The sequence below is a fragment of the Pipistrellus kuhlii genome, unplaced genomic scaffold (genome assembly GCF_014108245.1).
Source record: "Pipistrellus kuhlii isolate mPipKuh1 unplaced genomic scaffold, mPipKuh1.p scaffold_m20_p_107, whole genome shotgun sequence".
Classification (NCBI taxonomy): domain Eukaryota; kingdom Metazoa; phylum Chordata; class Mammalia; order Chiroptera; family Vespertilionidae; genus Pipistrellus; species Pipistrellus kuhlii.
In genome coordinates, this window is record NW_023425413.1 from 94,267 (window position 1) to 229,571 (window position 135,305).

The 135,305-nt window shown below is 68.3% G+C and overlaps 6 protein-coding genes across 14 annotated transcripts; 3 read left to right on the forward strand and 3 right to left on the reverse strand.

The window, feature by feature from the left end:
* Positions 1-2,925: 2,925 nt before the first annotated feature.
* Positions 2,926-24,945, forward strand: ZBTB42 (zinc finger and BTB domain containing 42). Of its 2 annotated transcripts, XM_036430316.2 has the most exons (3): positions 3,012-4,691; positions 15,481-15,492; positions 24,935-24,945. In XM_036430316.2, the coding sequence occupies exon 1, from the start codon at positions 3,452-3,454 to the stop codon at positions 4,676-4,678; it is 1,227 nt and encodes a 408-aa protein (XP_036286209.1). In that variant the 5' UTR covers positions 3,012-3,451; the 3' UTR covers positions 4,679-4,691; positions 15,481-15,492; positions 24,935-24,945. The 2 variants fall into 2 exon arrangements, with proteins under 2 accessions (XP_045434805.1, XP_036286209.1); XM_045578849.1 differs by lacking the exons at positions 15,481-15,492; positions 24,935-24,945 and adding an exon at positions 2,926-2,988 and having other exon boundaries at positions 3,435-6,082.
* Positions 23,151-48,786, forward strand: CEP170B (centrosomal protein 170B). 3 transcript variants are annotated; one of them, XR_006741049.1, is made up of 21 exons: positions 23,151-23,311; positions 26,764-26,893; positions 30,937-31,026; positions 32,460-32,538; positions 33,180-33,238; positions 33,981-34,116; positions 35,037-35,141; positions 35,268-35,735; positions 36,527-37,305; positions 37,600-37,770; positions 38,062-38,152; positions 38,286-39,881; positions 41,366-41,600; positions 43,430-43,589; positions 44,266-44,409; positions 44,497-44,585; positions 44,781-44,874; positions 46,423-46,474; positions 46,563-47,649; positions 48,598-48,602; positions 48,773-48,786. XR_006741049.1 is itself a non-coding variant. In XM_045578848.1 (19 exons), exons 2-19 carry the CDS (start codon positions 26,789-26,791, stop codon positions 46,793-46,795), a joined length of 4,686 nt encoding a protein of 1,561 aa, XP_045434804.1. In that variant the 5' UTR covers positions 23,151-23,311; positions 26,763-26,788; the 3' UTR covers positions 46,796-48,147. The 3 variants fall into 3 exon arrangements, 2 of the variants coding, with proteins under 2 accessions (XP_045434804.1, XP_036286201.1); XM_045578848.1 differs by lacking the exons at positions 48,598-48,602; positions 48,773-48,786 and having other exon boundaries at positions 26,763-26,893; positions 46,563-48,147; XM_036430308.2 differs by lacking the exons at positions 48,598-48,602; positions 48,773-48,786 and having other exon boundaries at positions 23,152-23,311; positions 41,471-41,600; positions 46,563-48,147.
* Positions 48,787-50,404: 1,618 nt separating this feature from the next.
* Positions 50,405-63,551, forward strand: PLD4 (phospholipase D family member 4). The gene is made up of 11 exons (XM_036430305.2): positions 50,405-50,409; positions 50,743-50,911; positions 54,183-54,373; positions 56,284-56,467; positions 56,920-57,040; positions 58,791-58,918; positions 61,118-61,318; positions 61,980-62,119; positions 62,217-62,382; positions 62,986-63,082; positions 63,294-63,551. Exons 1-11 carry the CDS (start codon positions 50,405-50,407, stop codon positions 63,476-63,478), a joined length of 1,587 nt encoding a protein of 528 aa, XP_036286198.1. The 3' UTR covers positions 63,479-63,551.
* Positions 63,552-66,672: 3,121 nt separating this feature from the next.
* AHNAK2 (AHNAK nucleoprotein 2) lies at positions 66,673-101,297 on the reverse strand. Its single transcript, XM_045578870.1, has 17 exons — positions 101,152-101,297; positions 87,987-88,045; positions 87,792-87,890; positions 87,243-87,344; positions 86,363-86,504; positions 85,841-86,025; positions 85,313-85,765; positions 84,257-84,676; positions 82,298-83,731; positions 79,970-82,114; positions 78,230-79,786; positions 77,486-77,863; positions 76,322-77,302; positions 74,681-76,138; positions 72,989-74,497; positions 70,487-72,622; positions 66,673-70,009 (listed from the first exon to the last, which is right to left on the reverse strand). Exons 1-17 carry the CDS (start codon positions 101,204-101,206, stop codon positions 66,944-66,946), a joined length of 16,179 nt encoding a protein of 5,392 aa, XP_045434826.1. The 5' UTR covers positions 101,207-101,297; the 3' UTR covers positions 66,673-66,943.
* A 7,173-nt stretch (positions 101,298-108,470) lies between these two features.
* Positions 108,471-114,690, reverse strand: CDCA4 (cell division cycle associated 4). 6 transcript variants are annotated; one of them, XM_045578852.1, is made up of 3 exons: positions 114,552-114,566; positions 109,726-109,866; positions 108,471-109,479 (listed from the first exon to the last, which is right to left on the reverse strand). In XM_045578852.1, exon 3 carries the CDS (start codon positions 109,469-109,471, stop codon positions 108,779-108,781), a length of 693 nt encoding a protein of 230 aa, XP_045434808.1. In that variant the 5' UTR covers positions 109,472-109,479; positions 109,726-109,866; positions 114,552-114,566; the 3' UTR covers positions 108,471-108,778. The 6 variants fall into 6 exon arrangements, with proteins under 6 accessions (XP_045434808.1, XP_045434810.1, XP_045434806.1 ...); XM_045578854.1 differs by lacking the exon at positions 114,552-114,566 and adding an exon at positions 110,563-110,734; XM_045578850.1 differs by lacking the exon at positions 114,552-114,566 and adding an exon at positions 110,065-110,547.
* A 2,373-nt stretch (positions 114,691-117,063) lies between these two features.
* Positions 117,064-129,959, reverse strand: GPR132 (G protein-coupled receptor 132). The gene is made up of 2 exons (XM_045578871.1): positions 129,758-129,959; positions 117,064-118,455 (listed from the first exon to the last, which is right to left on the reverse strand). The coding sequence occupies exons 1-2, from the start codon at positions 129,957-129,959 to the stop codon at positions 117,287-117,289; spliced, it is 1,371 nt and encodes a 456-aa protein (XP_045434827.1). The 3' UTR covers positions 117,064-117,286.
* Between the last annotated feature and the right edge of the window lie 5,346 nt (positions 129,960-135,305).

Here is a 135,305-nt window from a genome sequence, read left to right on the forward strand (position 1 = left end):
TGGACCCAGGACGGTCCCTCCCACCCACACTCTCCCCGGAGGGGTTTCATCCCCCACTTGGAGAGGTCAGGGGGAGGCAGAGGCCAAGAGACTGGGCAGGGGTGGCAGCCAGTGGCCTGGGGGCCCGAAGGGCGCCCTCTCGTGGAAGATGTGGGGCCTGCGGCCGATGGGAGGACTAGCATCCTGGCCAGGTGCCCTGGCTCACTCACCGGACCCTCTGAGCCCCACATCCCACTGGGGGCCACGCCCCGTCCTGTCCGCGCCCTGTGAGCCTGCCCCATGACGGGCACCCTGCGGACAGGGCCAGCCACCCCTCACCCCCCGGGCCTCCACCCAGGACCCCCTTCCTGCCCCAGACAGGAGGTGGGGCGGCCCAGCCTGTCGCCGGCCGGCCACTCGGCAGCCGCTCGGGGTCCCTTGGCCAGATGTTCCCAACAAAAGCGCTGCCTGCTCGCCTGGGAGCGGCGACGCCGGCCCTGTCACCGCAGCTGCTGCCTCACCCGCGCGGGCTCCTGGCCTGGACCGGCCCCTGGTCTCCACAGCAGCTGCGGGGCGGGGCCCAGGGCCGCTCCCGGCCAGATGGCCGCCTGGCCCGCGGCACCCACCGGGGCGGCACTGCCCGCACCACTGCTGCCTCCTGTCATCCGGCGCCAGAGACCTTGCTGGGCAGGCCGGCACCGAGGGCCGTGGGACCGGCAGCTCGGCTGCCATCTGGGGGCTGCCGGGGACAGCGCCTCGAGGCCAGAGGGCTGAGCTCAGACCTGGTGACTGCAGAGGCCCAGGCCCTCTCCCTGCATCCCTCCTCTAGCCCATCCCCCCCAGGCTGGTCTCCAGCTCCTGCTGGCAGTGTCCTGGCCTGCACGCCCCTCCGTGCCCCACGGCTCTGCCAGGGGCCCTGGGAGCACTCTGCCCGCCCCGGGCCTCGCCCACCTAGCGCCCCGAGGGGCTGGCCCCCCTCCTGCCTCCCAGGGCTCAGGACCAAGCCAGGGGAGCACGGTGCGCAGGGCAGTGGGCACCACAGAGCATCGGAGATGAGATGGAGGCGCCAGGACGCACTCATTCTCCAGGTGTGACTGCGGCCCCACTGGGTGCCAGGAGCCCTGTCCCCGCATGGACACCAGGCTCTGGAGGTGGGAAGCTGGGCGTGGGCAGGGGGCTGGGCAGGGGTAGGATGGGGGGCCCCGGGAGGGCTTTGGGGAGGAGCCCGAGTGGCCAGGGGAGGCGTCAGTCCCGTGGCTTTGCCCAGGACCTGGAGTCAGGGAAGCTAAAGGTCACGCGGAGGTTGGGAGGCCAGTCCCGGGCCGCCCCTCTGGGTCGCTCGGAGGGACTTGAACTCCGCTCCCCTGCAGGCCCGGGGGCAGGGGTGGCGGGGCAGCGGGCTGGCCCCCTGCAGGCGCAGGGGCGGGGGGCGGTGGGGCAGCGGGCTGGCCCCTGCAGGCGCGGGGGCAGGGGGGCGGCGGGGCAGGGGGCTGGCCCCCTGCAGGCGCGGGGGCAGGGGGCGGCGGGGCAGCGGGCTGGCCCCCTGCAGGCGCTGGGGCAGGGGGGCTGCGGGGCAGTGGGCTGGCCCCCTTCAGGGGGCTCCCCGATGTGGATGGGGCCACGGGGGCCAAGCCCACGCTGCGGGTTTAGGGCGGAGAATGAAGGATGTCCAGGCAGGTGTGAGCTTCTGGCGAACAAGGGCTCATGCTTTTCATGTAAAAAGTGCTTTTCCTCCCCAGACTGTGATCCTCGCGTTGGTCCCGGGGCCTCTGACCGGGCCCCCCGACCATGGCCCGGCTCCAGGCGGCTCTCCTGGCTCCCGGGTGTCCCTGCTGTGCCCAGCATGCCTGGCAGCGAGGGTCCCCCAGCTCCACCCCCGCCCCACCTCCCTGCCCCCCCTGTATCTGGCCCCCCCTGTATCTGGGCTCCCCTATATTTGCCCCCCCTGTATCTGGGAGGTACAGGTGGGGGTTCAGCAGGAGCCTTCGGGTCCGAATCCTGGTGCAGCCACTTGCTGCCTGCCGGGTGGCCGTGGGCTCTCCACCTGCTGCCCCCGAGGGGTGTAACACCCTGAGCATCTCCCCCGGAGGAGGTGGTGAGGCTGAGCTGTGGGCAGCCCCTGAGCTCACGCCCGGGTGGTGATAGGGGAACACTCCCCAGCCCCGGAGTGAGGTCACCTCCAAACCGTGTTTGTTTCTCTGGGCGCAGATCTGGGTGGCCCCTCACGCCTCCAGCTCTTGTACGTGGAGCTTGGGGTCCTCAGACACCTTCCCACCTGCGCTGGGTCCAGGGCCATCGGCTCCCCGCCCCCCATCTGCTCCGACGCGCCCTGCCCCAGGCCTGGGCACACAGCTTCCCTGGCCACGAGCTGGGCCCCTGCGAGAGCAGGAGGCCCGAGTTCTGACTCCAAGGTCCAGTCCCGCTTGGGCTTTGCAGAGGGTCCCGGTTCATTTAATTTACACAGGGGCTCTCAACTGCAGGGGTGTCAGCTTCTCCAAATGTACTACCCCCTGCGCGCCCCGGCCTCCATCCCACAGCCGGCTCCCGCGAGGCGGCGGGAGGCCGGAGTCCCAGCGCGCACGGGAGGACGGGTCCTCCGAGGGGTCTCTGAGCAGACGGGCGCGGTGGGGACCCATCGGGCGGGAGGGGGGGGCGCCGAGAGGGAGCCGGCAAGTATCGCGAGAGACCCCTCCCCGCCGCACCCCGCACCGCCTCCCACCCAGCGCCCAGCGGGCGGCACGCGGGCCGGCCGGGCGGGCGGGGCGCAGGGCAAGGGCGGCGAGGTGACCTCAGCGGCTCCGCTCCGGGAAGCCGCGCGGCCCGCCCCCTCCAGCCCCGCCCGAGTTTCGCTCTCTCCGGGCGGGCGGGGCCGGCCGGCCGAGTTGGAGGGCGCCCCGCCCGCCCCGCGCCCTCCCCGCCGGGCGCTGCCCCAGCCCCGCGCTCCGGGCCGCTGGGGAGGGCGCGCGGCGCGGGCGGGCGCGGGGCGGGGAGGGCGCTCCGGACGGCGAGGGGAGCGCGGGGGGCGGGCGCCGGCTCCGTCCGCCCCGCCCGCCCGACCCCCGCTCCCCGCTCCCCCGGCCGCGCCGCCTTAAATGGGGCCCGCGGCGGCGGCGGCGGCGGCGGCGGCGGCGGCATCTGGCGGCAGCTGGAGGCGCGGACCGGGCGGCGACGGCGCGCGGACTCCGCGTCGGGGGAGCGGCGGCAGCTGCCCGGAGGAAGTTCGGGGCGCCCGGGCGGGGACGCGTGCGGGCCCGCGGCTGTGCCCCTCCGCCCGCGCCGGACCCGGCCCCGCGGGCCGCGGCTCCTGGTGACTTTCGGTGGAGTTTTCCTGCCGGGCGGCTCCCGGGGCGGGGCGCGCCCCTCTGCCCGCGGCCGGCCGGGGAGGGAGGTGGGCGCGCGGGGCCGGGCCGGGGCCGGGGCCGCCGGGCGCTCACGGCGGCCGGCCGGCCGTCCAGGGGATGCGGGCGGCCGCATGGAGTTCCCGGGCCACGGCGGGCGGCTGCTGGGCCGCCTGAGGCAGCAGCGCGCGCTGGGCTTCCTGTGCGACTGCACCGTGCAGGTGGGCGCCGCACGCTTCCCGGCGCACCGCGCCGTGCTGGCCGCCTGCAGCGCCCACTTCCGCCTCTGCCTCCGCGACCGGCCGGCCGGCGGCCGCCACGTGCGGCTCGGCGGCGGCGTCACGGCGCCCGCCTTCGCGCGGCTGCTGGACTTCATGTACGAGGGCCGCCTGGACCTGCGCGGGCTGCCCGTCGAGGACGTGCTGGCCGCCGCCCGCTACCTGCACATGGACGACGTGGTCAGCGCCTGCCGGGGCCGCCTCCGGGGCCAGGCCCGCGCGCCCCCGCCCCCGGGGACCCCCGCGCCCGCCGCCGAGCCCGCGCGCTCGCCGCCCCGGCCCCTGCCCGCCGGGACCCCCGAGCTCCGCGCCGCCGCCCCCAAGCCCCGGCCCCCCGGGACCGCGCTCAGGGCCGCCCTCCCCCCGGGGGCGCGCGGGCTCCCTCCCTGGCAGGCCCCGGGGGAGCCGGACCGCGCCCTGGACCTGTCGCTGAAGCCCGGCCGGAGGCGGGAGCCCGGCCGCCCTGCGGTCCTCCAGGCCCCGCCCTGCGGCCCGAGGCAGCGGGGGGCCGGGCCCCCGGTGGGGGGCCAGCAGGACTCCCCGGCCTCGTCGGGGCCGGCCGGCGTGGGCCCCCTGAGCGCCCCCGGACTCCCGCAGTCCCCCCGCGTCCCCGCAGCCCGGCGCCTGGCGGGGGGCCTGGAGCCGCTGCCCGCGGGGCTGGGGCTGGGCGGCCCGGGCCCGGAGCGGGAGGCCGCGGGGGACGCGCCCGGCGGCCGCCCGGGCACCTGCCCGCTGTGCGGCCAGCCCCTCCCCGGCGCCCACGCGCTGCAGCGGCACCTGAGCGCCCACTTCCGCGAGCGGGACGCCCGGCCCGCGCCCGGCTTGGCGCCCACCTGCGCGCTCTGCGGGAAGGCCTTCTCCTGCGCCTACACGCTCCGGCGCCACGAGCGCACGCACTCGGGCGAGAAGCCGTTCGCGTGCGGCCAGTGCGGCAAGCGCTTCCAGTACGCGCACAACCTGCGCCGCCACGCCGTGGTGCACACGCGCGAGAAGCCGCACGCCTGCCGCACGTGCGCGCGCCGCTTCACGCAGTCCGGAGACCTGTACCGCCACGTGCGCAAGTTCCACGGCGGCCTGCCGTGATGCTCCGGCCGCTGTGACTGCCGCCGTGACCGGGCCGCCGCGGGCCTGCCGTGACCGCCGCCGTGACCGGGCCGCCGTGACTGCTCCAGCTGCTGCGGGCCTGCTGTGACCGCCGCCGTGAACCGCCGCCGCGGGCCTGGGCAGCACTGGGTGCTGTGTAAGGGCCCCGAGGCTGACCCCTGCGCCCACCTGGTACCCTGTCTGCGACACTGGCTCCTTCCTTCCAGGTCTGGGGGTGTCACAAGCCCCCCACCCCGAACTGGCCCGGGCACCTCACGTGGGGCAGTCCATGTGCCCTGCCTTGGGGTCCCCCCTGGCCTCCTTAGGGGGCCCTTGTGCATCGGGCCCCACGTGGCGAAGGATGCCCATTACAGAAGCTGCCAGCGAGGCCCCTGCGGCCGTGCCTCTTCTCGCCGGAGCACAGGGTCCAGGGCCTGGCCTCCCGGCAGCCGCCGCCGCTGGGCCATCTGCTCACCCCCAGAGGCTGGTCACTTCCAGAGCACAGAGAGTGGCGAGGCTGCGCCCACCTGGGGCAGGGTCCCAGCCCCTCCCCACCCCTGTAGACGATGCTGTGTCTGCGGCTGCCTGAGGCCGCCCTCCCTGCCTGCCCGCCTGCTGGCGGGACACCTGCTGCTGCTGGGACCCTGGCCCTGGCGGCTGCAGCCCCAGGCTCCGTCCTGCGGGCGGTGGAGCCGCCTGGACTCCGGTTCCCGGGCCGCGGGCTGTGCTGCTGGGGTGGACGTGGAGGCACAGCCCACAGCCCCTCAGCTCTAAGTTATTCTCCCTCCTATTTATTCGTCTTCCCGGTCTCGACAGAGCCCGCCCCCCTGCCGGCCCCGCGCCCGTGTGGCACCCCGGGTGGCTGGCCTCCGCTGGCGCCTAGTGGCGGGGACCAGGGACGGGGTGACCGCCCTGCCCAGCCCCTCCCCTGCGGAAAGGCCAGTGTGTGCCCACGGGTGTGACGTGCTCCGTGACCCGGTTCCCCTGTGTGTGTGGGGAGGGTGCCCATGTATGGGGTGTACATGTGTGTGTACGTGTGTGTGGTCATGTTAGCCCGCCAGCAGCGAGGCGGCTGGGGAGGGGCAGGGCCTGGTTCCCGGTTCCCGAGGGAGAAAGGTGCTTTCTGGGCGGGAAGGGCCCTGAGGGTCAGCCATGGCCCCCGGTCCCCTGCTGCCCTCACTGTGCCGATGAGCTGTGTTTGTGTTTACGTGTAAGACGTTGGGCGTGTGGGAGTGCGGCGGAGGCGTGTCTGGGGTGGCACCTGCTGTGGGGTCACCCCGGAGGGGCCGGGCACCCGCTGGCGGGAGGTTTGGCTGCACACACGCCCGTCTGCGCGTCCGTCCTGTCTCCGCGTCCGTCCTTGTCTGTGGTGACCGTGTCAATAAAGCCCACCGTGGAGACCTCCGATGACCCCGGGAGGGGTGTGTGCGTCTGCAGTGTGTGGGGGCGGGGGTACCCCTGGGGGCATGGGCTTGGGCTGGGCTGGGGGCGGGGGGTACCCCTAGGGGCGTGGGCTCGGCTGGGCTGCAGACTGCTGGCCCCTCGCCCAGGCTGTCCCACCCGCCCTGAGCCTGGGCTGGGTGCCCTGGGAGGCAGTTGTGTTGGGGGCAGGTGGCCGCTGGGTCCTGCCTGGAGGCCTTGGTGGCTCCCTGCCCTGGGGGCGGGGCCTTGCTGAGGAGCCATGAGCCCTGGGCCTGAGCTCCCCTCCAGAAGCACCACACGCCTGCCCCCTGCCCCCCCACCTCCCCCCTCCCCTCCCTCCCCCTCCCTCTGCACCTCTCTTGTCTCCCAGCTGCCTTGGTGGGTGGGTCCTCAGAGGCTTGGGTTTGGGCCCCTTTTCCTATGGGCCGGCCGGACCTGCAGGGGCCGGAGAGGGGCAGGGGGCAGACCCCTCACGTGTGTCCGAGCCCAGGCCTGGCCCAAGGGCAGGGGTCCCCCAAGGTCGCCAGGCCTGGCTGCGTGGGTGCCGGAGGCCCCTGATTCGTGGACCAGCCTCCGAGGCCTCCAGATCCTGACCCCAAAGGCGGACCTTCCTCTGGGGGTGGTGCTGGCCCCTCCTCCTGCACCCCCTGCTCCTCGGAGCCACCGTCCTGCAGGGAGGCCCTGCCCGGTCCCAGTTGGTCCGAACTGGGAGGAGGCTGTTGTCATACCAACCTGGAGGGGAGGAGGGCGGGAAGGGGCCCCTGGAGGGGAGGGGCTGACTCGGAGAGGGGCTTCCGGGCCCCCATCCCAGCTGTGCCCAGCTGAGCCCACTCAGCGCAGGGCTGGAGCCCCACTCTGGGGCAGGGGAGCCTGAGCACCTTCCCTGGAGGACCCCTTGGCTGCCTGGTAAACTGAGGCTGCCTGGCTGAGCGGGCACGGGCCCTGGCACTCACACCTGGCCCTCCCAGCTGGGCCCTGCGGGGCAGTCAGAGCCCACAGAGAAAGCTCAGTCGGCAGAAGGGGCCCCAAAGCCACCCCACCCGGGGGGCACAGCGGTGGCAGCCACTGCGAAGGGGACAGGCCGGGCAGAGCGAGCAGTGGCTGCAGGAGCAGGGCAGCTGGCTGGAGGGCAGGGCAGCTGGAGGGGCTGGGGGCTGGCTGTGGACAGAAGGCAGTGCAGAGGCCAGCCAGGCTGAGCAGGGGCACACCCACCCCCCCACACCGTGTGGTCCCCCAGAGAGGGCGGGGGCAAAGGGGAGGGGGGCAGGACTGGGAGGGAGCCCCAACTCACCTCCCGGATTGGACTCACAGGATTTTCTTTTCTGCAACGTGAGCAGAAGCTGGTGGAAGAGAACCCGCTCCCAGGCCTCCGGCAGGCACCCTGGCTCATGGTTCAGGCTCGGCCCAGCTCCCCCTCGTGAGTGCATGCAGGCGTGTGTATGTGTGTGTGTATGTGTGTGTGTGTGTGCATGCGTGCAGGCGTGAGTGCATGCAGGCATGTGTGTACGTGCAGGTGTGTGGAGGGGGGGTCCACGCACCCAGCAAGCCATTCTGCACCCGCCCGGTTGCCTCCAACTCCGCTCCACTCGGACACGCGCCCAGGGACGGTGCCTGAGCCCACAGGCCGAGGCTCAGCCAGACAGGACCCCCCTCCGACCCCACGCCAGCCGCATAGCCAGGCTGACACTGGGCTTCTGACCAGGTGACTGGCTGAGGGGGTGGCTCTGTTACCCCTTCCTGGGTTTGACTAATTGGCCGGAGCAGCTCACAGGACACGGAGAGAGTTACCTCCCAGACCTAGCTGTTTGCTCAGTGGTTAGAGCATCGGCCTGGGACCCTTCCGCCCACAGGCCCACGCTCTACCCACTGAGCCACACCGGCCAGAGCCCATCCGTGCGCATTCTCTGTCTTCCCCTGAGCACTGCTTTCTCTCTATTCTTCCCCGTGGAAAGACGCACGGGGAGCGCTCCCTGCCCTGTGCCCGCCCAGGGCGCCCCTGTCTTCGGTCGCCCGGCTGTGCATTGTGTGGCCATTTCCCAGGGTCTCCTGCTGTGACTACAAGCAAACGCCTCCCCCACTGCCACCCCTGGAAGGTGGCAGGCCGCCCCAGCCTGTGTGGCTCAGCAGATGGAGCGTCCGCTGGTGGACTGCAGGGTCTGGGTTTGATTCCAGCCAAGGGCATGTGCCTTGGCAGTAGGCTAGGTCCCCTGCCCTGGTCAGAGCTGGGGGTGGGGGTGTGGGGGGGAAACGTGCAGGAAACAACTAACCAACATGTCTCGCTCACATCGATGTTTCTCTCACTTGACTCCTCCCTCCTATTCTCTCTCTAAAAATAATAATAACGATCGGAGAAAGATCCTCGGGTGAGGACTGGCAAGGAGAGGAGGGGGCATTCTTGGGCGTGTTCCGCACGCCGCTTTCTTTCCGGTAAAAGGCGGTTAGAGACCTTCCCGCCCGCACACAGACACTCCCTTCCTGGACCGGAGGCAGCTGCACCTCAGCCCGGCCCGGCTCGCCATCTCCTGGGGGACGGACGCCTGTGGCTCCAGCTTCTGCTGCCGTCAGCAGCGCGACAGCCGATGACCTTGATCCCGCGCCCTTCGGCACCGGGTGGGGGGAGCTGTGTGCGGTGTCTCCGTGCCAATGACGTCCCGGCAGCTGCCCGCCGCTCCCCGCACATCCCTGCACCCGTGCCCGCTGTGCCCACCGCGGTGTGCCCCCGAGCAGAGGGCGGGAAGGACATCCGCAGGTACAATCTGCCAGGCTCATCTTCGTTCTAAGCCCTCGACTGGTGCTCCCAAGGGCACCGACTTGCAAGTATTCCTCCGGGAAAAAATACTTTTCAAGTATCTTAAATATATATATATATATTATTGATTTCAGAGAGGAAGGGAGGGGGAGAGAGATAGAAACATCAATGACGAGAGCGAATCATGGATCGGCTGCCTTCTGCACGCCCCCTATGGGGATGGAGCCCACAACCTGGGCCTGTGCCCTTGGCCGGAATCAAACCTGGGACGCTTCAGTCCGCAGGCGGCGGGTGCTCTGCCCACCGAGCCACACCAGCCAGGCCTGCAGTGTCATTTTATTTATTTTTATTTTTTTAAAAATATATTTTATTGATTTTGTACAGAGAAGAAGGGAGAGAGATAGAGAGTTAGAAACATCGATGAGAGAGAGTCATCGATCAGTTGCCTCCCGCACACCCCCTACTGGGGATATGCCCGCAACCAAGGTACATGCCCTTGACCGGAATCGAACCCAGGTCCCCTCAGTCCCCAAGCCGACGCTCTATCCATTGAGCCAAACCGGTCCCGGCTGCAGTGTCATTTTAATGCGCGTTTCCCTTCCTGCGAGGGAAGCGGGTGGCTTTTCCCGTGCCCACGGGTCCCTGGGGTTTTGTCTGGGTTTGATTCTTGCTCGTGTCTTTTGCCAACATTTTCCTGCTGGGCGTTTCCATCCCGTGGTAAAGGCCGCCTTCCTTTCTCGCATTCTCCAGCGGTTCTGCTTCTCGCCATTCGCTGACCCTGGCTGTGGTCCCGCCGAGGGATCTAACGTGTTTCTCCTTCGAACGAGCAGCGCCTTCTCCCCGTGGCTGCCGGAGAGCGGCCCTCAGTCACAGCCCGGGTGTGGTCAGACTTCTCCTTCAGGCTCAGTCCCCTCCTCCCTCGGGGCCAGGCCACACGGGCACCGCCTGGGCCTCAGCACACGCCTGGTCCCTGCAGGGCTGGCCTCGAACCCTCCTCTTTTCCCGCCTCCTGGGCTGTTTATGCTTATCGCATTTTCCAGGTGAACCTGGGAGCCGGCTCCTCCAGCTCCAGGGAGAGGCTGTGCCCAGGCTGGCTCCGTGGCTGAGCCTCTAGGAACCAGGAGGTCACAGGTTCGATTCCCAGCAGGGGCACAGGCCCAGTTCCGGCTGGACCCCCAGTGTGGGGGCGCAGGAGGCAGCAGACCCATGATTCTCTGGCATCACAGATGTTTCTCTCTTCTCTTCCTCTTCACCGTCCATCTCCGCCACAGCTTCCCCCCCAAGCTGCTCCCGAAGCCAGCCGCCGGCAGGCTGCCGGATCCCAGGGGCTCCCTCGTCATCACCCCCATCCCTGCCCCCCACTTCTCAGCAGCGCTTTGCTGGGGGGACTTCTGCTTCCAGCCAGCGCTCCCCTCCCGGCTTCTCTCCACCTGCACCCCACCTGCAGGCGCTGCCCTGGGCCGCGGGCTCCCCTTTCATGCCCGCCCCCCACACACACACTCCTGGGGCTCTGGAGTTTGCAGCCCCGGGGCCGGGGTGGGGGGTGGGGGTGGGGGGGCTGCTATGGAAAGTGCCCACAGATCCAGCGGCAGGTGAGGCTCAGCGCGCAGGTGAGCCTCGACCTATGAACCCGGAGGTCACAGTTCAATGGGGCGCGGGCTCCATCCCCAGTGGGACGGGCAGGAGGCAGCCGATCCATGATTCTCTCTCGTCATTGATGTTTCTATTTCTCCCTCTCCCTTCCTCTCTCAAGTCAATGAAAACATTTCATTATTATTTATTTAAGAAAGAATGAATTAAAAAGAAAAAAAGGGAAGTGCCGCAGGTCCGGCTGTGGACAGAGGGCGCCCTCTGGCGGCGGGGAGGCCCGCCCTGCTCAGCCCGCCGCTCTCCCGGAAGTCGCCTGCCAGCGGCGCATGCTCACTGCTCCCTCCGGCGCGCTCCTCGGTCACGTGGGGCAGAGGCGCGCGGGCCGCCTTGGGAAGTGCCCCCCGGGAACGCGAGCCGGGGCCTCGGGTTCCGCTTGGGTGCGGGGCGAGCGGTTCCCTCCGGAGGCCGCGGCGCTGCCGTGCGGCCGCTGTCGGTCCGGGGCCGCCCGCCCGGGGGAGCCGCTGGAGGAGCCCCGGTCCCTCCCGGCCCGCGGCGCTGCCTCCCCGCCGGGTCACCTCTGGCCTCCCCCGGGGGGTGGCGCGGAGGGCCGACCTGTCCGTGCCTGTCCGGCGGCGCCCGGCGCTGTCACTTCCTGTTGGAGGCGGGGACAGGGGCGCGCCGAGGGGTTATTTATTCTTATTGATTTCAGAGGAAGCGGGGAGCGAGAGAGAACATCCGTCCTGAGAGAGGATCTTGTGGGGAGAGTTGGATGGAGCCGCAGCCGGCCTGTGCCCGGACCTCCTGGGGCGGCGGGGGCGGGTGACCAGGGCACGGCGGCGGCACCGAGGCGGAGGGACCCGAGTCCTGACGGTGCGCTGAGGCCTGGCCTTATGCCCCAGCCTCCTGCTGCCCGCAGCCCGGCCCTCAGGGGGCGCTGCCCGGACCTCCACCGCCGCCAGTGTCCGCACAGGCCCAGCGGGGAGACTTGGTTTGGTCCCACCGGGCTCCCCTGGGCCTGGGCGGGAAGGCGGTGCAGCGGGGGGTGGGGCACGGAGGGTGCGGGGGGGAGGGGGCACCAAGGGTGCTGGAGGCAGCGGGCGCAGGGGAGTCTGACTCCTCAGGCCCAGCACGGCGCCCCTGGAGGGAACCCCTGCCCTGGGCCTGCACTTCCCAGCCAGCCTGACTCGGTGGATAGAGGGTTGGCCCTCGACTGAAGGGTCCGGGTTCGATTCTGGTCCAGGGCCCGGACCTCAGTTATGACATGGGCCGGAGGCAGCTGGTTGATGATGTTCCTCTCCACCCCCTCTCCCCTCCTCTCTCTAAAAATCAGTAAAAACATGTTTTTTAAAAAACAAAAAGCAGCATGTCCCGATGCCTGCTTCCCACAGGAAGCCACTTTCTGGAGGCGAGTCCAGGACACACCCCTCCCCCCAATCCCCCATCGGCTCTGCCTCCTACTCTCCACCACCCCTTCAGGGCAGGCGCAGCTGCATGGACCTGCTAGATAGAGCAGCTAACGGCTTCCTTAGCTCTAGTGCGCGTGGGCGGATGGATGGTGATAGATTAAATAGAGAAGATAGCTGGATACCGGGATGGCAGGGCACACACAGGCTTTATTGGAGGGAAGGGTACCCCTGCCGGCTGCTTCCACAGAGGGGGGTGGAGGAGAGCGAGCGCCAGGGTACAAGCACCTTTAAGGGGAGGGAGGAGAAGGAACAGGGCTTAGGGCACTCAGCACACGCTGATTGGTGATTTAGGGACTTAGGAATGGGGGGGGGGGCTTAGGGTATTTGGCAGGTGCTGATGGGTGGTTCAGAGCTCAGGAATGTCTGACCGCAGGTGGGGTTTACATCTGTCCATCAACTGGAGGAAAGGAGGATCTATCAGATGGATGGGCAGACGGATGGACGGATGGATGGATGGATGGGTGGCTAGTGTATCTGGTAGAAGAACTTTGGCCTCGAGCAGCAGCCGTTCTGGCAGATGCAGTGGGGGAGGGGTCCCCTGAGCGAGTTGATGGGGTTTGTTTTCTCCCCAGAAAGGAGCCTGGAGGCGCATGTCTGTGAGAGCAGCAGGGTGCGGGGTGCGGGGTGGGAGTGCGGGTTGTGGGGTGGGGATGTGGGACCACCGTCCTTTTCTCCTGGCCACGAGGTTGCCACACCTGCTCCGGGCTGGGGGAAGGGTAGTGACAGGTATCTATTTCTTTAAAATATTTTAAAATATATTTTTATTGCTTTCCAAGAGGAAGAAAGAGGGAGGAAGAGAGAAACATCAATCATGAGACAGAGTCATGGATCGCTGCCTCCTGCACGCCCCTCCCTGGGGATGGAGCCCACAGCCGGGCCTGTGCCCTGAATGAGAATCCAACCGTGACCTCATAAGTGGAGGCTCAGCATGGAGCCAGCAGGCGGGCCGTCTCTTTCCTTGCGGAGAGAAAATTCCCAGAAGCTCCCAGTCGGCCATGGCCACAGCTCACTGGCCAGAGCCACCCCCTGTGCCCCGGCAGCAGCACACTGAGTCCCGGGTGTTGTGGGGGGGAGGGAAGGAGCCTAAGGACGCGCCGCCCAGTGTCTCGGCTCTCCTGTTTGCCTCTCCATGGCGCCCACAGGGGAGTCCTGCTTCCCACTCAGAAGTCAGAAGGGCGACGCTGGCCGCACCCCCTCGCCCAGTGAAGCCGTGTGCCTGCCGTGTGCTGGGTGTGGGGCCTGCCCCCCCTTCAGGGCAGCATCCTCTCGGAGGGGCAGCTCCCTGCTGCTGCAGAGACAGCTCCCGGCTGGCGGGCAGCAGCCCGGCTGGCAGGGGGCCTGGCACTGTTCCCGGAAGCTCAGCCTGATGAGTGAGCCATTCCCCGGCTCCGTGGGGGACCAGTACTGCTTAAAGGGGCTGAGGGGGGTCTGTGCTAGATTGCCCCCTTCAGCCCCCACGCTGCTGTGCGAGTCCTAGGCCTGGTCCCGAGGCAGAGACCTGATGGGGCGGGAGGGGGGGGGGGGTTGGGTGGCCTCGGTCCGGTTCGCCCGGTGACAGGAGAGGGAGCCGGACACCGCTGGGAGGGATGAGACCCAGGTGCCGTGGTGCAGCCCAGCACCACCCGCAGCTGCAGCAGGAGGAGCAGGAAGGGCCCCGGCCCAGTGGGAGCAACGCCCGGGGCTCCTGGGCTTATGACTTCAGAACAGGAGAGAGCAGGAGGCAGCTGACGGTGTTTCTCATCGATGTTTCTAACTCTCCCTCTCCCTCTGTAAAAAATCAATAAAATAAAAATTAAAAAAAGAACGGGAGAGAGCCGAAACCGGTTTGGCTCAGTGGATAGGGCGTCGGCTTGCAGACTGGGCGGTTCCAGGTTTGATTTGATCGGGGGCATGTGACTTGGTTGCGGGCACATCCCAGGTTGGCGGGTTGGAGGGGGGGTGGGGGGAGGTGTGGGAAGCGGCTGGCTGATGTTTCTCTCTCATCAGTGTTTCTGGTTCTCTGTTCCTCTCCCTCGCTGTAAAAAAATCAAAATATATATATTTTAATAATAATATTAAAAAATAGGAGAGAGCTGGCCTGCGTGGGCCCGTAGTTGAGCATGGACCTATGAACCAGGAGGTCAGGGATTGGGGCACATGCCCATGTTACCGGCTAGATCCCCAGTGAGGGGCGTGCAGGAGGCAGCCTATCCATGATTCTCTCTCATTGTTCTTTCTCTCTCTCTTCTTCTGAAATCAATAAAAATATTTTTTTCGCCGAAACCGGTTTGGCTTAGTGGATAGAGTGTCAGTTTGTGGACTGAAGGGTCCTGGATTCGATTCCGGTCAAGGGCATGTACCTTGGTTGTGGGCACATCCCCGGTAGGGGGTGTGCAAGAGGCAGCTGATCGATGATTCTCTCTCATTGATGTTTCTAACTCTCTATCCCTCTCCCTTCCTCTCTGTAAAAATTTAATTTATATAAAATATATATATATTTATATATATATTTAAAAAGAATGGGTGAGAGGAAGATGCTCACTGTGGTCCTTGCTGCAGACCCCTCCCCAGACGAACCCAGCGGCCAGGGACCAGCCCGCTGGGCAGCAGCGTCTGGTGAGTGGGAGGCCGGCCGGGGACAGTGACCGGAGGCCTTGGTGTGGGACCTGCTAGTGAGGCCCCCTCATCTGAAGAGACACGGAACCCTGGCCCAGACCCTCTCTGCCCTGGCAGGAGGCATCAGACCTGCCTAGCAACCAGGGCACAGTCTTCCCCCTCCCCTGCCACCGCCCCCTGCCCACGTTGGGACGGGGGTGTGGGGGGACAGGCAGGAGAGGCCTGGCCTTGTGGCGCAGCATTGGTGGCTGGAGGACACGGTTCCCGCTCTGCGTCACACCAGCAGGGAGGCGCCCAGAGCCCGTGGGGTCTGACGTGCCCGGGCCCTGCACCGGCCCTCAGCCGCCTCGGCCACCTCGGAGCTGTGCCCACTCCCCGGTGTTTCTGAAAGGGGGGCTCTTAGGGTAGCGGCCAGGACAGGGTGCCAGAGCCCAGGGTGGCAGAGAACAGAGGTCACCCTGGGGGGGCGTGTTTGCAGAGTGGGGGGCGGGCAGCGTTAGGCAGCGGGCAGGGTGGTCCAAGAGGCTGTGAGGGGCGGCCATCCACCACCCCCTATGCACCCTCCTATGCAGGAGGGCCAGGGGCGGGGGAGGGGGCGGTGAGGATGGGCCTGGGCGGGGGTGGGGGCAGCGGCTGGGGCTGAACGTGGCTCAGCAGAGACGCCCCTGGGCGCCGGAAGGTCAGCGGTTTGACTCCCGTTCAGGGCGCACGCCAGGTTGTGGGTTTGGCCGCGGTTGGGGTGTGTATGGGAGGCAGCTGATTGATGTCTATCTCTTTCTCCCCCCCCTTCTTCTCTCTAAAATCAATTCAAAAAATAGAAAACGGAAACAATTCCACAAACTCTTTTGAGCTTCTGGCCCATTCTGATGCCTGCACATCCTGGGCCCTGTGTCGGCCTGAGCTGGGACTACAGGGTGGGGGGGCCTGCAGAGGGCACAGGGGTTCACCCCAGAGGGAGGGGCCTCCAGGGGACAGGGCAGGTGGAGGCTGGGGTGGAGGCTGGGGGGAAGGAGGATGGGTGGAAGATGGGGGGGTGGTCGCCCGGATGGGTGGATGAAGGATGGGGGGGAGGATGGGGGGTGGAGGATGGGGTGAAGGCTGGGTGGGGAGGATGGGGGGAGGATGGGGGGTGGAGGATGGGGTGAAGGCTGGGGAGGATGGGGGGGAGAATGGGGTGAAGGCTGGGTGGGGAGAATGGGGGGGAGGATGGGGGGGAGGATGGGGTGAAGGCTGGGGGGGGAGGATGGGGTGGAGGATGGGGGGTGGAGGATGGGGTGAAGGCTGGGGAGGATGGGGGGGAGAATGGGGTGAAGGCTGGGTGGGGAGAATGGGGGGGAGGATGGGTGGGGAGGCCGGGGAGGGGGTGGAGGCTGGGGGGGAAGATGAGGGGGTGGTCGCCTGGATGGGGGGGTGGAGGATGGGGGGTGGAGGATGGGTGGGGAGGAGGGGGGTGGAGGAGGGGGGGCAGAGGATGGGGGGAGAATAAGGGGTGGAGGATGGGGGTGGAGGGTGGGGGTGGAGGATGGGGTGGAGGATGGGGGGTGGAGGATGGGTGGGGAGGAGGGGGGTGGAGGAGGGGGGGCGGAGGATGGGGGGAGAATAAGGGGTGGAGGATGGGGTGGAGGCAGGCAGGGCGGGGAGCAGGTGCACGGGGCATCTGTGGTGGGGCTGCAGCAGAAGCCGCGTGGGGACCCGGGAGGAGGAAGCAGCCGCCCGGGCCCAGCTGGCCCTGTCCCGCCAGCCTGCAGACAGCGGCCACTGGGGTGCAGGTGCCGCCGGGAGGCGTGGCCCGGGGCCCCGGGGGAGGCGGACCGGGCAGCCTGAGGTGCTGGGTGTGCGGCGCAGCCGGGCGGCTGAGGGATGGGGGGGGCACAGGCCGCTGGCGCCAGGGAGGCGGGTGGACAGCGCGGGGCTCTGCGGAGGAAGCCCAGCGGTTAGCGCTCCCAGCGGGTCCCCGTCCCCCCAGGCCGGGCGCCGCCTGGGCGGGTCTGGTCTGTACGGAGCCCCTGTCCCCGGCCGGCGCCCCGCAGCCCGCGCCCCTGAGCCCACCGGCGGGAGGTGCCCGTGTCCCCCCTCCATGCCCCCCTCTCCCTCTCAGAGTCGCTGGAGGAGGCCTGGGGTGGGAGTGAGGGGAGAGGCGCCTCCTCCATCCTCCCCGCCAGCTCCCTGTGGATCTGGGGGCGCCTTCCTGCTGGGGGGCGGGGCGGGGAGGCTGCTGGGATTTCCATGGGGAGCTGGGCTGGGAGAGAGCTGATCCCTCTCTCTCTCTCTCAAATATTTTATGTCAGAAAGGAAGGGAGAGGGAGAGAAACGTCAGTGATGAGAGAGAACCATGGATCACCGCCTCCTGCACGCCCCTCACGGGGGATGGGGCCGTGCCCTGACTGGACCGGAACCGGGACCTCCTGGTTCATGGGTGACGCTCAGCCACGGAGCCGCGGGCCGGGCTGGAACTTTACAGTGCTGGGTCTCCCTGCACCCCCTCCCCCCCAGCACCCCGCTGGCCTCACTCCGAACAGCGCATGCTTGTCGGGGGGACTGTAGGTGGAAGCCGCTTCCTAATTGCCTCTCTTCCTTCTAACCACTGGCCAACATTTTATTTTTATTTCTGTTATGTTTTTGTTCATCCTCACTTGAGGGTAATTTTCCCATTGATTTTAAGAGTGCGTGTGTGTGTGTGTGTGTGGGGAGACATCTGTAATACTTTCAACAATATATTTAAAAATTAAAAGAGAGAGAGAGAGCCCTAGCTGGTCTGGCTCTGTGCACAGAGTGTCAGCCTGCGGACTGAGGGTCCCAGGTTTGATTCTGGGCAAGGGCACATGCCTGGGTTTCAGACTCAGTCCCCAGGAGGCAGCCAATCAATGATTCCCTATCGTCATTGATGTTTCTATCTCTCTCTTCCTCTCCCATTCTCTCTGAAATCAATAAAAATATATTTAACAGAGAGAATGTGTGTGAAAGGCAGGGGAGGATAAGTTACCCCAGGGGTCAGCAAACTCATTAGTCAACAGAGCCAAATACCAACAGGACAACAATGGAAATGTCTTTGGAGAGCCACATTTTTTAAACTTAAACTTCTTCTAGCGCCACTTCTTCAACACAGACTCGCCCAGGCCGTGGTATTTCGTGGAAGAGCCACGCTCAAGGGGCTGAAGAGCCGCATGTGGCTCGTGAGCCGTGGTTCGCTGACCACTGAGTAGCGTGTCTGGCCTGGACACAGCCCCGCTGGCAGCACCAGCGGGCTCCCGGCCGGGGGCCCCCCTCCTGCTGCGCCATCCACACACAGGGCACTGATTCCAGAGCTTCTGCTCGGCCGTGACCTGCAGGCTCCACGCCGGAGGACTGGATGAAATAAATTAAGAAAAACCGCAGGACACCTCCCTCGGGTGCGGACAGCCGGCCACGGCTCCGTGTGCTGGGCGCGTGGTTCCTCCATCGCCTCCGGAGAGAGATGTCCACGGAGATCGGCGCTGCGGCTCCCGCCGACCACGGAGGCGCGTCCACTGTGGCCCACGCGGGCCCGCCAGCACTGGGCACCGTGAGCCTGTGCAACTTGCCGCCCAGATGCGGGCGCCGCCTGGACGGGCAGAGCAGACCCAGTGGGTGTGGACAGAGAGCAACCCAGGTCTGGCCGATGTGCCCGGGGACTCACGGCGGTTTCCGCAGCCCTGGCCAGCGTGGCTCAGGGGACAGAGCGTCAGCCTGCGGACTGAAGGGTCCCGGGTTCAATTCTTGGTCAGGGCACATGCCCTTGATCCCCAGAGGGGGGTGAGCAGAGGAGATAGCTGGTCAATGATTTTCATCTTTGATGTTTCTATCTCCCTCTCCCTCCCTCTCTGAAGTCAATAAAAATATATATTTTTAAGAAGATGGTTCCAGTATAACAATATCTATAAATGCAGCTGTAACACATTTAGAACATTTGCTGACTTATTAAAATTTTCTAACTAGGCCGAAACTGGTTTGGCTCAGTGGATAGAGTGTTGGCCTGCTGACTGAAGGGTCCCAGGTTTGATTCCGGTCAAGGGCATGTTTGGATGGATGGATGTTTCTCTCTCATCGATGTTTCTAGTTCTCTATCCCTCTCCTTTATTCTCTGTAAAAACCAATAATATATATAAATCAATCTTTATTGTTCATATTATTACAAAGGTTCCTCATTTCTTTCCCCCTCCACCAGGTTCCCACCCCACCTTCAGCCCCCTTCCCCTCCCCCATTGTCCTCAACCATAGGTGCACAGTTTTTGTTCAGTCTCTTCCTCCCTCCCTTTTCCCAATAGTAAATCCCTTTTCAGATAGTAAATCAGTTACTTAGCATTTTCTCATATCAATAATACCTCTACATGCCCAATGATACACTTCACACAAAAGACATTTCCAAATAGGTCAACCAGCCTCATCCAGGCCCCACCCAAGGCACTCACAGATCAACACCCCAGCGCTACACTAACTCAACACATCCAGATCTAAGTCTTCATCACTTGATTCAGCAGACCCTCAAGTTTCTGCAAAAGTTTCCAGCCATGTCTGAGAGGCAGCCTTGGGGCAGGGGCAGGCGAGGAACGAGCTGTTCTGGGCCTGGCTGCTCTGGGCCTGGCCTCTGTTGCTCTGGTCAGTTCCACAACCAGCTGCTCCAGGTCTGGCCACTGCCGCTCCCGACCTGGTTGCTCCGGGCTTGGCTGCTGCTGCTCCGGGCCTGGCCTGGCTGCTCTGAGCCCGGCTGCTCCCGGCCCGGCCGCTCCGGGCCTGGCCGCTCCCAGCCTGGCAGCTGCTGCTCTGGGCCTGGCTGCACCCGACCCGGCTGCTCTGGGCCCAGCCGCTCCGGGCCTGGCCGCACCCAACCCGGCTGACAAAACTATGTCACAGAGGACATTAAAGCAGTGTTAACAATCTATATATCTAAATATATAAAAGCCTAAGCAACTATTGCAATTGGTTGCTATGCTACCCACTGACCACCAGGGGGCAGACGTTCAATGCAGGAGCTGCCCCCTGGTGGTCAGTGCGCTCCCACAGCCAACCTCCCGGCCGTCCCTCCTCTCAGCCGGCTGGTTCTGATCTGCCCCAATTGAGACTGGGCGAGAGACCGGAATAGGCCAGGTCTCCGTCTGGCTGAGGGACCCACCCGTGCACGAGCTGGGTGCTCCCAGCCTCTCAGGTAAAATAAGCCTGAGACGTGAAACAGAACGTCCGTCTGCGAACGGAAATAAGAGGCGCTTTGCTGGGTAACGGTGAGCTCAGTGGCTCACAGGCGTTGGTGGGGCTTTGGCAGACCTGTCCGTCACTCGTCCCTAAAGACCCGCCCAGCCTGGCAGACGGCGCGCCGCCTGCGGACTGAAGGGTCCCGGGTTCCTGTCAGGGCACACACCTGGGCTCCTCCCCAGTGCGGGGGGTGCAGGAGCAGCTGGTCCATGACTCTCTCTCATCATTGATGTTCCTCTCTCTCTCCCTCTCCCTTCCTCTCTGCAATATGGGAAGAAAAAAAAAAAAAGTGGGGCCCACACTCAGCTCTGAGCCGGGCCATGCTCCCTCTGGCAGCTGAAAGAGCAGGCTATTAGAAGTGTGGTGTGTGTGTGTGTGTGTGTGTGTGAGGCCTGGGGGGGGCAAGGCCTGGGGGGTGCTGAGGCCTGAGGGGGGCGCTGAGGAATGAGACGGGGAGCATGGAGGCGGGGGGTGGGGGGCGCTGAGCGGAGAGCAGAGGGGCAGGAGCATGGCTATTTGGTCTTTATTTTTACTTTTTCTTTTCCTTGATCCTCACCAGAGGATATTTTCCCATTGATTCCTATTTTTTAATGTATTTTTGTTGATTTTTTAGAAAGGAAGAGGGAGAGATAGAAACATCAATGATGAGAGTCACTGAAATCCTGCCTCCTGCACGCCCCCTACTGGAGATCATGCCCACAACCTGGGCATGTGCCCTGCAAGGCCCGAATTAAACCATGGCCTCCTGATTCATAGGTCAATGCTCAAGCACTGAGCCACGCCTGCAGAGCTCCACTGATTATTAGAGAAAGTGGGGAGGGAGGGGGGAAGAGGGGAGAAACATTGATGAGAGAGACATCAACTGGTTGCCTCCTGCACACATCCCAACTGGGCTGGAAATGGAGCCTGCAACTGAGGTATCCTTTGACGGAGACCTTCAGTCCCCAGGCTGACGCTCTGTCCGCTGAGCCACACGGGCTTTGTTTTCAATCACAGTTCACATTCCATCTTATGTTGTGTCAGCACCGTTCGTTCCCGCCTGGACTTCAGACTCGCTCCCGTGGATATGAGACCATCCTGTGTTCCTCACTGGGTGGTGTGCAATCTGTGGGCCAGTTTGGGGGGCGGGGGCTGTGGCCTCACTCCTTCTCGGTCTCCCCTGCAGGTTCCCGGCTGGGTCTGCCTCCTCCTTACTACCCCCCTCCCTGTGGCTCCAAGTACCCCCACACCTGCCCCCGGGCTCCATGCTGAACCCCCAAACAGGCCCGGCCTCAGCCCTCTCCATCCCTCTAGGCCCAGCCCTGAGCCTGGTCCCTGCACACCTGCTCTCCTGGTTCCCATGACAGCAGGGGGTGTAGGTGGCCACTGGGCACCACCCTGCCCCCCGCCTTCCCAGGGAGGAAGGCTGGGTCCTGGCAGCTGGAAGTTGCAAAGAAAGAAAACAGCTTCTTTGCAGGGCCATTTGCCACGTGGACAGGCGCTGAGAGTCCCGGGTGGGGGCTGTCCCGGGCCTGCGGGAGAGATCAGGCCATCCCCCAGCTGGGCCAGAGCTGGGGACACCCCCACCCCACCCCCACTTCTGAGCTGGAAGCCAAACGCACCCGGAAGCCAGTGGGAGTGGCGGGTGGGGCTACCCTGAGGTCTGGGGGCAGACTAGGAATACCCAGCCCGGCCCCTCCCTCTCCTGGCCTCTGGCCGGACACCTGACCGCTCCCCTGCCCCCCTCCCAGCGCTCCCCCCGGCCTCCCCGCCGGGAGCGCCCCGCTCCCTGCAGGCCTCCACGTCACACTCCTTCCCCGTCCTTGGAATGGGGTGCAAACTCCTGGGTCACCTGGGTCACCGCCCCCCCGCCCTCCCTCCACCCCCCGCGCCCCCCACCCAGCAGTCTGGGTCCCCCCCTCCGCCCCCGCAGGTCTTCCTCGTGAGCCCGCAGGCCCCGCCCAGGGCCCGCTCCCCCCGCAGGCAGGCGGGGCTCACACCCAGGTCTCCCCAGGGCCGGGCCTGGCCCAGGGCGACGCCGGTGGCTGCTGCCCCAAGGCCCGGGGAGGCGGCCGGGAGGGGGCGCGGCGGCCGGGAGGGGGCGCGGTGGTCGGAGGGGGCGCGGTGGTCGGAGGGGGCGCGGCGGCCGGAGGGGGCACAGTGGTCGGAGGGGGCGCGGCGGCCGGGAGGGGGCGCGGTGGTCGGAGGGGGCGCGGCGGCCGGGAGGGGGCGCGGTGGTCGGAGGGGGCGCGGTGGCTGAGGAGGCGGCCGGGAGGGGGCGCGGTGGTCGGAGGGGGCGCGGTGGTCGGAGGGGGCGCGGCGGCCGGGAGGGGGCGCGGTGGTCGGAGGGGGCGCGGCGGCCGGGAGGGGGCGCGGTGGTCGGAAAAGGGCGCGGTGGTCGGAGGGGGCGCAGTGGTCGGAGGGGGCGCGGTGGTCGGAGGGGGCGCGGTGGTCGGAAAAGGGCGCGGTGGTCGGAGGGGGCGCGGTGGTCGGAGGGGGCGCGGTGGTCGGAAAAGGGCGCGGTGGTCGGAGGGGGCGCGGTGGTCGGAGGGGGCGCGGCGGCCGGGAGGGGGCGCGGTGGTCGGAGGGGGCGCGGTGGCTGAGGAGGCGGCCGGGAGGGGGCGCGGTGGTCGGAAAAGGGCGCGGTGGTCGGAGGGGGCGCAGTGGTCGGAGGGGGCGCGGTGGTCGGAGGGGGCGCGGTGGTCGGAAAAGGGCGCGGTGGTCGGAGGGGCGCGGTGGTCGGAGGGGGCGCGGTGGTCGGAAAAGGGCGCGGTGGTCGGAGGGGGCGCGGTGGTCGGAGGGGGCGCGGCGGCCGGGAGGGGGCGCAGTGGCGGGCACGGGGCGGCCGGAAGGCTCCGCGCCTCACCTGCCCGGTCTCCCGGGCGGCGCCTCTCCGCGTCCACACCCGTGGGAACCCCTCGGGCTCCCCGGCACCGGACACCCCGGTGTAGCGCCCGTCGCGGGGCAGAGCCGGAGGACGCACCGGGCGCGGGGAGCCCCCGGCACCCCGGGGCCCCCGCAGGCCCGGCCAGGGTGGGCGCGAAGATAGGCCGGTGGTCCCGGCGGCCCCGCAACGTCCCGCCGGGAGCCGGGGCGCGGGCGGGGGCGCAGGAGGAGGGTCCGGGGGCGCGGACCGCGCAACCCGCGGCCCAAAGGTGAGGGCAGGGCCGGCTCCTGGGCGCGGTTAGCGCTAATCCGCGGGCCCGGGGCCAGGAGCGGGCAGCTGGACGCCTGTGCCCTCCGCTCGGTCCGCGGGGCCGGCCGGGCGGGGCGGGGAGGGGGCGCGGGGGCGGGGGACGCGCTCACCTGGAGCCTGGCCCGGCCGGACCCGAACGCCTGGGGGCGGGGCCAGGCGGCGGGCGGGGCGGGGCCCGGAGTGGGGCCTAGTGGGCGGGGCGGGGCCTGGGGCGGGCGGGGCGGGGCCTGGGGCGGGCGGGGCGGGGCCTGGGGCGGGCGGGGCGGGGCAGGCGGGCGCCCGCAGACGTCAGGGACCCGCCGCGGGAGGCCGCCGCCGCTCGGCCGGGCTGCGCCGGGCTCCGCGCGCTTCGGGCCGCGCCGGGCAGGTCCTAGGTGGCGGCCCGGGCACGGCGCTCGCCGGCCGGACGGGAGGCCGGGGCCGAGCCGCAGGTAAGACGCGCCGCCTGCGCCCACGGCGGCCCGAGCCTCTGCCGCCCGCACCTGTGCGCCCGCCCGGGGGCCACGCGGGCAGGGCAGGGCCGGGGCGGGGGCCGGGAAGGGGCCGGGGCCGGGGCCTGGCCAGGGCAGGAGCAGGGGCAGGGCCGGGGCAGCGATCGGAGCCCCCCCCCGGGCTGGACAAAGGCGGGTGCGGGCCGCGGGCGCACCTGGCCGGGCCGGTCCCTGCGCCGCGGAGACGGCAGGTCTGCGCCAGGCTGGGCGGGGCCCCGGGCGCGTCTCCGCGGCCTGGGCAGGGGCGCGGGCCCGGCACCAGCTCGCCATGGCGCCGGGAGCGCTGATTCAGGAGCCGGAGCCCTCCTCCCCCTCCGGCCCGCGCTCCTGCCGCCGCCGCCGCCGGGCCTGGTCGCTGCGCCGCGGTCCCTCCCCGCGTCCTCTTCCTCCTCCTTATCCTCCTCGTCTCCCGATTCCCCTTCGCCGCCGTCTCTACCTCCCGGCCTCCTCTCCCAGCCCGTCCTAGCCTCCGTCCCGGCCTCCGATCCGCCTGCTCCTCCAGCCGCCCGCCCGGCCCCTCCCGGCCCCATCCCAGCCCCAGAACCTGCCCCTCCACCTCACCGCCCCACCTCCTGGCGGTGGCCCTCCTGGCTGGGGCCGGGGGTCACGTTTGGGGTGTTTATTATTTTTCCTCCTGGCAATGGGGGCAGGCTGTTGGGGAGCATCCATGGCCCGGGCCTGGACCTTTGGGGACAGGCTGGGCGTCGTGGCTGGGCCCGGGGTGGGGTGGGGTGGGGTGGGGGGCTCCCTTTGCCACACGCAGAGGCTGTGACCTCGTCCGGGTGGGTCTCCGTGTGCTGCCCATCCACAGCAGGTGTGGGACTCGGCGGGGGCGGGGCTGCGGGCTGGATGGGGCCCCCAGGGCCTGAGGGGTTTCTGAGGAGGCTGGGCTGTGGAGGCCTCAGGGAGTGAAGGGGCATGGGTGGTGCCTGCCTTGGTCTTGGGTCACCTCCCCCCCACCCCAGGGTGAAGGCTCTGACCTCGGAGCCGCCCTCGCCTGGGGCGTCCTCGGTCTGCCTGCTCAGGAGGCCTGAGGACATGGGGCTACTCCGTCCCTCAGCCTTCACAGCTGGTGGGCCTGGCCTCGGTCTGACCCACTGCCCATCAGGGAGGTAGCAGAGGCCTCGGGTGTGAGTCTGCAGGGACAGGGACGGGACAGGTGGGGCTGGGACCTCCACGGTGGGGCCTGCAGGGACAGGACAGGGACAGACAGGGCTGGGACCTCCACGGTGGGGCCTGCAGGGACAGGACAGGGACAGACAGGGCTGGGACCTCCACGGTGGGGCCTGCAGGGACAGGGATGGGGGACAGACGGGGCTGGGACGTCCACGGTGGGGCCTGCAGGGACAGGACAGGGACAGACGGGGCTGGGACCTCCACGGTGGGGCCTGCAGGGACAGGATAGGGACAGACGGGGCTGGGACCTCCACGGTGGGGCCTGCAGGGACAGGGATGGGGGACAGACGGGGCTGGGACGTCCACGGTGGGGCCTGCAGGGACAGGACAGGGACAGACAGGGCTGGGACCTCCATGGTGGGGCCTGCAGGGACAGGGATGGGACAGGCGGGGCTGGGACCTCCACACTGGGGCCTGCAGGGACGGGGACGGGGCTGGGACCTCCATGGTGTGGGCACCAGCAGCTCCCAGTCACTGACCCAGCGCCTAGCGAGTCCTCGCCTGCTCTGCACACGGTCAGGCCGTGGATGTGGGACCTGTGGGCCGGACCCTGCACTCGGGCTGGGCCTCCGGGCTCCCCCTTGGCTCCAGGACTAGCCGCCGGCTCTGGAGCTGGAGGCCCAGGCCCTCGCCCTGGCTGTTCCCTCTGCCTGGACCCCCCCTCCCACGCCATGTACACTCTTACACTCTCCCGCCTGCCCCTGAGCTGCTCAGGTGGTAGCAGGTGGCCCTCCCAGGAGCCTTCCCTGCACCCTCTTCACAGGCCCTCCTATCACTCACTGTTTCCCTTTAGAAGGAAGCCCCAGGCTGCATTTGATCTTGTACGCCCGCTTGTGCGCAGTGTACATGTATGTGTAGTGTGTGAGCGTGTGTGTGTAGTGTTTCAGTGTGTGTAGTGTGCTCAGTGAGGTGTGCATGTGTGTGCAGTGTGTGCACATATAGTGTGTGGTGAACCTGTATGTGTGGTGTGTGCACTACAGGTATGCATGTGTGTGCTGTGTGAGTGTGTGCAGAGGAGTGGCCAGGGCGCTGTGGGCGTGTGGGAGGTGCTCCAGGCCACGTGCACATGGGTGTGGCAGGGTGCCCACGCCCCGGAGCCTGTGCCCGTGTGGGTGCAGGGACTGCCCTGGCTGGGCTGCTCTGGGCCTGGTCTCGGTGACATCAGCTCTGGTCATTGCCCAGGCTGCCCCCACTGCCCCTCATGCCGCCATGCAGTGCCCTGCAGTCCCCACCACACTAACCCTCAGAGCCTCCTTCGCCGATGCCCCCAGACCGGGGCGCCCTTCCCTCCTGGGCGCCCTTCCCTCCTGGGCACTGCTCCTAGCCAGGGCCTGCGGGGGGTCCCAGTGGCCCCTGACCCCTGAGAGGCGTGGTCTCAGCGGAGGGAGCACTGGTGGGCGGTCCTCCTCCCGCTGCCCCCTGCCCCTGTGCCCAGGCTGGTCCCAGGATGTCCCGCTGGGGAGCGGAGCCTCTGGCTGAGAATGTGTGTCCTGGGGGTGGGGGGAGGGGGTGCCGTGGGCCTGCGTTGTGGGGACCCGGCGGTGGGGAGCGGCCCTGGGTCCGGTCACAGGACGTCTGTGGGTCCACACGCAGGCTGTGTGCCGATGCCCGTGGGAGAGGCTGTGCTGGGCCTGGAGCGTGAGGGGCCGGCGGTCCAGCGGCCCGGGGCGGGGGCCGGCGTCTCCGGGAGGTGCTGTGCGGGGTGCGGGGGAGCCGGGTGCTTGGGCCTTGGCGGGGCAGGGTCTGTGCTGCCTCGGGGGTCGGCTCGGGGGTCGGCTCGGGGGTCGGCTCGGGGGTCGGCTCGGGGGTCGGGCTCGGGGGTCGGGCTCCGGGGTCGGGCTCGGGGGTCGGCTCGGGGGTCGGCTCGGGGGTCGGCTCGGGGGTTGGGGGTCGGGCTCGGGGGTCGGCTCAGGGGTCGGCTCCGGGGTCGGCCTGGGGGTCGTCTCGGGGGTCGGGCTCGGGGGTTGGGCTCCGGGGTCGGGCTCGGGGGGTCGGGCTCAGGGGTCGTCTCGGGGGTCGGGCTCCGGGGTCGGGCTCGGGGGTCGGGCTCGGGGGTCGTCTCGGGGGTCGGGCTCCGGGGTCGGGCTCGGGGGTCGGGCTCGGGGGTCGTCTCAGGGGTCGGGCTCCGGGGCTCTGGGGTCGGGCTCCGGGGTCGGGCTCTGGGGTCGGCTGGGGCTGGCAGGGAGGGAGCCGCTCTGACAAGCTCTCCCCCCAGGGCCGGAAGGGCCTCTCGGCGCCACGATGAGCGTCACCTCCTGGTTCCTGGTGAGCAGCAGCGGCACCCGCCACCGGCTCCCGCGGGAGCTCATCTTCGTGGGGCGCGATGAGTGCGAGCTCATGCTGCAGGTGAGGGCGCCCGGCCGGGCGGGGCGGGGCGGGGCGGGGGCTGCACGCCTCCTGGCCTGGACGCTGGGGGCGGCTGCAGGCCGCGCTGACACAAGGCTCAGCCGCTGAGACTCAGGCCGGCCCCCCCGGACGGTGCTGGGGATGGTTTATCCTGCTTCCTTCTGGGCCTGCTGTGGCCGAATCTGGGGGAGTCGCACGGCCAGCTCCGACCCTCAGGCCTGTCCACGTGGCTGGCGTCCTGGAGGTGCCCTGGGGGAGGGCTGCCTGAGGCAGTGCCAGCCGGGCACCGGGAGTCTGGCCTGGGTGTGGGGTCCGGGCTCGGCTTCTGTGGGGAGCAGGATGGGGCAGGGGACGGGCTGGCCCTGGAGGGCGTACCCTCTGCTCTGAGCCTCCTGTGTGGTGCGGGGCCTGAGGGTGCGAGCTCCCCCAGGCTGGCGTCCTCCTGCCTTCTCCCATGGGCCCTCCCTGCCACTCTCCCAGGGGCTGAGCGGGGCTGGGGGTGGTGCTCGGGAGGAGTTCGGGGCCCCCTCCTGGTTTCTGGCTGGTCACGGGGCGCCCTGAGCAGGGTGGGCCGGGCCCTGGCCTGGGCCTGCCGGGGTGTCTGCCCCGGCTGCCCATCCTGTGGGGAAACTGAGGCTCGGAGGTCTGCAGGTGTGCAGTGCGTCTGGGGTGCCTCCGACCCGCCGTTCTCCGTCCTCCACCAGGGCCGCGCCAGCCTGGACGTCCTGCCTGCCGTCCGGGGGCAAACCCTGCCCTTCCCGCACCCTTAGCCATGCCTGGGGGTCCCCCTTCCACCCTCCGGCGGGCACCCCTCCCCCAGCACCCCTGCGCTGGGCCCAGCCTCTCCCGCACCTGCCCCAAGAAGGTGGCCTGGGGACGGGATGGGTGTGGACGTGGTGGGGGGGAGGGGCTCAGTCAGAGCGAGGGGCGGGCAGAGTGGAGGGGGTGGCAAGGCCAGGGCGCCGGGCGGCCTGCAGGCTTGTGTCCCTGTCTGGGCAGGAGGGGTCACGGCCTGGCCTCTGGGCAAAGGGGGACATGGCCCGGGACCACCTGACCTGAGCTGTGTGCACCGTGCAGGGTATGTATGTGCATACGCGTGAGCCCCCTGCGCACGCTCCGCAGGGCCGGCCTGGGGCCGGGCGGGCGCGGGGCGGTGCAGGGTGAGCTGGCAGCAGGCGGCCGGCCTGGGCTTGGGCTGCTGCCTGTGAGCGAGGCCTGGGCGGGGCATCCCCCGGAGGCGCAGGCGTGAGGTTTGGAAGCGCCTTTGCTCCCTTTTAAAGTGAGAGTGGACGCCCCTTCTCCCAACGCACTTTGGGTTTGGAGTCTGTGCTGTCGCCGCTCCCATTGCTTGGCGTCACACCTGGGCCGGCGCTGGGGTGGGGTTGGGGGGTCCTCCCTGCTCTGAGGAGCCCTGGTGCGGCCCCAGGTCAGAGGGGCTGGGCGGGAGCGGTGCCTGGTGACAAGCCCTGGCCGGAGTGCGCACAGCAGCCCTGCCTCTGGGTGCAGATTGGGGGTGGGCTGTGCCACGTGCAGGGAGCCCGAAGGAGGGAGAGGGGTGGTGGGTACAGGGCCGGTGGCGGTCCCAGGAGGAGAACCTGGGCCAGCGGGGGGCATGGGGCCTCCAGAGCCCGCAGAGGCGGGGGGCATGGGGCCTCCAGGGCCCGCAGAGGCGGGGGGCATGGGGCCTCCAGGGCCCGCAGAGGCGGGGGGCAGGGGGCTGGGCCTGTTGGCCCGAGGCGTGGAGAGGCCTCAGGCCTGTGACTCTGGGCAGGGCTGGCCTTCCCGCCCTGGAGGGGTCAGCAGAAGAGGGACCGGCAGGGCCAGTGGGGGCTGGGAGGACAGGATGGAGTGGCCGCAGAGCGGAGGCAGGTGGACAGGTGAGGGTGCTGAGGAGGACAGTGGGTGCTGGTGCAGGTGTGAGGGGGGTGCGGCTGGAGTGGCTCGGAGGCGGGGGGTGGCCAGGATTGGGGGCCTCCCGCTCGGGGAGGAAGGAGAGTGTTCAGGCTGCAGTGTCAGTCCTCAGAGGTGGCATCTGGCAAAAGGGACAGGTGCTCTCGCTGCCGCCCCCTGGTGGCCGTGGGTGGCAGGGCCGGGGCCAGCCCCTCCGCTGAGTCCTGGCCCAGACCAGGCCCCTCGGAGCCTTTCCCGGCAAAGCCCCGAGAGGGTGGTGCCGGCCACAAGCAGCAGGCTCAGGGCTCGCTTTCCGGGACGGCGGGTCCCTCTGCCCGGGTCCTGGGCTGTGCTGGGGCGCGGGGAGCACAGAGGGCGGGGAGCCATCCTCCCCCTGCCAGGCCGGGGCTGCCCAGGGGCAGTGACTGGCCTGTGGGGTCCCAGGATGCTCCTCCAGTGCCCCTTGGCGGGGGCGGGCCCCGCGTGGGCAGCGCAGTGGCCCTGGGCGCCAGGCCGGGGAGGCCCTGGCCAAGGCCACGGGCAGGGCCACGGGGCCGGCTCTGGGGGAGGGAGCTCCCGCAGACCTGTGTGGGGGCAGAGCGAGGAGGCGGTGCGGGTGCAGGCAGAGGGAGGCCGGGGGGAGGGCAGCGGGTCTCAAGGTCAGAGCCTCCTGGCCAGGGACCCGCAGGCTGCTCCAGGGGTGCCACCCGGTCATCTCGGGGTGGGGGGGGGCCTACCTGGGGAGGGGGCCTGGGACAGGGCACCCTGCTCCTCCCGGGCTCAGGGGGCAGGACGGGGGCGGGGGCACCGCTGCAGGAGGCTGTGTGGGCCCTGCCCCCCACCTCTCTCCCTCCTCATGGCCCCCCCAAGCCTCCAGTCCCCCCACTGTGGTGTCATCATTGTGGGTCACACCGCTATCTCGGGGCCTCAGAATCCAAACAGGTTGCAGCGACCTTGGCTGGGGACGGGGTGGGGCAGGGCGGGGCCAGAACCTACGTCCACCCCATGTCCACCCCCACCCCCCTTCCCTGGGCTGGGTCTCTGGGGAGGAAGGCGTCCTCTCCCCAGGGCTCCCCAGACATTTCTGGGCCCCGAGGACTGGGCTTGGGGGGGGTGGAAACCTGGGCTCTGAGGCAGTGGCCCGCAGCCAGGCCAGGGAGGTCCGGGCACACCCCTGTGAGCTGGGCCTGCAGGTGGGGGGACGCAGGGACGCAGGTCCTAGCCACCTTCCCAGGGGGGGTCCTGTCCCCGGCGGCAGGGAGCTGCTGTGGAGGGGGGCCTGGGAGTCCTGGGGCCCTGCCTGGCAGCCCCCAGGGTCACATGCTGCCATCGGGGTGGGCAGCCCCCGGGGCTGGCCGGTGGTGCGGGGTCTCCCAGGGCGGGGCCTGGACCTGTGGCCCCTCAGGCGCCAGGGCCTCCTGCCGGGTGGCCGGGTCCTGGGCCGGGTGGGCAGCGGGTGCTGGGACCCCGGGCTCAGCCATGCCAGGCCTGAGGGGGTGGCCGGCGGCCCGGCCCGGCCCCTGTGGGTCCCCAGGCCCTGGAGTGGAGGGGGAGGGCGGGCTGGCCCTCCAGCGGGCAGTGAGGGGCTGGCTGTGTCCTCGGGAGGGGGTGGGGGAAGCATTGGCAGTGCCAGGCGGAAGTGCCGTGTGCGCCAGGCGGGTGTGCCCAGGTACGTGCGAGTCTGGTGCGTGAACGCAGAGCCTGCAAGGTTCAGGAGGGGTCACCCAGGTCCGGGTGCACGTGGGGCGGGCTAGTGGGCGGGAGTGGGGGAGGCTTCTCCCCTCCCTCCGGTTCTGCCGGACCTGCCCGTCCTCCCTGGCTGCCCTCGGAGGGAACATCACATCCCAGCCAGCAGAGGGTTCCCAGCCTCCCACGGGGGGAGGGGGTCACTAAAGTGGGGCCTGGGTGGCCCCGGTGCCGGGGAGGAGCCAGCTGGCATCTGGCAAACCTCCGGCCTGATCTGGTGCCGGGGCTGGCGGGCCGGGCACACACCCTGCAGGGTGAGGTGTGAGGTGTGGGTGGGACGGTGGGCTCTGAGGCTGTGAGGCTGGCGGTGGGGCCGTGGTGGGGACAGTGGGGCCCCGCATGTGCTGTTGCCTCCTGGGATTGCCCAGCGGGAAGGTCCCTGACATGGCCGGTGCCCGGTGCCCCAGTCCCGCAGCGTGGACAAGCAGCACGCCGTCATCAACTACGACCAGGACCGCGATGAGCACTGGGTGAAGGACCTGGGCAGCCTCAATGGGGTGAGTGCGGGCACCACCCCTCCACGGCCCTTCCCTCTGCGCTGGCCACGCCCCTCCATGCCCCCTCCCTCTGCGCTGGCCACGCCCCTCCACGCCCCTCCCTCTGCGCTGGCCACGCCCTTCTCCATGACCACACCCTCCATGGTCCCACCTCCCTCTGCACAGCCCCATTCCCTCCATGGCCTCTCTGCACTGTCCCCGCCCCTCTTCATGGCCCCGCCCTTTGCACTGACCCCGCCCCTCCATGGCCCCGTCCTCTGCACTGGCCCCGCCCCTCCATAGCCCCGCTCCTCCATGACCCCTCCCTCTGCTGGGCTCACCCCAGCTCTGTCCCTCTCTGGGGCCCCCCTCTGGACCACACCTCCGCTGAGTGTCCCCGGCCCCACAGCACCCCTGCTCAGTGGGCAGCCACCCTCTCAGCAGGCTCCCGTGGGGAGCGGAGCCAGACAGCCTGGCCCGGCCTGACCAGCCTCGCCATGGACCACCTGGCGTGTGCCTCGCTGCTCCCGAGGGCACCGTGGCCGGGGCCGGGCAGCACAGGTCTGAGTGGACGAGCGGAAGTCCGCCTCACAGAGACGGCCGGGTGTTCAGCTGGAGGGGCTGCACCCCGTCCGGCACCGCCAAGGCCGGGCTCTGCCACCCCTCAATTCAGCGGCGTCTGTCCCTGCCGGTGGGCTCCAGGCTGGATGACCCCTCAGCTGGCCTGGCCCCCCTCAGCTGGCCCGGCCCCCCTCAGCCGGCCCGGCCCCCCTCAGCCGGCCCCCCTCAGCCGGCCCAGCCCCCCTCAGCCGGCCCCCCTCAGCCGGCCCGGCCCCCCTCAGCCGGCCCGGCCCCCCTCAGCCGGCCCGGCCCCCCTCAGCCGGCCCGGCCCCCCTCAGCCGGCCCGGACCCCCTCAGCCGGCCCGGCCCCCCTCAGCCGGCCCGGCCCCCCTCAGCCGGCCCGGACCCCCTCAGCCGGCCCGGACCGCCTCAGCCGGCCCGGCCCCCCTCAGCTGGCCCGGCCCCCCTCAGGCGGCCCCCCTCAGCCGGCCCAGACCCCCTCAGCCGGCCCGGACCCCCTCAGCCGGCCCGGCCCCCCTCAGCCGGCCCGGACCCCCTCAGCCGGCCCGGACCCCCTCAGCCGGCCCGGACCGCCTCAGCCGGCCCGGCCCCCCTCAGCCGGCCCGGCCCCCCTCAGCCGGCCCGGACCCCCACAGCCGGTCCCCCTCAGCCGGCCTGGACCCCCTCAGCCGGCCCCCGTCAGCCGGCCCCTCAGCCAGCCCGGACCCCCTCAGCCGGCCCCCCTCAGCCGGCCCGGACCCCCTCAGCTGGCCCGGACCCCCTCAGCTGGCCCGGACCGCCTCAGCCGGCCCCCCTCAGCCGGCTCGGCCCCCCTCAGCTGGCCCGGACCCCCTCAGCCGGCCCGGCCCCCCTCAGCCGGCCTGTCTCCGCAGACGTTCGTGAACGAGGTGCGCATCCCGGACCAGAAGTACGTCACGCTGAAGCTCAATGACGTCATCCGCTTCGGCTACGATATCCTTTCCCCCGAGCTCCCTCCGGCTCCCGCCCCTGGGCCCCCTGCTCCCGGGCCCCCCTTGCCCTTATCCTGGGAGCAGGGGCCTTAGCAGGGCGAGGGCGGCGAGAAGGACCGCCCACGGGCCTGCCTCACCCAGGGCCCGAGGGACGAGCGAGCCCCCTCCCTGGGCCCTGAGCCCTGAGCCTGGGCTGGGCCTGGCGCTCCGGGCCCAGACTCGGCGGGTGGGGCCGTGCCTCCCCAGGCAGCGGGCCCGCACACACGCAGGACAGCGTGCTGTTCAGCCTGCATTCGGGGGCTCACCGGCCGGGGCCCTGCCACCCCGGGAACCTTGGGTGGTCCGGGATGGCTGGAGGGGGTGCCCTCGGGGGCTCCTGCCTGCCATGCCCCGTGAGTGGCGGTGAGTGGGGGCGCACGGTGTGCCCTGAGCCCGTGGGCATGTGACCTGGAGTGGCCTATGCCCTCCACCCCTCCGGTGGGGGAGCACAGGTGCAGGCTGTGCCCGCGGCGTGGACACGTGCCCGGTGCACACGGCGTGGGGGGCAGCGTGATGCCGGGCCTCCCTCCCTGAGCCGGCCTGCCCGGAGCGCCCCTTTATCTCCGGCTGAGCTGTCCCTCCCGTTGTCCTTAACGCCCCCACATGCCAACATGTACGTGCTGGAGCGTGTGCAGCACCGCGTGCCTGAGGAGGCGCTCAGGGTCAGTGCCAGCGCCCGCCGGCCCCGTGTGTCCCTGTGTCCCCACCCCGTCCTCCCTGGCCAGCACCCCGGCCGGCCCGGCCTGCTCTGCAGGGCCACCCAGTCCGGCAGGTGGGGAGGCAGGCATTCCCGGCCAGGCTGCAGCAGCCACCGCGGGGGCGTGGCTGTGGGTGTAGCGTGGCCCTGGCATGCACAGACACCTCGACCCCCACATGCACACACACGTACATGTGCAGACACCCACATGCAGACACCCACACGTGCACGAATGCAAAGACACACTAAAATGTGTACACTTTTAGGCATACTGTGCACACACATGTGTAGTCATGCTCTCACACATGCACCGGAGCAGACGTGTGCATATATGAGCATACATTCTCACAGGCACATGGGAACACACACACACACGTGTATACACACATAGACCCACATACATGCACACGTATACACATATGCGTGTGAACATATGTTCTCACAATTGCTTGGACAGGCCACTGTTCCCCCCGCGTGGCCCCTGAGTGGCTGACCCGTGCCCGGGCCCGCCCGCCCCTCTGGTGGGCTGGGTTGCAGTCTCCCCTCGAGCATTGCTGCCCACCCCCTCCTCCACCTGAGCAAGCGGCTCCCCGGAAGGCCTTGTGGTTCTGGGGTCCCCGGGCAGGGGCAGGGGCAGGCAGGGCTCAGGCTGCCCCGGGGGGGGGGGGGTGTCCTGAGGCGGAGGGCCTCACTGCCTCCTCCCGCAGCACGAGAAGTACACCAGCCAGCTGCAGGTGAGCACCAAGGGGCCGGCGCCCAAGAGGGCCGAGGCGCTGCCGGAGCAGGCGCCGTACTGCGAGTCCTCCAGCTCCCGGCCGGAGCGTGACCGGAGGCCCGGCACAGGTATGACAGCGGCGGCCTTGCCGGCCGGCAGGCACCGGCCTGCCCCCAGGCGGCTCCCACGGCTCCCGATTCACCTCACGGGGAGCAGTCCTCTCCCCCCCCACCCCTTCCTCCGCCTCAGCTCTGGGCTCCCACCCCCAGCAGCCATGGCACAGCCAGCTCACATATGAGCCCTGGTGCCCATGTACACGCCCTGCACACACACCCAACCATGCACGCCTGCCCCCTGCACACACACCCATCCACACACCCCTGCCCCCTGCACACACACCCACCCATACACACCTACCTCTTCACACACACCCATCCACACACCCCTGCCCCCTGCACACACACCCACCCATACACACCCACCTCTGCACACACACCCATCCACACACTCCTTTCCCCTGCACACACCCACCCATCCACACCTACCTCTGCACACATACCCATCCACACACCCTTGCCCCCTGCACACACACACACACCCATACACACCTACCTCTGCACACACACCCATTCATACACCCCTGCCCCCTGCACACACACCCATCCATATAGCCCTGCCCCCTGCACACACACCCATTCATACACCCCTACCCCCTGCACACACACCCACACACGCACACCTGCCCCCTGCACACACACATCCATACACCCCTGCCTCCTGCACACACACACACCTACACACCCCTGCCCCCTGCACACACACCCATCCACACACACTTGCCCCTGCTCACACACCCACACCCCTGCCCCTGCACAGTGAGCTGTCACCCTCATCCACGTGGCAGGCTCGGAGCTGTTGGCAGCTGGTCCTGGGCGGCTGCAGGCTGGAGCTGGAGGCGATGCCAGCCTGCCCGCCTGCCCCAGTCCCCCCGCTGTGGTCTGCCCTGTGGTTGGGCCCCAGTGACCTGGAGTCCACGCTCCCTCCGCAGAAACGGCCACCTACCGCACCCCCCTGTACGGGCAGCCCTCCTGGTGGGGGGAGGATGACGCGGGCGCCCCGTCGGAGGACCGGCCGCCCGAGGGGCCGTACCCAGGTGGGTCCCGGGCCGGACAGGCCATGGAGCCCGGACTCCATCTGCGGGATGGAGCTCCCATCCAGGGAGGTGGTGGGGAAGGGTGCCGCCCTCGGTCCCCCCTGAGGAGGTGTCCCCGAACCCCAGAGCGGCCCAAGGAGCTGGCTCCGCAGGACGGGGAGCTGGCCGGCACGCCGCCCGGCCTCCGGGCCCCCTCGGAGCCCCAGGGCTACGCCTTCCGCCGGGAGCCCAGCTACTTCGAGATCCCCACGAAGGAGCCGCCGCCCCGGCCGCCCGAGGCGCCGGCCCACGAGGCGCCCACCAGGGACGTGGCGCCGGGCGGCGTGCCCGTGGTGCAGAGCCACGCCTCCTTCACCATCGAGTTCGACGACGGCAGCCCGGGCAAGCTGAAGATCAAGGACCACGTCACCAAGTTCTCGCTGCGCCAGCGGCGGCCGCCCGGCAGGGCCGCGCCTGGCGAGGCGGTCTCCGCCGAGACCAAGGTGGCCGACTGGCTGGTGCAGAACGACCCCAGCCTGCTGCGCCAGGCGGGCCCCGGCGAGGACCGCCACAGCGCCAAGAGCGACCTGCCCGTCCACGCCCGCACCCTGAAGGGTGAGTGCCCCTGCCTGGCCGCGTGTCCCTCCCAGGGCAGGGCCCTCTCTGCTTGAAGTCCATTTTTATTTTTAAAATATATTTTATTGATTTTTTACAGAGAGGAAGGGAGAGGGATAGAGAGTTAGAAACATCGATGAGAGAGAAACATCAACCAGCTGCCTCTTGCACACCCCCTACTGGGGATGTACCCACAGCTAACATACATGCCCCTGACCGGAATCGAACCCGGGACCTTTCAGTCCGCTGACAGATGCTCTACCACTGAGCCAAACCGGTTTCGGCCCATTTTTATTTTTATTTTTTAAAATATATTTTATTGATTTTTCGCAGAGAGAAAGGGAGAGGGATAGAGAATTGGAAACATCAATGAAAGAGAAACATCCATCAGCTGCCTCCTGCACACCTCCCACGGGGGATGTGCCCAGAGCCAAGGTACATGCCCTTGACCAGAATCGAACCTGGGACCTTTCAGTCTGCAGACCGACGCTCTATCCACTGAGCCACACCGGTCAAGGCTCAATTTTCCTTTTAAAAAATATATTTTTATTGATTTCAGAGGGGAAGGGAGAGGGAGACGGAGAGAAGCATCCATGAGGAGGTAGATCGTGGATCGGCTGCCTCCTGCAGGCCCCTCCGGGGTGACCAGCATGGTCCCGGGACTCACCTGGGTCACGTGTGCGGGGTTCCGTGGGGCGTGCGGCTCGGGTGCCATGTCCCCAGCCGCAGGTGACAGCGTGGTTTGGTGTGCCGGCCCCCTGGAGCTCACGCGCTGGGGTCCCGCCCCCCAGGCCACAAACACGAGGACGGCACGCAGAGCGACTCGGAGGACCCGGTGGCCAAGGCGGCGGCGGCGGCGGCGGCTGGGGTCCCCCTGGAGAACGGGGAGCAGGCGCGGCTGCAGAGGCAGATCAAGCGAGACCCCCAGGAGCTGCTGCACAACCAGCAGGCCTTCGTCATCGAGTTCTTCGACGAGGACACGCCCCGCAAGAAGCGCTCCCAGTCCTTCACGCACGCCCCGCCCGGGGACCCCAAGCTGGACAAGCGCCGCGGCCCCGGGCCCGCCGACAGCCGCGGGGGCGCCCCGGTCCCGGCCCTGTCCCGGGGGGCGGGCAGCAGCGCGGGGCCGCAGCGGGCCAGCTCGCTCAAGCGGGAGAAGACGGAGGAGCGGCTGGCTGGCCCCCCCACGCCCGCCCGGGCCTCCGCGCGCCCCTTCGGCTCTGTGGGGCGCCGCTCGCGCCTGGCCCAGGACTTCATGGCCCAGTGTCTGCGGGACGGCTCGCCGGCCGCCCGCCCCAGCCACAGCCCCGGCCCCGGCCCCGGCCCCGGCCCCGCCCCCGAGAAGGTGGCCACGGCGCTGCCCGCCCCGCTGACGCCCCGCGGGGCCAGTCCCGTGGCCCTCTCGCCCCCGCCGCCCCCCGCGGACCCCCAGCTCACCAAGGCGGACCCCCAGCTCACCAAGGCGCGCCGGCAGGAGGAGGACGACAGCCTCAGCGATGCGGGCACCTACACCATCGAGACGGAGGCGCAGGACCGGGAGGTGGAGGAGGCCCGCAAGATGATCGACCAGGTGAGTGCCCCTCGGTCAGGCCCCGGTGGTGGGCCGGTCAGGGGCCCTCCTCCCGGGGGGCGTGTCTGGGCAGAGGGGGCGGGGAAAGGGCGTGTCATGGGGGTGGGGTGGGCGGGGCGTGCCAGGGCGTGGTGTGTGTGTGGGGGGGCATGGGCGGAGGCGGGCTGGCCGGGCGGGGATGGAGGGGTGGGGCCGGGGGGGTAGGGGTGGGCTGGGCGAGCCTGGGTGGACGTGGGCGGGGCGTGCTGGGCTGGGCGTGGCGGGCGGGTGCCCTGACAGCTGCCCCTCCCGCAGGTGTTCGGGGTACTGGAGACGCCTGACCTGTCCAGGGCGTCCTCGGCCATCTTCCGCCCAGTCATCCGCGGGGACGGAGAGGAAGCCGGCGACGGGATGGTCCAGCGGGTGTCCCTGCTGCAGGAGCTCACCTCCCGGCCGGTGGGCGTGGCCCCCCAGGGGGAGCTCCAGGTACGCGGGGGCCACGCACTGGCCACACACGGGCCACGCACAGACACCGCCCAGGTCCACGCTGGGCCGCCATGGGCCCTGTATGCACTCACCCAGGCTCCAGTTCTGCCTGGAGCTGGACTCCAGACCCCAGAGAGGCTGGGCCCTGGGTCCAGATGGCACGTGGGTGTGTGCTGGGCCCAGTCCAGGTGGTGTGTTGGGGTCTCTCAGCCTAAGGGAGGCAGCGGGGCGTCCGGCTGTTTGTGGGGGGACTCCCCCGTCTACTGACACACCCCTGCCTTCTCCCTGCAGGACCCCCCAGTGCCAGGCTCCCCTGGAGGCCCAAAGTGGGTGTCCCGCTGGGCCAGCCTGGCTGACAGCTACTCGGACCCGGGTCTGGCTGGTAAGTGGCTCCAGGGCTATTCCAGGGGGCGTGTGGGGGGGTGAGCTCGTGTGGCCGAGCCTGGGATAGGGGTGGGCACTGTGTGCCCGAGGCCGGAGGCCGGTGGCTGTGACCGCTGCCCTTGTCTCCGCAGAGGACGGCCCAGGCCGCAGAGCCGGGGAGCCGGAGGCGGCCGCGCCCGCGCGCCAGCGGCGGCTGCTCCCCGCGCTCCCCAGCGAGCGGGCGGGCAGCCCCGCCGGCCCCGAGGCCGCCAGGAGGAGTGGGCCGGGGCCCCCGGAGCCGGGCGGCGAGCCGGCCGGCCGCCTCCCGGGCCAGGAGGACGTGGAGCCCGACAGCCTCAGCGATGCCAGCGGCTCGGACGGCCCCCCGGAGGGGCTGGTGTGGAGGCGGGGCCGGTGCTCCCCGAGGGCCACGGGGGAGCCGGCCCCCGGCGCGACGCCTGTGGCTCCGGGGGCGGCCGAGGGCCCGGGGCGGGCGGCCCAGCCCTGCGCCCCCGCCAGGGACGGCGTCTACGGCAGCGCCAGCGGCGGGATGGCCCTCAGGCTGCAGACGGCCGGCCGGCCGCCCGAGCCCGAGGGCCCCGGCCCGGCCAGGGAGGCCGCGGCCTTCGTCCGGCAGGAGAGCTTCACCAAGGACCCGGCCCGCGGCCCCCCGGCGCCCGGCCAGCTCCCCACCATCTCCAGCCACCCGCTCCTGCAGGACCTGGCCGCCGCCCGGGCCTCGCGCATGGACGTCCACTCCCAGGACACCCAGCTGATCCTGAAGGAGACCGAGACGGCCCTGGCGGCCCTGGAGGCCCGGCTGCTCTCCAAGTCCGCGGCCGAGGGCGAGGGCGCGGCGGGCGGCGCCCCGGGGCCGCCCGAGGACTCCCTGTCCGGCGACTCGGACGTGGACACGGCCAGCACCGTCAGCCTGCTCAGCGGCAAGAACGGGCCCAGCCCCACGAGCCCCCAGCTGCTGGGGCCGCAGCGGGAGAAGCCGCCAGCGCAGGGCCTGGGGGGCGGCCCCCCGAGCGGCGCCCGGGACTGGCTCTCGGAGAAGCCTCGCCGCCCGGCGGGCCAGACGGACGCGGGCCGCGGGGAGCCGGGGCGGCGCCTGGCCGTCCGGCGAGGCCAGGGGTCGCTGGACTGGCCGGACGAGGAGCGCGGCTCCGGCCTGGCCCGGGACGGCTCGGACACGGCCGCCTCGGACCAGGAGACGCCCGGGATCACCAGGACGGGGCGGCCCGGGTCCCGCCGGAAGCCCGCGGCCCCGCCGCCCTCGCCGGCCGCCCGGGAGGAGCAGGGCCGCGTGTCGGCCAGCGCGCAGAAGGTGCAGCAGGCGCTGACCCGCTCCAACAGCCTGTCCACCCCGCGGCCCACACGCGCCTCCCGGCTGCGGCGGGCCCGGCTGGGCGACGCCTCGGACACGGAGGCCGCGGACGGCGAGCGGGGGGCCCCGGCCAACGGCCAGGAGCCGGCGGGCCGCCCGGCCGCCGAGCAGGCCCGGAAGCTCTCGCGCCTGGACATCCTGGCCATGCCCCGCAAGCGGGCGGGCTCCTTCACCGGGCCCGGCGAGGCCGAGGCCGCCCCCGCCCGCTCCGGCTTCTCCGGCCGCAGCGCCGAGCTGCCCTGCTCCAGCCGCAAGCCCACCAGGGCCGAGGCCCAGCCCGCCGCCCGGAGGACCGCCCCCGCCGCCCGCCAGCCCTTCAGCAGGGCCCGCCCGGGCAGCGCCCGCTTCTCCTCCCCCAGTGAGTGCCCGGGGAGCGGGCGGAGGGGCGGCTTCCGGTGTCTGGGGCCCTGTTCGCTGGGCGGGCGGCACTGAGGGCTCCCGGGCGGGTGCTCGGGCCGGGCCTCCCTGGTGTCCCGCTGGCCTGGGTGAGGGCGGGACCCTCCAACCGTGTCTGGGTGTTCGCGATGGAGGGGCCCCTCCTGGGTGGGACCCTGTGGTGTGCAGGCTGGGCCGTCCGTGTGGGCTGGGGCCGGGGGAGGGGACGCTGCCCTCTGGCTGCTATCGGGGTGTGGCGCCCCAGGTGCCCTCTCCCCACCCCACACGAGTCACGTGCAGCGAGGAGGGCCCGGCCTCCTGCCCCGGCAGCTGGACACCCACGCCTGCCCAGCGGGCTGACCCAGCGGCCCGACCCGCAGCTCCGAGTGAATTGGTTTAAGGTGTAGACGCTGCTGTTGCTGCTGCCACCTGGACACCCCCTCCCGCATCTGGACACCCCTCCCCCACCCAGACACCCCTCCCCCATCTGGACACCCCTCCCTCACCCAGACACCCCTCCCGCATCTGGACACCCCTCCCTCACCCAGACACCCCTCCCCCATCTGGACACCCCTCCCTCACCCAGACACCCCTATCCCCACCCAGACACCCCCTCCCGCATCTGGACACCCCTATCCTCACCCAGACACCCCCCCCAGACACCCCTATCCTCACCCAGACACCCCTATCCTCACCCAGACACCACTCCTCCATCTGGACACCCCTATCCTCACCCAGACATCCCCTCCCCCACCCAGACACCCCTCCCCCACCCAGATACCCTCCCCCACCCAGATACCCCTCCCCCACCCAGACACCCCTCCCCCACCCAGACACCCCTATCCCCACCAAGATACCCCCTCCCCCACCCAGACACCCCCTCCCCCACCCAGACACCCCTATCCCCACTCAGATACCCGTCTCCCTCCCCACGCTGGCTCAGCCTGAGAGCTAATTCCGAAGCGGATGCTGAGCTGTGGGGTGCACTGGAGGAAGGGGTGGCTTGCTCTGAATGCTGCCTGCGCACCCCCCCCCCCCCCCCACTTATTGATTGTGCACGATGTGGCCACGTGGAGCTCAGAGCAGGGCTGTGCACGGTCAGGTGGAGGGTCAGGCTGGTGCAGGGAGGGTGAGGGGTGAGGTCAGACTCTGCCACAGGCCAGGCTGTGCTCAGCACCCAGGGCTGGGACCATCCTACTGGGAGGTGTGCCCGTCTGGTGTGTGGGCACCACTGCCCGGCCACCAGGACAGCTCCCGCTGAGGCACAGCCCGGCCGTGGAGACGCCGGCCGCCCAGCCCTGCATGTGCCTCGGCTGGTGGTGGCCTCCAGACCCTGCGCTTAGCTGCTGCCGGCACTGCGGCTGAGTGCCCGGTGCAGGGGCAGCACCAGGCCTGCGGGGGCCTGAGGCTGCCAAGCTGAGCGCCGCCCGTTCTGTTCTTGCTCCTGGAACCAATTCACTCGCCCAGGCGCGCGCCGCCGGCAGCAGGGCTCCGACTGCACGTCCACCTCGGAGGAGGAGTACGGCTCCCGCCACGGCTCCCCCAAACACACGCGCTCCCGTGCCTCAACAGCCACGCAGACGCCTCGGGCCGGCTCCCGGGCCCGGCCCCGGGGCCCCGGCCTCCGGGACACCGACGACGAGGAGGAGCCCAACCCCTACGGGTTCATCGTGCAGCCGGCCGAGATCGCCGAGATCGCCAGGTGCGGGCCGGGTGGAGCACCCGAGGGCAGGGCTGGGGCTGGGCTCTCTTCCCAGGTGGCTTCACAAATGCTCTTTGGGTGGAGGGGTGATTGGATGGGAGGAGGGAGGAGGGATGGATCGTCAGGTGGATGGATGGGTGGGTGGATGGATGGATGGATGGGTGGGTGGATGGATGGGTGGATGGATGTGTGGATGGATGTGTGGATGGGTGGGTGGATGGATGGGTGGGTGGATGGATGTGTGGATGGGTGGGTGGATGGATGGGTGGGTGATAAGATAGGAGGATAGATAAGGGTGAGGGATAGAGGTCAGGTGGGTAGAGGGGTGGATGAAGGATAGCCGAGAGGATGGCTGGGTAATTGGATGCATGGATGGATGGGTTTTGGATGGGTGGGTGGTTGGATGGGTGGGTGGATGGATGAGTGGGTGGATGGATGAATGGGTGGTTGGATGAATGGGTGGTTGGATGGGAGGATGGATAGGGAGAGGGATAGAGGTCAGGTGGGTAGAGGGGTGGATGAAGGATGGCTGAGTGGATGGCTGGGTAATTGGTTGCATGGATGGATGGGTGGGTAGTTGGATGGGTGGGGGGTTGGATGGGTGGGTGATTGGATGGATGGGTGGTTGGATGGATGGATGAGTGGGTGGATGGATGAATGAGTGGATGTATGAATGGGTGGTTGGATGGGAGGATGGGTGGGAGGATGGATAGGGAGAGGGATAGGGGTCAGGTGGGTAGAGGGGTGGATGAAGGATGGGTGAATGGAAGGGAGGATGGGTGAGTGGATGGGTGGTGGATGAGGGATGGGTGAGTGGAAGGGAGGATGGGTGAGTGGAAGGGAGGATGGGAGAGTGGATGGATGGGTGGATGAGGGATGGGTGAGTGGATGGGTGGTGGATGAGGGATGGGTGAGTGGAAGGGAGGATGGGTGAGTGGAAAGGAGGATGGGTGAGTGGAAGGGAGGATGGGTGAGTGGATGGATGGGTGGATGAGTGGGTGGATGGATGAATGAGTGGTTGTATGAATGGGTGGTTGGATGGGAGGATGGGTGGGAGGGTGGATGGGTGGATGAGGGATGGATGTCAGACAGAGGGATGGGTGGCTGGGTGGGTGCAGACGTTCCTGGGAGGACGGGGCCTCTGGACGCAGACGCCTCCACAGAGCTCTGGCTGACGATGTGCTCCGTGTGGTCGCTCACCAGAAGGCCTCCTCAGGCCGGGTGCAGAGAGGTGGGGGCGGGTCCTCTCAGCAATGACGGGCCTGCGGGGCCTGTGGGGGCAGGAGGGTCCGGGCTGGGTGGTCTGAGAGCCACGGGGGCTGTGGAGAGGCAGACGGGGCCGGCGGGGCTGGGGCTCAGCTCCCTGGGCCGCCCTGCGCGGTGGGGAGGTCCTGGCTTATCTGCTTTCCCGCCTTTTCCTCTGCCCCATTCTGCCCCTTGCCTGAGGCCCCGCCCCCTCTCCTGCCTCAGTTTCCCTCTGTGTTCGTGGCAGCCCTGGTGGTTAGCCCCTGTCCCTGGAGGAGGAGGGGGTGCCTGCCTGGGAGCCCGTGGGTGTCTGCCCAACCTCCCTGCTCTGGCCCTGCCCCAGCTCACCCCCGCCCCATGCCCGCCTCCCTCCCGGACCCCCGGACGTGTGCCTCCGGTGGAGCCTTGGCCAGTGGCTGGTTGGGCGAAGTGTGGGCCAGGCTGCAGGCCGCATGCCCCACTCAGCGGCCGCCCTGGGGGACTCGTCCTTGGGAGGGTGTGGGCCGGGGAGGGGCATCGAGTCCTGCTCCCGCCCTCCCGCCGGGCAGGCTGGGAGGCCCCACAGACCTGCTTTCCGCCCGCAGGCTGAGCCAGACGCTGGTGAAGGACGTGGCCATCCTCGCCCGGGAGATCCACGACGTGGCGGGGGACGGCGACTCGCTGGGCCCCCCGGGGCCCACCCGCAGCTCCTCCCTCGGCAACATGCCCAGCACCCCCGCCTCCACCATCTCCGCCCGCGAGGAGGTGAGCAGCCCGGCCGAGGGCAGAGGGCAGAGGGGAGAGGGCAGAGGGGAGAGGGCAGAGGGGAGAGGGGAGAGGGCAGAGGGGAGAGGGCTGAGGGGAGAGGGCTGAGGGCCGAGGGCAGAGGGCTGAGGGCAGAGGGGTGAGGGGAGAGGACTGAGGGGAGAGGGCGGAGGGCAGAGGGCAGAGGGCTGAGGGCAGAGGGCAGAGGGCTGAGGGCAGAGGGCAGAGGGGAGAAGGGAGAGGACTGAGGGGAGAGGGCGGAGGGCAGAGGGCAGAGGGCTGAGGGCCGAGGGCCGAGTGCAGAGGGCAGAGGACAGAGGGGAGAGGGGAGAGGGCAGAGGACAGAGGGCAGAGGGCAGAGGGGAGAGGGCAGAGGACAGAGGGCAGAGGGCAGTGGGCCGAGGGCAGAGGACAGAGGGCAGAGGACAGAGGGCAGAGGACAGAGGGCCGAGGGCCGAGGGCAGAGGGGAGAGGGCTGAGGGGAGAGGGCAGAGGGCCGAGGGGAGAGAGGAGAGGGCAGAGGGCAGAGGGAGAGGGCCCTCACGGAGGCCACCCTGGGGGGCACAGGATCCAGGACCTGCCTCCATCAGGGGTGGGGTGTCGGGGGTCCCTGAGCCCCAGGCGGGGGTTGTAGCAGAGGAGGCACCCCTCTCCGGCTGACCCCCCGCCCCCCCAGCTGGTGCAGCGCATCCCCGAGGCCAGCCTCAACTTCCAGAAGGTGCCGCCCGGCGCCCTGCTCTCCCGGGACCTGGACCAGAACATGAACGACCGCCGTGAGGACGGCCTGGCCAACAGGACGCGGCCGCGGAACCGCGAGGAGGCAGGCCCCCCGACCGGCCACACGCCCGGGGCCCTGGGGGGGGGTGGCTGCGGGGCCTCGTGCTGTGCTGATGCCTGGGCCCCGCAGGCGATCTTCGACAACCTCCTGCTGAACCCCGTGTCCCAGCTGTCCCAGGCCATCCGCGAGAACACGGAGCACCTGGCCGAGAAGATGAAGTGAGTCTCGCACGCGCGCGCGGCGGCCGGGCCCCCGGGAGACCCACGCCCCCCCCCCCCCCCCCCGCGCCCTCCCCGCCCCCGCCTGCCCCAGGCAGAGCCCGCCCGCCGGGCCTGTTCCCCTGGGGCCCAGGAGGGGTCTGGGCGGGTGCTCAGGCCCGTCACCATCCTGTCCGCCCTGCCCCCGGCTGGCAGGATCCTCTTCCAGAACTCGGGGCGCACGTGGGAGGACCTGGAGGCCCGCCTCAACGCCGAGAACGAGGTGCCCATCCTGAAGACGTCCAACAAGGTGAGCGGGGCGGCCATGTGGGCACAGGCAGGACCGACCCTGTCCCCAGCCACAGGCCCTGACCCCTGACCCCCTCCCCCACCCCCAGGCAGGCCCTGACCCCTGACCCCCTCCCCCACCCACAGGCAGGCCCTGACCCCCTCCCCCACCCACAGACAGGCCCTGACTCCCTCCCCCACCCACAGGCAGGCCCTGACCCCCTCCCCCACCCACAGGCAGGCCCTGACTCCCTCCCCCACCCACAGACAGGCCCTGACCCCCTCCCTCACCCACAGGCAGGCCCTGACTCCCTCCCCCATCCACAGACCCCTAACCCCCTCCCCCACCCACAGACAGGCCCTGACCCCCTCCCCCACCCACAGGCAGGCCCTGACCCCTGACCCCCTCCCCCACCCACAGGCCCCTGACCCCCTCCCCCACCCACAGGCCCCTGACCCTCCTCCCCCACCCACAGACAGGCCCTGACCCCCCCCCCCCCACCCACAGACAGGCCCTGACCCCCTCCCCCACCCACAGACAGGCCCTGACCCCCTCCCCCACCCACAGGCCCTGACCCCCTCCCCCACCCACAGACAGACCCCTCCCCCACCCACAGGCAGGCCCTGACCCCCTCCCCCACCCACAGGCCCCTGACCCCCTCCCCCACCCACAGACAGACCCCTCCCCCACCCACAGATAGGCCCTGACCCCCTCCCCCACCCACAGGCCCCTGACCCCCTCCCCCACCCACAGGCAGGCCCTGACCCCCTCCCCCACCCACAGACAGACCCCTCCCCCACCCACAGATAGGCCCTGACCCCCTCCCCCACCCACAGGCCCCTGACCCCCTCCCCCACCCACAGGCAGGCCCTGACCCCCCTCCCCCATCCACAGACAGGCCCTGACCCCCTCCCCCACCCACAGACAGGCCCTGACCCCCTCCCCCACCCACAGACAGGCCCTGACCCCCTCCCCCACCCCCAGGCCCTGACCCCCTCCCCCACCCACAGGCAGGCCCTGACCCCCTCCCCCACCCACAGGCAGGCCCTGACCCCCCCCCCCCATCCACAGACAGGCCCTGACCCCCTCCCCCACCCACAGACAGGCCCTGACCCCCTCCCCCACCCACAGACAGGCCCTGACCCCCTCCCCCACCCACAGGCAGGCCCTGACCCCCTCCCCCACCCACAGATAGGCCCTGACCCCCTCCCCCACCCACAGGCCCCTGACCCCCCCCCCCCCCCACAGGCAGGCCCTGACCCCCTCCCCCACCCACAGACAGGCCCTGACCCCCTCCCCCACCCACAGGCAGGCCCTGACCCCCTCCCCCAGCCCACAGACAGGCCCTGACCCCCTCCCCCACCCACAGGCCCTGACCCCCTCCCCCACCCACAGACAGGCCCTGACCCCCTCCCCCACCCACAGACAGGCCCTGACCCCCTCCCCCACCCACAGGCCCTGACCCCCTCCCCAGCCCACAGACAGGCCCTGACCCCCTCCCCAGCCCTGGCTGCAGAGCGGCCATGGCCACTGGCCCAGGCTCTGCCCATCAGCCCTCCCTCCTCCCAGGAGATCAGCTCCATCCTGAAGGAGCTGAGGCGAGTGCAGAAGCAGCTGGAAGGTGGGTGTGGCCCTGAGGACCTGGTGGAGACGCAGGGTGGGTGTGGGGGGCAGGACCCTCCCCTGACGCCCCCCCCGCCCCCCCGCAGTCATCAACGCCATCGTGGACCCCAGCGGGAACCTGGACCTGCTCACGGCGAGCCGGGGCGGCCCGGGCTCCGGCCTCGGGAAGGGTCGGCCGCCCGCCCAGAGCCCCGCCTCGCCGCCCGCGACCCTGGCCCTGAGGGCCTTCCCGCCGCGGCCGCCCTGCGGGTCCCCCGGCCTCCCGGACCCCGCCTTCCTGCCCGACTTCCTCCCGGACTCGGAGCGGTTCCTGATCTAGTGGCCGGGCCCGCCCCCCGCCCCCCCCCCCGCCCCGCCCCTCCGGCTGCAGCCGGCTCACCGTGAACATCCCACTCGTGCCATAACCCACGGGCGGCGCCCCGGCCCTCAGCTCCCACCAGCACCCGCCCCACCTCCCCCGCCGCCTCCGGCCCAGCTCCCGCTGCGGCCGCTGCCAGGGCGGGGTCCGTCCGGGGTCATCCATGCCCGCTGCATCGTCGTTCCTTTTGTCTTTCGTTTCGGAGGGAAGTTTGTCCATGTCAGCGGCCTCCCCGCCTGCAGGGCCCGCGCCTCCCGGGCTGGAGCGGTGCCGGTCTGGCGTGTCCCAGGCGCGGCCGGGCCGGGGAGGGGCATCGTGGGTCATTCAGTGCCAAACAGGGAGCCGGAGGGCTGGGCCCGGGAGGCGGGGGTGCAGGCCAGGCATGTGCACAGCTGCCCGGGGCCCAGCCGGGCAGGCACATGGCTGAGAGTCGCTTCCCGCCTTCGGTGCCAACACAGCTGCCCACCCAAGTGTGCCGGCCGCCTCGAGGGGCACGCCTCCGCCTACACCTGCTCCCCACCATCCCGGGCGCATCTGCGGGTGCAGGGCCTGCCCAGAGGGGGTGCCGGGCCCCAGCTCCTGGTTCGTGGCCTCTGGGCCAGGGGGAGGCGGGAGCCGGGCTCCCGGGAGCTCCTGAGGCAGCGCGCCGCCCCGTCCCAAATGCCAGGCATGAGCGGGGCATCTGCACTGGGCTTGGGCCCCACAGGCCCGGGAGCAGGTGGGTTTTCTCAGGATCCTGTTGGCGGGAACACGCCAGGCGGCCCCTCTGGGGCTGTTTCTGGAGCCTCTAAGCCAAAGAGCCCGTGTGGGGGCGGGTGCCCCTGGCGCCTGCATGCGTGTGGATGGCTGGGACCCACCGTGGGAGGCCCTGCAGCTGCACGGAGGCCACGGGGGTCGTGGCTGTTTACACTGGGCGCCGGGCGTGGCGGGCGCCCCACAGGATGTTTACGTGTGTGAGTGGCAGTGGGGTCCCTGCCTGGTGTCCCCCCAAGAGCCTGCGGAGTCCCTCAGAGGAGGATCCAGTCCTGGTCCCACCCCGCATGCCCCACGCCTGGCCCGCAGCCGCGGGGCACACGTGGTGGCCACGGACCCCGGCCCCTCGCCCTCCCACGCACACCCTCCCCGGGCCGCCGTGCACTTTTTATCCGTAGACGCGTCCCCCCAGCCCGGCCCAGGCTCCGTAACGTGTGTGTCTGGCTCTGCGGAGGCTCCTCCGGTTTGTCCTCAGGTGGTCTGTGGGTGTCTTTTAGAAAACCGTTATTTTATATGATTTGTCATGAATTTGTTCTAATAAATCATTCTATCACGTGGCAGCCACGGCGCCGTGGCCTCGTTTCTCCGTGGCGGGTGGCGGTGTGTGGCTGGGCAGGGAGTGCGTGGCCCGAGGTCTCCCCCGGCGCCCCCCCCCAGCCCCATGAAAACCATTTGACCCCAAGCCCAGGGGACACTGCAGTGCAGAGGCCTGGCCACCAGGTGGCAGCCTAGGCCAGCAGGCAGAGTGGAAATTTCCAGCCGTTTTGCTTCTCCAAGAGAAAAGCTGTTTTATTCCGATGAGCAGAAGGCCACGCCCAGCACAGTCCTCCGAAGCCAGCTGTGCTGGGCCTGGCGGTGAGGGGGCTGGGAGGACTCAGCACTCGCCCTGTGCTGCCTGCCCGGTGCTGCAGTCTGACCACAGCTGCACCACCCCCTCCACGTCCCTGGCCTGTGGCTCTGCTGGTCGAGCATCATCCAGGCACCAAAGGGGGCGGATCGATTCAGATCAGGGTGCGTGCCTGGGGGCGTGTTCCATGTTTCTCTTTCTCTCACTCTCTAAAAATCTGTAAAAACACATCTTCTTGGGTGAGAATTTTAAAAAGTTTTTTAAGTAAAAAATGTATTATAAAAAGAGGGACAGGTTGGGCTGGAGCCATGTCCAGTGGCGGGGACCCCCAAGGCCAGCCCCTCGGCCAGAAGTGCAGGAGGCACAGGCACCCAGCACCTCCCCATGCCCTCTGCCCCCGTGTCAGCTCTGCCCCCCACGCCCTCTGCCCCCCACGCCCTCTGCCCCCCACACCCTGTCCCCATGTCAGCTCTGCCCCCCACGCCCTCTGCCCCCCCACACCACAGGCAGGGCCAGTCTCGGCAGCGGGCCCGCTGACCCGAGGAGAGCTGCTCCCGCTGGGCCTCACTCCCGGACCCTCGGCGGACCCTCGGGGAGCCGGCCGGGGTGGGCTCACCCCAGGAGTCACAGCACACGCGGAGCGACCCCAGCCCAGCGTCGCGAGGGAAGACAGCTGCACGGTGGGGGTTAACGAACGGGGAGAGGGGGACGCATCGCCGGTGGGTCGGAAAGGGGTCACGTTGAAAGCTGTGATGGCTGAGAATAAAGCTTTTTAAAACCTCAGCAGGAGAGTGAGCACACGAGCCACCGCGCGCCCAAGGATCGGCCAACCGCGAGCAAGGCGAGCCCTGACCGGCGGCTCCGGGATAGAGCGCCGGCCTGCGGACTGAGAGGTCCCGGGTTCGATTCCGGGCAAGGACATGTACCTTGGTTGTGGCACATCCCCAGTGGGGGGTGTGCAGGAGGCAGCTGATGGATGTTTCTAACTCTCCCTTTCTGTAAGAAAAGCAATAAAATAAATTTAAAGAAGAAGAAGAAGAAGACAAGAGGAGGTTTCCCAGTGTGCAAAGCACAGGAACACGGAGACAAAATGGGAAGCAGAGGGTCCTGGGTGCAGAGGGTCCTGTGAGAAGCACAACATACATGTGCCCGGAGTTCCTGGGCAGGGGAGAGGGACGGGGGGGGGGGGGGTGGGAGAGGGAGGAAACGCTGGGGCTGGGGAGAGGCGTGGTGGGCTGGGTCAGGTCGCCCCCCTCCCCGAACGCCCGGTTCCTGCGGCTGCGACCTGGACTTGGGAACAAGGTCCCTGCAGACGACCCTGACCCACCGCAACGGGTCTCCCTGTCGGACCGGGGCCTCTGGGCCCCAGACAGAGGGCACAGCGGGGCCGCGGTGTGTGGCCTCAGGGAGAGTGCCATCGGCCAGGGGGCGCCTGGGGACACGGAGTGAGGAGGGGAGCTGGGAGCAGGCCCCCCGACAGCCGGCGATGGAACCAGCCCTGCCCGTACCCTGACTTGGGTCTTTGGCCTCCAGAACCGAGACAATAAAGTTCTGAGTTGAAGTCACTAGGCTGTGTGGCTTTGTGACAACAGCTGCAGCAAACCTGTATATGTATCCATGGCACAGGGAGCTTCAGGGATAAAAAAAATCCAAGCAGAATTTTTATTAAATATACCAGAGGCCTGGTGCATGGAGATCCATGCACTGGAGGGGGTCCTCAGCCCGGCTGCCCCCTCTCACAGTCCGGGAGCCTTCAGGGGCGGGAGGCGACCTGGCCATCAGGGGAAGGCAACGCCCCATCACACCCCTGCTGCTGCCACTGCCGGCAGCACAGGCCTCGGCCGGCCCTGGTGGCTGGGGGCTGAGGCTGGGTGCTGCCATCATGTGGCTGTGGGTGCCACCATCTTTGAGGGCGTGGCAGTCATTAGCATATTCCCTCCTTATTGGCTGTGGGAGCTGCCATCTTTGTGATGGTGTGAGGGTCAGTCAGCATCTTTATTCAATAGGACAATTCTCCCCTGTACTACAGGCTCACACAATTTCTGCGGCTTCCTTCTATTTTTTATCCACGCTGAGAACCGGGGAGCCGGGCTCCCTAGGCTGTGGAGCCAGCGCCGTGTCTCGCCACCGGCCCTGAGCTTGCTCAGGGTCACAGGGAAGGAGCCGTCGCTCCGGCTGGCCCCGTGGGTCCCGGTGGCTGCGGGAGCCGCACTGACCCGCAGGCCGGGCCTGGGAGGCGGAGGGGCGGGGCCTGTCTCTGGAGGGGAAAGTTCTGGGCCTCCCCCTCGCGCAGCGTCTCTGCTCCCAGTGTCAGCTGCGGCGTGCAGAGCGCGAAGTCAGGACGAAGAGGAAGTGGCCGAGGGGAAGCTGCAGGCAGGGGAGCGGAGGCCGGGGCGGGGCGAGGCCGGGCCACCCTGAGGGCTGAGGCTGCGTCTGGAGCTGGAGCCGAGATGGGCGCCAAGGCAGGGCCCCCAGAGGTAAGTGCCAGGGGGCCAGGCCAGAGCCTGCGGTCCTGGCCCCGTGCTGCCAGCAACTCAGCCCAGAGGTCACAGGGCCAGCAGCTGGGCCTGCAGCACCCGTTCCCCACGGAGCCACCGGGCCAGGCCCGTGACCTGACAGCCGATCCCTGGGCCCGGCTGGGCCCCTGTGTCCGTCTGGGCCCCTGTGTCCGTCTGGGCTGCAGCCGGGCCACGTCCTGAGCCAGGAGTCCCGCGCCTTCAGCCAAGACCTCTGCTGCCGGCAGGGCCCACGCCACCCACAGGGCTGAGGGCTCAGCTGCCCGGGGAGCCAGGGGGCCGTTCCCTCCCAGCAGCCCCCCCACCCCCCCAGGGACGCCCGGTGCCCAGGCTGCAGCGAGTGACTAGCACCCTGGCGGCCGTTCCCTCCCTCAGCACCGCCCCCCCCCCTTCCTGTAGCTTCCAGTGGCCGCGAGGTGGGATGGGGGGATCGGGGCCGGGGCGAGGCCTCGGGGGCCGTGTTCACACGGGGTGGCCCGCCCCCGCCCCTGCCCGCAGGCTGTGGGGGCCTCGTACAGGGTGTGGGCTCCGGGAGCCTGCCCAGGAGGCCCCTGCACCCGCCCCGCCCCGCCCGGCGGCACCCATGACCTCCCCACAGCTGGTGAAGGCGGACGCCGGCCCGGCCGCTGGGAGGGCGGCAGGAGCACCCGAGGCCCTGAGCTCCGGGGCACCCTGGCTCCTCACAGGGACCTCCTGGGAGAGGGACCAGCCCGGGGCCTGGCAGAGCCCCCGTCGCCAGAAGGCTGGCCCGGAGCAGACGGACCCGGTGCAGCTCCCGCGGCTGCTCCTCCCCTCAGGCCCGGGCGGCCGGGAGCCACAGCCCAGGGCTGACCTCCGAGGCCTCCGGGCGGAGCGGCTGGCAGTGCGGGGCCGGGGGCCGGGGGCCGGGGCCGGGGGCCGGGAGCCACAGCCCAGGGCTGACCTCCGAGGCCTCCGGGCGGAGCGGCTGGCGGTGCGGGGCCGGGGGCCGGGGGCCGGGGGCCGGGGCGGCCGGGGGCCGGGAGCCACAGCCCAGGGCTGACCTCCGAGGCCTCCGGGCGGAGCGGCTGGCGGTGCGGGGCCGGGGGCCGGGGCCGGGGGCCGGGGGCTGGGTGCTGGGTGCTGGGTGCCGGGTGCTGGGTGCTAGGTTCTCTGGGAGGGAGGGAGGCTGTGCCCCCATGAAGGTGGCAGAGTCTGGGGGTCCAGAGTGACCCAGCATCACACACACAGGCCTGTGGGGGTGGGGTAGGGGTAGGAGTGGGGTGGGGGTGGGGGTGGGGGTGGGGGTGGGTGCGGGGATGGGGGTGGGAATGGGTGCGGGGGTGGGGGTAAGGGTGGGGGTGGGTGCGGGGGTGGGGGTGAGGGTGGGAGTGGGTGCGGGGGTGGGGGTGGGAGTGGGGCAGAGGGGCCAGCCCGGCTGGAAGCAGCTATTTATAGGCCTGTGAGAGGCTCTCACTCAGGGCAGTTGTGGCCGAAACAGGAACCGAAATTCTGACACCCAGACCCCACTGAGAGGAACGCGAGAGTGAAAATGCACACACACACACACACACACACACACACACAGCAAATCACACACACACACACAGCAAATCACACACACACACACACACACTCACACACACACAGAGCAAACCACACACACACACACACTCACACACTCACACACAGCGGATCACACACACACACACACACAGCGGATCACACACACACACACACTCACAGCGGATCACACACACACACAGCGGATCACACACACACACAGCGGATCACACACACACACAGCGGATCACACACACACACACAGCGGATCTCACACACACACACACACACACACACACAGCGGATCACACACACACACAGCGGATCACACACACACACACACAGCGGATCACACACACACACAGCGGATCACACACACACACAGCGGATCACACACACACACAGCGGATCACACACACACACACACACACAGCGGATCACACACACACACACACACACAGTGGATCACACACACAGCGGATCACACACACACACACAGCGGGTCACACACACACACAGCGGATCACACACACACACAGCGGATCACACTCACAGCGGATCACACACACACACACAGCGGGTCACACACACAGCGGATCACACTCACAGCGGATCACACACACACACACAGCGGATCACACACACAGCGGATCACACACACACACACAGCGGGTCACACACACACACAGCGGATCACACACACACACAGCGGATCACACACACAGCGGATCACACACACACACACAGCGGATCACACACACTCACAGCGGATCTCACACACACACACTCACAGCGGATCACACACACACACAGCGGATCACACACACACACACACTCACAGCGGATCACACACACACACACACAGCGGATCACACACACTCACAGCGGATCTCACACACACACACACTCACAGCGGATCACACACACACACAGCGGATCACACACACACACAGCGGATCACACACACACACACACTCACAGCGGATCACACACACACACACACAGCGGATCACACACACTCACAGCGGATCACACACACACACACACACACACAGCGGATCACACACACACACAGCGGATCACACACACTCACAGCGGATCTCACACACACACACACTCACAGCGGATCACACACACACAGCGGATCACACACACACACACAGCGGATCACACACACACACACAGCGGATCACACACACACACACAGCAGATCACACACACACACACACACACAGCGGATCACACACACACACAGCGGATCACACACACACACACAGCGGATCACACACACACACAGCGGATCACACACACACACACACACAGCGGATCACACACACACACAGCGGATCACACACACACACACACAGCGGATCACACTCACAGCGGATCACACACACACACAGCGGATCACACACACTCACAGCGGATCACACACACACACACACACACACACACAGCGGATCACACACACTCACAGCGGATCACACACACTCACAGCGGATCACACACACACACACACAGCGGATCACACACACTCACAGCGGATCTCACACACACACACACTCACAGCGGATCACACACACACAGCGGATCACACACACACTCACAGCGGGTCACACACACAGAGTGGAACACACACAGGCCCCGCCCAGCACCCCCCCCCCGCCCCCCAGCTGCAGGCGGGGCCCCTGAGGGAGCCTTCTCGCTGCAGGTGCTGGGAGCGCTGGCTGTGCTGGGGCTCGGGGCCGCTCTCCTCTGCCTCCTGCGGGGAGCGCCCTGCCCGCCCCCCTGGGGCCAGCGGCACCCCGAGGAAGAGCCCGCCTGGTCCCCGGGGTCCGGCTCCGGCCCAGCCTGGGAGCCCCTCGGCGGGGAGGCCCAGTGGCTGCAGCAGAACTCCTGCCGGTGAGCGAGCTGGGGCCGTCTCGCCTGGGGCCCCCCCCCAGGGCTCCTCCTGGGCCCCAGGGGCTGGGGGGCGGGGCGGGGGCGGGGCGGCCCAGCTGGATGGGCTGCTGCTCTTTGCAGCAAGAGGCCACCTGGGCTCTGACCAGGCAGGTCTCACCTGGCTGAGGTGTGGCATCTCGTGGCCCCGCCGGGGAGTGGTGTCTGCTCTGTGGCCAGCCCTCCCCGTGGTCAGCCCTCCCCGTGGTCAGCCCTCCCCGTGGCCCAGCCCTCCCCGTGGTCAGCCCTCCCCGTGGTCAGCCCTCCCCGTGGCCCAGCCCTCCCGTGGTCAGCCCTCCCCGTGGTCAGCCCTCCCCGTGGTCAGCCCTCCCCGTGGCCCAGCCCTCCCCGTGGTCAGCCCTCCCCGTGGTCAGCCCCCCCGTGGTCAGCCCTCCCCATGGTCAGCCCTCCCCGTGGCCCAGCCCTCCCCATGGTCAGCCCTCCCCGTGGTCAGCCCCCCCGTGGTCAGCCCTCCCCGTAGTCAGCCCTCCCGTGGTCAGCCCCCCCCCGTGGTCAGCCCTCCCCGTGGTCAGCCCTCCCCGTGGCCCAGCCCTCCCCGTGGTCAGCCCTCCCCGTGGTCAGCCCTCCCCGTGACCCAGCCCTTCCCGTGGCCCAGCTCTTCCCGTGGCCCAGCCCACCCCCTGGCCCAGCCCTTCCCGTGGCCCAGCCCTCCCCCTGGCCCAGCCCTTCCCGTGGCCCAGCCCTCCCCGTGGTCAGCCCTCCCCGTAGTCAGCCCTCCCCATGGTCAGCCCTCCCCGTGGCCCAGCCCTCCCCGTGGTCAGCCCTCCCCGTGGTCAGCCCTCCCCGTGGCCCAGCCCTCCCCGTGACCCAGCCCTTCCCGTGGCCCAGCCCTTCCCGTGGCCCAGCCCTCCCCGTGGTCAGCCCTCCCCGTGGCCCAGCTCTTCCCGTGGCCCAGCTCTTCCCGTGGCCCAGCCCTCCCCGTGGTCAGCCCTCCCCGTGGCCCAGCCCTCCCCATGGTCAGCCCTCCCCGTGGCCCAGCCCTCCCCGTGGCCCAGCCCTCCCCGTGGTCAGCCCTCCCCGTGGTCAGCCCTCCACGTGACCCAACCCTTCCCGTGGCCCAGCTCTTCCCATGGCCCAGCCCTTTCCGTGGCCCAGCTCCTCCCGTGGCCCAGCCCTCCCCGTGGCCCAATCCTCCCCGTGGCCCAGCCCTCCCCATGGCCCAGCTCTTCCCGTGGTCAGCGCTCCCCGTGGTCAGCGCTCCCCGTGGGTCAACCCTCCTCGTGGCCCAGCTCTTCCGGTGGCCCAGCCCTCCCCGTGGTCAGCACTCCCCGTGGCCCAGCCCTCCCCGTGGCCCAGCCCTTCCCCGGGGCCCAGCCCTGGCCGCCTCCCTGGCAGGCTCCTGGGGTCACCACTCCCTCAGGCAGCAGCCCCTGGGCTGACCACGGGGAGGACTGACCCACAGGAAGGGCTGGGCCACGGGGAGGGCTGGGCCCCGGGGAGGGCTGACCCACGGGGAGGGCTGGGCCACGGGGAGGGCTGGGCCACGGGGAGGGCTGGGCCACGGGGAGCGCTGACCACGGGGAGGGCTGACCACGGGGAGGGCTGACCACGGGGAGGGCTGACCACGGGGAGGGCTGGGCCCCGGGGAGGGCCCACCCACGGGGAGGGCTGGGCCACGGGGAGGGCTGGGCCCGGGGGAAGGGCTGACCACGGGGAGGGCTGACCACGGGGAAGGGCGGAGCCATGGGGAGGGCTGACCACGGGGAGGGCTGACCACGGGGAGGGCTGACCACGGGGAGGGCTGACCACGGGGAGGGCTGGGCCCCGGGGAGGGCTGGGCTACGGGGAGGGCTGGGGCAGGGCTGGGAGGCGGCTGGGGCTCCCCAGCTCACACCCCCCCCCCCGACCCCCAGGCTGGAGCTGGTGGAGAGCCTTCCCCAGGACCTGTCCTTCGCAGCCGGCAGCCCGTCCGCCCAGCCCCTGGCACAGGCCTGGCTGCAGCTGCTGGACGGGGCGCGCGAGAGCGTGCACATCGCCTCCTACTACTGGTCACTCACCGGCGCCGACATCGGGGTCAACGACTCCTCCTCCCAGCTGGTGCGCCCGTCCCTCCCGGCCCCCATCTACCCCGCCCCCGTCTACCCCGCCCCCGCCCCCGTCTACCCCGCCCCCGTCTACCCCTCCCCCGTCTACCCTGCCCCCGTCTACCCCTCCCCCGTCTACCCCGCCCCCGTCTACCCCGCCCCCACCTACCCCGCCCCCATCTACCTCGCCCCCGCCCCCGCCTCCCCCGCCCCCCCCCCGTCCCCGCCGACCCAGACCCCCGACCCCGCCTCCCCCCAGTCCCCGCCTCCCCCCTAGCTCTAACCCTCCGCCCCGGTCCCCCCCATCCCCAGTCCCTGCCTCCTGCCCCCCAGCTCTACCCGCCCCCTCCATCCCCACCTCCCGCCCCCGGTGCCGGCAGTGCAGGGGTGCTGGGGGGTCAGGCCGGCCCGGGGAGGGGCTGGTCCTCCCCGTGGGGGGCAGTGGGTGACGCCCGCCCGCTGCAGGGCGAGGCTCTCCTGCAGAAGCTGCAGCAGGTGCTGAGCAGGAACGTGTCCGTGTCCGTGGCCACCAGCCACCCGACGCTGGCCAAGAGCTCCACTGACCTGCAGGTCCTGGAGGCCCGGGGTGGGCTGCGCACCTTCTGCTGGGGTGGGGGGGCGGGGGGGGAGGCTCAGTGGCTGGGGCAGCGGGTGGGGGGGGCGGGGGGGGACTGAGTGGCTGGGGCAGCGGGTGGGGGGGGGTGGGGGGGGCGGCTGAGTGGCTGGGGCAGCGGGTGGGGGGGGGCGGGGGGGGACTGAGTGGCTGGGGCAGCGGGTGGGGTGGGGGGGCGGGGGGGGCTGAGTGGCTGGGGCAGCGGGTGGGGTGGGGCGGGGGGGGCTGAGTGGCTGGGGCAGCGGGTGGGGTGGGGGGGCGGGGGGGGGCTGAGTGGCTGGGGCAGCGGGTGGGGTGGGGCGGGGGGGGCTGAGTGGCTGGGGCAGCGGGTGGGGTGGGGGGGTGGGGGGGGCTGAGTGGCTGGGGCAGCGGGTGGGGTGGGGCGGGGGGGGGCTGAGTGGCTGGGGCAGCGGGTGGGGTGGGGGGGCGGGGGGGCTGAGTGGCTGGGGCAGCGGGTGGGGTGGGGTGGGGGGGGCGGCTGAGTGGCTGGGGCAGCGGGTGGGGGGGGCGGCTGAGTGGCTGGGGCAGCGGGTGGGGTGGGGGGCTGAGTGGCTGGGGCAGCGGGTGGGGTGGGGCGGGGGAGGGCTGAGTGGCTGGGGCAGCGGGCGGGGCCTGTGAGGGGGAGGAGCGGGCCTGTGGGGGGGAGGAGCGGGCCTGTGAGGGGGGGAGGAGCGGGCCTGTGAGGGGGAGGAGCGGGCCTGTGGGGGGGAGGAGCGGGCCTGTGGGGGGGAGGAGCGGGCCTGTGAGGGGGGGAGCGGGCCTGTGGGGGGGAGGAGCGGGGCCTGTGAGGGGGAGGAGCGGGCCTGTGAGGGGGAGGAGCGGGCCTGTGGGGGGGGGAGGAGCGGGGCCTGTGGGGGGGGGGGGGAGCGGGCCTGTGAGGGGGAGGAGCGGGGTCTGTGAGGAGGAGCGGGCCTGTGAGGGGGAGGAGCGGGGCCTGTGAGGGGGAGGAGCGGGCCTGTGAGGGGGAGGAGCGGGGCCTGTGAGGGGGAGGAGCGGGCCTGTGAGGGGGAGGAGCGGGCCTGTGAGGGGGAGGAGCGGGCCTGTGAGGGGAGGAGCGGGGCCTGTGAGGGGGGGGGGCGGGCCTGTGAGGGGGAGGAGCGGGGCCTGTGAGGGGGAGGAGCGGGGCCTGTGAGGGGAGGAGCGGGGTCTGTGAGGGGGGAGGAGCGGGGTCTGTGAGGGGGGGAGGAGCGGGGCCTGTGAGGGGGGAGGAGCGGGCCTGTGAGGGGGAGGAGCGGGGCCTGTGAGGGGGAGGAGCGGGCCTGTGAGGGGAGGAGCGGGGTCTGTGAGGGGGAGGAGCGGGGCCTGTGAGGGGGGGAGCGGGGCCTGTGAGGGGGAGGAGCGGGGCCTGTGAGGGGGGGAGCGGGGCCTGTGAGGGGGAGGAGCGGGCCTGTGAGGGGGAGGAGCGGGGTCTGTGAGGGGGAGGAGCGGGGCCTGTGAGGGGGGGAGCGGGGCCTGTGAGGGGGAGGAGCGGGGCCTGTGAGGGGGGGAGCGGGGCCTGTGAGGGGGAGGGGCGGGCCTGTGAGGGGGAGGAGCGGGCCTGTGAGGGGGAGGAGCGGGCCTGTGAGGGGGGGAGCGGGGCCTGTGAGGGGGAGGAGCGGGCCTGTGAGGGGGAGGAGCGGGCCTGTGAGGGGGAGGAGCGGGCCTGTGAGGGGGGAGGCCGGGGCGCCGGCGGGAGGCACGGTGGGAGCGGCGGCCGGTGGCTCACCCTGTCCCGCGGCCGCAGGTGCCCAGGTGCGCCGGGTGCCCATGGGGCGGCTGACGGGCGGGGTGCTGCACTCCAAGTTCTGGGTGGTGGACGGGCAGCACGTGTACCTGGGCAGCGCCAACATGGACTGGCGCTCGCTGACGCAGGTGAGTCCCCGCCCCGCCTCCCCCTGCCCCCGGGGGCTCCCCGGCCGCTCGCTCCTCCCCGGGGACCGGGAGGGCGGCCACCCAGGACATCTCCCCGTGGGGCCCACGGCGCCGGACCCCGGGCGCCCAGCCCCTCCGCTCCGCCTCCTTTCCCAGTGCGTGTGGGAGGGGAGGAGGGAGAGAGACACATCCAGCGCTCGCCTCCGCACACGCCCCACCCGGGGCAGGCGGCCAGCCCGCAGCCGAGGTCCGAGCCCTTGACGGGACTCGAACCCGTGGCCCTCGGGCGCGCAGGTCGACGCTCCACACAGCCCCGCAGCCGGGCCTGTGGGGGCTCGTGGGAGCCGGCGCCTCCGCCCAGGCCCGCGGACGGCACAGCCGGGCCCTCAGGAACACCCCCGTTAGGGCAGCCAAACGCCGGCGGACGGTCCCCGTCACCCTGCTCGCCCGGACCCTGAGGAGGACGCTCCCCTCGGCTTCACGCGTCTCCCGGCGTTTCCCAGTGACCCTGTAGGGCTTCCGTCCTCCGAGGCAACGCTCAGGACACACAGGGGCCGCTGAGCACCCCACTCCTGCTCCCCGCACCCCGTCCGTCTGTTAGGGATCCCTCCTGGGGGTGCGGCCGTGGCCCAGCTGCGGGGGGCGCTGCACCCCGGCCCGGGCCCCCCTCACCGCTGGGGGCCACACCCCCCCTCACCGCTGGGGCCGCACCCCCCCTCACCGCTGGGGCCTGCACCCCCCCTCACCGCTGGGGGCCGCACCCCCCCTCACCGCTGGGGGCCTGCACCCCCCTCACCGCTGGGGGCCGCACCCCCCCTCACCGCTGGGGGCCTGCACCCCCCTCACCGCTGGGGGCCGCACCCCCCCTCACCGCTGGGGGCCTGCACCCCCCTCACCGCTGGGGGCCGCACCCCCCCTCACCGCTGGGGGCCGCACCCCCCCTCACCCCTGGGGCCTGCACCCCCCCTCACCCCTGGGGCCGCACCCTCCTCACCGCTGGGGCCTGCACCCCCCCTCACCCCTGGGGCCGCACCCCCCCTCACCGCTGGGGCCTGCACCCGCCCCCCCTCACCGCTGGGGGCTGCACCCCCCCTCACCGCTGGGGCCTGCACCCCCCCTCACCGCTGGGGGCCGCACCCCCCCTCACCACTGGGGCCTGCACCCCCCCTCACCGCTGGGGGCCTGCACCGCCCCTCACCGCTGGGGGCTGCACCCCCCCTCACCGCTGGGGCCTGCACCCGCCCCCCTCACCGCTGGGGGCTGCACCCCCCCTCACCGCTGGGGCCTGCACCCCCCTCACCGCTGGGGGCCGCACCCCCCCTCACCCCTGGGGGCCTGCACCCCCCTCACCGCTGGGGGCCGCACCCCCCCTCACCGCTGGGGGCCGCACCCCCCTCACCGCTGGGGGCCGCACCCCCCCTCACCGCTGGGGGCCTGCACCCCCCCCCACCGCTGGGGGCCTGCACCCCCCTCACCGCTGGGGGCCGCACCCTCCTCACCGCTGGGGCCTGCACCCGCCCCCCCTCACCGCTGGGGGCTGCACCCCCCCTCACCACTGGGGCCTGCACCCGCCCCCCCTCACCGCTGGGGCCGCACCCGCCCCCCCTCACCGCTGGGGCCGCACCCGCCCCCCCTCACCACTGGGGCCTGCACCCCCCCTCACCGCTGGGGGCCGCACCCCCCCTCACCACTGGGGCCTGCACCCCCCCTCACCGCTGGGGGCCTGCACCGCCCCTCACCGCTGGGGGCTGCACCCCCCCTCACCGCTGGGGCCTGCACCCCCCCTCACCGCTGGGGCCTGCACCCGCCCCCCCTCACCGCTGGGGGCTGCACCCCCCCTCACCGCTGGGGCCTGCACCCGCCCCCCCCTCACCGCTGTGGCCTGCACCCCCCCTCACCGCTGGGGGCCTGCACCCCCCCTCACCGCTGGGGGCCTGCACCCCCCCTCACCGCTGGGGCCTGCACCGCCCCCCTCACCGCTGGGGCCTGCACCCCCCCTCACCGCTGGGGGCCGCACCCCCCCTCACCACTGGGGCCTGCACCCCCCCTCACCGCTGGGGGCCTGCACCGCCCCTCACCGCTGGGGCCTGCACCCCCCCTCACCGCTGGGGCCTGCACCCCCCCTCACCGCTGGGGCCTGCACCCGCTCCCCCTCACCGCTGGGGCCGCCCCCGCCCCCCCTCACCGCTGCGCCCGCAGGTGAAGGAGCTGGGCGTGGTGCTGCACAACTGCAGCCGGCTGGCCGGGGACCTGGAGAAGACCTTCCAGACCTACTGGGCGCTGGGCTCGCCCCACGCCACGCTGCCCCGGCACTGGCCCCACAGCCTCTCCTCCCACATCAACCTGGCCCGGCCCCTCCGCGCCCGCTTCGGCGGGGTGCCCACCACGGCCTACTTCTCGGTGAGAGGCCCGCCCCGCCCGCCCCGGGCTCCGCGCCTGCTGGGTCCGGGCCGTGCAGATCGGCACCACAGGGACAGGCGGCCTGGGGGGGTCTCCAAACAGGGAGGGGGAGGGGCTCCAGCTCTTCACCGTCCTTACTCTGAGGGCGGCCGGCCACGCCCCGGCCGGTGCCCCCGGCTGATGCCCCGGCCATGCCCCCAGCTGATGCCCCTGGCCATGCCCCCGGCTGACGCCCCGGCTGATGCCCCTGGCCATGCCCCCGGCTGACGCCCCGGCTGATGCCCTGGCCGGTGCCCCTGCTGATGCCCCCCGCCGGTGCCCCCGGCTGATGCCCCGGCCATGCCCCCGGCCGGTGCCCCCCGGCCATGCCCCCGGCTGATGCCCCTGGCCGGTGCCCCCAGCTGACGCCCCGGCTGATGCCCCGGCCGGTGCCCCCGGCTGACGCCCCGGCTGATGCCCCTGCCGGTGCCCTCGGCCCCTGGCTGGCCCAGAGCAGAGGCCTGGCGTCTGGGCGGGGACCTGACCCCGGACGGGGACCCGTGCAGGCGGGAAGCCTTGCCTGGCACAGGGCCCCCACCGGGTCGTGCCCGGTCTCCCTCCCGACCCCACATCCTGGAGGGGGTGCAGGGCGGCGCCCTCAGGGACCTGCCCCCTCCCCCAGGCCTCGCCGCCTGCGCTCTGCCCCGCCGGCCGCACCCGGGACCTGGAGGCGCTGCTGGCGGTGATGCGGGCGGCCCGGCGCTTCCTCTACGTCTCGGTGATGGACTACTTCCCCACCACACGCTTCAGCCGCCCCGCCCGGTGGGTGCGGGAGGGGCAGCGGGGCCGGAGGCAGACCTCCGGGCGGGCAGGCGGGCGGGCGGGCCCAACGGCTGGGTCCCTGACCGCCTGCCCGCAGGTACTGGCCGGTGCTGGACAGCGCGCTGCGGGAGGTGGCCTTCAGCCGGCGGGTGCCCGTGCGCCTGCTGGTCAGCTGCTCGCTGCACACGGACCCCAGCATGTTCTCCTTCCTGCAGTCCCTGCAGGCCTTCAGCGACCCTGCCACCAACGTGTCCCTGGACGTGGTGAGGCCTGGTCCCCTGCCCCTCCCCCCTTTCTCCTCCCCCCTCCCCTCCCCCTCCCTCCGCCCCCCTCCTCCCCTCCCCCTCTCCTCCCCCTCTCCCCTCCTCCCCTCCTCCTTCCCCTCCCCCCTCCTCCCCTCCCCCTTTCCCCTCCCCCCTCCTCCCCTCCCCCTTTCCCCTCCCCCCTCCTCCCCTCCCCCTTTCCCCTCCCCCTCCTCCCCTCCCCCTTTCCCCTCCCCCCTCCTCCCCTCCCCCCTTTCCCCTCCCCCTTCCTCTCCTCACCCTTTTCTCCTCCCCCCTCCCCTCCTCCCTTCTTCCCCCTCCCCCTCCCCCTCTGCTCCCCCTCTCCCCTCCTCCCCTCCTCCCTTCCCCTCCCCCCTCCTCCCCTCCCCTTTTCCTCTCCCCTCCTCCCCTCCCCCTCTCCTCCCCCTCCCCCACCCCTCCTCCCCTCCTCCCCTCCCCCTCCCCCCACCCCCTCTTCCCCTCATCCCCTCCCCCTCCCCCTCCCCTTCCTCCCCTCCTCCCCTCCCCCTTCCCCCCTCCTTCCCTCCCCCTCTCCTCCCCCTCCCCTCCTCCCCTCCTGACTCACTCCCTCCGGCCCCACAGAAGGTCTTCATCGTGCCGGTGGGGAATCACTCCGCCATCCCGTTCAGCAGAATGAGCCACAGCAAGTTCATGGTCACGGAGAAGGCGGCCTACGTAGGTGAGCCCGGGGCACCTGTGGTCTGAGGGCGGCTGTGAGTGGGGCACAGAGGCGCAGGCCCGCGGAGGGGCGGGCCGGGCCGGGCCAGGCCTGGAGCTGGGGGCGTGGCTCTCAGCCCAGAGGCCCCCGAGCACCCTGTGACCACGTCCCCCCGGCCGGGCCAGGCGGGGGGCTCCGGGAGGCCGGACACCAGCATCTCCCCGCCCCCCAGGCACCTCCAACTGGTCGGAAGACTACTTCAGCAGCACGTCGGGCGTGGGGCTGGTGGCGAGCCAGCGGGCGGCCAGCTCGGTGCAGGAGCGGCTGCGGCGGCTGTTCGAGCGAGACTGGAGCTCCCGCTACGCTGTGGGCCTGGACGGGCGGGCCCCGGGCCAGGACTGCGTGTGGCCGGGCTGAGGCCCGAGGCCGGCCGGCGCCGCACAGCCTCTGCCAGACACTGCCCCGCCCTGTGAACTGTTTGCTCTCCTGATGCCCAAATACAGGCTCCTGAGCCCGCCTCCTCCCGAAGCCCTCCAGCTGCCTCTCAATTCCAGAGCCGCAGTCCGGCCCCCGTCTCCCGCCGGGCGGGTCAGGCCCGTGGCTGCCTGTGAGCAGCGTGTACCCCGGGCGGCCGGCCGTGCAGGTGGCGTGTCTGCCATGGAGCCACTGACGCCTCAGTGCCCAGCCCCCAGGGACCCGGGGCATTGGCATTGACAGAGCCCTGGCTGGGCGTCGGGAGCAGGAGCAGATGGACTGGTCCCTGTGACCACCTCCTGGGCAGTTCCTGGGGCAGCAGAGGGGCCCAGACCTGTGGGCGGGGCTGGAGGGGGGGGACCCAGACCTGTGGGCGGGGCTGGAGGGGGGGGACCCAGACCTGTGGGCGGGGCTGGAGGGGAAAGGGGGGCCAGAGGGGCAGGGGGCCCAGGACGGGGGGCGGGGGAAATGAGGAGAACCTGGGCTGAGCTGGGGAGGCTGGCCCAGCTGGGATGGCAGGAGCATACCCCGGAGCCACTGCACCTGCCTGCGGAGGAGGGTCTGCATTCGGTCCCAGGTCCCACCTGCTGGCTTCTGACTCGGGCTGCGACCCGCCTGCCCAGACGGGGGTCCCCTCCCCCCCCCCCATCACTGAGGCCGGATGGAGCTTGAGGCTGCTCCGTGGTCCCAGGGGCAGCGGACGCTGAGGGAGCTAAGCGAGGAGACACGGGGTCCCCCTCCCCCACACCCTGCATTGCCCCCTCCCGCCCCCGTCCTGGCGGCCCCTGGGAGAGCTGGGGGTCGTGTGGGACGCTCAGACGCCAGCATCCTGTCTGTGAGGAATTCTCCAGAGCCAGCCTGACGCCCCCCCCGCCCCCTCGAGGACTTGAGGGGGGCGGGCCCCGCACTGCGGTCAGGGCAGCGGGCGGCTGGCTAGTCTGTGCTGAGCTGCACTGACCAGGCGGGGCCGGGAGCAGACACCACCGCCCCCTCGCTGCCCAGGCCTGGCCGGCCGGTCCCGACGGCTCTGAGCTCCAGGCCGCAGCTGGTGCTGGGCCTCAGCCATGCCCGCCTCGCCCGGGGCCGGGTGGCCAAGCCCCGGTGGCCGCCTGGAGGGCCTGCTCCAGCAGAGCCCCCTCCCGGAGCCAGATGGATGAGGCTGAGAGATGCAGGGGGCTGGGGGGGCTCCCTGATGTGGCCCCTCCTGCAGAGCCCAGTCTTTGGGGGTGGGAGCCTGTCCTTCCTTGTAACCAACACTGTGCACACGGGGAGGGGGGAGGGGGGGCAGCCAGGGGGGCCCCTTGCTGAGGGGCGGGAACCAGGCCGAGTGCCTGCGGGTGGACCCAGTGCTGCCCCCACTGGCCAGTTCACAAGCAGCTTCTTCCCGTCCGGCCCGGGGCGGCCTGAGCCCCTCGGAGCCTGGGTCCCAACGCACGGACCTGCAGGGGGCGCCGGCCTGCTCCCCACGACACTGGACGATCAACTGTTGGGCCCGCCGTTTGTGGGGTTCCTCATCAGGGCACAGGAGGGTCCACACGGTCAGCATGGCAGCTGTGACCCCGGGTCGGGGGAGGGGGCGGTGAATCCTGAGCCAGGCAGCCCCGCCCGGGTCCCCAGAGGCCAGCACTGGCCGGGAGGGGGGCGAGGGAGGGGGGGCGCGGCCTCGCTCGGCTGCAGGCGGAAGGCCCACTGAGCCCTCCTTCCCGCCGCCCCACTCAGGGGCGCTCAGGGCCCTGCTGGGGCTCAGCTCCAGGGCTCCCTCCCCTAAGCTGATGGCCCTGCCCACCGCCACAGCCGGCCTGGCCGGCCCTCCTGCGCCTGACCTCCGTGTCCCCGGGCCCCACGGGGTTGGGGGAGGGGGCAGTGTTGGAAGCAGCAGGCCACATGGGGCCCACAGTCCCCCAGGGGGTGAAGGACCAGCTCCTGCCCCGCACCCACAGCCAGGGGAGCAGCAGCCCGTCCAAGGGTATGGGGGCCAGAGCCTGGGAGCCGGGGAGTGGGGGCCACGTGGGAACCCCCTAACTGCCCCCCCCCAGCGGGGACTTGGGGAGCCTCTGAGATGGCCCCTCCTGATAGATCCTCCCTTCCTCCAACTGACGGCCCGACGTATCTCCACCTGCGGCCGGACATCCCCGAGCACTGAGCCACAGTCAGCACCTGCCAAACACCCTGAGCCCCCGACTCCTGAGTCCCCGGGTCCCTCATCATAGGCCTCACATGACCCACCCGTCAGCGCGGCTGAGTGCCCTGAGCCCCGTCCCCTCTCTTCCCTCCCCTAAGAGTACGTGACCCCCCGCCACGGCCTCCCAGGCGGCTCTGCCGGACACAGACGCCGCAGTGTGTGCCGGGGACACCCGCAGTGCGTGCCGGGGGACCCGCAGTGCGTGCCGGGGACACCCGCAGTGCGTGCCGGGGGACCCGCAGTGCGTGCCGGGGGACCCGCAGTGCGTGCCGGGGGACCCGCAGTGCGTGCCGGGGGACCCGCAGTGTGTGCCGGGGGGGACCCGCAGTGTGTGCCGGGGGCACCCGCAGTGCGTGCCGGGGGCACCCGCAGTGCGTGCCGGACACAGACGCCGCAGTGCGTGCCGGGGGGACCCGCAGTGCGTGCCGGGGGGACCCGCAGTGCGTGCCGGGGGGACCCGCAGTGTGTGCCGGGGGGACCCGCAGTGTGTGCCGGACACAGACGCCGCAGTGCGTGCCGGGGGGACCCGCAGTGCGTGCCGGGGGGACCCGCAGTGCGTGCCGGACACAGACGCCGCAGTGCGTGCCGGGGGACCCGCAGTGCGTGCCGGGGCACCCGCAGTGCATGCCGGGGGCACCCGCAGTGCGTGCCTGGGGGCACCCGCAGTGTGTGCCTGGGGGCACCCGCAGTGTGTGCCGGGGGACCCGCAGTGTGTGCCGGGGGGACCCGCAGTGTGTGCCGGGGGGACCCGCAGTGTGTGCCGGGGGGACCCGCAGTGTGTGCCGGGGGTCGCGCTTCTTCCCGGAACAAAAGTCCTCAGAGCCGCTCGTGGCGTCACCTCCTTTATTGTCTGGCCGGGAACAGCGGGGAGGGGCTGGGGAGCGGGCAGTCCCCCCACACCCACACCCACACCCCGCACCCACACCCCTGCAGCCTCACCCACCCCACCCCCACCCACCCCCATGGGCCCTGAGCGGCCAGCTGGCACCTGCCCCGCCTCCTGCCGGGTCCATGCTAAGCAGGGGGCGCCCCCGAGGCTGCGGGGGGGTGGTCCACAAAGGGGCGAGCGGGTTACTGTGTGCGCAGCTGGACCGCCAGGGGACAGGGCAGGGCCACGCCCACCCGAGGCCACGCCCACCGCTGACCACGCCCCCACACGTCACAGCCAACGAGCGCGCGCCACGGCCACGGCCACGGGCACCTCCATCCCGCAGGCAGCTGCGGCCTCACTGGGCCCGGGGCGCGGGCTGGGCTGCGGCCTTCCCGCCGGGCTCCCGCGTGGCTGTGGCTGTGGCCGTGGCCGTGGCGGGCTCCCCGGGCTCCTCCTCGCGGTCCTCGGGGGACAGGCTTTCTCGGGCGTCGAAGAACGTGACGGCCTCCTCCGGGGGCTGGGCCTGGGCCGGGGCGCCCCCCGTGCTCTCGCCCTTCCTGCCGGGCGCCGCGGAGAAGCCCAGTCTGGGGAACCGGAACCAGCCCGCCTTCTCCTGCTTCCGGGGCGGCTCGGCCGCGGGCCGGGCCTCGGGCTGCGTCTGCACCGGGGCGGGTGTGGGCTCCTCCCCGGTGGTGGCGGTGGCACCGGCGTCCGGGGCCCCGGAGGAGAACCCGATGCTCGGGAGCCAGAACCGGAACCGCCCGGAGGCCCGCTTGCTCTCCGGCTTCTCCCCGGCGGCCTCGTCTCCCTCTCGGCCGTCCTCCGGCGGGAACTCCAGGATCTCCGCGGGCTCCTCGTCGGAACCGCTGTCCGCAGGCTGCGGGCCCGAGCTGCCCTCGGACCCTGCGGACGTGGTGGTCTGCGGGCCGGCGTCGGTGCCGGAGGACAGGATCTCAAACGTCTCTGCGTCCGGCTGTGGGGCCCCCGGCGCCCGCTCGGCTGCCTGCGTGACCACCTGCACCTGAGCCCGCAGGGGGCTCTCGGGGACCTGCCCCTTGAGCAGGGAGAACCCGTACGCCGGCGTCTGGACCTCGGAGGCCGGGATCTCCGCCTCCCGCACGATCTGGATCTGCGAGGGGCCAGCCTGCGTGAGGACCCTGGTGTGGACGGTGGCCTCCCGGCTCTCCACCCGCGCGCCCTGGATGTGCACTCTGACCTTGGAGATGGGGCCGGCCTCCGCGGGGAGGGCCGGGGCCTCCGGCGGGGGCTGCAGCCCGGGGGTCCCGCCCGCCTGCAGGATGCTCACGCCCCAGGCCCCGGGGGCCTCCCCCCGCAGGGCCAGGGCCAGGCTGCCGTCCGGGCGCCAGACCTCCCGCGCGGCCGCGGCCGGGGGGACGAAGACGTCGGCCTCGCCGCCGGGGGCCGGGAAGGTGAACCGGGGCACCTTGAGCTTGGGGAACCTGACGGTGAGCACAGAGTCCTCCCAGGCCTGGCCCACGACGGAGACTCGGGCTGGCGCGTCCGTCCTCGAAGCCTTCAGCCTGAGCGGGCCTTCCGGCCGGGGAGAGGGGGGCCCCGTGCCGGAGAGGGGGCCCTCGCCCGGACCCGGCGGGGCCTGGGCAGTGGGGGGCTCCTCAGGGGACGTGGTGGCAGGAGGCAGGGGCGGCTCTGAGCCCAGGCCCGGACGGAGCAGACCTCCCCCGAGAGCTCCCGCCACGTCCGTCTCCACCTCGGACCCGGGAGCACAGACCCCTGGCCTCGGGGCCGCGGCTGGGGCCCCCGCCCCGCCCTGCTCCGGGGAGGAGCGCCAGAAGCTGGGCAGGCGGAGAGAGGGCATCCTGAACCAGCTGTCCTGCGAGCCGGCCCGCGCGGCCCCGGCCGCCGCCTCCCCCGCGGGCACCCCCTCAGCAGCCTCGGCCGGGGTCCCAGCTCCGCCTGCAGGCTCCTCCGCCCCCAGGGGCAGCGGTGTAGCCGACCACGGGGACACCGTGGCTTCCTCTGCGTCCAGCGCCCGTGCGGGGCTGCGTGGGGACAGGGCGCCCTCCCAGGCGCCGGCCTCGGCCGAGGCCTCGGAAACCCGGAACCTCGGGCGGTGGAATTTGGGGAAAGTCACGCGGCCATACGATGTGCGGATCAGGGGGTCCGCCGGGCCAGGGCGGCCGTCAGTTTGGGACGAAGGCACGGGCTCCTGGGACGGAAGGTCGGCAGCGCCTGGGGCGCTGAACAGGTGCGCGTCCCCCCTGGACTCCGAGGGCGTTTCCGGAGGCCGCTCTGGGGCGACGCCGGCTCCGGGGAGAGTCGCCTGGAACTTGGTAAGTGTGACACCCTCACAGACCGCGAGGGCCTCAGCCTCAGCGCGGTGGCCACCGATGTCAGGTCCGGCTGCAGAGACCCCAGGCCTGCCCGGCAGGGCCGCCTGCACAGACGGCGCCTTGGCAGCCCCCGGATCCCCAAGAGTCACCCCCACACCCACCACAGCGGGGCTCCCCGGGGCCGCCCCCACATCGCCCCTGCAGACAGAGCGATCAGCGGACACGGAATACGTCTTACTGGACGACGGTCGGAAGAACGGCATGCTGACCTTCGGCATCTTGAACTTGCTCTCACGGGCAGCCACCTCCTTGCCCTCCAGGCCGAGGTCACCTGTGCCCTTGGCGTGGGGCTCCTGGATGTCCGCCTCCACGCTAGGAGGCGCCGTCTCTGAGCCAGGAGGGGTCACCTCACCTTTGGTGCATTTCAGGTCCATTTTGGGCCCCTTGATGTCCACCTTGGGCACCTTGATGCTGGGCATCTGCACTTTGGGCAGGTGGCCTTTGAACTTGGCGCCTTCTCCTTTGCCCTTCAGCTCCCCCACCGTCACCTCGCCATCCCTCAGGGGCACCACCATCTCGCCTCCCGGGACCGCCAGGTGAGCAGATGGCAGGTGGATGCTGCCCGCTGGGGCTGGAATCTCACCTACTAAGGAGGTCGGAGAGGCCTGCTCTGTGCTGTGGGACCAGGACACATCAACCGAAGTTCCCCAGTCCTTGCGTGGTTGAGATACCCCGAAGGAAGGCATCTTGAACTTGGGCATCTTGAACTTGCTGTCTTTGGTAGTCACCTCTGAGTCGCCCAGAACGATGTCTCCCTCTAGCTTGGTGCTCGGTGCCGAAATGTCCACCTCCCCAAAGGGCAGAGAAACCTCCATGTCGGGGACGGTCACCTCCCCTTTGGGGCCCTGCAGGTCCACTTTGGGCCCCTTGATGTCCACCTGGGGGCCCTTGAAGTCGACTTTGGGCATCTTCATGCTGGGCATCTGCACCTTGGGCATGTCGCCCTTGAACGTGGCCCCTTCTGCTTTGCCCTTCACTTCTCCAAGCTTCACTTCTCCCTCGGGGATGGTCACCTCCGCTTTGGCTCCCGTCAGGTCCAGTTTGGGCCCCTTGATGTCCAACTGGGGGCCCATGAAGTCAACCTTGGGCATCTTCATGCTGGGCATGTGAACCTTGGGCAGGTGCCCTTTGAATCCAACACCGGAGGAGCGTCTCTCAAGCTCTCCCTCAGGCAGGTGACCCTCCGGGATCTTAACTCCAAGATCGCCGGTCTTGACGTCCACATCAGCAGATGGCAGCTCAATAGTGAGGTCACTGGTCTTGATGTCAGTCTGGATGGAGGGCAGGGACACGTCCGCTGAGGTCTCCATGGCCTTGCCTGGACCAGACATACCGAAGGAAGGCATCTTGAACTTGGGCATCTTGAACTTGCTATCTTTGGTGGTCACCTCGGTGTCCCCCAGAACGATGTCTCCCTCTAGCTTGGCGCTCGGTGCCTGAATGTCAACCTCCACACTGGGCAGCGAAACCTCCATGTCGGGGACGGTCACCTCCCCTTCGGGGCCCTTCAGGTCTACTTTGGGCACCTTGATGTCCACCCGGGGGCCCTTGAAGTCGACCTTGGGCATCTTCATGCTGGGCATGTGAACCTTGGGCAGGTGCCCTTTGAATCCAACTCCGGAGGAGCGTCCCTCAAGCTCTCCCTCAGGCAGGTGACCCTCCGGGATCTTCACTCCAAGCTCGCCGGTCTTGATGTCAATGACAGCTGATGGGAGGTCAATACTGAGGTCAGTGGTCTTGATGTCAGTCTCGATGGAGGGCAGGGACAAGTCTGCCTCAGCCTTTGGCAGGGTCACGTCCACTGAGGCGTCCATGGCCTTACCTGGCCCAGACATACCGAAGGAAGGCATCTTGAACTTGGGCATCTTGAACTTGCTATCTTTGGTGGTCACCTCGGTGTCCCCCAAAACGATGTCTCCCTCTAGCTTGGCGCTCGGCGCCTGAATGTCCACCTCCACACTGGGCAGCGAAACCTCCATGTCGGGGACGGTCACCTCCCCTTTGGGGCCCTGCAGGTCCACTTTGGGCCCCTTGATGTCCACTTTGGGGCCCTTGAAGTCGACTTTGGGCATCTTCATGCTGGGCATCTGCACCTTGGGCATGTGGCCCTTGAACGTGGGCCCTTCTGCTTTGCCCTTCACTTCTCCAAGCTTCACTTCTCCCTCAGGAACAGTCACCTCCCCTTCGGGGCCCTTCAGGTCTACTTTGGGCCCCTTGATATCCACCTGGGGGCCCTTGAATTCGACTTTGGGCATCTTCATGCTGGGCATGTGAACCTTGGGCAGTTGCCCTTTGAATCCAACTCCGGAGGAGCGACCCTCAAGCTCTCCCTCAGGCAGGTGACCCTCCGGGATCTTCACTCCAAGCTCGCCAGTCTTGACGTCTATATCTGCAGATGGCAGCTCAACAGTGAGGTCACTGGTCTTGATGTCAGTCTGGATGGAGGGCAGGGAAACGTCCACTGAGGTCTCCATGGCCTTGCCTGGCCCAGACATACCGAAGGAAGGCATCTTGAACTTGGGCATCTTAAACTTGCTATCTTTGGTGGTCACCTCGGTGTCCCCCAGAATGATGTCTCCCTCTAGCTTGGCGCTTGGAGCCTGAATGTCCACCTCCACACTGGGCAGCGAAACCTCTATGTCGGGGACGGTCACCTCCCCTTTGGGCCCCTTGATGTCCATCTGGGGGCCCTTGAAGTCGACCTTGGGCATCTTCATGCTGGGCATGTGAACCTTGGGCAGGTGCCCTTTGAATCCAACTCCGGAGGAGCGTCCCTCAAGCTCTCCCTCAGGCAGGTGACCCTCCGGGATCTTCACTCCAAGCTCGCCGGTCTTGACGTCCATATGAGCAGATGGCAGCTCAATAGTGAGGTCACTGGTCTTGATGTCAGTCTGGATGGAGGGCAGGGACACGTCCACTGAGGTCTCCATGGCCTTGCCTGGCCCAGACATACCGAAGGAAGGCATCTTGAACTTGGGCATCTTGAATTTGCTATCTTTGGTGGTCACCTCGGTGTCCCCCAGAACGATGTCTCCCTCTAGCTTGGCGCTCGGCGCCTGAATGTCCACCTCCACACTGGGCAGCGAAACCTCCATGTCGGGGACGGTCACCTCCCCTTTGGGGCCCTGCAGGTCCACTTTGGGCCCCTTGATGTCCACCCGGGGGCCCTTGAAGTCGACCTTGGGCATCTTCATGCTGGGCATGTGAACCTTGGGCAGGTGCCCTTTGAATCCAACTCCGGAGGAGCGTCCCTCAAGCTCTCCCTCAGGCAGGTGACCCTCCGGGATCTTCACTCCAAGCTCGCCGGTCTTGATGTCAATGTCAGCTGATGGGAGGTCAATACTGAGGTCAGTGGTCTTGATGTCAGTCTGGATGGAGGGCAGGGACACGTCTGCCTCAGCCTTTGGCAGGGTCACGTCCACTGAGGCATCCATGGCCTTGTCTGGCCCAGACATACCGAAGGAAGGCATCTTGAACTTGGGCATCTTGAACTTGCTATCTTTGGTGGTCACCTCGGTGTCCCCCAAAATGATGTCTCCCTCTAGCTTGGCGCTCGGCGCCTGAATGTCCACCTCCACACTGGGCAGCGAAACCTCCATGTCGGGGACGGTCACCTCCCCTTTGGGGCCCTGCAGGTCCACTTTGGGCCCCTTGATGTCCACCTGGGGGCTCTTGAAGTCGACTTTGGGCATCTTCATGCTGGGCATCTGCACCTTGGGCATCTGGCCCTTGAACGTGGGCCCTTCTGCTTTGCCCTTCACTTCTCCAAGCTTCACTTCTCCCTCAGGAACAGTCACCTCCCCTTCGGGGCCCTTCAGGTCTACTTTGAGCCCCTTGATGTCCACCCGGGGGCCCTTGAAGTCGACCTTGGGCATCTTCATGCTGGGCATCTGCACCTTGGGCATGTGGCCCTTGAACGTGGGCCCTTCTGCTTTGCCCTTCACGTCTCCAAGCTTCACTTCTCCCTCAGGAACTGTCACCTCCCCTTCGGGGCCCTTCAGGTCTACTTTGGGCCCCTTGATATCCACCTGGGGGCCCTTGAAGTCGACCTTGGGCATCTTCATGCTGGGCATGTGAACCTTGGGCAGGTGCCCTTTGAATCCAACTCCGAAGGAGCGTCCCTCAAGCTCTCCCTCAGGCAGGTGACCCTCCGGGATCTTCACTCCAAGCTCGCCGGTCTTGACGTCCACATCTGCAGATGGCAGCTCAATAGTGAGGTCACTGGTCTTGATGTCAGTCTGGATGGAGGGCAGGGACACGTCCACTGAGGTCTCCATGGCCTTGCCTGGCCCAGACATACCGAAGGAAGGCATCTTGAACTTGGGCATCTTGAATTTGCTATCTTTGGTGGTCACCTCGGTGTCCCCCAGAACGATGTCTCCCTCTAGCTTGGCGCTCGGCGCCTGAATGTCCACCTCCACACTGGGCAGCGAAACCTCCATGTCGGGGACGGTCACCTCCCCTTTGGGGCCCTGCAGGTCCACTTTGGGCCCCTTGATGTCCACCTGGGGGCCTTTGAAGTCGACCTTGGGCATCTTCATGCTGGGCATGTGAACCTTGGGCAGGTGCCCTTTGAATCCAACTCCGAAGGAGCGTCCCTCAAGCTCTCCCTCAGGCAGGTGACCCTCCGGGATCTTCACTCCAAGCTCACCGGTCTTGATGTCAATGTCAGCTGATGGGAGGTCAATACTGAGGTCAGTGGTCTTGATGTCAGTCTGGATGGAGGGCAGGGACACGTCCACTGAGGCGTCCATGGCCTTGCCTGGCCCAGACATACCGAAGGAAGGCATCTTGAACTTGGGCATCTTCAATTTGCTATCTTTGGTGGTCACCTCGGTGTCCCCCAGAACGATGTCTCCCTCTAGCTTGGCGCTCGGCGCCTGAATGTCCACCTCCACACTGGGCAGCGAAACCTCCATGTCGGGGACGGTCACCTCCCCTTTGGGGCCCTGCAGGTCCACTTTGGGCCCCTTGATGTCCACCTGGGGGCCCTTGAAGTCGACCTTGGGCATCTTCATGCTGGGCATGTGAACCTTGGGCAGGTGCCCTTTGAATCCAACTCCGAAGGAGCGTCCCTCAAGCTCTCCCTCAGGCAGGTGACCCTCCGGGATCTTCACTCCAAGCTCGCCGGTCTTGATGTCAATGTCAGCTGATGGGAGGTCAATACTGAGGTCAGTGGTCTTGATGTCAGTCTGGATGGAGGGCAGGGACACGTCTGCCTCAGCCTTTGGCAGGGTCACGTCCACTGAGGCGTCCATGGCCTTGTCTGGCCCAGACATACCGAAGGAAGGCATCTTGAACTTGGGCATCTTGAACTTGCTATCTTTGGTGGTCACCTCGGTGTCCCCCAAAACGATGTCTCCCTCTAGCTTGGCGCTCGGCGCCTGAATGTCCACCTCCACACTGGGCAGCGAAACCTCCATGTCGGGGACGGTCAACTCCACTTTGGGGCCCTGCAAGTCCACTTTGGGCCCCTTGATGTCCACCTGGGGGCCCTTGAAGTCGACTTTGGGCATCTTCATGCTGGGCATCTGCACCTTGGGCATGTCGCCCTTGAACGTGGGCCCTTCTGCTTTGCCCTTCACTTCTCCAAGCTTCACTTCTCCCTCAGGAACAGTCACCTCCCCTTCGGGGCCCTTCAGGTCTACTTTGGGCTCCTTGATATCCACCTGGGGGCCCTTGAAGTCGACCTTGGGCATCTTCATGCTGGGCATGTGAACCTTGGGCAGGTGCCCTTTGAATCCAACTCCGGAGGAGCGTCCCTCAAGCTCTCCCTCAGGCAGGTGACCCTCCGGGATCTTCACTCCAAGCTCGCCGGTCTTGACGTCCATATGAGCAGATCGCAGCTCAATAGTGAGGTCACTGGTCTTGATGTCAGTCTGGATGGAGGGCAGGGACACGTCCACTGAGGTCTCCATGGCCTTGCCTGGCCCAGACATACCGAAGGAAGGCATCTTGAACTTGGGCATCTTGAATTTGCTATCTTTGGTGGTCACCTCGGTGTCCCCCAGAACGATGTCTCCCTCTAGCTTGGCGCTCGGCGCCTGAATGTCCACCTCCACACTGGGCAGCGAAACCTCCATGTCGGGGACGGTCACCTCCCCTTTGGGGCCCTGCAGGTCCACTTTGGGCCCCTTGATGTCCACCTGGGGGCCTTTGAAGTCGACCTTGGGCATCTTCATGCTGGGCATGTGAACCTTGGGCAGGTGCCCTTTGAATCCAACTCCGAAGGAGCGTCCCTCAAGCTCTCCCTCAGGCAGGTGACCCTCCGGGATCTTCACTCCAAGCTCACCGGTCTTGATGTCAATGTCAGCTGATGGGAGGTCAATACTGAGGTCAGTGGTCTTGATGTCAGTCTGGATGGAGGGCAGGGACACGTCCACTGAGGCGTCCATGGCCTTGCCTGGCCCAGACATACCGAAGGAAGGCATCTTGAACTTGGGCATCTTCAATTTGCTATCTTTGGTGGTCACCTCGGTGTCCCCCAGAACGATGTCTCCCTCTAGCTTGGCGCTCGGCGCCTGAATGTCCACCTCCACACTGGGCAGCGAAACCTCCATGTCGGGGACGGTCACCTCCCCTTTGGGGCCCTGCAGGTCCACTTTGGGCCCCTTGATGTCCACCTGGGGGCCCTTGAAGTCGACCTTGGGCATCTTCATGCTGGGCATGTGAACCTTGGGCAGGTGCCCTTTGAATCCAACTCCGAAGGAGCGTCCCTCAAGCTCTCCCTCAGGCAGGTGACCCTCCGGGATCTTCACTCCAAGCTCGCCGGTCTTGATGTCAATGTCAGCTGATGGGAGGTCAATACTGAGGTCAGTGGTCTTGATGTCAGTCTGGATGGAGGGCAGGGACACGTCTGCCTCAGCCTTTGGCAGGGTCACGTCCACTGAGGCGTCCATGGCCTTGTCTGGCCCAGACATACCGAAGGAAGGCATCTTGAACTTGGGCATCTTGAACTTGCTATCTTTGGTGGTCACCTCGGTGTCCCCCAAAACGATGTCTCCCTCTAGCTTGGCGCTCGGCGCCTGAATGTCCACCTCCACACTGGGCAGCGAAACCTCCATGTCGGGGACGGTCAACTCCACTTTGGGGCCCTGCAAGTCCACTTTGGGCCCCTTGATGTCCACCTGGGGGCCCTTGAAGTCGACTTTGGGCATCTTCATGCTGGGCATCTGCACCTTGGGCATGTCGCCCTTGAACGTGGGCCCTTCTGCTTTGCCCTTCACTTCTCCAAGCTTCACTTCTCCCTCAGGAACAGTCACCTCCCCTTCGGGGCCCTTCAGGTCTACTTTGGGCTCCTTGATATCCACCTGGGGGCCCTTGAAGTCGACCTTGGGCATCTTCATGCTGGGCATGTGAACCTTGGGCAGGTGCCCTTTGAATCCAACTCCGGAGGAGCGTCCCTCAAGCTCTCCCTCAGGCAGGTGACCCTCCGGGATCTTCACTCCAAGCTCGCCGGTCTTGACGTCCATATGAGCAGATCGCAGCTCAATAGTGAGGTCACTGGTCTTGATGTCAGTCTGGATGGAGGGCAGGGACACGTCCACTGAGGTCTCCATGGCCTTGCCTGGCCCAGACATACCGAAGGAAGGCATCTTGAACTTGGGCATCTTGAATTTGCTATCTTTGGTGGTCACCTCGGTGTCCCCCAGAACGATGTCTCCCTCTAGCTTGGCGCTCGGCGCCTGAATGTCCACCTCCACACTGGGCAGCGAAACCTCCATGTCGGGGACGGTCACCTCCCCTTTGGGGCCCTGCAGGTCCACTTTGGGCCCCTTGATGTCCACCCGGGGGCCTTTGAAGTCGACCTTGGGCATCTTCATGCTGGGCATGTGAACCTTGGGCAGGTGCCCTTTGAATCCAACTCCGGAGGAGCGTCCCTCAAGCTCTCCCTCAGGCAGGTGACCCTCCGGGATCTTCACTCCAAGCTCGCCGGTCTTGATGTCAATGTCAGCTGATGGGAGGTCAATACTGAGGTCAGTGGTCTTGATGTCAGTCTGGATGGAGGGCAGGGACACGTCTGCCTCAGCCTTTGGCAGGGTCAAGTCCACTGAGGCGTCCATGGCCTTGTCTGGCCCAGACATACCGAAGGAAGGCATCTTGAACTTGGGCATCTTGAACTTGCTATCTTTGGTGGTCACCTCGGTGTCCCCCAAAACGATGTCTCCCTCTAGCTTGGCGCTCAGCGCCTGAATGTCCACCTCCACACTGGGCAGCGAAACCTCAATGTCGGGGACGGTCACCTCCACTTTGGGGCCCTGCAAGTCCACTTTGGGCCCCTTGATGTCCACCTGGGGGCCCTTGAAGTCGACTTTGGGCATCTTCATGCTGGGCATCTGCACCTTGGGCATGTCGCCCTTGAACGTGGGCCCTTCTGCTTTGCCCTTCACTTCTCCAAGCTTCACTTCTCCCTCAGGAACAGTCACCTCCCCTTCGGGGCCCTTCAGGTCTACTTTGGGCCCCTTGATATCCACCTGGGGGCCCTTGAAGTCGACCTTGGGCATCTTCATGCTGGGCATGTGAACCTTGGGCAGGTGCCCTTTGAATCCAACTCCGGAGGAGCGTCCCTCAAGCTCTCCCTCAGGCAGGTGACCCTCCGGGATCTTCACTCCAAGCTCGCCGGTCTTGACGTCCATATGAGCAGATGGCAGCTCAATAGTGAGGTCACTGGTCTTGATGTCAGTCTGGATGGAGGGCAGGGACACGTCCACTGAGGTCTCCATGGCCTTGCCTGGCCCAGACATACCGAAGGAAGGCGTCTTGAACTTGGGCATCTTGAATTTGCTATCTTTGGTGGTCACCTCGGTGTCCCCCAGAACGATGTCTCCCTCTAGCTTGGCGCTCGGCGCCTGAATGTCCACCTCCACACTGGGCAGCGAAACCTCCATGTCGGGGACGGTCACCTCCCCTTTGGGGCCCTGCAGGTCCACTGTGGGCCCCTTGATGTCCACCTGGGGGCTCTTGAAGTCGACTTTGGGCATCTTCATGCTGGGCATCTGCACCTTGGGCATCTGGCCCTTGAACGTGGGCCCTTCTGCTTTGCCCTTCACTTCTCCAAGCTTCACTTCTCCCTCAGGAACAGTCACCTCCCCTTCGGGGCCCTTCAGGTCTACTTTGGGCCCCTTGATGTCCACCCGGGGGCCCTTGAAGTCGACCTTGGGCATCTTCATGCTGGGCATCTGCACCTTGGGCATGTGGCCCTTGAACGTGGGCCCTTCTGCTTTGCCCTTCACGTCTCCAAGCTTCACTTCTCCCTCAGGAACAGTCACCTCCCCTTCGGGGCCCTTCAGGTCTACTTTGGGCCCCTTGATATCCACCTGGGGGCCCTTGAAGTCGACCTTGGGCATCTTCATGCTGGGCATGTGAACCTTGGGCAGGTGCCCTTTGAATCCAACTCCGAAGGAGCGTCCCTCAAGCTCTCCCTCAGGCAGGTGACCCTCCGGGATCTTCACTCCAAGCTCGCCGGTCTTGACGTCCACATCTGCAGATGGCAGCTCAATAGTGAGGTCACTGGTCTTGATGTCAGTCTGGATGGAGGGCAGGGACACGTCCACTGAGGTCTCCATGGCCTTGCCTGGCCCAGACATACCGAAGGAAGGCATCTTGAACTTGGGCATCTTGAATTTGCTATCTTTGGTGGTCACCTCGGTGTCCCCCAGAACGATGTCTCCCTCTAGCTTGGCGCTCGGCGCCTGAATGTCCACCTCCACACTGGGCAGCGAAACCTCCATGTCGGGGACGGTCACCTCCCCTTTGGGGCCCTGCAGGTCCACTTTGGGCCCCTTGATGTCCACCTGGGGGCCTTTGAAGTCGACCTTGGGCATCTTCATGCTGGGCATGTGAACGTTGGGCAGGTGCCCTTTGAATCCAACTCCGAAGGAGCGTCCCTCAAGCTCTCCCTCAGGCAGGTGACCCTCCGGGATCTTCACTCCAAGCTCACCGGTCTTGATGTCAATGTCAGCTGATGGGAGGTCAATACTGAGGTCAGTGGTCTTGATGTCAGTCTGGATGGAGGGCAGGGACACGTCCACTGAGGCGTCCATGGCCTTGCCTGGCCCAGACATACCGAAGGAAGGCATCTTGAACTTGGGCATCTTCAATTTGCTATCTTTGGTGGTCACCTCGGTGTCCCCCAGAACGATGTCTCCCTCTAGCTTGGCGCTCGGCGCCTGAATGTCCACCTCCACACTGGGCAGCGAAACCTCCATGTCGGGGACGGTCACCTCCCCTTTGGGGCCCTGCAGGTCCACTTTGGGCCCCTTGATGTCCACCTGGGGGCCCTTGAAGTCGACCTTGGGCATCTTCATGCTGGGCATGTGAACCTTGGGCAGGTGCCCTTTGAATCCAACTCCGAAGGAGCGTCCCTCAAGCTCTCCCTCAGGCAGGTGACCCTCCGGGATCTTCACTCCAAGCTCGCCGGTCTTGATGTCAATGTCAGCTGATGGGAGGTCAATACTGAGGTCAGTGGTCTTGATGTCAGTCTGGATGGAGGGCAGGGACACGTCTGCCTCAGCCTTTGGCAGGGTCACGTCCACTGAGGCGTCCATGGCCTTGTCTGGCCCAGACATACCGAAGGAAGGCATCTTGAACTTGGGCATCTTGAACTTGCTATCTTTGGTGGTCACCTCGGTGTCCCCCAAAACGATGTCTCCCTCTAGCTTGGCGCTCGGCGCCTGAATGTCCACCTCCACACTGGGCAGCGAAACCTCCATGTCGGGGACGGTCAACTCCACTTTGGGGCCCTGCAAGTCCACTTTGGGCCCCTTGATGTCCACCTGGGGGCCCTTGAAGTCGACTTTGGGCATCTTCATGCTGGGCATCTGCACCTTGGGCATGTCGCCCTTGAACGTGGGCCCTTCTGCTTTGCCCTTCACTTCTCCAAGCTTCACTTCTCCCTCAGGAACAGTCACCTCCCCTTCGGGGCCCTTCAGGTCTACTTTGGGCTCCTTGATATCCACCTGGGGGCCCTTGAAGTCGACCTTGGGCATCTTCATGCTGGGCATGTGAACCTTGGGCAGGTGCCCTTTGAATCCAACTCCGGAGGAGCGTCCCTCAAGCTCTCCCTCAGGCAGGTGACCCTCCGGGATCTTCACTCCAAGCTCGCCGGTCTTGACGTCCATATGAGCAGATCGCAGCTCAATAGTGAGGTCACTGGTCTTGATGTCAGTCTGGATGGAGGGCAGGGACACGTCCACTGAGGTCTCCATGGCCTTGCCTGGCCCAGACATACCGAAGGAAGGCATCTTGAACTTGGGCATCTTGAATTTGCTATCTTTGGTGGTCACCTCGGTGTCCCCCAGAACGATGTCTCCCTCTAGCTTGGCGCTCGGCGCCTGAATGTCCACCTCCACACTGGGCAGCGAAACCTCCATGTCGGGGACGGTCACCTCCCCTTTGGGGCCCTGCAGGTCCACTTTGGGCCCCTTGATGTCCACCTGGGGGCCTTTGAAATCGACCTTGGGCATCTTCATGCTGGGCATGTGAACCTTGGGCAGGTGCCCTTTGAATCCAACTCCGGAGGAGCGTCCCTCAAGCTCTCCCTCAGGCAGGTGACCCTCCGGGATCTTCACTCCAAGCTCGCCGGTCTTGATGTCAATGTCAGCTGATGGGAGGTCAATACTGAGGTCAGTGGTCTTGATGTCAGTCTGGATGGAGGGCAGGGACACGTCTGCCTCAGCCTTTGGCAGGGTCACGTCCACTGAGGTGTCCATGGCCTTGTCTGGCCCAGACATACCGAAGGAAGGCATCTTGAACTTGGGCATCTTGAACTTGCTATCTTTGGTGGTCACCTCGGTGTCCCCCAAAATGATGTCTCCCTCTAGCTTGGCGCTCAGCGCCTGAATGTCCACCTCCACACTGGGCAGCGAAACCTCCATGTCGGGGACGGTCACCTCCCCTTTGGGGCCCTGCAGGTCCACTTTGGGCCCCTTGATGTCCACCTGGGGGCTCTTGAAGTCGACTTTGGGCATCTTCATGCTGGGTATCTGTACCTTGGGCATGTGGCCCTTGAACGTGGGCCCTTCTGCTTTGCCCTTCACGTCTCCAAGCTTCACTTCTCCCTCAGGAACAGTCACCTCCCCTTCGGGGCCCTTCAGGTCTACTTTGGGCCCCTTGATGTCCACCCGGGGGCCCTTGAAGTCGACCTTGGGCATCTTCATGCTGGGCATGTGAACCTTGGGCAGGTGCCCTTTGAATCCAACTCCAGAGGAGCGTCCCTCAAGCTCTCCCTCAGGCAGGTGACCCTCCGGGATCTTCACTCCAAGCTCGCCGGTCTTGACGTCCACATCTGCAGATGGCAGCTCAATAGTGAGGTCACTGGTCTTGATGTCAGTCTGGATGGAGGGCAGGGACATGTCCACTGAGGTCTCCATGGCCTTGCCTGGCCCAGACATACCGAAGGAAGGCATCTTGAACTTGGGCATCTTGAATTTGCTATCTTTGGTGGTCACCTCGGTGTCCCCCAGAACGATGTCTCCCTCTAGCTTGGCGCTCGGCGCCTGAATGTCCACCTCCACACTGGGCAGCGAAACCTCCATGTCGGGGACGGTCACCTCCCCTTTGGGGCCCTGCAGGTCCACTTTGTGCCCCTTGATGTCCACCTGGGGGCCTTTGAAGTCGACCTTGGGCATCTTCATGCTGGGCATGTGAACCTTGGGCAGGTGCCCTTTGAATCCAACTCCGAAGGAGCGTCCCTCAAGCTCTCCCTCAGGCAGGTGACCCTCCGGGATCTTCACTCCAAGCTCGCCGGTCTTGATGTCAATGTCAGCTGATGGGAGGTCAATACTGAGGTCAGTGGTCTTGATGTCAGTCTGGATGGAGGGCAGGGACACGTCTGCCTCAGCCTTTGGCAGGGTCACGTCCACTGAGGCGTCCATGGCCTTGTCTGGCCCAGACATACCGAAGGAAGGCATCTTGAACTTGGGCATCTTGAACTTGCTATCTTTGGTGGTCACCTCGGTGTCCCCCAGAACGATGTCTCCCTCTAGCTTGGCACTCGGCGCCTGAATGTCCACCTCCACACTGGGCAGCGAAACCTCCATGTCGGGGACGGTCACCTCCCCTTTGGGGCCCTGCAGGTCCACTTTGGGCCCCTTGATGTCCACCTGGGGGCCCTTGAAGTTGACTTTGGGCATCTTCATGCTGGGCATCTGTACCTTGGGCATGTGGCCCTTGAACGTGGGCCCTTCTGCTTTGCCCTTCACGTCTCCAAGCTTCACTTCTCCCTCAGGAACAGTCACCTCCCCTTCGGGGCCCTTCAGGTCTACTTTGGGCCCCTTGATGTCCACCCGGGGGCCCTTGAAGTCGACCTTGGGCATCTTCATGCTGGGCATGTGAACCTTGGGCAGGTGTCCTTTGAATCCAACTCCGGAGGAGCGTCCCTCAAGCTCTCCCTCAAGCAGGTGACCCTCCGGGATCTTCACTCCAAGCTCACCGGTCTTGATGTCAATGTCAGCTGATGGGAGGTCAATACTGAGGTCAGTGGTCTGGATGTCAGTCTGGATGGAGGGCAGGGACACGTCCACTGAGGCGTCCATGGCCTTGCCTGGCCCAGACATACCGAAGGAAGGCATCTTGAACTTGGGCATCTTGAACTTGCTATCTTTGGTGGTCACCTCGGTGTCCCCCAGAACGATGTCTCCCTCTAGCTTGGCACTCGGCGCCTTAATGTCCACCTCCACACTGGGCAGCGAAACCTCCATGTCGGGGACGGTCACCTCCCCTTTGGGGCCCTGCAGGTCCACTTTGGGCCCCTTGATGTCCACCTGGGGGCCCTTGAAGTCGACCTTGGGCATCTTCATGCTGGGCATGTGAACCTTGGGCAGGTGCCCTTTGAATCCAACTCCGTAGGAGCGTCCCTCAAGCTCTCCCTCAGGCAGGTGACCCTCCGGGATCTTCACTCCAAGCTCGCTGGTCTTGATGTCAATGTCAGCTGATGGGAGGTCAATACTGAGGTCAGTGGTCTTGATGTCAGTCTGGATGGAGGGCAGGGACACGTCTGCCTCAGCCTTTGGCAGGGTCATGTCCACTGAGGCCTCCATGGTCTTGCCTGGCCCAGACATACCGAAGGAAGGCATCTTGAACTTGGGCATCTTGAACTTGCTGTCTTTGGTGGTCACCTCTGTGTCCCCCAGAACAATGTCTTCCTCCAGCTTGGCGCTCGGTGCCTGAATGTCCACCTCCACAATGGGCAGCGAAACCTCCATGTCGGGGATGGTCACCTCCCCTTTGGGGCCCTGCAGGTCCACCTTGGGCCCCTTGATGTCCACCTGGGGGCCCTTGAAGTCGACTTTGGGCATCTTCATGCTGGGCATCTGTACCTTGGGCATGTCGCCCTTGAACCTGTCCCTTTCTCTTTTGCCCTTCATCTCTCCCAGGGTCACCTCTCCCTCTGGGAGGGCCGCCTCCATTTCTCCCTTAGGAAACTGGAGATCAGCCGATGATAGGTGGACGCTGCCCTTTGCTACTGCAGTCTCCCCCGGGATGGACGGCAGGTTCATCTTCCCAGTGGCTTTGGGTACTGGCATATCCACGGATGATCCCCAGTCCTTGCTAGGTACCGATGTGCCAAACGACGGCATTTTGAACTTGGGCATCTTGAATTTGCTATCCTTGGTGACCACTTCTTTATCCCCCAGGGTGATGTCACCCTCCAGTGTTCGGCCTGTAGCCTGAATGTCCACCTCCACGCTGGGCATTGACACCTCCATGTCTGGGACAGTCACCTCCCCTTTGGGGCCCTTCAGGTCCAGTTTGGGCCCCTTGATGTCCACCTGGGGGCTCTTGAAGTCAACATTGGGCATCTTCATGCTAGGCTTCTGCACCTTGGGCAGGTGTCCTTGGAACGTGGCTCCTTCTGCTCTGCCCTTCAGCTCCCCCAGCGACACCTCTCCCTTGGGGACGGCCACCTCCCACTCTCTCCCTGGGAGCTCGATTTCAGCCGATGGCACGTGGAGGGCACCCCCTGGGACTTGCATCTCACCCTCCAGGGAAGGAAGTCGGGCCTCCCCTGTTGACGTGGCCTCGGGCATGTCCACGGACGTCCCCCAGTCTGTCTCTGGCCTCGATACTCCGAAGGACGGCACCTTGAACCTGGGGATCTTGAACTTCCCATCCCAGGTGGCCTCCTCTATGTCCCTCAGGACAATGTCTCCCTCCAGCTTAGAACCTGGAGTCTGGATGTCCACCTCCACACTGGGCACCGACACCGACACGTCAGGGGCCGACACCTCTGCTTTGGTGCCTGTCAGGTCCACTTTGGGCCCCTTGATGTCCACCTGGGGGCCTTTGAAGTCGACCTTGGGCATCTTCACGCTGGGCATGTGAACCTTGGGCAGGTGCCCTTTGAGTCCAACTCCGGAGGAGCGTCCCTCAAGCTCTCCCTCAGGCAGGTGACCCTCCGGGATCTTCACTCCAAGCTCGCCGGTCTTGATGTCCACGTCGGCAGATGGGAGGTCAATACTGAGGTCAGTGGCCTCGAGGTCAGCCTGGATGGAGGGCAGGGTCACGTCCCCTGCGGCCCCCGTGGCTGCCCCTGAGCTGCAGAAGGACGGCATCCTGAACTTGGGCATCTTGAACTTGCTGTCGTGCGCGACCACCTCCTTGTCCCCGAGGCCGAGGTCGCCGTCTGGCCTTGCCCCCCCGGCCCTCTCTGGTGCGGTCCTCGAGGGGTGCTTCTGGGCTCTGCGCTCCTTCCCAGTCGCGTCCTCCGTGTCCGCCTGCAAACGGACAGCCGTGATGTGTCTGTGTGTCTGGGTCCCTGTCTGCTTCCCGTCCCTGTGTCCCTGCCCTTGGCTCTGCCTCCTCGGGGGACCCTCCGAACGTGGGCACTTTCCTCTCCTCCTCCCTGCCCCTTGTCACGGCCCCACGTCTGCTGTCCTCTCTCCGTCCTGCCCGGCCCCTCTCTGCTCTGGCCTCCTTCCCGTGTGGGCCGTGCGCTGTGGTGACTCTGTCCCCTGGGGTGTCTGGGCCCTGCTCCCTCTCCTCCTGCCTGGGCCCCAGCTCTCAGGCCTCCATCCCGCCTTCGGTGCCCAGCTCCCTTCTTTTGGAAATGCCGAAGGTGGGCGTCTGAGGGCGTGGTGTTCGGGTCTGGACTTGGTTGGGGGCCCCCGGGCGGCCTCACCCGCAGGGTCTTGCAGGGATAACCTGGCAATGCCCGTGTCCAGCCTCCGCCTCCCTCCCCGCGGCCTGCCCCACCCTGTCCGGGGGCTGGGCCTGCCCCAGCTGCCCCCTGGGGCACCCTCTCCGCTGGCCCTTCCTGCCTCTGTCTTCAGCGTCTGCCCGTCCCACCCTCCATGTCAGAACATGTGTGTCTGCCACCCTGCCCTACCTGCTACCCTGAGCCACAGCCCTCACGTCCGGCTGGCTGTTACCCCAGGACCTGCCTCCGCCAGGAAGGGGGTCTGGACAGTCCCGCTGTGGCCCCTCTGCCTCAGCGCCCCCTCCCCTTCCCTCGATGGTCCCTTCCCGGAGCCCACCTTGAACCGGAGGTTCAGGAACCTCCTCCTCCGCTGGCTGCCAGCCGCTGCCGCCCGCTCCCGCTCCTCCGCCAGGAACTGGGCCTCCGTGTCCGAGCTGGTGGGGGACCCGTCTGGGGCCGGGCCCTCCTCATGGGCCTCGGAGGAGCTGTGGGACCGCCGGGGCCCTCGCTGGCTCCGTGCGGCCTGGAACTTGGGCCAGGACAGCCTCTCCCGCTGGGCCCGCCCGCCCCGGCCGCCCCGGGACTTGGAGATGAGCCGCTCCTGGTCCCCGTCCCGCTCCAGCGTCCTCACGGGGGTGTCTGGGCCGCCCTCGGCGCCATCCTCGTCCTGGAGCGCAGGGAGAGGGCCTGTTGGAGCTGCCCAGGCCCCAGCCCCCGGGCCTCCCCGGGGTCCCGCGCTCACCTGGGTTCCCGGATGCTTTGGGGCGTGCTGAGCGGTGCCGGAGGCCCCATCCTCCGCCCCTGCAGCCGGGAGCTTCCGCTTGATGTGGAACTGGACCTTGTACGGCTCCGAGTACTGGAGGATCTTGAGAGCATCCTCGTAGTTGATGTGGTCAAAGAAGACGGTTGCGCTGAGCAGCTGGTCCCCTAGACAGACAGAGCGGTCGTGGCCTTAGCCCCCAGGTTCACCTTGCTGGGACCAAGGGGCCAAAGCGGAACAGAGGGGCTTGGATAGGTGAGGAGGGGCCTGCAGGGGGGAGGAGGGGGGAGGCTGGGTGAGGAGGGTGTGGGAAGGCCTGCAGGGGTGTGTGCACGAGAGGGAGTCGCCACGTGCCCAGCCCGTCCCTCCACGGAGCCCTGTGTGTGTGTGTCCGTCACAGGGAGAGAGCCCAGCATGTGGGCCACATCCTGAGCCCCGGGCTGGCCTGGCCCTGCAGACCCCCCACCCTGCTGGGGGCCAGGGCGCAGGGAGGTGGCTGGGCACCTTCTCGCAGGCTGAAGAGCTTGGCGGCCGAGGAGCCCTTGAGCACTTGCTTGACGAAGATGCCCTGGTCCCCACCGCCCGTGACGCTGTAGCCGCTGGCACCTGCCTCCACCTCCGTCTTCAGCATCACCTCCGCCGCCTCCTGGTGGACAGAGCAGAGCACACGGCCGGCCGGGTGAGCGCTGCCGTCCTGCCGGCCAGTGCTGGCTGCCTCCTCCAGGACAGAGCTGGTCCTGCCCGCAGCCAGCAGAGGGCGCAGAGAGGGCGCGGGGAGGGCACCGACTGGAGGGCACCCTGGGCGGGCCTGGGTTGCTGTGGCCCAGTTTTGCTGGAGCCAGCTGCAGGGGAGGGGGCAGGCATGGCCTCCTCCTGCCCCCACCCCCTCCCGCCAGGACTCGGGGACAGCCCCAGGGACTTGGGGGGCAAAGGGGCGAGCTTCTGCTCCCAGCTGTCAGAGCCTCGTGGCCTCGTTCATTCTTCACCCGCTGTGAGCTCAGACGGCCGTGTTCCCTCAAACAAACACGGAGGGAAATGCAACAGAGGGCACGGCCTGCCGGGCCTGGGGCGGCGGGGCCTGGGCCACAGGCGTCAGGACTGCCAGGGACCCCATGACAGACAGGTGGCCTCAGGGCAGCGTCCCCTCCTCCCCAGGAGCCCACAGACCCAGCGCCCTCCACAGCCTGTGCCGCAGGCAGCAGCCCCCCGCACACGGCTGAGCAGGGAGCAGTGAGCACCAGGTCCCGGCCCCTGGAGCCCGGCCCCGGGCCTGACGGGGTGCACACCAGCTCCCAGCACCGCTCCTCCTGCTCTGCTGGGCCTCTGGCTGCAGCTCTGTGGGGGGTCCACCCCCTGACCCGCCCCCGGTTCCCACCAGACCCACCTCGGAACGGCTCATCCTGGCAAACGTCCGAGAGTCCCCAGAATCCCGTTTCCACCAGGACCGCCGTCGCCCGGAGGCGCCCGGCCTGCTCTGCGTGTCCTCCTGTGGCCACAGACACCGTCACCCCCCGGCTGGTCACTCTCCGGCTGCCCGGGGACCCGGCCATGGGGAGGGGGTGGGAGCCCCCGGGCGGGGCTGCGTGCAGAGGGGGCCTTGGCCTCGGCTGTGGGACACCACCTGTCTCCTCCCCAGCCGCCCACAGGAGCATGAGGGCTGCTCCTCACACACATGCGCACACATGCACATATATGCACATGCATGCACACATATACACAAATGCTCATGCACGCACACACGTGTGCACACACCTCTCAGACCAGCTGAAGGGAAGGGTGGGGGGCAGAGGGCAGCCGATCAGGCACAGCCGAGGCCCAGGGCAGTGGACGGGGCGGATGGGGGGTTGGGGCTGGGCAGACACGCCTGTGAGCTGCCCCCTCGGCGATGAGGAGCGGTGGCCGGGGGGGAGGGGGTCCCCGTCCGGGGCCTCACCCGGAGCGCGAAGCCGGCGCCTTCAGCCACGCATTCGTAGACGGGCGAGGAGCCCTGCGGGCGGGGCCGGATGATCTCCTCCGCGGGCCCCTCGGTCACCTGTGTGTGGGGGAGCGAGGGGGGCAGGTGGGTCACCCTCCGTCCGCCTGCCCAGCCCAGGGAGGGGCGCGGAGGGCGTGCCCAGGCCTCACGTACCGAGCGGTCGTCCTCCGTGTCCGCGTCCGGATCCTCGGCCTGCAGCTGCCGCCCGGACACTGCGGGGAGAGGGGGTCAGTGAGCCTGCGGGGGGCCCGGGAGCGGGTGTACGTCCAGGGGGGTCGCCCCGTCCTGGACGCTGAGTCCGAGATCACAGGGGGGGGGCAGGGAGCCAGAATGGGGTGCGGGGGGAGCTCAGGCAGTGCGACAGACGACTAAACTGGCCCATCGGCCCAGGGAGCCGAACAGCTGAGGATGCGGCCGGCGAGGCCCCCGGACAGAATCCACGACCGGCAGAGGCCGCGGGCGGGGCAGGCAGGGAGGCCGGTCCCCCGCCCCCTCCGCAGTCCACAGGCCCCAGAGCCGCGGGGAGGGGCGGGCGCAGCTGGCAGAGGTTAGGGGGCGGGGGAGGGCCTGCGTAACACTTCCAGCAATAAAGACTTAAAACAACAAAATAAGAATAAAATGATGGAGAACAGACTGGAAACCTGGAAAAGATGGCGAAGGGGAAGCGCGTTAAAGATTCCGGGGAATATGTGCGTCCACGAAAGAAGTGCTCATAAAGGAACAAATTATAGAAACAAAATCCCGCGGACAGCCCTGGCCTTAACTCACTCCGGGATCGGACCCTGGCCGCGTGCTCACTGGTTCGAGCGTCAGCCCTGGACCCAAGGGCCTCGGGTTCAATTCCGGTCCAGGGCGCAGGCCTGGGTTTCAGGCCCCATCCCCAGTGAGGGGCGTGCAGGAGGCAGCCGATCCACGATTCTCATCGCTGATGTTTCTGTCTCTCTCTTCTTCTCCCTTCCTCTCTGAAATCAATAAACATATTTATAAAAAGAAAGGAGAAAGAGGCCGACAGTGGAAACAAAATGGAACACTGTCCTTCCGGACGAAGCCGGCGGGGGAGCCCGGGTCCCGGGCGCCGGGGGAAGCCGGTGCCGGCCGCCAGGGCCAGGAAGGCCTGCTCCTGCAGATTCCGTGCATCGGGCTGTAGTCTTACATATGAACATATATGATGTGTACATAGCATGTGTGCTATTGTGGGATAAATATATTTAATTAACCCTGAAAACCAGGTACGGAAAGAGGACGGAGAATGGACGGGATAACAGAGAGCAATTAGCAGGACAGTCGGATTTAAACCACCTTAACAATCACGTTAAACCTAGCTCCGCGGTCGGCAATCTCCTCAGTCCACAGAGCCAAATACCAACAGGACAATGATTGAGATTTATTTGAAGAACTGAATTTTTAAAACTTAAACCTCTTCTAACGCCACTTCTTCAACATAGACTCACCCAGGCCGTGGTGTTTTGTGGAAGAGCCACACTCAAGGGGCCAAAGAGCCACATGTGGCTCTCGAGCCGCAGTTTGCCGACCATGGACCTCGTGTGGGGAGGGACGGGGGGGTTAAAAGTTGAGGCAAAAGGCAGAGATTGTCAGATGAGATAAAGAAGCAAGACCCAGCTGTATGCCAGAACTAGACGTATGTATATACATATGCCGTTTTAAAGTGGAACCGAAGGAAAACAATAAAAAATAAAGAGGCAAAGCCAAGAAATCATGTGTACATGCAGTGCCGTGGAGAATTATGATTCACCCAAAAAACATTATAAACTGTCAGTCTGCAGCCTGGGGGTGTCCCAGGGGCGAATGGCCGTGAGGGCGGATGGCAGGGACCAGGGAGAGGCGGCCCCTCGAGGGGCAGGCGTGGTGTGGCCGGCCGGGCGCGTGGAACAGCAGACCGGGAAGGACAGGGCCGGTGAGGCCGTGCCCAGCGGGGGCGGCCGGCGGTCACACCTCCTACACGCATGTGCGCACGCCCACAGAGCTAGAACGTGGATGGGAAACAGGAGGACAAAGAGGGGGACCCCCAGCCCCCAGGGGGCTGGCTCCGCTCAGACAGTCTGTAACCCACAGGCCGCCCACCCGCTCCCCTCACCCCGAGGCGCTGGGACCACGTGCCTGACGCGCCCTCTCGCCAAGGGCACCTGGGACGGTCGCCCGGACTGACCACGTGTCCCCGCCCGGCTGGCCTGGCTTGGTCGGTGGAGGTCGGCCCACGAACCAGAGGTGCTGGTGGGAATCCTAGCCAGGGTGATGTCGGCCCCGGCTCCACTCCCAGGGGAGGCCTGTGGAGGCAGCCGATGGATGTCTCTCTCTCTCTGTCTCTCTCTCTCCCCCATCAGTAAAAACACATTCTCAAAGTCCCATCGAATAAAATAACTGCAGGGGCCTGAGGCTGCAGTGCTGGAGGCCCGAGGAGGCCGGCTGAGGCAGCCCCGTCATCGCAAGAGAAAAGCAGCCGTTTCCCCACAGGCGCTGGTGCCCGGTCATCGGGCGTTTGTCTGGGGGAAAGCGGACCTTTCCCCACTTCTCACGTGAAAACGGACGCAGTGAGTCACAGCGCTGAGTGCGGCCGGACCACAGACGGAAGGGGCCGCGGGGCGGGGGCGGGGCTGTGGGCACGGAAGGCGTGACTCAACCCGTAAGGGAAAGTGGACACAGCGCATTCCATCTTAACGACCCTCTGGCCCGGAGAAGCATTCTCTTTTTTAAGTTCTGAGTTTTTTTGAGTCGACTGATTTTAGAGAGAGGGGAAGAAGAGGGAGAGAGAGAGACATCAATTTGTTACTCCACCCACCCACGCGTTCATGGGCTGAGTCTTCTATGCGCCCTGGCCAGGGATCGAACCAGCAACCTTGGCGTTTGGGGGCGACGTTCACCGCCCCCAGCTCCCCGGCCGGGGGGAAGGCCTTCAGGAAGTGTCTGCCCGGAGCCTGGCACCGGAGCCATGCCAGGAGAGAGAAGACAAACACGCCATGAGAAATGGGCAAGGAGCCGGCCTGTGTGGCTCAGTGGTTAAGACTCGACCCATGAACCAGGAGGTCACGGTGAGAGTCCCTGTCAGGGCACAGGCCCGGGTGGCGGGCTCCATCCCCAGTGGGGGGCGTACGGGAGGCGGCCGATCCACGCTTCTCTCTCATGCCTGATGCTTACATCGCTCTCTCCTCTCCCTTCCTCTCTGAAGTCCATACACTGTATTGGGGGGCGGGGAGCCGGGAAAGGGCCAAAGACCTGAACAGACGCACCAGCAGCGCCAGACGGGACGCAGTCGGCATCAGCAGTCCTCGGGCAAATGGGAATTCAGACCAAGGCAACAGAACAAAACCCCGGAGCGGACAGACAGACAGACAGCAGGCGGCGGGTCCTTCAGCAGCTGGACCGCCTCCCCCTGGCCCCCCCCCACCTTCGCACCCAAACGGAACCGCAGGAGCCTGCTCCGCGGCCCCAGGGCGGCCCCAGGAAGTGTGCGCTGCCCTGAGAGGCAGAGCCGAGGGCCTGGTTTCACCATCAGGCTCCATGCCCTGCCGGGTGGCTCAGTGGGCAGAGCCCGGCCCTGGGACAGAAGGGTCCCGGGTCCCATTCTGGTCAAGGGCAGGGACTCGGCCGCAGGCGCCTCCCCAGCCCGGCCCGCAGGAGGCGCCCCATCGACCAGCGTGTCTCTCATCGGTGTTACGTGCCTCCGTCTCTCCCTCTCCGTCCGCCTCTCTAACACGGATGGGAAAACATCCTCAGAGGAGGATTCACAACCACAAACACGAAAAGCCGACCAGACTTCCGGAGACCGTGGACATGGCTGGGCGCGGGAGCCGTGCGGATGCCACAGGAGCTGCGGGGAAGCAATGGGGCGGGCAGCGAGGCTGGCCCCCGGCTCTGGCCCAGTGGGGCAGGGGTGGGAACTGGACCCCGTCCTGCAGAGCCTGCCGGCCCCCAGCAGCCGATCCCTCTGCCCTCCCTCTCCCCGCCGGGAGCTGAGGCTGCAGGGGGAGCCGAGGGCGGCCAGCAGGGCTCCGCTGGGCGGCAGAGGAAGGTGCTGCTGGGGCGGGCGGGCTGGGCGGGCTCACAGCCAGAGACCCGCCCCCTCTGAGGCTCGGCAGCGGCTGACTCTGAGTCACAACAAAACAAGGCTGAGGGCGGGCAGCCTGGCAGCGCTGAGTCCTGGGCGGAGGGTGCCCTGTGCGGGGGCCTCGGGCTGGGTGCTGGCGGGGTGCCCTGTGTGAGGGGGGAGCACGGGATGAGAGGCCCCGGAGCTGTACCCCAGTCCGCTCCGGGGAGGAGAGCATCATGGGCAACAGGCCGGCGGACGAGGTTGGCAGCTGGGCGGGCATGCCGCCGGGAGCCGAGGTGGGGGCTCCTGTCCCACCAGCCCGCCCGCCCTCACAGCCGCCCCCCTGGGCGCGGGCCTCTGCCAAGCCCTCTGCCGGACGGAGCGGCGGGCCAGGGAGGGGCGAGGCTGCAGGCGGAAGCTCGGGGTCCCACCCAGGGCACCCACAGGGGAGCAGGTGCTGGCTGCCCAGCCAGGCCTGTGCCAGCCCCACAGGCCCTGCCGAGGGCGAGGCCCTGGGCATCTGGTGGCCATCCCGTCCTGAGGGCGCCCACCTGCTGCCCAAAGTCAGACGCTGGGGACGCCCCGGGACCAGCAGCCCCTCAGGTAACGGGGTCACTTGAAGGTCACAGAGCCCTTGCTGAGGGAGGATGAGGAGGTGACATACCCTCCCCCCACCTGGCCCAGGCCCTCCCGCTGGTACCCGCCATCAGCCCCGCCCCACCGCCACCTGATCAGCCGTAAACAGTCCAGGGAGGGGCCCTGGGCTCGGGGTGCATGGAGGCGGCAGAGGAGGCAGAGCCCAGGCTTGCCTGAGGGGCTGTGCCCTGGTGCCCCCCGCCGGCCCCCAGCAGCCCAAGGGGAGCCTGCGGGCGGGGGGGGGCTGCTTAGACAAACCCCATTGGCATCCAGCCTGGCCCAGCACCAGCCTCCAGGGGACAGGTGTGGGGGGCGTTTGCATGTTCCTGGGGCAACGGCCTGCTGGGACGAGGGCTGCCAAGGGGGCCCCAGGGGGCCTGAGAGGTCGCGGGGCAGGGGGAGGGGGGACACACGTGTGTCTGGGCCTAGCACCCTGCTTCCAGCTCTGACACACACACACACACACACACACACACACACACACCCGGGATCCCCCGGGACCGGCCCCTCGTCCGGGAGCTGCACGGGGACACGCTGGGCTGATGGTCATGAGACCTTCAGGCCCAGCGGCCCCCTCCTGCTGGCTCTGGAGAGAACTGGCCGGGGCCAGCAGCTCCTGCTGGGCCCAGGGGCCGGGACCAGCCTGGGTCCCCGAGACCTGGGGGGGCTGGTGCCTCCCGCTCCAGGCCTCTCAGCAGCCCCTGGGGTCGGCCACCCCATCAGGGGCCACAGGGCACCCTATCCACAGCCCCCCTCAAAGCTCCCTGCTGCCTCCTGGTCAGCGAGACAGGGAGCCCCCCCAAGCCCCACGACCGCCCTCACGGCTGTGCCTGCGCCCCAACCTTCCCCCCCGCCCCAGCCCAGGCTCTCCCCCACCCCTCAGCGTCTCAGCTGCTTCCTCCGCCAACTCACAGGCCCACCGGCCCTGCCAGCACTTCCACCCTCAGCCCCCAGCCCCCCAACACTGGCTCAGCCAGTCCTGCAGCCCCCCGGGCCCCCACACACTGGCCCAGCCAGCCCTGCGGCCCCCTGAACCCCAAACACTGGCCCACCCAGCACTGCAGCCCCCTGAACCCCACACACTGGCCCACCCAGCACTGCAGCCCCCTGAACCCCACACACTGGCTCACCCAGCCCTGTACCCCCTGGCCCCCCACACACTGGCTCAGCCAGCCCTGCAGCACCCTGAACCCCACACACTGGCCCACCCAGCCCTGTACCCCCTGGCCCCCCACACACTGGCCCACCCAGCCCTGCAACCCCCGGGTCCCCAAACACTGTCCCCCAAACACTGACCCACCCAGCCCTGCACCCCCTGGTCCCCCAAACACTGGCTCAGCCAGCACGAGAGCAGACACACAGTCGGCGCATAATGAACGCTCCAGCAGGGAGTGATGGCGGGGAAGGGAAGGAGCGGGAGACCTCCCGGACCGAGAGGGCCCTGCCCAGCCTGAGGGGTTAGCCAAGTTCCGGGCCTGAGAGGCAGCGGGTGGGCTCGGCACGTCTCCCACGGTAACAAGGGAAACTGAGGCACGGGCGGGCGGTCCCCGACGCCAGGGCCCGAGGGCCAAAAGGAGAGGCCGCGCAGATGGGACGGGGCAGCGCTGCTTCTCTCGGGGCTGAGAGGTCATCCCCCGCCCTCCGGGGCCAGCACAGGGCACCCGACGGTGCTGACCAGGCCCAGGCCCCCGGCACCTTCGGTAAACAGGCGGTGACGCCCTCCACAAACTCTGGGGTCCGTCCCAGGTGCCAAACAAGTTCAGAAGCCCCCCATCACATGGCCCAGCTTTGGGGTGCCCTCCAACAGCAGGGGGCAGGCCCGGGGGCAGGCCCGGGGCAGGGGCATGGGCACAGTGGCGCCACTTACCGAGCCCACGTCCTCGCCGCTGGCTGGCCCGAGTGAGGCTCCCGCCAGGGGCTCGCCCAGCTGCCCTCCCCCGCGCCCCGCCCTCCGGCCCCTCCCAGCTGGCCTGCGCCCCTGCAGGGGGACGCCCCTCCCCCAGCCCGGCCGAGCAGCTGACTGGGGAAGGAAACACGCCCAGCCCAGCGTGGGGATGTGAGTCACCGCGCCCACGGCCCAGCCCAGCCCGGCCGGTTCTGCCCGGCCCGCCCGGCCCGGCCCACGCCTGCTGTGCCGACAGACGGGTATGTCAGACACGCAGCCCCTGCCTCAGTCTCCCCGTCCGTGGCCCTCCTGGAGGGGCTGCAGGCGGCACCATCCTGCCCCATCCGGGCCCAAGCTGTGGAGACCCAACCACCTTGGCTAGACGGGGCCGGACACGCCCGCCCATGGGCCGGGGGTGTAGGCAGGGCCTGCCCGTGCCCCCCGGAGGGCAGCTGGACCCCCAGCCCTCTCCGCCCACGCTCAGCAGCCCCTGCCACTCAGAGCTCTGGGGGCGGGGAGCAGGCATCGGGGGCCAGCTTCGTCACACCCCACCCGGCACCGCAGATAGTGGTGGCTGGGAACACGCCCCCAAGTCTGACGGGGGTCCCCAGGTCCCCAGGGGCCCACAGAGGCTGCCACCGGTCACTCCCCCTGCCGTCCCGGACCCGCCCACACCGGGAGCCTCCTCCTGGCTGGGGGTGGGGGGGCAGGTGCAGGCCCGTCTGCGGGCTGGCCGCCCTCGCCCCGGGCCTGCAGGTGGGCCGCCCGGCACCGCCTCCCGCCCGCAGGTCGCAGCAGGGAGGGCAGTGGTGGCTGCAGCCGGGGGCCCTGGGCAGCCGGGGTCCCCAGGCACAAAGGCAGCTGCTGGGGGAGCCCCCACCCGGCCGCCAGGAGCCGGGAGCCAGGAGCCGTGGGAGGGGGCGATGGCAGAGAAGGCCCGGCTCCTCCGAGGGCTCCTCCGAGGGCCCCCCCCATAACGCTCCGGCCTCCGGGCAGGGAGCCGGGCGGGCAGACAGGTCAGAGGCCCTGGGAGTGCCACCCAGGCTCCTCCTGGGCCCCCCCAGCACCTCAACAGCCACAAACCACTTTGTGCCGGTGAGAGGACAGCCAGGCCGGCCGGCGGTGATGTCCCCCTCCCACAGCTGCACGCTCTCACCTGGGGCTCCTCGTCTACGGCCCGACCCCCCACCAGGCCCTCCCCGCCCGGGTCAGCCAGGTGCCGGCTGAGTGGGAGGGGGCTGGCAGGGGGCAGGGTCGCGGCACCCCCTCCTCAGCCTGGGGCCCGTCTCCTGAACCCCACGGCCTCCTCGGCCTCAGCCCTGCACCTCGGGGTCACCTTTGTCAGGCCCCCACCTGGGAAGCCGAGGGCGCACCACCAGCCCGTCTGCTGTGTGGCCTGTGAGCTGGGCCCCTCCCTGAGCCGGTTCCCCCACCACAGGCCCCCCCCGACTCAGACCCCCCCCCCCCGACTCAGACCCCCCCCAACTCAGACCCCCCCCCGACTCAGACCCCCCCCAACTCAGGGCCCCCCCTGACTCAGGCCCCCCCCAACTCAGGGCCCCCCCCAACTCAGGCCCCCCCGACTCAGGCCCCCCCAACTCAGGGCCCCCCCCAACTCAGGCCCCCCCCGACTCAGGCCCCCCCAACTCAGGGCCCCCCCCGACTCAGACCCCCCCGACTCAGGGCCCCCCCCGACTCAGACCCCCCCTTACTCAGGCCTCCACCCCACTCAGACCCCCCCCTACTCAGGCCTCCCCCCGACTCAGACCCCCCCTACTCAGGCCTCCCCCCGACTCAGACCCCCCCCGACTCAGACCCCCCCCGACTCAGACCCCCCCTGACTCAGCCCCCCCCCGACTCAGACCCCCCCCCGACTCAGGCCTCCCCCCGACTCAGACCCCCGATTCAGGCCCCCCCTCCAACTCAGGCCCCCCCTCTCCGACTCAGGCCTGGGCTGAGGGGGCTGGGTGAGCCCAGAGCAGACTGGTGTGCACACGGGGAGAACCACTGCCTCGCTGACCCCCACCCCCTATCTCCACCCCCAGGCTGCTGCCTGGGCCTGAAGTGCCCTCCAGCTCGGACCCGACTCCCCCCACCCCGATCCCCACCCCTAGGGGCAGCACCAGCAGCCCCGCCCAGGCTGGGCACCAGGGCCCCCAGATGGACTGGCGGGAGGGTGGGGGGATGCGGCTGCACAGGCCGGGAACCTGGGCAGGGAGCCCGGGCTCAGGGTCAAGACCACCGTGACGCCCTCACCCAGTGGTCCGCAAACTGCGGCTCCCGAGCCACATGGGGCTCTGTGGCTCTTCCACAAAACACCACGTACCCTAATTAAGTTAATAACAATGCACCTACCTACATAGTTTAAGTTTAGAAAATTTGGCTCTCAAAAGAAATTTCAATCGTCGTACTGCTGATATTTGGCTCTGCTGACTAATGAGTTTGCCCACCACTGCCCTAACCGGTGTGGCTCAGTGGATAGAGCATCGGTCTGAGGACAGTCCCAGGTTTGATTCCGGTCAAGGGCATGTACCTTGGTTGCAGGCACATCCCCAGTGGGAGGTGTGCAGGAGGCAGCTGATGGATGTTTGTCTCTCATCGATGTTTCTAACTCTCTGTCCTCTGTAAAAATCAATCAATCAACCAAGCAATAAAATTTTTAAAAGCCCGCTATAACCTTGTAGTGGCTCAAGCCAGGGGCTGCCCTCACGCCCTTCCGCCCCCCATGGGTTCCAGTCCTGCAGGGACATGCCCGGCCAGACCCACGGCCCCAGCGGCCGGGCCCCCAGGCCACTGCCCAGCCAGTGCCCGCGTGCCCCCCCCCCCCGGTCGCCCCCAGCCCCGCACAGAGGCCCTGGGAAGGCCTGCGGGCGGAGGGCAGGGCCAGGGCAGCTGATAGTGAATCAGCTGGCGAGGCAGCCGGGACCCAGCGTGCCATTCTCAGGGGATGTGTCACGAGGCACCCTCGGGTGCGGGCACCACCCAGGAGCAAGGCCTGCTGGGAAGGGGTGCCCCGGAGGGTCCTGCAGCCAGGCCCCGTGAGGCCGCCCCCGCCCCGCCCCTGAGGGTCAGCAGGGCCGGGAGCTCGGGGAACGAGGGTGTGGCAGGGCCGAGGCCGGCGGGAGGGGCAGATTCCAGAGGATGGTCAGGTCCACGCACTGGCCAGCGGGCCGGAGCCGCCCACCCCTGCTGTGCCCACCGGGAGGCGAGGCCCGCTGGCCATCTCCGCCGTGGACACCCCCGGGCCGGGCCAGGCCGGGCAGGATGTGGCTGGAGAACCCTCCCCGGGACTCAGCTCGAGGCCAGCCCCTCCCAGCCTGGCGTGAGCCTGAGGCCGCCTCCTGGGGCTCCCGCAGGGCAGGACCAGCAGGGACCAGCGAGAGGGGATGCGGGCCCAGGGGTGCTGCCTCCGCCCTGCCCCACCCCCAGCTCCGGGCCCAGATCCATTTTTCCATTTTAGAAAGTGCTTCTGCCATTAAATATTCATCCCAGACAGGCCGCCCGCTGGCTCCCGGCCCCTGGGCCTCCGAAAAAAGAAAAACACGGGAGCCTGGGGGGGAGGGGGCGGGGGGCCTGGCAGAGGCGCCCAGAGGCTCTGCCCCGCAGGGCGCGGCTGCCTTGGCCTGGAGATGGGGCTGGGGTCGGGGGGCAGCGGCTCTCCTGTGCGCACACCGACCACTCTGGGTTCACCCAGCCCCCTCAGTCCCCAGCCCCCCATCTTCTCATCCAGCCCCCCTCCCCTCAGGACCTGCCCTGAACCCCCTAGGAGCGTCCTGCTGCCCTCAAAGAAGCCCTCCCTGCTGACAGCGGCCCCTGCCCGCTCCCCTGAACCCCACCCTCCCCTCACACCCTGTGGGCCACTCGCTGCTCCCCCAGCTAACACTCCCCAGCCTCCCGTCTGACAGCCCTTCCTCCGGGCAGCCCTCCCTGACTGCTCCTGCCCCCGAGGCTGCCTGACTCACCTCAGCTGCACGGCTCCACGTGGGGGCCTTGGGATGCAGACAGACGATGGGGGGCAGGCACCCCCTCACATGAGGCGCCTCCTCCCAGGCCCGGGACCAAGCTGAGGTGGGGGGCAGGGCCTCACCCCCAGGCCGAGCCTAAAGCACAGGGGCCTTCAGCAGGGCCGCCCAGAAGGAGGCAGAGGGCCAGAGCCTGGAGGAGAGTGGTGGGCCCAGCAGGCAGGGGCCTTCCTGGAAGAGGCGGCTCCTGGCTGGTCCAGGACAGGGAGACGGGGTCACAGGGCAGGCCTGCCGCAGGCCCATACCCCGGGGGCCCAGGGGCCCAGTCCCAGGGGAGGAGGGGGCACCCCTCTCCCAGCACTTGGGCGCACGCCAGGCACAGCCATCCGAGCAGTGACTCTGAGGGCCCAGCTCGGGAGGGGCCCGGAGGTCTGGCCCCTGGGCCAAGGTGACCTCCATGCCCGCCCTGCCAGGCGCACGCCCAGGCTGGAGGGGGCACGCGAGGGCGCCCCCTGCCCGGTCACACGTCCCTGCCTGAAGCCGGTGACATGGCCGCTCTGGGCCCTGCCGAGGCCCGAGAGCCTCCAGGCTGCCCGGGACTCGTGTGCCGTCTGCAGATGGGGACACAGCCCTGCGCTGCTGTGGACGGCGCAGACCGCCTGCCCGGCTGCCAGCTCTGCCTGACCTTGGCCGTGGCAGCTGTGGTCACTCCTGTCCACAGATGCTAGATCCAGCCTCCAGCCCTCCTGCCCTGCCCTGGGGAGGCCGTGGCATTCCCAGAGCCACCCAGACCCCTGCATTGTGAGCACTGCCCCTGGGGCCTCCCAGGCCCTCAGGTGGGGGCTCCGGCCACGCCAGGGGCTGTCAGGCATGAGGCGGAGGCCAGGGGCTCCCTGCTGTGCCTGTGGAAGGAGCACGGCCCCGGGATGGGAAGGGGTGTGGCCACGGGAGCCGTGGCAGCTGAGGGGATCCGTGTCCTGCGTGGGGTGGCACAGGGCACTCTGGGACAGGGAAGGTCACCTGGGAGGGCGGTTGGGGTGTGGAGAAGGAGCTGCGCCTGGTCTGGTGCGGGAAGGTGGGCCGATCCCTGCTCGGGTATGTTCCCTGAACAGCCACCAGGGGGCAGCCATTACACGCAGGCTGCAGGGGATCTGGCTCTCTCCCCCTGGACGTGAGAGAGGGTGCAGACCCGCCCTGGTGGCAGGTGCAGGGGGCAGGCTGGGTGAGGGGAGAGACTGGGGCGTGGTCCCTCCGGGCCGCTAAGGAGGAATCCACGGGAAAAGGCCTGGGCCACCCCCCGGGCCTCATGGGGGGAGGGGGTGCAGGCTCCACTGCTGTGCTGGGCACCCGCCCCTGATGCAGCAGGTCTCCCACCACTGCCCACGAGGCGCTGACTCCCCCCCAAGAGCAGACGCCTCACTGGACACCCGGAGGCCAGGAACCACCGAGAGCAGGCGGAGGGCGAGGGCCCCTGGGGAGGCGCCCGGGCCTCGGGGAGGCGGAGGCTGGCAACATGGACCCTCCAGCCTGCGGGCTGGGGCGTCCTAGGGCGTCTCTGGGCCAAGGCAGAGCAATGCCGTGTCCCTCAGGCCCGGCTGCTCTCCCCACCACGGGCTGAGGCCCTGGGTTCAGGCCCGGCCCCTCTGGAGGAGGCGGCTGGGGCTGCCCACCCACAGGTGTGAGGCCGGAGGTCAGGGCGCCCCTCTGGGTGAGGGAGGCGCTCAGGAGGCCAGCTGGGCCTCGGTATCCTAAGACACATGGAGACAGGAGGGTGTGCCTGGGCCAGGAGCACCCGTCCCCTGTGCCAGCAGCGCCATCGCCACCATCGATCTGCTGTCCCCGCGGAGTGAGGTCCAGCCTCACCGATGCAGTGAGCCCCTGGCAGAGGGCCAGGTGCCGGGTGTGGCCAGGCTGCCGCAGCCCTGACCCTGACCCTGACTCTGACTCTGGCCGCCTGCCTCTGCCCCACCCTCCTGCCAGACGCCCAGATGCGGGCCCTGGAGCCAGGCCGTGCCCGTCTGTCCGGCAGGTGCAGGAGGTGACAGAGCACCTGGTGCTCATTCCCTCGCCCAGCACCGTGGCTGACCTCTGACCCCCTCAGGTCCCTCTCCGAACCCCAGGCTTCGGATCCATTCCTGCCACAGCCACCAGCTGCCCCTCAGACCCAGCCACATAGCAGCCGCCCTACTGACCCAGCCCAGCCAGCCTGGTGCCCCAGACCCGGACCAGCAGCTCTCCATCCAGCTCCCCGCAAACCCCTCCACCCCGCTCCCCCAAACCCCTCCATCCCGCTCCCCCAAACCCCTCCATCCCGCTCCCCCAAACCCCTCCATCCCGCTCCCCTAAACCCCTCCATCCCGCTCCCCCAAACCCCTCCATCCCGCTCCCCCCAAACTCCTCCATCCCGCTCCCCCAAACCCCTCCATCCCGCTCCCCCAAACCCCTCCATCCCGCTCCCCCCAAACCCCTCCATCCCGCTCCCCCCAAACCCCTCCATCCCGCTCCCCCAAACCAACCGCGTTCGACGGCCCATGGCCCTCGCGCCCCGCTCACACGTGCGGCCCTCCCCGCGGCGTCCCCGGGGGCAGCGGGCAGCGGGGCAGCCTCGGGGAGGCAGGCATGGCAGCGGGAGGGGAGGCAGGGGCCGGAGGAGGCGGTGCGGGAGGAGGCGGAGGGAGCAGCGCCGGGGAAGGCAGGCCCGGGAGGCGCGGGACCCAGGGCCTCCCGGCGGCCCCTCCCCGGGGCCCACCCGCCGGGAGCGGAGCCGGGCGGGGGCTGCAGGCGGCGCACCGCTGCCGGGGGCTCCGGGCCAGGCGGGCAGCACCATGTGGAAGCAGTCGCACATCGCGGCGGCGGCGGCGGCGGCGGCGGGCGGGCCCGGCCTTCAGTCGCGGCTCCGGCTCCGGCTCCGGCTCCGGCGGGAGCGGCGGGCGCTGCGCTCAGGCCCCTGCTCTGCTCCGCGGCCGGGACAGACTGCGGCCCGGACCGACCGCGCCCCCGGCCGCCACCCCGCCCCGCCACAGCCAGCAGGGGCGGAGCCGCCCGCCTCATTCAGCCCATTGGCTGCGGGGCCACAGGCCACGCCCCAGGACCGTCAGGCCCCGCCCCGATCCCCGCCCACATCGGCCTCCCGCTGGACACCCCTCCCCCGCCCCTACCCCCTCAGCCCCAGCGGGTCTCAGCTGCGGGCCAGCCCCGCCCCGGCTCGGCTCGGCCCGGCCTGGCGCCCCCGGCCCGCTTGCTTTCGGGGTGCAGAGATGCCTGTGGACCCTGCCGGGGGAGGGTCGACCCCTGAACCGCAGTCTTACTGTCACGGCTGGGTGCGGGGCGCCCTGGGCTGCAGGGAGGAGGCTGACCATGCCCTGGGGCTCCGGGTGCGGCCCTAGGGGGGTGGCGGTGGAGAGGGTCCTGGGAGGCCCTGGGGGGGCTGTGGAGAGGGTCCTGGGAGGCCCTGGGCCCCTGTACAGGCCTCGCCCTCAGGAGTGGGAACAGAGGCAGCAGAGAGCCTGTGCAGAGGACGGCGACGCGGCTGGTTCCCGCTGGCAGGCCCGTGGGCGGGGTCAGTGGAGGCCAAGGAAAGACCAGCCTTGGGTGGGGGTGGGGTGCGCCTGGGGCAAGTGAAGGGGGTGGAGCTGGACCCCCTGGCGGTGGGAGGGGTGTCGGTGGAGGAGGGGTGTGGGGGGGAGGGAGCTGGTGGGGTGGCAGGACAGTTGGGGCCACAGTTGCTGTGCAGAGAGCAGAGGGCAGCTCCCCTGGGGAAGGGGCGTGAGTGGGGAGCCCAGGAGAAGGGTTCCCATGGGCATCGGGGGTGAGGGGAGGCGCAGGCTGTGGAGGGCCCCTTGGAGAACACGTCCTGCTGGGTTGGGGGAGCCGAGCCACCCAGGGGCATGGCTGGCAGCCGGCTGCTGCAGGGATGGCAGAGGACACACAGCCCTGTTTGCTTGCAGGCCGACTGCAACAGAGGCCCCAGACACACATTCACTATCGCACACTCACACACACACACTCTCACACACACACACACACTCACACACACTCACACTCACTATCTCACACTCACACACACACATACACTCACATACTCTATCACACACCCACTCACTATCTCACACACACACACACACACAATCACACATTCACACACACACAAAAATACACACATTCACACACACTATCACACTCACACACACACTCACACACACTATCACACTCACACACATTCACACACACTATCACACTCACACACACACATTTACACTATCTCACACACACACATACACATACACTCACATACTCTATCACACACACTCACACTCACTATCACACATTCACACACACTCACACTCACTATCTCACACACTCACTATCACACACACTCACACTCTCTCTCACACACACACACACACACACACTCGGCCCAATGCCCAGATACACAGATCTGCTTGGACAGGTCCCCCTGCACTTAGAGAAGGCACACGCACTCACACACGTGCACCCACCCCAGCCCAGCTGCTGGGATGGGACACCTGCACATTCACACACGCGGGTGCACAGCGTCGGCTCCGGAGCACACGCAGGCCCAGGTGCGCTGCTGCATGACTCACTCCGGTTCCCGGCATTGCCGCGGGCAGCCCTCCAGCAGCGGTCGGACAGACGCGGCCGGGCTGCCGGGAAGAGGCCCCGGCAGCCGCCCGCGTCTCCAGCCGTGGCGTGATGGCACAGCCCTGTCCTTCAGGAGGGACACGCATGGGCCGCACCCCTCCTGCCTGCCGGGCCGGAGCCCCCGCCGCCCCCGCCCGCCCTGAGGCCGGCCTCTCTGCCGCGGTGAGTTCCGTCCGGCGCCCCCGCAGGCCTGTCAAGGGTCCCAGCCCGCCCGCCTGGCGGTGGGTGCGGGGGACACAGGCAGTCTTAGGAGACCTTGGGGCACGGCTCCGCGTCCCCGTTGGGCGTGTGACCTTGTGTGGTTGTGGGGACCCTGGGCCCCACCCTAGGGAGCAGCTCACTCCGTGTGACATTGGCGTGTCCTGATGGTCACGCAGGATGCTCGGCCTGCGGTGGCACCCAGCGGCTCCGTGGGAGGGGGTTGGTCATGTGAGGGGCTGGGACTGCTTGGCCTGAGCCCCGAGGAAGCGGCTGAGCCACGCACTGCTGGCCCCCTGTGCAGTGGGTGGTCCCTGGGGCCCAGATTCTGGATGGGGGCAGGGACCCCACCTCAGGGGCTGCCCCTTTCCCGCTCCTGCCTGCTCTGAAGCAGAGGCGGACGTCACCTGCTGTGCTCACCCCTGGGACCCCTAGGGCCACGTGGGCCCATTTTATCCCTGGGAGGCCCTGCCCCACAGGCAGCGTACCCCACAGTGTGCGGAGGGGGACTGTCCGGAAGTTGGTCAGGCCCTGCCTCCCGTCCCACCCTCCTCCCGCCTGCAGGCCCCGATCGCAGGGCCCGACGGGAGAAGGCGCCCAGCGGACCCAGGAAACTGCGCGGTTCCTCCCTGCCCGGCCCGACCCCCAGCAGAGGCCTGGCCCCGTGCCTGTGCAGAGCCCTGTGCGCCAGGAGCTGCCGCGTCCTTCCAGCTGCAGCCGGTCCCGTGTCCCCCTCTGGGGACAGATGGCCTACTTCCTACGGCCACGGCATCTGGGCGTGGCTCAGGAACGCTGTCCCCCGGAGGCATGGAGACGGGGCCCACCTCACATCCCCCTGCCCCCCCATACCCACCGCCCCTGGGACCACCCCCTGGGGGCTGTGCGGCCCTGCAGTCTCTCTCCATCCACAAACAGGCCTCCTCCCCAGGCCCCCGGCCCTGGCCGTGGCCGCGGGTCAGGGGTCCAGGCTCGCCTGCCGCCTCCCAGGGCTGGCACGTGGGTGCTGGTACAGGAGCAGGGCACTGCTGGAGGCAGGGTGAGGAGCTGGGCTCCAGCCACATCTCTGCAGGCTGGCTCTGGGCAGAGCCGCACCCACCCGCAACGGGCTCCTGGCCGCTCCAGGCAGCAGGGACGCGAGGAGCATCAATGATTGATGCACCTTTGCAGCAGCCACAGCAGCAGAAGCAAAAATGGCTCTGCCGTGGCCCTGCCCCCTGAGGGGCACGGGGCGGGTATCTGGGCTCCACAGCTACCCCCACCCCTGCAGCAGGGCTGGGGCTCAGGGACAGGCCCAGGGGTCCTTCCTGAGGCACCGGGGAGGGCCACAGGGGCCCTTTCTCCTGACCACACTGCACCCCACTTCACGCCCCTGCACCCCCACTTTAAGGGGGACCTGCCTGCTGGCCAGCCTCTCCCAGCCGGTGAAGCATGCTTACCTTAAACAACTGCCTGCCCTGCCCGCCCCCCGGAGGCCTGGTCTGCGCTGGGACCCACGCCATGTGGGGTCTGTCTGTCCAGATGCTGACCTGAGGAGCAGGGGCCACCTCTCAGCCTAGGCTGCCCTCACCCCCTCCTTCCGCCGGGCTGAGCATCCAATGTCGGGGTCCCCTGGCTGCCCCCTCTGGGTGTTGGCTCCTGCGTGGGGGCACCAGGTACGACTCCTGTGGCCACTGTGACAAGTAACCACGCACAGAGTTACAGTTTGTTCTTTCACAGAGATGAGGTGGAGGACGAGAGGGGGCTGTGTGCCTCTGGGGGTTCAGGGAGACCACTGCCTTTTCAGCCTCTCAAGGCGACCTGCATTCTGGCCCTCACGTCCTCTGACCCCTGCTCCCGCCTTCCATCCTCCCAGACTCTGAGCCTCCTGCCTCCAAGGGCATTTTCTCCATTGATCTTTTATTTATTTTTAAAATACATTTTATTGATTTTTACAGAGGAAGGGAGAGGGATAGAGAGTTGGAAACATGGATGAGAGAGAATCATTGATCAGCTGCCTCTTGCACACCTCCTTCTGGGGATGTGCCCGCAACCAAGGCACATGCCCTTGACCGGATCGAACCTGGGACCTCTCAGTCCGCAGGCTGACGCTCTATCCACTGAGCCAAATGAGTTAGGGCTCCATTGATCTTTGTAGAGAGAGTGGAAGGGAGGGAGGAGGGGGAGAGAGAGAGATCAATGCCAGAGAGACGCATTGATTGGTTGCCTTCCGGACGTGGGAATTGAACCTGCAACCCAGGTATGTGAGCCCAGGCATGTGCCTTTGACTGGGAATCCAACGGGCGACGATCTGCAGACCGATGCTCTGCCTCTCTAGCCAGGGCTGCCCCCTCTCTTATGGGGGTGACCTTGGCTAGTAGGATTGTACAGGTTTCCGGTGTACCACCTTACAACACGTCATCTGCATTGTGCTGTGTGCTCACCACCCCGAGTCAGGCCTCCTTCCACCCCATGTCCCCCTCTCCCCTGTCCACCGCCCTCCCCCGCTCCCCGGCTCCCTCTGGGACGGACCCTGCAATTACTGGGCTCAGCAGCATAACCGTCTCCCAGGACTGTCTCTCCTTCTCAGGAGTCTTAGCACGTCTGTGAAGTTCCTCTTACCGTGTGAGTTCCCTGTTCACAGGTTGGGGGTCAGGACTTGGACTAGTCTGGGACGCCAGGTGCTGCTGTGCCTGGGTGCTGCCACCCCGCATCCTGAGGGCACCCAGAGGGTCACAGTGCTGTCCTCACTCCCCCCCAGATCCACAGGGGGCATGGGGAGCCTCAGAAGAGCTGGCTCCAGCCCTGGCGACCCTTCCTTTGGGGCCTGGACCCGAGCTCCCCCCCCCCCCCCCCGCCCCGAGGTGAGGACATCACTGCGGCCAGGCCATGGGCTGTGCAGACAGCAAGGACAATGGATCAGGGTCCCAGAAGAGGCCGCCCGGCGCCTGGTCACCTCCTGCAGGGTCACCGGTGTCCGTCCAGGCCGGGCAGTCTGGCTGGGCGGTGTCACCGGTGCTGTCCAGGCTGGGCAGTCTGGCTGCTCACACACTGCAGAGCCGGCTGTTGTGCGGGAAGCAGGGCCGGGAGCAGGAGGCTGCGGTCCAGCGTTCAGAGAATGATCTCATCTGGTGACTTTTTAAACTAATGTTCCCAGGAGCTTGGCTGAGGACCAGGGAGAGGGGGTGATTCGTGCACACAGGACGGCCCGGGAAGAGCTCGGAGTCCCGGGTGAGGGACGTGAGCGCGGGTGGACTGGCCGGCGGGTGAGGGTCCCGCCCTGAGGACTGCGCCCGGAGGCTCGCTCCCAAGGGTGGCTGCGGGGCCTGGGTGGGGCTGAGGGAAGCCTGGCCAGCGCCCCTCGCCCCGATGGCAGCGGCAGCAGGAGCGCTGGTGACCGGGCAGGACCAGGCGCTGAGGGGCCCGGGAGCAGGGAGCCCGCGGGAAGGCGGGAAGGCGTCGCGCAGCCCGGACAGTCCGCGTGGGGCGGCACGAGGCCTCGCAGGGTGACGTCAGCCCCTGCCCACAGCGTCTGGGCGCGCCAGGGGCGGGGCTCCGAGGGGCGTGGCCTGGAGCTGCCACGCCCTCTGCACCAGGCTGTGACGTCAGGGTGGCGTCGCCAGAAGTAGGACTGGTGAGCGTTGTTGCTGGGCAACGGGCGGGAGCCACACGCGGACTTGGGGCCGTAGGCGTGATTGCGGGCCTGAGCCGGACACCGGCCTGAGCGCGCCCAGCTGCCCAGCTGCGGCTCCCTCCCGTCCGCCCCGCCCGGGGACCCTCCCCCGGAGTCCCGGCCCCTCCCTTGCTCTGGCCGGACCGGACCTCGCTGACCCCTGCCCACCCGGCCCGAGGCCCCAGTCTGAGGGCACGCCCCTGTGCCAGACGGTCCGGGCGGTCCGGGCGCCTGCGAGGCCAGGCTGTGTTCCACAGACCCGGGCCCAGGCGGGCCACACGCACGCCCGAGCAAGCCAGCAGCAGCGGCTAGGCAGTGGCGAGCAGCGGCCCCAGGCCGTCGGGTCTCCGGAGCGTCCTCCCTCCTGCGAGGCTGGCCCGGGGCGAGAGGCTGGCTGGACTCCCATTATGAGTGGGTCTCTGGGTGACCCACAGCGGCAGCAGACGGGTCTCTGACCACCAGGCTCGCGAAGACAGCGGGCAAGACCCCTGGGAGCCCAGGCAGTGCCCATGCGCAGCGGGTGCGCCCGCCCCCTCCTTTCTCTGTCCGAGGGGAAGCAGGATTTGCAGGCCCCGAGCCTGGGGGCCCGGACCCAGGGGCACTGCGCCTGGGGGAGTCTGAGGCTGGAACCCTCGGCCCAGGCTGAGCAGCCCTCAGCACGGGAGCTCCCGGGCCCAGGAGTGCGGCTCCCCCAACCTCCCAGGGCGGACCCTGGGTGACAGGAGCCATCACCTCCACTTCCGAGGTATTCCTCAGGTTCCGGGGAAGCGGAAGACTGGCGACAGCACGGACATGAAATCACCACGTGCCCAGAAGAAAGTCCACCTCAGGGAGGGAAGGAGAGCAGGCGAGACAGGAAGGAGCTGTGTGGGAAGGGCAGTGCCTTGTGAGCTGGAAAGAAAGAGGGGCAGGCACCGCCCCCAACCCCACCATCAACTCCCTCAAGACCGAGGGCCATCAATGCCCCTTGTCCACGCTCTTTAACCCAGATGTACACTGACCTGGACAGTGGATCCCAGCAGGCACAGCCCAGCCCGCCAACAGCAAGCGTGTGCACAGGCCTTTGTGCCGAGGTCGGCACCAGAGACCCCTAAGGTGTCTGAAGACCCACGAGGGCCAGACAGCAATCTGACCTTTGCCCCCAAGAACATTTATACCAAACCAGAGGCCCAGCACGTGATATTGGGGCACTCGGGGGGAGGGGAGTGTCCGTCTGCCGGCAGGGAGCGAACCGCAGCCTAAGCCGGCAGTCAGCACCCCCCCCAGGGTCCTTAGCGCTGCCTGAGGCAGGAGGCTCAGCTCCGGCGTTGAGGTCCGCCCTGTGACTGGCACTGAAGTGCCCGGTCCCTGTCGTATCTCACTCAGTCTATTTGCATATTAGCCTTTTATTATGCAGGATGTAGGACAGCCATCCATTAAACCCTGCAGAGCCTGCACCGGGCTGGCTGCCTCATGAGGAGTGGCCCCCACCGCGGCAGCAAGTGGGGCGGCTCCACAGAGCTTACAGGGAAGCCGAGTCGGGAGGGAGGACCCTCGTCAGAAAGAACCGACCTCGGGAAGTAAACACACCGACTGCAGGCGCTTGGGTCACAGACGGTCTATTAGCAGCAAAGGACGTTCATAGAAAAAATATACTTTTCACAAAATAGCTGGGAAAGTCCAGAGATAATAAAAAGTTTACAAAATATATCTTAAGCAAAATGTTGCCCAAAACGTATAAAACTCAGTCTTTAAAACTTCCCCCAGGACCGCAGGCGCTGTCGCTGGGCCGGTCCTCCGGGAGCCGCCCCCGAGTGCGGCCCAGCCCGGCCGGAGGAGGGCGAGCAGCGGGCGCCAGGCCGTCCTGCGGGCACACAGCGGCTGCCCGTGGCAGGCGGGGCCGGCCAAGTGCGGGCGGCAGGGCCAGGCTCAGGTCTCCACCAGGATCTCCACCACGTGGTCCAGCTCGCCCAGGTCCCGTTTGCAGCTGGAGCCGGGGGGCGGGGCGCCCGCGGAGGCCAAGGCCTCGAACCCGTCGCCAGGGACCGCCTTGGCGCCCACCATGCCCGTCAGCACGGCGTCCAGGTCGTAGTAGGGCCCGTCCACGTCCGCGAACAGCCCTTCCGCCGCGCGGGGCGCCCTGCTCTCCAGGGTCTCCAGTATCTGGTCCAGCGACGCCTGGAAGCCGCCCCGCGGGCGGTCCGCCTCCCACGCGCAGCCGGGGGCGCTCCTCGGCGCCTGCGCACTCGGGGCCCCCGGCAGTTCGCAGAGGTCTGGCGCGGGGCTGCCCCCCGAGTCAGGAGCAGAGTGCCCGCCCTGCTGCTCCCAGGGGCTTCGACACAGGATGTCGGTGGAGACGAGGCGCTCCAGCGGCCCCCGCCCCGCGCCCGGGGGCGCCGGCAGCCGCCAGGCCGCGTCCAGGCTCAGGTCTTCCTGCAGCTGCCGCACGGTGTTGGCGATGAGCACCGAGCGGCAGAGGTTGGGCTCCACCAGCATGTGGCACAGCTGCAGCTTGACCAGCGACATGTCCAGCAGCGACTGGCGCTGCAGGCTGTAGGAGGGCGGCGCCGGCGGGCTGTCCTCGCCGTCCGCGCTCTTCCTCTTCAGCCCGCGGGCGAACATGCTGTGTCCTGCGGAGACGGGAGACCTTAGCCTAGGGGTGTCGAACTCAATCAGAGAAGGGGCCAAAATCTAAAATCCAGCCTAAATCGCGGGCCGAATGGTTTACTGAGCAGTCATAAACTGTCACTTGTGATGGAAACGCAGCGGAGTGCAGTGATGACAGCGTGGTGCGGGCCACAATGCAAGGCCTGGCGGGACGGATTTGGCCCGCGGGCCTTGTGTTTGACACATGTGCTCCCTTCGAGCCTTCCCACCTGTGGGCCGGGCGGGGCGCAGGGCGGAGACCAGAGGCCGCTTCCAGAGCGTCCACGCTGTGCACCGCCACTCGGAGCTCCGTGCGAGCACGAACCGCAGCCTCTGACCTGCACAGCCGTCTCCACCGTAAAGGCGATGGACTGGAAACGGAGGCACAAGCAGAGGGGCTGAAGCCGCAGTACAAGCCCGGGCTGCGCCAGGCAGGGCGCACCTTCCTCTGACCAGCCGCCCGCCCGCCCGCCGGCACCGGGAGGGGCCCCACCCCAGCCGGCACACAGCCTGCGAAGAGGTGCAGAGAACCCGCAGGCCGCCCCTCAGAGTCCCCGGAGGACCCTCACCTTCGGGAGTGGCCTCCGCCCGTCTGACCCCCCAGGCTGCTCTCCAGGGCCCTGGGCCACCGGCCGGCAGGGCAGGCTGCAGGGACACAAAGGCTGCTGCGGTGCCTGCGGTGCCCCGAGGGCTGTCTGCAGGGCCTGGGCGCTCGCTCAGCTGACGTGTTGGGGTCACTAAGCCGAGCACCGTGGTGGGCACCTCCACCAGGGCTCCCTTTCCAGAAGAGGTGCCCACACCGCGTTCTGTTCTCTTCCCAGCTTGGCCAAGGAGCTCAGCGCCTGGACTTCAGATAACGGCCCGCATGTGCGTGAGGGTCAGACCCCGCGTTTGCCCATTATTGGGTTTCCTTTCTAAGAACAAGCCTGAGGCTGTTGGCAGTGCGGGGGGCCCAGCGGCGGCGATGGGTCTGCAGTGAAGGAGGAAGCGGCTGAGGCCCCCGACCCACCGGAGCGCCAGCCCTGCCCTGAGTGTCAACACCCTCCACCTCGCTCCCCTGTACTTACCGTGAAACTTAGGCGGCCGTGGGCATTTAACCTGGGAATGAACACCAATGTTCACTGCAGCTGACTCAGAGCTGAACACGGAACAGGCTCGCCCCAGCGGGGCTGGGTTCTCCGGGCCCACACCACGCACCCTTCCCCGGCAATGGGAGTGGCCAGGGACCCCGGGAGCTGCCACGTGAGAAAGCCAATCTCAAAGAACGTGGCGCAGACCCCACGGCGGCGACGTTCCAACAGAGACAGTCGGGCAGGCGTGGCCAGAACAGGTCTGCATGGTGGGTCCACAGGACCACAGGAAGGGACGGGCAGGAGGTAGCCTGTCTTGTTTTGCTCTCACATCGCTACTCCTCCCTCCCTCTCTCTCTAAAAATAAATTTAAAAACCTAAAACCCACACAAACAAAAAGCTGTGGTCACAGCTTATTTCCCCAGCAGACTAGGTTCCCCTGGAGCAGCAAGCAGGTCGAACGCATCAACACAGCCGGCAGCTGTCCTCCGTCCATCCCTGCCCTCACAGCGCCAAAAGCTCCTAATTCCAGTCCAATCCCTCCATAGCGGGTTCACGTTTTCTGTCGCAGCAGCTAGTCCAGCACTCACCGCCGCAGCCTGGCGAAGCTGCTAGCTAAAACGCTAACCAAGAGTACCGCTAGCGACACCGCTAAGCACCAGGACCGGGGGCAGTGCGCAGCTGCCGTGCGCAGACGTGCTCTGGTGCTATCGGCCACTGTGTCACTGCCACGCGAACACCCGTGCCGAGACCAGGCCGTCATGTCAGGCTGTCGGACGCCTGGCCGAGGCTCTGCAGCCCTGGCGCTCGAGTGTTTCCAAAGAAGCTACAGTCCCGCCTCTGCGCGGCGACTGGTCCTGCGTAACTGGTCCCGCCCCACTCAGGAGGGGGCACAGGGGAGGGCGGTGGAGGCGAGCTGGCTGGCCCTCAGAGCGCAGCAGGCACCTGGGCTGCAGGAAGGCGGGTCTCCGAGGACAGCCTCGCCCCCAGTCCGGCCGAGGGCCCACAGAGGACCACTGTCCCAGCAGTCACAGGGCACCGAGTCCCTTCTCCCGGCCGGCGTGCCGACAAGCACGAGGGGCCGCCTCCTGTGACCGCTGGGAAGAGGGTCAGAAAGCACTGGACACCCCGGGCCCGGACGGAACCCCACCTCGGGTTCTCCCGCGTTTTCTATTTGTGGAGTTGAGTTCACCTGCATTTGTGTCAGGTGCAAAGTCACGACCACTCCAGACGTCCAAATGTGGGGCTCTCACTCCCCCACCCCCCACAGCCCGGCACAGACTCCTCAGAGCCTCCATCAGGACTGGGGAGGGGCCGTTCCAGGCCCGTGCACCCCGTCAAGCTGCCCACTGGAAGCAGACGCCCCCCAGGCTCTCCGCACCGCCTCCCTTCCGGACCTTCCAGCACAGGTCCCCGCCCGGCCCCCCACTGCTCCTGCCCACAAGCCCTCTCGCCCACGCGCCTCTGCCAGCAGCCCGTTTCCCACAGAGGGCATGGGTAACCGAGGCCACCGCATGGTGAACAAGAGGCAAGAACCAAACGGAGGCCCACAGGACTGTGTGCCACGGCCCACAGGACAGGCAGCTGACCGAGCACCCACGGAGCGCGCCCACTGAGTGTTGGCGTCGCTCAGGCCACCGTCCGACGTCACACCGGTGACTGAGACGGACGAGCCAGGGGAGAGGAGCTGCTCAGGGCGCACATCAGGCCCCATCCCGGCCTGGCCCAGGCGGGCTCCATCCACACCGCTGCTCGGCAGCTGCTCACTCAGTGCCCAGCAGGCAGTGCCGCACGGACGGCTCAGAGGCAGCGGGGGGGTGTGTGTGTGTGTCACCCGGCCGAGCCCCAGAGGTGGCCAGGAGGGCCACGCTCCTCGCACACTGGTGCTGGGACAGTCGCCGGTGTGGCTCCGCAGGGACCATGGGGCGGAGGTGGGCTGGCCCAGCACAGCTCCTGGCAAAGCCGTCACCCTCCTCACCGGGGACCCGGGTCCTGACACCAGGCCGGTCCACCCGCAGAGCCCGGCTCCCTGCTCGGTCTCACCCACGGCCATTCCTCTGGGGTGGGCAGTTGGCGTGCCTAGTCCAATGCCCAGGTCCCCGGCACCGCTCCCGGCAGCGGCCGGAGAGGACGGAAGGCCGAGTTCACCGGGGAGCGGCAGCCCCACCAGCGGGGCCCCGGCCCCTCACCCACCTCAGAGAGGCTGATGGGAACGCAGGAGGCGGGACAGGACCGACTCTGACCAGCCCCATCACCGTGACCTCCAGTCCGGCCAGGCACCCGGCCAGGTGTTTGTCTGTCCCAGTCAGACCCCCGTCAGGAGGGCGCGGCGTGTGCGATGGACGGGCCCACGGCGAGGCCACCACGGCAGCCCGACACCCTCATGGGCAGCCCCACGGAGCCCCGGCCTGGAGACCGGAGGAGACAGGCTCCATCCCGGCCGAGGGACCATCCCCGCCTTCCTCCAGGCTAAACCTGCAAAGGTCATCGCGAACTCCACCCTGATTTCCACTTTAACCATAAAACACGGCCAAACTGGCACCTGGGCTGCGTGGGCAGGCAGGAGCTCAGGCATGAACCTCGTTTTCCTTTGCTTGTGAGGACAGTGACCTTGGTCGGTCGGTCGGTCGGAGTTCTGAGCGCAGCCCCGCAGAGGAAAGGCGCTGGGCACCCCACACCTCACGGGGGGCTCTTCCTGGGAACCCTGTTTTGGGGACGAGCTTTCGAAGATGTGGAGCTAAGGTGGCCGGGGAGCTGGACTGGAGTCACAGCTGGGCCCATCCCAGGCTAACTGCGGGCGGCACAGGAGCCACAGCAGACAGCGCTCCTGCCAGGGGGTCCGGACAGGGCAGCCCGCCCTGCCCGTCAGTCTCCACCGGCCTGGGCGCTGGGAGGCTGCCAGGAGGCGAGCAGAGCACGCGTGTCAGATCCCCGAGGCCCCACGCTGGCCCGGCCCTCCCAGACCAGAGAGCTGGGCCCTTCGCAGTCTGGAGCAGGGAAGCCATTGCAAAATGTCCTTAGCATCCGGGTACGAGGCAACCACCACCGAGAAACAAAGGGGGCACCCATGGGGCTACGGAGGCTGTGCTGCTTTGTAAGGCTTCATGTTCCAGCAGACAGAGCTTCACTGAGACAGAGAGGAAATTCAAGTGTCCCACCACTCACTCTGCAAGGACTGCGGTCAGGAGGGGGACCGAGCCTCCCTGTGGTCCACACGATGGGTGTGTGGCACGGCGGTGGAAGGATAAAAGGAAGGATGGATGGGTGACTGGGTGGGTGGGTGGGAGGGTGACTGGGTGGGTGGAAGGGTGGATGGGTAGGAGGGTGACTGGGTGGGTGGATGGGTGGGGAAGGAGGGGCAGCCTCAAGGCACAGGGTGGAGCTGTAACTTTGTCAGTGGGAGTCCCCACGAACTTCATGGAGGGTCTCCTGGGTGATAGGGAAGCCTGACCCACCTGGTCCAAGGCCCCCGGAAGGAGACCAGGGGGGTCTCCCTACACCACCCGCCCAGCAAACCCTAACGGCGTGACTCTGTCTAAAGAGGCCGGATTACAGCCATGAGCTGTTACTTTTGGGTGAAAATGGGGCTGGAGAGGCGGGAATGGGGGGGCAGAGGTCCACAAGGTCGCGCCCCTCTTCCGGGCGCCCATCGCCGGCGCCGGCGCCGCCCGCCGCCCGCCGCCCCGGGCCACCCTCACCCCCCCACCCTCGGAACCCCAGGCCGCCCCGCCACCCCAGGCCCCCAGGCGACCACGTGCCGCCTCCCACCTCCCCAGACCCGAGCCTTCCCCGCCGGCGGAGGCCGGGCCACCCCCACCCCCGCCCTCGGATCCCAGGCCGCCCGCCACCCGGAGCCCCCGGCCGCCCCGCCACCCCAGGCCCCCAGGCGACCACGCGCCGCCTCCCCGCCTCCCCAGACCCGAGCCTCCCGCGCCCGCGGACCCGCCGCCCCCCAAGGCGGAACCCGGGGCCCAGACGCCGCTCACCTGGCGGCCGCCGTCCGCACCGCCTGCGCCGAGGGGGCGGAGCCCGGGCGGGCGCTCAGCGCCCACAAAGGGCCGCCAGGCGCGGCCGGCCCGCCCGCCGATTGGCTGAGATCGGGGGCGGGGTCTCTGGTTCAAACCGGGGGCGGGGCCTGCCGCTGCAGTTCCCGCGCGGCCGCGTTGGCCGTTGGGCCGCTCCGCCCCGCCCCCCGGCTCCCAGGTCTCCGCGCGCGGCCCTACTGCGCCTGCGCGGGCCTCCTGGAGGCGGGGCGGGGATGCGAGAGGAAGAGCACCAGGGGGGTGGGGCGTGAGGCAGGAAGGGGGTGGAGCATGGGAGGGGAGGGGCGGAGCGTAGGGCAGAAAGAGGGTGGGGCGGCATGAGAGGGAGGGGCCGGAGGGACGGGGCGTGGGGGCGGGGCGGGGCGTGGGAGGGGAGGGGCTGAGTGCTGGGCTCAGGAGCCAGGAAGTCGGCCACCAGTTCGATTCCCTTTCAGGGCACTTGTGTGGGTTGTAGGCTCGATCCCCAGTAGGGGGCGTGCTATTTCTCCATCCCTCTCCCTCTCTAAAATCAAGAAAAACATATTTCTTAAAGCTTCTTAAAAATACATTTGTGTTGATTTCAGAGAGGAGGGAAGATGGAGAGATAGAAAGGACCAGGATGAGAGAGACACATTGGTTGGTTGCCTCCTGCATGCACCCTGACCAGGGACGGGGATCCAGGCCGCAACCTAGGTACGTGCCCTTGACTGGAATCGAAGCCGGGACCCTCCGTCTGCAGGCCTATGCTCTACCCACTGATCCGAACCAGTCAGGGCTCTAAAAACAGATTTTTTAAATGTTCCAGGCAGAGAACCTGAGGCGCGGGGAGCATTGTGGGGGTGCGGCTCTCAGAAAAGGCCAAAGGCTGTGGCTGCAGCACAGTCACTGAGAGTGAGGTCACGGCTAAGCGTGAGGCGCAGCTCACACCACGGATACACAGGCGACACCTTCGAGAACTGTACCCTTGAAACTTACAAATCGCCCCAGAAAACTTAACTTAAATAAACGGAAGGGATAGCCCTGGGCGGTGTGGCTCAGTGGATAGAGCACCGGCCTGTGCACTGGAGGGCCCAGGGTTCGATCCCGGTCAGGGCACATGCCTGGGCTGTGGGTTCGATCCCCAGCGGGGGGTGTGCTAGAGGCAGCTGAGCAGTGATCCTCTCTCATCACTGAGGTTTCTATCTCTCTCTCTCCCTCTCCCTTCCTCTCTGAAATCAATAAAAATATATAAATAAAATAATAGAAGGGACAGGGGCCAGGAGGGGGAGCAGAGCCGTGAGAAATGAGCCCAGGAGGACAGCAGCCCCAGAGCTGGGGGGATGTGGCCAGCCCCCCTGAACCTCCTCTGGCTTCCTGCCCGACTCAGGAGAACCAGCCGCCTTAGCCGCGGTCTGTGGTGCAGACTGAGCAGCCCCCGGAACCCACACACTCTGCCCCTTGGAGCGCCGTGTGCCGCGGCCCCCACCTGGACTCCCCCAGCCCACCCCTGAGAGGGGGGGGGCGCCCTCCTGGCCTGGCCTCCGGGGCGCCCCGGGGGGAAGTTTTACTCGAAAAGGGAAAAGGACGTTGTTTCATTCAAACGGGAAGTTGAGACGGACATGCAGGCATCCCGTTTTATTTCTAAATGTGCTTCTCAGTGCCTCTCCCCGTGCGGACAGACAGCCAGCCAGCGCTGCCTTCCACACACGGCCCGCATCCGCACGGCCTCCTGGGAAAGGACCCCCAAAACAGGGAGGAGCCTGGCCCGGCCGGCTGGGTGTCTGTCCTTGTGCTGCGAGCTGAGCCGAGGCGGAGGCCTAGTGAGGCAGGTGTGGCTGGCCCTGGGGCAGATGGGGAAACTGAGGCAGCCGTGGGTGTGGCTTGGCCCCGAGAGGCTTGTCGGGGGTCAGCCCGGGTCTGACCCCACCAGGTGGTTTCCGAGGAGCCCGCTTGCTCCGGCCCGAGCTTGGCCGACGCCTGTGAGGGGTGGATGCTCTGATCCAGCCGTCCTGGCCCCGCTGCTCCCCAGACAGCGGTGCGGGAACCCGGCGTGAAGGGAGTCCCACGGCCTCGGAGCCTCGGACCCGGTCACCGTCCCAGCCCTGCCGGGAGCCAGGAGCCCTGGGCTTCCTCCGGGGATTGGCGGCCTGCAGCGTCAGGCCTCGGCACACAGCCAGCACCCTGTGAGGGCCTCGGGGCTGGGTGCCCCACGGGGACCAGGCTCCGCCTAAGCCGGCTCCCGGTGCACGGCCGGCAGGAACTCTCGGTCGTCAGAGCCACACCCACCAGAAAGCCTAGAAATGAAGTCTTTGCCGGCCTGGCCTTGTGGCTCGGGGTTCGATTCCCGGTCAGGGCACAGGCCCGGGTGGCAGGCTTGGTCCCCAGTGCAGGGCGGGCAGGAGGCAGCGGGTCCATGATCCTCTCTCATCATGGATGTTCCTACCCCTCCCTCTCGCTTCCTCTCTGACATCAGAATATGAACACGTACATAGTGTTCTAAGTCTCCCCTGGATGCTGACTCGGCACCTCCACGGTGCCAGAACGTGCCAGCTAACCGCCAGGCGAGCTGTGGCTGCCGGGCTGCCTGGCTCCTGGGCCCCGAGGGGAAGAGGCGTGTGGAACATGTGGCTCCAGGAACAAGGAATCGGTGGCACGGCTTCCAGGTGTCACGGCAGCGCCACGGACACGGTGGGCGGGCTCTGGGGACGGGGCCCCCGGGCTCAGCAGGACTCCTCCCGCAGCCTCTGCAGGGCGCCCGGCCGTGTCCCCCGGGGCGGCGCGGGGCTGGGGAGCAGGCAGCTGCCCGCCAGCGACACGGGCGACGGCCTCGCCTCCGAGTCCTTCAGGCGCGTGAGCCTCGTGGCCTCCCTCCCCGCGGACCACGCCGTCCACTCCCTGCGGATCCAGGACAGTTGCTGCCGGGAGCGGGCCGTGGCCAGCATGTAGAGCACGGGGTCGGCCACGCTGCTCACCGTGGTGAGGCACAGGAAGGCCACGGAGGCGGTGCCCACGCGGGCCTCCAGGCGGCACAGGGCGCCCTCGTCGCCGCCGTAGTAGGAGAAGGCGGCGGCCCTGAGCAGCAGCACCAGGTGGTAGGGGGCGAAGCAGGCCAGGAAGATGGCCACCACCGCCAGCGCCGTGCGCCGCGCCCGCACCTTCCGGGCGGCGCTCAGGCCCGCGCTGCGCCCCACGGCCCGGGAGACGCGGTGGTTGGCGCCGGCGATGACGCCCAGCGGCAGGGCGAAGCCCAGGGCGAAGCGCGCGTAGTAGTAGCGGGCCGCCCGGGCGTCCACGGGCAGCGTCTCGAAGCAGGTGCCCCTCACGTCCGTCTCGAACACGGGGTAGTGGACCAGCCCCACCAGCAGGAAGGCGGCGGCCGTGAGCAGGCCGGCGGTGCGGCGACGGCGGCGGCCGCGGCTCTCCAGCGCGTAGGCCACGGCCACCCAGCGGTCGCAGGACACGGCGCAGAGCAGCAGGATGCTCAGGTACAGGTTGCAGAAGAAGACGAAGGCGGTGACCTGGCAGGCCCTGGGGCCCAGGACCCAGCAGTGGCCCTTGCTCACGTACAGCGCCCACAGCGGCAGGGTGGCCGCGTACAGCAGCTCGCAGAGCGCCAGGCCGCACAGGTACACGGCCAGCACGCTGCCCCGCCACGCCTCCCGCAGCGCCAGCCCGGCCGTCAGGCAGTTGGCGGGCAGCCCCAGCGCGCACACGGCGATGTACACGGCCACGGCGAGCACGCGGCTCTCCTCGAAGGACACGTGGCAGCGGTTAGGCTCACAGACTGTGAGGTTTCCTGCAGCCGTGAGGTTTCCTGCGGGCGGAGACGGCGGTGTGAGGGTGGTGGAGGGGCCCTTCCAGAGACACTCAGAAACGATAAGATCCCGCCCTGGTCAGTGGAGGGAGGGCCGGCCTTCCACGGAAGGGTCCTGGGTTCGATTCCAGGTTGGGGCACAGGCCCGGGCTACGGACTGGATCCCCGGTGGGGGGCGTGCAGGAGGCAGCCGGTCCATGATTCTCTCTCATCTTTGACGTTTCTCTCTCTCTCTTTCCCTTCTTATCTGAAATCAAAGCAGCCGGGCTGCAGGCTGCTTTTCATCCTTCGCTGAGAATAGGAGGAAGGGGGAGAGAGAGGCACATGGACGTGAGAGAGAAATGTGGACGGACTGCCTCCAGACGGGATGGGAATGGAACCTGCAAGCTCCTAGTGCACGGACGACGCTGCAACCACAGAGCCCCGCTCCTTTCCCGGCCGGAGTCCGCCGTCTGCGAGAAGTGCCCGCGGAGCCCTCCCGGGGCCCCTGCCACGGGTTCAAGGCAGAGGAGGCGTGGGGGCTCTCACCTGGCATGCTGGCCAGGTCCAGGGTCTGGGTGGCTCTTCAGCAGCACCCCAGGCACATCACATCCTGTGGGTCTTGCTCCGAAGCTCACTCAGGGTTCACCATGAGCTGGAGAACAAGCAGGTTGAAATCGCTTTAAGGAAATCGGGTTAAATCGCAAGCGAAGGCATGAGGCCTTGGTGAGTGAGCCGTTATGATGAGTCACGTCCTGCACTTATCCTGCGGACTCTACAGTGTGTCCTTCATATATAAAGAGCTCCTACAAATCAACAGCAAGTGTCAGAGCCAACGAGCAGGTAATTCCCAGGAGAAACAAGCGCAGCCCCACAAGTAAGATGATGAGAAGCTCCAGTGCAGTCCCTTCGCCTCCCGGCTCCGAGGGAGCGTGAGGAAGGCCCCCTTCCCCTGAGCCGATGGCACCGGAACCGCACAGTGTGGCCACCGTTTCCCAAGATGCACAGCACCTGTCGCCTGAAAGAACACCCCAGCATGCTCCTGAGAAAGGAACCCAGGCCCCGGAGCACCCAGCAGCCCTCCGACCTCCCTGGCTCCCGCCCGAAGCACAGGCGCCGAGAGGCTCCACCCTCAGAGGGTGTGGATGAGCCTGAGCCGGAGCTGCGTCCCACTCCGGGGGACGCTCTGCGGGGCGCTCTGCGGGGCCGGCCTCGGGTCACGGAGCCACGAGGCAGCCGGCAGGCTGAGCCCTGGCTCTGAGCCCGATGCCCTGCCCAGGGCAGCCCCGAGTGCTCCCACACGCCCGATGGGCCTCCAGGCCCCGCCCCCGAAGGCAGTTCCACTGCTGGAAACCACAGGAAGCCTGTGTTGACCTGAAACCAGACGCCCCCTCACCAGCATGCTGGGTCAGACCGAATGCACGCAAGGAGAGGGCCGAGGCAAAGAAATCCAGAAACCCCTTCGCCAAATGACTGACATCCCACAGGGGCCGGGAGGTCACAGGGTCAGGAGGTCACAGGGCCGGGAGGTCACAGGGCCGGGAGGTCACAGGGCCTGGAGGTCACAGGGCCTGGGGGTCACAGGGCCTGGAGGTCACAGGGCCTGGGGGTCACAGATCCTGGGGGTCACAGATCCTGGGGGTCACAGGGCCTGGGGGTCACAGATCCTGGGGGTCACAGGGCCTGGGGGTCACAGGGCCTGGGGGTCACAGGGCCTGGGGGTCACAGGGCCTGGGGGGTCACAGGGCCGGGAGGTCACAGGGTCTGGGGGTCACAGGGTCAGGAGGTCACAGGGCCTGGAGGACACAGGGCCTGGGGGTCACAGATCCTGGGGGTCACAGGGCCTGGGGGTCACAGGGCCTGGGGGGTCACAGGGCTGGGAGGTCACAGGGCCTGGGGGGTCACAGGGCGGGGAGGTCACAGGGTCTGGGGGTCACAGGGTCTGGGGGTCACAGGGTCTGGGGGTCACAGGGCCGGGGGGTCACAGGGCCGGGAGGTCACAGGGTCTGGGGGTCACAGGCTCTGGGGGTCACAGGCTCTGGGGGTCACAGGGCCTGGGGGTCACAGATCCTGGGGGTCACAGGGTCTGGAGGGCACAGGCCTCTCTCACCCTGCCCTCGCCCCCGGGTCTCAGGTCAGACGGCTGCAGGCCGGGGCCTGGGTCCCCTGGGCGCCTGGCGAGGCCCACCTGCCATGCTCGGCCCTCTGAGGAGGTGGGGGCCCTTCCCCAGCCCTCCCCTCCCTCTCTCCCAGCGCCGCCCTGAGGGCAGGCCGTGGCGGGCGGGTCCTGGGCAGAGCGGGCGCTGATGCCCAGACCGCGGCCACAGCCCTGCCCTCAGGCCTGACAGCCAGGCTGGACGCGTGGGGGGGCAGAAAGGAACCCCCGGGAGGAGCAGCCGGGCCGCGCAGCCTGAGAGGGGACCCAGGCCCCTGGACACCAGACGCAGGGCCCAGGCCCCGCCCCACCCTGGCCGCCCACTCCCTGGCGGACACCCACAGAGCTTGTCTCACGTGGGACACGTGGCCCCCTCCCAGGGCTTCCTGCCCCTGACCCCGTTCCACTGTCGCCCTCTGCTTCCTGCCCCCTCCAGTCCATGCCCCCAGGGGAGCAAGCCGGAGCCGGGCGGCCCAGCCCCAGTGGCCCCGGCTGCTCCTGCGCTGGCGGCCGGGAGCCCGCAGCAGCCAGGGGGCAGCCCGTGTCCTCCCGGCGTCCCCGCCCGGTGCCTGTGGCCGTCCGGCCAGTGGCCGGTGAGGAGCAGGCGGCCCACGGGCACAGCGCCCTCCCTGCCGGGCCTCCCCCTCCCTGCCGGGCCTCCCCCCCTCATTGCCGGCCTCCCCCATCCCTGCCGGCCTCCCCCTTCCCTGCAGGGCCTCCCCTCCCTGCCAGGCCTCCCCGCTCCCCGCCGGGCCGCCCCCGCCCCGCAGGGCCTCCCCCCCTCCCTGCCGGGCCTCCCCCTCCCTGCCGGGCCTCCCCCCTCCCTGCCCGGCCTCCCCCTCCCTGCCCGGCCTCCCCCTCCCTGCCTGGCCTCCCCCCTCCCCACAGGGCCTCCCCCCTCCCTGCCGGGCCTCCCCCCTCCCTGCCCTGCCTCCCCCCTCCCTGCCGGGCCTCCCCCCTCCCTGCCGGGCCTCCCCCCTCCCTGCCGGGCCTCCCCCCTCTCTGCCGGGCCTCCCCCTCCCTGCCGGGCCTCCCCCCTCCCTGCCCGGCCTCCCCCCTCCCTGCCGGGCCGCCCCCTCCCTGCCGGGCTGCCCTCTCCCCTGGACGCGATGTGGGGGACAGGCCAGCAGGCGGAGCCCGCGTCCCCCACGCCCACGGCGCTGCCCAGGGCCAGGCGCAGGCGCAGTCACACCAAACCCCCTTTCCCACGAGGTCCGTGAGGCCTCACCCGCCGCCACCGTGCCTGTGCCTCCAGCACGGCCCTGTCGGTCCACACACGTGCTTTTACCATGAACGTCTCACACAGACAAACACACCAACTGGGAGCCTCTGGCACAGCATGCTGTCCCCACCGTCCTCGTCCCCTCGTCCCCATGTTCCCCCGTCCCCCAGTCCCCCCATCCCAGCGTCCCCGGGTCCCCGAGTCCCCTCGTCCCCATGTCCCCTCATCTCCCCATCCCCCATCCCCCTTCCCCGCATCCCCTCCTCCCCATGTCCCCCCATCCCCCGTCCTCGCATCCCCTCGTCCCCATGTCCCCCTATCTCCCCATCCCCCCCGTCCCCCCATCCCCTGTCCCCTCGTCCCCCCGTCCCCCCATCCCCCGTCCCCGCATCCCTCATCCCCATGTCCCCCCATCCCCCGTCCCCTCGTCCCCCCGTTCCCCATCCCCCGTCCCCGCATCCCCTTGTCCCCATGTCCCCTCGTCCCCACGTCTCCCCGTCCCCCCATCCCCCGTCCCCGCGTCCCCCCGTCCCCTCGTCCCGACGCCTGGGTGGGCGGTCCGGCCTCTCCCCTCCACACGGCTCCCCAGTCCCAGCTCACCTCCCGGCCAGTGAGCGGACCCGCCTTGCCCCCCACCCCGTGGGGCTCACCTCCCGTCCCCGGTTTTCATCGGGTCTAACACACCCTTCAACACACGCTTGCATGTCCCTCAGCACCAGTGAGGCCGAGCCCCAGATCTGTGCTCGCACCCATCTCCCCCTTCCCGCCTCCAGCTCTGGGCCCGCAGCCCTGGACTCGGGAGCGGCTCTTCATTCCCGCCAGCCCCCCAGCCCACCCCACATGTCAGCGCCAGCTGGGCACCCCGGAAGCTCCTGAGCCTGGGAGGGACCAGCAGGAGACAGTCTGGGTGAGGTTCTGGCACCCCAAACCCTCTGCCCACATAACGGGGGGCGGGGGGCACTGACACCCGGGCTCCCTGGTGAGGCCTCAGGCTCTGACCCCCCAGCACCCCCTCGGCTGTCAGACGCCCCTGCCGCCCCTGCCGCCCCTCCCCGGTGCGGACTCACCGGCCCGGCTGGTTCGGGACCAGCCGCCGTCTGAAACTCCCGCTCAGACGCAGGGGCTGACCGAGGGGCGCGGGCTCTCTGGCGGGACCCGTGCCCGCCACTGTGCCCGCCACTGTCTGTCTCTGAGCCTGACACTGAGCCGGCAAGAACAGGAAGCGGCCCAGCCCACTTCCCCTCTGACAACACAGGGCGGGGGGCGGGAAGCACCTCCGAGTTCCCCAGACCAGCCCGCACGCAGGCCCCGACGACCAGGCCCCGACGACCAGGCCCGGTGACCGGACCCAGCGACCGGACCCGGCAACCGGGTCCCCCGGCGACCAGGCCCCGCGACCAGGCCCCCAATGACCAGGCCCCCAATGACCAGGCCCCCGACAACCAGGCCCCGGCCACCAGGCCCCCAACAACCAGGCCCCGACGACCAGGCCCCCGGCGACCGGACCCGGCAACCGGGTCCCCCGGCGACCAGGCCCCGGCGACCAGGCCCCGATGACCAGGCCCCGGTGACCAGACCTGGCGACCGGACCCGGCAACCGGGTCCCCGACAACCAGGTCCCCCGGCGACCAGGCCCCAGCGACCAGGCCCCGGCGACCAGACCCAGCGACCGGACCCGGCAACCGGGTCCCCGACAACCAGTCCCCAACCACCAGGCTCCCGGCAACCAGGTCCCGATGACCAGGCCCCGGCGACCAGACCCCGGCGACCAGACCCGGCGACTGGACCCGGCAACCGGGTCCCCGACAACCAGGTCCCCCAGCGACCAGGCCCCAGCGACCAGGCCCCCAATGACCAGGCCCCCGACAACCAGGCCCCGGCCACCAGGCCCCCAACAACCAGGCCCCGACGACCAGGCCCCTGACGACTAGGCTCCCAGCAACCAGGGCCACCTGTTTGTCCATCCGCCCTGGTGGGTTCTGGACTGCTGCCACCCGCTGGCGACAGTGGGTACTGCAGGGTGGCCTTGAGGTGCGGATCCCGCATTCTCACATCTTCACCGCGTGTCAGTCCACCACACACGTGACCGAGGGTCACCCTGTCCGACGTGAGACACGCTTTGCACCTCACCTCCTCAGAGGGCTGTGACATTGTGCGTGGTGCGAGCCTGCGTCCCTGTCAGTGTGTCCCTGTCAGTCCGTCCATGCCAGTCTGTCTGTGTCAGTGTGTCCCTGTCAGTGTGTCCGTGCCAGTCTGTCCCTGTCAGTCCGTCAGTGTCAGTCTGTCCGTGTCAGTCCGTCCGTGACAGTCTGTCCGTGCCAGTCTGTCCCTGTCAGTGTGTCCCTGTCAGTCTGTCCCTATCAGTCTGTCCGTGTCAGTCTGTCCCTGTCAGTCCATCCGTGTCAGTCTGTCCTGTAGGCCGAGCGGTCGGCCAGGGGCCATTGTCAGCTCTTCCAGTCCCGGCCTCGGTGATGCCCGGTCAGGGCCCGGGGGGTGGGGTAGGGGGCTCCCAGGGGTTTCCCGGGCCTGGCAGGCAGGGAAGGGGCTTTCTGATGAGACGGGGGAGCGGGGTGGGCAGGGGAGAGCCAGGGGGAGGGGGATGGGGGAGGAAAGGGCTTTGACAAGCGTCACTGAGAGCTGGTGGCTTACACCCTCCTGCGCCCGTCCCTCTGGGGGGAGCACCCCATCCCTCTGGGGGGAGCACCCCATCCCTCTGGGGGGAGCACACCATCCCTCTGGGGGAGCACCCTGTCCCTCTGGGGGGAGCACCCCATCCCTCTGGGGGAGCACCCCGTCCCTCTGGGGGAGCACCCCGTCCCTCTGGGGGAGCACCCCATCTCTCTGGGGGAGCACCCCGTCCCTCTGGGGGAGCACCCCATCTCTCTGGGGGGAGCACCCCGTCCCTCTGGGGGAGCACCCCGTCCCTCTGGGGGAGCACCCCGTCCCTCTGGGGGAGCATCCTGCCTGTGACCAGGCGTCGTGGTTTCACAAAGCGGTCGGTGTCCTAGTTCACCAGCTGGGCGGCCACACCCCAAGCCCCAGGTCACCTGGCTGAGCACACGGGCTCTGCCCCCTGCCCTGCCCCCCCCAGCCGGCCCGGCACTCCCGCCCGGGAAACAGGGCCCCTCGTGTCCACGGAGGCCCTGAGCTCCAGCCCTCACAGCGGCGTCCCAGGTCAGGAAGGAAGGACGTCGGGCGTGACCTCCCTGTCAGACGCCCCAGACCCTCCCGTCCTGGCCGCCCTCAGCAGACCGACCGCAGTTCTCACAGGTCAGAGGTCAGCAGATGGATGAATGCAGATTCTCCCCTAGATTCCTCTCCCCTCTGGAGGACCCCCTGCAGCCCCGCCCAGTGGTCCCCAACCAGGTGCTCCGTCCCCAGGGGGAGAGAGGGCCAGGTGCCTTTCTGGAGACCTTGGTGGGGAAAGTGCTAAACTTCCCATAATGCACAGGACAGCCCCGCCCCCACCGCGGAGACTTGTGGGCCCCGAAGGTCACCGTCCCCACGGCGCAGGGGGCCCCGGCCTTGTGGCAGGCCCCCTCTAGGAGCTGCTAGGGTCCTGTGGGAGGAGGGGGCCAGGGACACAGGTGCCCCTCCCGTCCCCCTGCCTGGGGAGCCCCACTCCCCCGCGGGCAGGCCCCTCCCCCGCGGCGGCTCCTTGGAAAGCAGAACCAGCAAGAAAGGGAACTGCCTGGTGGGGGACCCCCTCGGCCCCGTGACACCGTCCCCAAAGGGAGCCCCGAGGAGGCGTGGAAAACACCTCTAGCTGGCCGACCGCGCACACACACCTCACACCTCACACCGCACACCTCACACCTCACACCTCACACCTCACACCTCACACCTCACACCTCACACCTCACACTTCACACCTCACACCTCACACCTCACACCTCACACCTCACACCTCACACCTCACACCTCACACCTCACACCTCACAGTTCACACCTCTCGCCTCACACCTCATACACCTCACACCTCACACACCTCACACCTCACACCTCACACCTCACACCTCACTCTTCACACCTCACACCTCACACACCTCACACCTCACACCTCACACTTCACACCTCACACCTCACACACCTCACACCTCACACCTCACAGTTCACACCTCACACCTCACAGTTCACACCTCACACCTCACACCTCACACACCACACACCTCACACCTCACACCTCACACACCTCACACCTCACACACCTCACACCTCACACACCACACACCTCACACCTCACACTTCACACACCTCACTCTTCACACACCTCACACCTCACACCTCACACACCTCACACCTCACACCTCACACACCTCACACCTCACACCTCACACCTCACACACCTCACACCTCACACCTCACACCTCACACCTCACTCTTCACACCTCACACCTCACACACCTCACACCTCACACTTCACACCTCACACCTCACACCTCACACTTCACACACCTCACACCTCACATCTCACACACCTCACACCTCACACCTCACTCTTCACATCTCACACCTCACACTTCACACACCTCACACCTCACACACCTCACACCTCACACCTCAAGCCTCACACCTCACACACCTCACTCCTCACTCCTCACACCTCACACACCTCACACACCTCACACCTCACACCTCACACACCTCACACCTCACACCTCACACACCTCACACCTCACACCTCACACCTCACACACCTCACACCTCACACCTCACACACCTCACACCTCACACCTCACACCTCACACCTCACACACCTCACACCTCACACCTCAAGCCTCACACCTCACACACCTCACTCCTCACTCCTCACACCTCACACACCTCACACCTCACACCTCACACCTCACACACCTCACACCTCACAACTCCCCACACCTCACACCTCACACCCACACTCACACACCTCACACCTCCCACCTCCCACCTCACACACCTCACACCTCACACCTCACACCTCACACTTCACACCTCACACCTCACACCTCACACCTCACACACCTCACACCTCACACCTCACACCTCACACACCTCACACCTCACACCTCACACCTCACACTTCACACCTCACACCTCACACCTCACACCTCACACACCTCACACCTCTCACACCTCTCACACCTCACACCTCACACATCTCACACCTTACACCTCACACCTCACACACCTCACACCTCACACATCTCACACCTCACACCTCACACACCTCACACCTCACACCTCACACCTCACACACCTCACACCTCTCACACCTCACACCTCACACCTCACACACCTCACACATCTCACACCTCACACCTCACACACCTCACACCTCACACACCTCACACCTCACACACCTCACACCTCACACACCTCACACCTCACACACCTCACACCTCACACCTCACACCTCACACACCTCACACCTCACACCTCACACACCTCACACCTCACACCTCACACCTCACACCTCACACACCTTAAACCTCACACCTCACACACCTCACTCCTCAAACCTCACACCTCAACCTCACACACCTCACACACCTCACATCTCACACACCTCACACCTCACACCTCACACACCTCACACCTCACACACCTCACACCTCACACCTCACACACCTCACACCTCACACCTCACACCTCACACCTCACACACCTCACACACCTCACATCTCACACACCTCACACCTCACACCTCACACACCTCACACCTCACACACCTCACACCTCACACCTCACACACCTCACACACCTCACATCTCACACACCTCACACCTCACACCTCACACACCTCACACCTCACACACCTCACACCTCACACCTCACACACCTCACACCTCACACCTCACACCTCACACCTCACACACCTCACTCCTCAAACCTCACACCTCAACCTCACACCTCACACCTCACACCTCACTCTTCACACACCTCACACCTCACTCCTCACAGTTCACACCTCACACCTCACAGTTCACACCTCTCGCCTCACACCTCATACACCTCACACCTCACACACCTCAAACCTCACACCTCACACCTCACACACCTCACTCCTCACAGTTCACACCTCACACCTCACACCTCACACACCTCACACCTCACACCTCACACACCTCACACCTCACAGTTCACACCTCTCACCTCACACCTCACACACCTCACACACCTCACAGTTCACACCTCACACCTCACACCTCACACCTCACACACCTCACACCTCACACCTCACACATCTCACACCTCACTCCTCACAGTTCACACCTCACACCTCACACCTCACACACCTCACACCTCACTCCTCACAGTTCACACCTCACACCTCACACCTCACACACCTCACACCTCACTCCTCACAGCTCTCAGGAGGGGAGGGGCCAGGACTTCGCAGCTGTCTCCCGGGCTGGCAGGCCATCGGCTGTTCCACCAGGTGTGGGGGTGAGGTCAGAGCCGGAGGGGAGGCGGAGGCACAGCTTGGTGGGCTGCAGGTTGGTTGGGTTGGGGTCTCAGGGAACCCTCTCGGGCTGATAGAAACTCAGATATGGCTGCCGGCCAGCTCCGGGCGGACATGGGGCGGTCCCAGCACAGGAACAATGACCCCCGCCAGCACCTCCATCGGGGAAAGCCGCCCGAGTGCCCGCCCGATGCCAGATGATCCAGTTCCTCCCGTGGGTCCCTGGTTCCCCCACACTGGAGCTCAGAGGAAGTGGGGCTGTAAGCTTGTGCTGGCCCTTTAAGAGGAACTGCCTGGGTCCCCCGCAGCCTCCGGGCCACTCGGCCACTCTCCCTGCTGGTTTGGGGGGGCTCCCCTTCCCAGCTCCGCCACCCTGGGCCGGGGCTGGTGTGGGGCTGGGACCCCCGGCCTCTCACAGGAGCCTCCGCAGCCGAGACACCCCTCTGATTACAACGTGGTGCTAGGTCAGCCCGTCTCAGGGCTCTGCCCACCCCCCAGCCTCAGTGCTTTCTTCTTCCTCCCACAGGCAGGACCCATCCGGCCGGCTCCAGGCGGTTCTGGACGAGGTTGTCCGTATTTTGGTTGTAATTTCGATGTGGTTGTGGGAGACGCCGAGTGCTGACAGTCACCTACGCCGACATCTTGGGTCTCCCGGTGGTGGGGCTTTAAATATCGCTTCCGGCCCTCACCGGTGTGTCTCAGTGGGTAGAGCGTCGGCCTGCAGACTGAAGGGTCCCAGGTTCGATTCCGGTCAAGGGCATGCACCTCGGTTGCAGGCACATCCCCAGTAGGGGGTGTGCAGGAGGCAGCAGATCGGTGTCTCTCTCTCAGCGATGTTTCTAGCTCTCTCTCCCTCTCCCTTCCTCTCTGTAAAAAGTCAATAAGATATATTTTTTAAAAAGATAAATCAATATTGCTTCCGTTGACCTTCTAGTCACAGGACCAGCAGGTCAAGCGTCTCCTCTCTCCTGGAAGAGCCTGGTTCCTACATGGTCAGTGCCGTCCGTTTCCAGAAACACGACGTGGCTCTCGCTTCTTCCTGGGAGCCGGTTATTTTTGCGTTTCATGCACATGCAGCGAAAAGGGGTGTGCAGTGGCCGCCCTGCGCCGTGGCGAAGGCAGACTGCGGTGTGTGCAGCAGTGCAGCAGCACACGCGAACGCCCAGCCCCCTCTGCTGGCCTCGGCCTCCTCCACCCCACCCCAGCCGCTGGGCCCCGGGTCTGCGTCCGCTCCGGTGCTGCCTTCTCCAGAATGTCACAGGAACGGGTGACACAGCGGCGGCCTGTTCATGGTGAGGACGCCTCGAGAGCTCCCGGGACCACCAGGCGCCTCCTGGCTCCCGCGCGACATAAGGTGCCCGTTTTCCATTCTCTCTCTTTTATTAAAAATTTTTTAAAATATGTTTTATTGATTTTTCACAGAGAGGAAGGGAGAGGGATAGAGAGTCAGAAGCATTGATCAGCTGCCTCCTGAACACCCCTCACTGGGGATGTGCCGGCAATCAAGGTACACACTCTTGCCTGGAATGGAACCCAGGACCTTTCAGTCCGCAGGCCGACGATCTAGCCGCAGCCACACCGGCTCCGGCTTTCGGTTCTCCTGAGTGAAGGGCTGGGTCCCCGTGGTGGGTGGTGGAGGCCCCGTCCTGTCGGGGCTCCCCGGTGCCGTTGGCGGCGCCCGTCAGCCTCTCGGTGATGTAACGCTTCCCGCCGTCTGGGACGTGCAGGCGCCCTTGATGGTTGTGGTTTGGCTCAGCCGGGAAGCCCCCAGCTGTCCCCATCCACCCCCTCTGTGCGCTGTGACAGCTTGGAAGGTGATTTCCTTCTTCACAGCTGAGCTCCGAGTGCCCCTCACAGGTCCCGGCACAGCCCTCTCCGCAGGCCGGCCACCTCCTTCTCCCTCTCCCCTCTCCCCTCTCCCCTCTCCCTTCTCCCTTGTCCCCTCTCCCCTCTCTCCTGTCCCCTCTCCCCTGTCCCCTCTCCCCTCTCGCCTCTCCCCTCTCCCCTCTCCCCTCTCCCCTGTCCCCTGTCCCCTCTCCCCTGTCCCCTGTCCCCTGTCCCCTCTCCCTGTCCCCTCTCCCCTGTCCCCTCCCCCCTCCCCCCTGTCCCCTGTTCCCTCTCCCCTGTACCCTCTCCCCTGTCCCCTCCCCCCTCCCCCCGCCTCCCTCTCCCCTCTCCCCTCCCCCCCCCCCCCGCTTCCCTCTCCCCTCTCCCCTCCCCCCTCCCCCCTCTCCCCTCTCCCCTCTCCCCTGTCCCCTCCCCCCTCCCCCTCCCCCCTCCGCCCTCCCCCTTCCCCCCTCCCCCTCTCCCTCTCCCCTCCTCGGCGCCTCCTCTCTGGCTGAGCTGTCTCTCCTCACTGTGTGGTTTCGATGTCATTCCCAGAAGCGGGTCTGCTTCGTGGGGCGACCTTTTCCGAGAACAGACATCTGTCTTCGCCCCTGCCTCCCCACTCCCATCCCGTCCCCACCCACACCCCTCCATTACCCGCGGGGGCTCCTTTCGGGGTCAGGCAGCGGCTGGGAGAGGGGCCGGGACCCGCTCCTCCTTGGTGCCTGGGAGCGGTCCCCGGGCTGGAGCGGCCGTGCCCTGTGGGGGTGCCCTGCGGGGTGCCCTGCGGGGTGCCCTCCCCGGAGTGCCCTGTGGGGGTGCCCTGCGGGGTGCCCTCCCCGGAGTGCCCTGCGGAGTGCCCTGCGGGGGTGCCCTGCGGGGGTGCCCTCCCCGGAGTGCCCTCCCCGGGGTGCCCTGCGGGGTGCCCTGCGGGGTGCCCTCCCCGGGGTGCCCTGTGGGGGTGCCCTGTGGGGGTGCCCTGTGGGGGTGCCCTCCCCGGGGTGCCCTCCCCGGGGTGCCCTCCCCGGGGTGCCCTGTGGGGGTGCCCTCCCCGGGGTGCCCTGTGGGGGTGCCCTGCCGGGCAGAGTGCCCTCCCCGGGGTGCCCTCCCCGGGGTGCCCTGCGGGTGCCCTGCGGGTGCCCTGCCGGCGGAGTGAGCTCCGGGGCCCGGGCTGCCTCAGGTCCCGCCCCCCCGCAGACAGGGGTGACTCGGCCCCTGGAAACTCCGTGGTTCAGACCCTCCAGCCGCCCGCAGAGGAGTCTCTGGTCCCTCTGGGCAGAGACAGGTTCCCCCACCGCCCAGCCAGCAGGGAGGGCGTCAGCGCCCCCACTCGGTCCCCGGAGGGCAGGGGAGAGGGTGCAGGGGCAGAGACAGAGTGCAGGGGCAGAGACAGAGTGCAGGGGCAGGGGGCAGGGGCAGAGACAGAGGGCAGGGGCAGGGTGCAGGGTGCAGGGGCAGGGTGCAGGGGCAGAGACAGAGGGCAGGGGCAGGGGGCAGGGGCAGAGACAGAGGGCAGGGGCAGGGTGCAAGGTGCAGGGTCAGGGGGCAGGGGCAGCGGTCAGGGGCAGGGGGCAGGGGAAGGGGCAGGGGGCAGGGGCAGGGGCAGCGGGCAGGGGAAGGGGGCAGGGGCAGGGGCAGGGGCAGCGGGCAGGGGCAGGGGACAGGGGCAGGGGCAGCGGTCAGGGGCAGGGGGCAGGGGCAGGGGCAGGGGGCAGGGGCAGGGGGCAGGGGCAGGGGCAGGGGGCAGGGGCAGTGGGCAGTGGGCAGGGGGCAGGGGCAGGGGCAGGGGGCAGGGGCAGGGGGCAGGGGGCAGGGGCAGGGGCAGCGGGCAGGGGCAGGGGGGCAGGGGCAGGGGCAGGGGCAGCGGGCAGGGGCAGGGGACAGGGGCAGGGGCAGGGGCAGGGGGCAGGGGCAGGGGGCAGGGGCAGGGGGCAGGGGCAGGGGCAGGGGGCAGGGGCAGGGGCAGCGGGCAGGGGGCAGGGGCAGGGGCAGGGGGCAGGGGCAGGGGGCAGGGGGCAGGGGCAGCGGACAGGGGGCAGGGGCAGGGGGCACGGGCAGCGGGCAGGGGCAGGGGGGCAGGGGCAGGGGCATTCCCCACCAGCCAGGCCCTCCGGCTCCGCTCCTCCCCACAGCCGGGTTCCGGCGCCGCTCGCCCCCTGGCGGCCGCTCGGCGCACTGCACCGCCCGCCAGGCCTTGAGGCTGATGATGGACGTGGGTCTCCTCGCCTCGGACCAGGCACAGCTGCCAACACGGCGCCCACCGCTCGGGGCGAAGGGACTACGCTGGCTCCGGAGGCCGTTCCGCGGCTCAACAGACCAGCCAGTGCCCGCCCCGGCCTCGCTTCCCACGGACACCGACTGACCAGCCCCCCAGCCTCTCAGCCCCCCCAACCCCCCAGCCCTCATCCATCTAACCCCAGCCCCCAGCCCCCCAGCTCCCCCAGCTCCCCCAGCCCCCAGCCTCCCAGCCCCCAGTCCCCCAGCCCTCATCCATCTAACCCCAGCCCCCAGCCCCCCAGCCCCCCAGCTCCCCCAGCCCCCAGCCTCCCAGCCCCCAGCCCCCCAGCTCCCCCAGCCCCCAGCCTCCCAGCCCCCAGCCCCCCAGCTCCCCCAGCCCTCATCCATCCACCCCCAGCCCCCAGCTCCCCCAGCTCCCAGCCCCCCAGGTCCCAGCCCCCCAGCTCCCCCAGGCCCCAAACCCCGTGGGAGGGCTGTCAGCGGGGACTGAGTGTGTGTGACACCTGCTCCCCCCACTCCCCCCCACACACCACTGGGGAGGCGCTGCTGGGCCTGCAGAGGCCCCGAGCGGTGCTGGGGGGCAGCTGGGGGCGGTGGACTGGCTGCCCAGAGGGGGCTTCGGGGCCTTGCAGGCCCCCCCCCCCGGCCGCCCCCGTCTCCTCTCCCCCTGCCGGCTTGGGAGTCTCCCTCCCAACACCCTCCTCCTCCTCTCCCTCCTCCCTCTCCCCCTCCCTCTCTCCCCCAGGCCTGCCCCCTCCCCCAGGTCCCCTCCCTGCCCCAGGCCTGCCTCCTCCCCCAGGTCCCTCCCTCCCCTGGTGCCCCCCCCTCAAGTCCCCCAGGCCTGCCCCCTCCCTGCCCCTTCCCTCCCCCAGGCCTGCCCCTCCCTGCCCCAGGCCTGCCTCCTCCCCCAGGTCCCTCCATCCCCCTGGCGCCCCCCCCCAGTCCCCCAGGCCTGCCCCCTCCCTGCCCCTCCCTCCCCCAGGCCTGCCTCCTCCCCCAGGTCCCTCCCTCCCCTGACGCCCCCCCCTCACGTCCCCCAGGCCTGCCCCCTCCCTGCCCCTTCCCTCCCCCAGGCCTGCCCCTCCCTGCCCCAGGCCTGCCTCCTCCCCCAGGTCCCTCCCTCCCCCTGGCGCCCCCCCCCAGTCCCCCAGGCCTGCCCCCTCCCTGCCCCTCCCTCCCCCAGGCCTGCCCCTCCCTCCCCCAGGGCCTGCCCCCTCAGGACCGCTCACCACCCCTTGCAGCCCAGAGGCACAGGGGGCCTCGCACTGCAGGTGCCACCAGAGGGCGCTGTGCTCTGGTGCTGAGTTCGGAGCGTCCGCTGATGGGAAGACAGGACCGGCCTTTGGCTGGCACCCCTGGCCTCCAGGGAACCGCCACCCCCGGGTGAGGAGGCGGAGGCCGGGGAGGGGATGGCACCCGCCCGGCTCTCAGGGTTCACGGTCTGGCCACCCCGCTTTCCCCAGGTCCCCCGGACTCTGCCTCGCCTGCTGTGTGGCTTTTGGAATCGCCTGCCCTCTCTGGGCCGAGTCCCCACCTGTGAGGCGGGCTGGGCAGGCCCAGGCTGGACAGAGCGGTCCCAGCTCCAGAGTGGGGGGGGGGGGCTGTGGGGCTGCGCAGGAGGGACTTTGCTTCAGGCTTGGCCCCCCAGCACCCTCCAGCACCCCCCAGCACCCCCCAGCAGCCCCCAGCACCCCCCAGCAGCCAGCGGCCTTGTGTCTGGGGCCGGGGTCCGCCGGCGGGCGGCCGTGCCCGGGCCAGCAGGGGGCAGAGCCTCAGGGGAGCGTCCGGGGCTCTGCCAGCCCAGAGCCCACCGCCCTCCTGCCCAGGCTGCCCCCGGCCACCGGGTGTGTGTGTGTGTGTGTGTGTGTGTGTCTGTGTGTCTGGGTCCTGTGTGTCTGCGTGACCCCCCCCCAGGGCAGCCTGCCGTGCCCTCTCCCTCCGACCTCCCTGGGGCCAGGAGGTGGGGGCACACACACACACACACACACACACACACACGCGGGAAGAGGCGAGGGCCCCCCTCTCTCGGGCTCCGCCTCCTGGCAGCGGGGACCCCGCGGAGGGCGCGGGAGGCCAGGAGGGGGTGCGGTCCGGGTGCTGGCACCGGTGCGTTCCCACGCTCCGAGGCGCAGTCCTGGCACCGGAGCCCCGCCCCGCCCGCCCGCCCCGCCCCCGGGCCACAGATTCCTGTCTCCGTGGGCGAGGGCGAGGGCGAGGTGCTCCCGCCTTTGATCCTGCCAGCTCCCTGGAGGCCTCGCCAGCTGGGCCAAGGGCGGCTGGGGGAGCCCCTGAGGGGGACAGGGCCTGGCCCCGCACCCCACTCCCCTCCCCGAACCCCAGCTCCCGGGGCCTCCCTCTGCCGCCCCCCCCCCCCCCGCTTCCATCCCCGAACCCAGCTCCCGGGGCCTCCCTCTGCCCCCCCCCCCCCCGCTCCCATCCCCGAACCCCAGCTCCCGGGGCCTCCCTCTGCCCCCCGCTCCCCTCCCCGAACCCCAGCTCCCGGGGCCTCGCTCTGCCCCCCACTCCCATCCCCGAACCCCAGCTCCCGGGGCCTCCCTCTGCCCCCCGCTCCCCTCCCCGAACCCCAGTTCCCAGGGCCTCCCTCTGCCCCCTCCCCGAACCCCAGCTCCCGGGGCCTCCCTCTGCCTCTCACTCTCATCCCCGAACCCCAGCTCCCGGGGCCTCCTTCTTCTCCCCGCTCCCCTCCCGAACCCCAGCTCCCGGGGCCTCCCTCTTCTCCCCGCTCCCCTTCCTGAACCCCAGCTCCCGGGGCCTCCCTCTGCCCCCCACTCCCATCCCCGAACCCCAGCTCCCGGGGCCTGCTCACCTGGGGACCTAGACCTGCCCCCCTCACTCAGCCTGTGCCGGCAGCCCCAGTCCAGCCCCCCTGGGGTCCAGTCGCCCCTTCTCTCTGCCCAGGGCTGGACCACCTGGAACTGGGGGCCCGAGTGTCCTGGTCTCACCGTCTGCAGAGGCCCCCCACCGGCAGCCTGCACCCCCAAATGTGCTGCTTCCACCCCAGCGCCCAGCCAACGGGTCCCCACTCTGCAGGTGGGCCCCTG

Coding starts and splice junctions, on each gene's coding strand:
- ZBTB42 (XM_045578849.1), top strand. CDS start 3,452: ATGGAGTTCCCGGGCCACGGCGGGCGGCTGCTGGGCCGCCTGAGGCAG.
- CEP170B (XM_045578848.1), top strand. CDS start 26,789: ATGAGCGTCACCTCCTGGTTCCTGGTGAGCAGCAGCGGCACCCGCCAC. Junction 31,027..32,459: donor ACCTGGGCAGCCTCAATGGG/GTGAGTGCGGGC, acceptor CTGTCTCCGCAG/ACGTTCGTGAACGAGGTGCG. Junction 37,306..37,599: donor CCCGCAAGATGATCGACCAG/GTGAGTGCCCCT, acceptor CCCCTCCCGCAG/GTGTTCGGGGTACTGGAGAC.
- PLD4 (XM_036430305.2), top strand. Junction 50,912..54,182: donor CCAAGGCAGGGCCCCCAGAG/GTAAGTGCCAGG, acceptor TTCTCGCTGCAG/GTGCTGGGAGCGCTGGCTGT. Junction 62,120..62,216: donor CGCTTCAGCCGCCCCGCCCG/GTGGGTGCGGGA, acceptor GCCTGCCCGCAG/GTACTGGCCGGTGCTGGACA.
- AHNAK2 (XM_045578870.1), bottom strand. CDS start 101,206: ATGTGCGACTGCTTCCACATGGTGCTGCCCGCCTGGCCCGGAGCCCCC. Junction 85,766..85,840: donor CAAAGCATCCGGGAACCCAG/GTGAGCGCGGGA, acceptor CCTGCGCTCCAG/GACGAGGATGGCGCCGAGGG. Junction 82,115..82,297: donor TCAAAGGACACCTGCCCAAG/GTTCACATGCCC, acceptor CACATGCCCAAG/GTACAGATGCCCAGCATGAA.
- CDCA4 (XM_036430319.2), bottom strand. CDS start 109,471: ATGTTCGCCCGCGGGCTGAAGAGGAAGAGCGCGGACGGCGAGGACAGC.
- GPR132 (XM_045578871.1), bottom strand. CDS start 129,959: ATGGGGACAGCTGGGGGCTTCCCGGCTGAGCCAAACCACAACCATCAA. Junction 118,456..129,757: donor AGAACCGAAAGCCGGAGCCG/GTGTGGCTGCGG, acceptor TCCACTGACCAG/GGCGGGATCTTATCGTTTCT.